This window comes from Macaca nemestrina, chromosome 8 (genome assembly GCF_043159975.1).
Source record: "Macaca nemestrina isolate mMacNem1 chromosome 8, mMacNem.hap1, whole genome shotgun sequence".
Classification (NCBI taxonomy): Eukaryota; Metazoa; Chordata; class Mammalia; order Primates; family Cercopithecidae; genus Macaca; species Macaca nemestrina.
The window spans coordinates 52,386,997-52,531,175 of NC_092132.1; the positions used below are offsets into that span (position 1 = coordinate 52,386,997).

General features: G+C 34.5%; 1 protein-coding gene across 8 annotated transcripts; it reads left to right on the forward strand.

Annotated features, from left to right (window-relative positions):
• Positions 1 to 41,101: 41,101 nt before the first annotated feature.
• On the forward strand, positions 41,102 to 110,947 carry LOC105497260 (triple QxxK/R motif containing). 8 transcript variants are annotated; one of them, XM_011768254.2, is made up of 5 exons: positions 41,102 to 41,247; positions 48,045 to 48,203; positions 85,106 to 85,187; positions 102,529 to 102,614; positions 107,736 to 110,947. In XM_011768254.2, the coding sequence occupies exons 3-5, from the start codon at positions 85,127 to 85,129 to the stop codon at positions 107,847 to 107,849; spliced, it is 261 nt and encodes an 86-aa protein (XP_011766556.1). In that variant the 5' UTR covers positions 41,102 to 41,247; positions 48,045 to 48,203; positions 85,106 to 85,126; the 3' UTR covers positions 107,850 to 110,947. The 8 variants fall into 8 exon arrangements, with proteins under 8 accessions (XP_011766556.1, XP_011766557.1, XP_011766559.1 ...); XM_011768255.2 differs by having other exon boundaries at positions 85,109 to 85,187; XM_011768256.2 differs by lacking the exon at positions 41,102 to 41,247 and adding an exon at positions 41,314 to 41,446.
• Positions 110,948 to 144,179: the final 33,232 nt, after the last annotated feature.

The following is a 144,179-nucleotide window of genomic DNA, read 5'->3' on the forward strand; positions in this document are numbered from 1 at the left end:
AAATGGAAAAATTCCTTGGTTTTAATAACAAAGAGCCTAAAGATTGAAAAGCCTCACTGAATACCAGTCAGGGTAGATGGGGAATAAAAACACACATATTCTGGCAAGATTCCTGAATTCTAACAATAAGGAGAAAAATGCACAAGCTCATAACCAGAAAGAATAAGTTAAAAACTAAAGGATGAAGAATCAGAGTGACATTGAACTACTTATTAATAGCACTGATAACAAGGGAATAGTGGGATAACATGCATTAAGATAATGAGAGTAATCAGAAAATTCTATACCTAGCAAAGATATAAATCTCAGATCAAGACATAAAAAAATGACATTATGGATATGCAAGGACCGAGAAAATATAGGTGACCCATGTGAGAAAAACTCTCCCCTAACAAATAAAGAATGAATTATAAACCAGACCCCTACATAAAAGTAGAATAGCAAGGAAAAATGCAATGAGCAATAAATCTTTCAGTAGAAATAGTTTAGTGAATATATGTAATAATACTGTGAATTAGTAACATAACTAATAAATACAGTTTTTTTTTTTTTAAAGAGAAGGAACATATTGTAATGGAAAATCAACAGTACTCTAGAATGAAAGTTCTAAACTCTGTCCAACCAAGGAATTTGTAGGACACAAAAGTGTCCTAAGGGATTTATTTTGACAGGAATTGGAGCAATAAGGCAGTGAGTAAATAGAATAGTATAAGGTCAGAGGTGGTATCTGGTTTGATGTAATATTATAAAAATATATATTGGATTGAGTGTCAAGAATGGGAAGAAAGAGAAGGACCAGGACTTCTAAATTAACAAAGGTTAAAACTGGAATAAGCAAACTAGTAAAAAATAAGAAAAAGGAAAAAGAAGAAACAATAAAGTAAATTAAATGGTAAGCATGCATAAAAAATGAAAATAATAAAAACAATTATGTAAATTGTTCCTCTAAATATTAATGGACTGGATTTTTTCTATTAGTGCAGCAGTGGTCAGCCTTGGAGGAAAAAAAATTATATGATTTTTAAAAAATAAAACACATTTGAAACAAATAAATTTTTAAGATGTTGAAAAAATGGAGTAAGCAGATAGACACTAGGGATGTATAGACAAAAGAAGAGATGTCAGGGAAGTATAAATATAGAAAGTGGAATTTAAAGTTAAACTCAGTAAGACAGAACAGAGAGAAATACTATGTGATAGTAAAAGGCATAATTTATGAAAACTGTAAACCTGTATACACGATACAATATTAGCTGAAACTATGAAAAAGAAGACAATGCACTAAATTTTCAAGGAGAATTTTAAAATACCTCTTTCAAAATTGCACAGTTAGTGTACAAAAATAACTAAGGGCTCTTTAGGCAGTCCTGTGCCATCCACACAAGGAGAAACAGGAATAGTCTTTGTGGTTTCTTTCTGGTTCTTTCTGCCCTTTTTCCAACTGCCCGAGAAAGTGTACCATGGAGGGGATTAAGTGGAAACCTTTGCCTCCCAAGAAGTTTGCCTAGTCTTTTATCATCAATATCTCTTACTCCAACAAGGAAAATAACAAACCTCTATCGTTTCTGATATCCTGGACAAGATTTGTCACGAAAGCCTAATAGACAGTTCCAAGTTAGATGGCTAGTCTTATAGAGCTAAAGGTAGACATTGTTCTCGATCTCCCAAACTGATTCTAACTCTTGCAGACACGGGAATTGGCATGATCAAGGGTAATACCATCATAATAGTTCATAAACTATTGCCAAGGTTTCAGGGAGGCTTTGCGCACCGGTGCAGATATCTCCAGGATTGGATGGGATAGTGTTGGCTTTTATTCTGCCTACCTGATGGCAGAAAGTTGTGCTCACTAAGCACTGAAAATGAGCAGCATATCTGGGTGTTTTCTGCTGGGGACTCCTTCACAGTCTGTTCTGACTACAATGAACTTATTAGCCTGTGTATCAAAGTGATCTTTATCATCAAGAAAACTAGACTGAATACCTAGAAGGAGGCTTGTTAGGAAGCAGTGAAGATGCACCCTCATTTCATTGACCTTCGCATTGCTTTTCCTTTGGAGAAGAAATGAAAGAGGAAAACCAGCTATGAGGGGGCAGATGAGAAGAATAAGAAAGAATAAGGTGAGCTAGGAAAGAATGATTGGGATAAGTCTGAGATTCAGATATGGAAGATGACGGTGACAAGCACAAAGGAAGGAAAACAAAGTAGATTAAAAAGAAATATGTTGATTGGGGAAAGCTGAATAAAACTCAGTTCATTTGCACCAGAAACCCAGACGACATGATCCAGGAGCCTTACCAATGATCCAACGGCCTTACCAATGACTGACAAGACCAGTAGAAAATCAAATAGGTCTCTTAGAAGATCCTAGAATTCAGGGTATTGATGGCTTCTCTTCATAGGTTCCTTTCGACCTCTTTGATTGGAGTGTATGAAAGAAGAGTGGAAATTGAAAGAAATAAATCTCAATTCTCCTGACTGGCTGTTAATATGAGTAGATGAGTCAATCTCTTCATTAGTTGAACTACTTTGGAATTTTGTCATTGCTGTCACCATTTCAGTGCACCAGGACTTCAAATTCTTCCAACAATGGGTGCTCTTCTTTGGCTTACTGAGGGTTCTAGGGTGCCAGGGGTTTTACTCAGTTTTCTGTTTCACTCTCAGCTTTCAGCAGACCCCACTCACCTGCCCCACAGAGGAGTCTGTCTTCATGGTCTCGCAATAAATAGAAAGCTCTTGGAGTTCTCATTTCTCCTGATCCTGCCTCAGCCTCAGGCTGGCCCTGTGCTTCTTGTCGTCAGAGGTGTGACTTTAACAGCATTCCTACACCTCCCCTTGTGGCAGCCAAACTCTTGTCATCTCTATGTGGAGTCTTGGGTCTGAGAGAGTATCCTGGCTTTCTCTCAGACCCCTGCTTGTATCAGTGCAGGAGCTTGGACTCCTCCCCTCTCCCATGAGCAGATGACCTTTGTCCCTCACCCCACCTGGTGCTATTGTAGCTTTGCCTGGCACTGTCCAGTGGTAGACTGATATTGTTTGTTACTAGTACAATGCTCCTAGTAGAGGCAGGAAGATCTTCCTCCCCTGTCCTCAGAGGTAGAGGGTTTTGCTTCCACCTCTCCCTCAGGAGCAGAGCATCTTTGCTCTTCCTCCTCTTCCAGAGGCAACTTCTGTTTTTCCTCCACTCCCCCAGGAGCATTGCCTGGGTCCTGGGGGCAGGAAAGTTTCCTGTTTCTGTCCCAGCAGTGGATGGCTTTTGCTTTGTGTAAATCAGAGAAGGGTACAAGCAGAGTTTCATGTCTCTGTGCCACTGAAAGGACTCCTTAGAGTCTCTTGCAATGCTCCCAATTATTATTATTATTTTGAGACAGGGTTTTGCTCAGTCAGCCAGGCTGAAGTGCAATGGTGTGATAAAGGCTCACTGCAACCTCCCCATCCCAGGCTCAAGTGATCCTCTCATCTCAGCCTCTCAAGTAGCTGGGACTACAAGTGTGCACTACCACATCTTTCTAATTTTTGAATTTGTTTTGTAGAGACAGGGTCCCACTATATTAACCAGGCTGGTCTTGAACTTCTGACCTCAAGTGATTCTCCTACTCCAGCTTCCCAAAGTGCTGGGATTGTAGGTGTGAGCCACAGTGCCCAGCCCCAATTATTCTTATGATCACCTGGTAGAAGCCCATGTTAAAGAGCTGATGTGTAAGCATCGACTCCCTTTGTATCTAGAGCTTCTAAAGGGATTCTAAATTGTTACATTGGCTCACACTTGACCTATAAGAATTCACTAAAATGGTGAATTCTACCTCTTCCTCTCATGGTCTGCCAAGGATGAGTTTAGTATGTTCATCTCTCCTTGAAGAAGCTTGTCACTCTTAGAGATTTAGTTCATTTGCACACAATTTTCTAATAGTCTTAAGGGAAGTTATGATTTTGGAGATTATTGGGCTTTTTCTCATTGATAAGGTAGGTGTGGCTTTCTGTATCTTAAGTGGAAGCAAATTTCTCACATTGATCTCTTTAAGAACAAGAAGAAAACCACCAAACTTTACTTTATCCAGGGAATCAAAAAATGGTTAAGAGAGTAAAACCTTTAATGTCATTCACAAGTATATTGTCAAGAAGTGCTTTGAACTCTTCTCTGAAATGGGAAAATACAATCTTGAGAATTTACAAGGCATTTTCCAAGTCTGAACCTGAGAATCCATGAAGATCGACTAATCAATGATTCCCTTCTGAGTTGCTAGACTACTTTCTCATCTGTGGATGAAATGACTTCTCTCTGAATGTGCCTTGTATAAAGGAGAGCCATCACTGGTGAAAGGAAAAATCAGGAGGAAGCTCTGACTCTGAAATATGTGAAAGCTATACTTTCAGATAATGAATTGACTGGGTCTTTGAATGAGCATTGCCTTCAGTAGCTCAATAAGAAGAGCTCGCTGAGGCAGGCTGGAGTTTTCTGAGGATGAGAAGGAAAAGATAATGGAAGAAAGGAAAGGCAAGCTTTGAGCATCTAAGCCCATGAAGGAAATCTTGGATGAGAGGGTTGAGATGGTGGCAATATCCAATAGGTGGGTGTGATTGTTCTATTGCACCCTGACCTGCATGTATGGCTAGACAACCAACAACAGCAGCTCATCAAAACCCAGGAACTTCAAAGGACTCCACAATGGGGCTACATTGTGGTCACAAAGTGCCTAGTCATCAAACATAATGAGAAGGATGAGAACAAATAGAATGACAAAACTAACAAGGATTTGATGCTGCTGCCATATGAAATGCAGCTGCTCTCCTCCCATGTCTCCCTTAAGATCTCACAGAATACTCAGATGTCATTCACCTGGGCCTCATCATTAGTGAAAAGGAAGTGACTGCAAAGGAACCCAGTACTGTTGTTCCTGATAAAACAGTCTTCAAGTGTAACAAAGAAGCACCCACATGCCTTTAGTGGCCCTGCTGCCCCATTTGCCTCCATCTGCTTATGTCTACTGGTTTCTTTTCTTTAGTTCTGCGTCTAGAGCAAGGTCCAAGGGGCTTGAACACCCATCCTTGTTTGACATGAATTGGACATGTTAAATTGGGGAATTTCCTCTATTTATTATGCTTAAAAATCAAATATGAAAAACAAAAAGAATGTAATTTTACACAAAATAGTAGAGACATACATAACATAGCTCATTCCCACAAACATAGATGCATATAAACACATATAGTACTGAGTATATTATTTATAAAATTTTACATATGTTCTTTATGTGTTCCTGGCACATTTAGAAATCATTGATCTTAACTGGACTAGACACAAAGAGAACCTTAACAGTTTCAAAGAAGTGAAATGTTACAGATCACATTCTATGACAGGAGATGAACAATAAAATGCTGATCAAATATTTCTTCACTTAGAATAACTCTTATTCATTATAATGAGTAATTATGAAATATTTTTGAAATGAAAACTGAAATTACAAACTAGAAGACAATGAAAAGGACAGCATTTGATATGCAATCTTATAACAAAGCTAAACGTTCTTCTGAGAGAAAATTTTATAAGTTTAAGACCCCATTAATATTAATAAAAGAAAACAAAAATAAAGAAAAATTATCAATAAACTAAACAAAGTAAGAAAGTTAAATAATAAAAAAATAGGCTAAGCTTAATAAAAGTTAAAAAACTGAAAGTGAATTCTTTGGGAAGACCAATAAAATAGATAAATTTTTTAATGATTGAAGACAAAGTAACAAGAGCAAAAATACATGTGAATCGAATATGAATGAAAATATAATCACAGATAGGGATACAATAAAATATTTGTAACAGAAAAAAATTACAACACTTGTAATTTCAAATTGCAACAAATTTGAAAAACTTTCAAATTGCAACAAATTTGAAAACCTTTCAAATTGCAACAAATTTGAAAACCTTTCAAATTGCAACAAATTTGAAAAACTTTCAAACAACAAATTTGAAAACCTTTCAAATTGCAACAAATTTGAAAACCTTTCAAATTGCAACAAATTTGAAAACCTTTCAAATTGCAACAAATTTGAAAACCTTTCAAATTGCAACAAATTTGAAAAACTTTCAAATTGCAACAAAGGAAATTTGAAATGAATTTCATTTCAAATGAATGCTTTTCTAGCACAATTTAAATTAATAAAGGCAATCCAAGAAGTAGAAAACATGAGTAAATGATCATAAAATAAATTGGAAAGCATATTTAATATCAACCATTTTAAAAAGGCACCAAGGTCAAATGAACTTAGATATGATGTGTAACCACTCTGTGCTGGTTTCGTCATCTGTAAAATGTAGAAATTAATAATGTAATAGTAATAACATAAAATATAGAAAATAATAATAATGTCTACCTCGCACGGTTATTGTGACAATTAACTAAGTTAATATACATAAAGTACTTAGAACATGGTGTAATATATTTGGCATTATAAAACTATTAGTTACTCTTGTTATTGAAGAAGATATTACAATGCTATTTAAAGATTTCATGCTATTGAAAAGTTCCTCATTGAAATAATTAAAATGTGATTATGATAAGACAAAATAGAAAACTGGACCAATAGATGAGTTTAAGTAAGAAAGATTAATTTTACTTACAAATAGAACTACAAAATTCTAAGTATAATATTATTAAGGTAAATCCAGCGTACTGCCAATAAGCACACATTATTACAAAATATGATTTATTCTAGGAAGGCAAGAATGGGCTAATATCCACAAATATCATTAATCTTATCAATGGATTAAAGAAAGAAATCCTTACGAATATAAAAATAAATACTTAAAATAATGTGATCAAATTTAGCTCCCATTCTTAATTTTAAGATATGAAATTGAAAGAAACTGATTAAATATAAAATACAGATTGATTTCACAGAAACAACAATCATCCAAATAGTGAGACTCTATATCCTAAAACTAGAAACAAATAGGGATTTTTCCTGTTACCATTGTTTCCAGTCCACCCACAAAGATTATATTGTCCATGCCTCTCTATGTTTTATTTTTATTGTTAACCCTTAAAAATATGTAACAGTGTATATATTACTTATTTTTCTGGGTTCCTATCTGTGTCATATCAGTCTACAGCGTGTAACCTCTGCAAGCAGAGAGGTTTTTGTTTTGTTCTCTGCTATTTCCTCCCAACCTTGAACAGTGCCTGACATAAGAATTAAGAAAGTGGAATTAATAAATGAAGAATTAAGCAATTAATTCTGTGTACTTTTGAGGTAATAACTAATGCAGTAAGATAAGAAAATTGGGTTAGAAGGGATAAAATTACTTTTTAATCTTACTGAATACATATATCAAGAAAACCTGAGGTTTAAAATTTAAAAATAAATAAAACTACTAGAAATAATGAGCAATTTGGTAAGGAGTTAGATTCTTCCTCCCAGGAATTTAAATCTAGAGGGGAACTTAAATCTCCACAGGGTAAGAGGCAACTGTAATTGATTCATAGGCCCTTCCTCCTGAGATCCCTGGAGCTCCCCTAACTCATGTTTCTCAAGTATAAGAAATCAGCAGCAAATTTATGTTTCTCTGGCTTAATTTAGTCGAAGTCAGTTTTTGTCAACTGATATCAATACATCCTACCTGGTGCAATAGCTAAAACTTGTATTTTACACTTTTCATTAATTAATTGATTTTTAAAAATTATACTGTAAGTTCCGGAATACATGTGTAGAACATGCAGGTTTGTTACATGGGCATACACGTGCCACGGTGGTTTGCTGCACCCATCAACCCGTCATCTACATTAGGTATTTCTCCTAATGCTATCCCTCCCCTATCCCCCCACCCCCTGACAGGCCCCGTTGTGTGATGCTCCTCTCCCTTAGCGTGTGTTCTCATTGTTCAATACTCAATTATGAGGGAAAACATGCAGTGTTTGGTTTTTTGTTCTTGTGTTAATTTGCTGAGAATGATGGTTTCCAGCTTCATCCATGTCCCTGCAAAGGACATGAACCCATCCTTTTTTATGGCTGTATAGTATGCCATGGTGTATATGTGCCACATTTTCTTTATGTAATCTATCATTGATGGGCATTTGGGTTGGTTCCAAGTCTTTGCTATTGTGAACAGTGCTGCAATAAACATATGTGTGCATGTGTCTTTATAGTAGAATGATTTGTAATCCTTTGGGTATATACACAGTAATGAGATTGCTGGTATTTCTGATTCTAGATCCTTGAGGAATTGTCACACTGTCTTCCACAATGGTTGAACTAATTTACACTCCCCAACAGTGTAAAAGAGTTCCTATTTCTCCATATCCTCTCCAGCATCTGTTGTTTCCTGGCTTTTTAATGATTACCACTCTAACTGGCATGAGATGGTATCTCATTGTGGTTTTGATTTGCATTTCTATAATGACCAGTGATGATGAACTTTTTTTTCATATATTTGTTTTCCGCATAAATGTCTTCTTTGGAGAGGTGTCTGTTCATATCTTTCACTCACTTTTTGATGGGGTTGTTTGTTTTTTCTTTTGAATTTTTTTAAGTTCATTGTAAATTCTGGATATTACCCCTTTGTCAGACGGACAGATTGCAAAAATTATCTCCCATTCTCTAGGTTGTCTGTTCTCTGATGATACCACTCTGACAATAGGTTCTTTTGCTGTGCAGAAGCTCTTTAGTTTAATTAGATCCCACTTGTCAATTTTGGCTTTTGTTGCCATTGCTTTTGGTGTTTTAGTCATTAAGTCCTTGCCCATGCCTATATCCTGAAGGATATTGTCCAGGTTTTCTTCTAGGATTTTTATGTTTTAGGTCTTACATTTAAGTCTTCAATCCATCTTGAGTTAATATTTGTATAAAGTGTAAGGAAGGGGTCCAGTTTCAGTTTTCTGCATATGACTAGCCAGTTTTCCCAACACTATTTATTAAATAGGGAATTATTTCCCCATTGCTTGTTTTTGTCAGGCTTGTCAAAGATCTGATGGTTGTAGTAATAATAATAAGAGCTATTTATGACAAATCTACATCCAATATCATACTGAATGGGCAAAAGCTGACAGCACTCCCCTTGAAAACTGGCACAAGACAAGTATGCCCTCTCTCACCACTCCTATTCAACATAATATTGGAAGTTCTGGCCAGGGCAATCAGTCAAGAGAAAGAAGTAAAGAATATTCAAACGGGAAGAGAGGAAATCAAATTGTCTCGGTTTGCAGATGACATGATTGTATATTTAGAAAACCCCGTTGTCTCAGTCCACATTCTCCTTAAGCTGATAAGCAACTTCAGCAAAGTCTCAGGATACAAAATCAGTGTGCAAAAATCACATGCATTCCTATACACCAATGATAGACAAACAGAGTCAAATAATGAGTGAACTCTCATTCACAACTGCTACAAAGAGAATAAAATACCTAGGAATACAACTTACAAGGGATATGAAGGACCTCTTCAAAGTGAAATACAAACCACTGCTCAAGGAAATAAGAGAGGACACAAATGGAAAAACATTTCATGCTCATGGATAGGAAGAATCAATATTGTGAAAATGACCATACTGCCCAAAGTATCTATAAATTCAATGCTATTCTCATCAAGCTACCATTGACTTTCTTCACAGAATTAGAGAAAACTACTGTAAAGTTTATATGGAACCAAAAAAGAGCCTGTATAGCCAACACAATACTAAACAAAAAGAACAAAGATGGAGGCATCACACTACCTGATGTCAAACTGTATTACAAGGCTACAGTAACCAAAACAGCATGGTCCTCGTAGCAAAAGAGATATATAGACCAATGGAACAAAACAGAAGTCTCAGAAATAACACCACACATCTACAACCACCTGATCTTTGACAAATCTGACAAAAACAAGAAATGAAGAAAGGATTCCCTATTTATTTTTATTATTTTATTATTATAATTTAAGTTATAGGGTACATGTGCACAATGTGCAGGTTTATTACACATGTATACATGTGACATGTTGGTGTGCTGCACCCGTTAACTCATCATTTACATTAAATATATCTCCTAACGCTATCCCTCCTCCCTCCCCGCACCCCACAACATGCACCAGTTGTGATGTCCCCCACCCTATGTCCAGGTGTTCTCATTGTTCAATTCCCACCTATGAGTGAGAACATGTGATGTTTGGTTTTCTGTCCTTACAATAGTTTTCTCAGAATAATGGTTTCCAGCTTCATCCATGTCCCTACAAAGGACATGAACTCATCCTTTTTCATGGCTGCATAGTATTCCATGGTGTATATGTTCCACATATTCTTAATCCAGTCTATCATTGATGGACATTTGGTTGGTTCCAAGTCTTTGCTATTGTGAATACTGCTGCAATAAACATATGTGCGCATGTGTCTTTATAGCAGCATGATTTATAGTCCTTTGGGTATATGCCCAGTAATGGGATGGCTGGGTCAAATGGTATTTCTAGTTCTAAATCCTTGAGGAATCGCCACACTGTCTTCCACAATGGTTGAACTAGTTTACAGTCCCACCAACAGTGTGAAAGCCTTCCTATTTCTCCATATCCTCTCCAGCACCTGTTGTTTCCTGACTTTTTAATGATCACCATTCTAACTGGTATGAGATGGTATCTCATTGTGGTTTTGATTTGCGTTTCTATGATGACCAGTGATGATGGGCATCTTTTCATGTGTCTGTTGGCTGCATAAATTTCTTCTTTTGAGAAGTGTCTGTTCATATCCTTTGCCCACTTTTTGATGGGGTTGTTTGATTTTTTTCTTGTAAGTTTGTTTAAGTTCTTTGTAGATTCTGGATATTAACCCTTTGTCATATGGACAGATTGCAAAAATGTTCTCCCATTCTGTAGGTTGCCTGTTCCCTCTGATGGTAGTTTCTTTAGCTGTGCAGAAACTCTTTAGTTTAATTAGATCCCACTTGTCAATTTTGGCTTTTGTTGCCATTGCTTTTGGTGATTTAGTCATGAAGTCCTTGCCCATGCCTATATCCTGAATGGTATTGCCTAGGTTTTCTTCTAGTGTTTTTATGGTTTTAGGCCTTACATTTAAGTCTTTAATCCATCTTGATTTAATATTTGTATGAAGTGTAAGGAAGGGGCCCACTTTCAGTTTTCTGCATATGGCTATCCAGTTTTCCCAACACCATTAACTATTTAATAAGTGTGATGTGGTGCTGAGAAGAACGTATATTCTGTTGATTTGGAGTGGAGAGTTTTGTAGATATCTATTAGATCTGCTTGGTCCAGAGCTGAGTTCAAGTCCTGAATATCCTTGTTAATTTTCTGTCTCATTGATCTGTCTAATATTGACAGTGGGGTGTTAAACTCTCCCACTATTATTGTGTGGGAGTCTAAGTCTCTTTGTAGGTCTCTAACAACTTGCTTTATGAATCTGGGTCCTCCTGTATTGGGTACATATATTTAGGATAGTTGGCTTTTCTTGTTGTATTGATTGCTTAACTGTTATGTACTGCCCTTCTTTGTCTTTTTGGATCTTTGTTCATTTAAAGTCTGTTTTATCAGAGACTAGGATTGCAACCCCTGCTTTTTTTTTTTTCTGTTCATTTGCTTAGTAAATATTCCTCTCTCCCTTTATTTTGAGCCTATGTGTGTCTTTGCATGTGAGATGCATCTCCTGAATACAGCACACTGTTGAGTCTTGACTCTTTATCCAATTTACCAGTCTGTGTTTTTTAATTGGGATATTTACCCTGTTCACATTTAAGGTTAATATTGTTATGTATAAATTTTATCATGTCTTTACAGTGCTAGCTGGTTGTTTTGCCCATTAGTTGATGCAGATTCTTCATAATGTCAATGGTCTTTACAATTTGGTTTGTTTTTGCAGTGGCTGGTACCAGTTTTTCCTTTCCGTGTTTAGCGCTTCCTTCTGGAGCTCTTGTAAGGAAGGCCTGGTGGTGACAAAATCTCTCAGCATTTGTTGTTTGTAAAGGTTTTTATTTTTCCTTCCCTTATGAAGCTTAGTCTGGTTGGACATGAAATTCTGGGTTGAAAATTCTTCTCTTTAACAATGTTGAATATTTGCCCCCACTCTCTTCTAGCTTGTAGGGTTTCCTGTAGAGGTATCCGTTGTTGATCTGATGGGCTTCCCTTTGTTGGTAACTCGACCTTTCTCTCTGGCTGCCCTTAGATTTTTTCCTTCATTTCAACCTTGGTGAATCTGATGATTATGTGTCTTGGTGTTGCTCTTCTCAAGTAGTATCTTTGTGGTGTTCTCTGTATTTCCTGAATTTGAATGTTGGCCTGTCTTGCTAGGTTGGAGAAGTTCTCCTGGATAATATCCTGAAGAGTGTTTTGCAACTTGGTTCCGTTCTCCCCGTCACTTTTAGGTACACCAATCAAATGTAGGTTTGGTCTTTTCACATAGTACCATATTTCTTGGAGGCTTTGTTTGTTCCTTTTCATTCTTTTTCCTCTAATCTTGTCTTCACACTTTATTTCATTAAGATGATCTTCAATCGCTGATATCCTTTCTTCTGCTTGATTGATTCAGCTAATGATACTTGTGTGTGCTTCACAAAGTTCTCATACTGTGTTTTTCAGCTCCTGTCAGGTCATTTATGTTCTTCTCTAAACTAGTTATTCTAGTTAGCAATTCCTCTAACCTTTTTTCAAGGTTCTTAACTTCCTTGCATTGGGTCAGAACATGCTGCTTTAGCTTGGAGGAGTTTGTTATTACCCACCTTGTGAAGCCTACTTTTGTCAATTCATCAAACTCATTCTCCATCCAGTTTTGTTCCCTTGCTGGAGAGGAGTTGTGATCCTTTGGAGGAGAAAAGGTGTTCCGGTTTTTGGAATTTTCAGCCTTTTGCACTGTTTTATCCTCATCTTCTTGGTTTTACCTACCTTTGGTCTTCAGTGTTGGTGGCCTTTGGATGGGGTTTCTGTGTGGACATCCTTTTTGTTGATGTTGATGCTATTGCTTTCTGTTTGTTAGTTTTCCTTCTAACAGTCAGGCTAGTCTGCTGCAGGTCTGTTGCAGTTTGCTGGAGGTCCACTGCAGACCCTGTTTGCCTTCTTATCACCAGCGGAAGCTGCAGAACAGGAAAGATTACTGCCTGTTCTTTCCTCTGGAAGATTCTTCCCAGAGGGGCACCAGCCAGATGCCAGCTGGAGTTCTCTTGTATGAGTGGTCTGTCGACCCCTGCTGGAAGGTGTCTCCCAGTCAGGAGGCATGGGGGTCAGGGACCCAGTCAAGGAGGCAGTCTGTCCCTTAGCAGAGCTCAAGTGCTGTACTGGGAGATCCACTGCTCTCTTCAGAGCTGGCAGGCAGGAACGTTTAAGTTTGCTGAAGTTGCTCCCACAGCTGCCCCTTCCCCCAAGTGCTCTGTCCCAGGGAGATAGGAGTTTTATCTATAAGCCCCTGACTGGGGCTGCTGCCATTTATTCAGAGATGCCCTGCCTGGAGAGGAGGAATCTAGAGTGCCAGTCTGGCTACAGTGGCTTTGCAGAGCTGTGGTGGGCTCCTCCCAGTTTGAACTTCCCAGTGGCTTTGTTTGCACTGTGAGGGGAAAACTGCTACCCAAGCCTTAGTAATGGTGGACCTCCCTCCCCGCTCCAAGCTAGAGTGTTCCTTGTCAACTTCAGACTGCTGTGCTGGAAGTGAGAATTTCAAGCCAGTGGATCTTAGCTTGCTGGGATCCATGGGGGTGGGATCTGCTGAGCTAGACCACTTGGCTCCCTCGCTTCAGCCCCTTTCCAGAGGAGTGAATGATTCTGTCTTGCTGTCATTCAAGATGCCACTGGGGTATGAAAAAAAACTTCTGCAGCTAGCTCAGTGTCTGCCCAAATGACCGCCCAGTTTTGTGCTTGAAATCCAGGGCCCTGGTGGCCTAGACACCTGAGGGAATCTCTTGGTCTTTGGGTTGCAAAGACCATGGGAAAAGCGTAGTATCTGGGGCCAGAGTGCACCATCCTTCATGGCACAGTCCCTCAAGGCTTTCCTTGGCTATCGGAGGGAGTTCCCTGACGCTTTGCACTTCCCAGGTGAGGCGACATCCTACCCTTCTTCAGCTTGCCCTCTGTGGGCTGCACCGACTGTCTAAACAGTCCCAGTGAGATGAGCTGGGTACCTCAGTTGGAAACGCAGAAATCACCTGCCTTCTGTGTTGATCTTGCTGGCTGCTGCAGACCAGAACTGTTCCTATTCAGCCATCTTGCCAGCGACAACTATGTGATCTTCTTTAATTTAAAAACCAGTAATATCGACACGTTTGGCAAGCGTAACCAAAAAAACACAAAGAAAGCACAAAAATCAAACATAGGAAATGAAAAAGGAGCATCACAGCGAAAATAGCATCCACATTACTATCATAATTGACTGGAATTCTTAGAAAAGCAGATGTTTTGGTTAATTTAATTTTCTTATTAACTGACAAAAAGAAGCTCCCTACTCTTGAGAAAAATCTTTATGGCATGCATTCATGTGTTGTTTTAATAAGCAATGTGAAGAGCATAACATACTGTTTCTTTGGTGATTCCAGCTTTATGTTTCCATCTTACCTCATTCTGACCATTACTGAATGTTGTTATAACAATATTCTATTTTTAATCTATGTTTTTATAAATTGCCTTTTTATGATCTTAGTTATTGAAGTCTTAGTATTTTTTTATATCACTTATTAGTAACTCTTTATTAAAGTCATTAATCTTTGTGGCAATCTTCTACTATTTGTTATTTGCCTTTTAATTATCTGATTTTTCTTTTTAACAAATGAGGTTTCTTTAAAAAACTTTTACTTAGTCAAACGTGTCAATACATTCTTTCATGATGTCTTCACCTACTTCTATGCTTAAATGCAGCTGTCCTAATATTTTTGGCACCAGGGGCGGGTTTTGTGGAAGATAATTTTTCCATGGACCGGACTGAGGGATGGTTTCAGGATGATTCAAATGCATTACATTTATTGTATACTTTATTTCTATTATTATTACATTGTAATATATAATGAAATAATTATATTACTCACCATAATGTAGACTCAGTGGGAGCCCTGCGCTTGTTTTCCTGCAACTAGTTGGTCCCATCTGGGGGTGATGGGAGACAGTGACAGATCAACAGGTATTAGATTCTCATAAGGAGTGTGCAACCTACATCCCTCACATGAGGGGTTTACAACAGGTTCGCGCTCCTATGAAAATCTAATGCTGCAACTGATCTGACAGGAGGCAGAGCTCTGGCAGTAATGCAAATGATAGGGAACAGCTGTAAATAGAGATGAAGCTTCACTCACTTGCGCATTGCTCCCCTCCTGCTGTGCAACCTGGTTCCTAAAAGACCATGGTCTGGTACTAGTCCATGGCCTGAGGGGTGAGAACTCCTGCTTGAATGGTTTTGATTATTCAGGTATTCTGACATATTTTATCCTAGTCCTCATTTCTTCTATGTTTTAGTGTTAACTTTTGATACACCTAAAATTTAGTTTGATTTTGGGAATGAGCTGTGGTTCTTAGTTGATTATTTTAAAATAAAAAATATTTTATAGATTAACTCCTCCATTCCTGATATGTAGTAGTATCTTTATCACATATTAAATTCTCATGTCTACAGAGTTTGTCAATGGTTGATTTATCCATGTATTCTTGTATCTGTAATACACTAATTTTCTTATCTTTTCTTGTTCATTTACTTTTCTGAATAAAATTTAGAATAGTTTTTGCATACCTGCTGTCAAAAATAAATAAATCACTGCCATGTTTTAGTCGGAATGAAACTAAAACAACAAAAAGGGAGGAAGGGGTGAACATTTTTATGATATGCAGTTCAATATATATTTATTATATAATATTTCAAGGTCTGAGAAGTTGAATAAGACATAATACCTGATATCGAGAAACTGATGTTCAACAAAAATTGCTAATTGTTAAGAGAGATAAGTATTCCTTGGTGTAATGAGATAATAAAACTGATACGTGGGCCAAACAAAGGATCCTGGAACTCCTCTGCAATCCTCTAAATTGACCAATTTTTTAAGTAAAAATGTTATGCAAGTATATGTTGAGGATTAAGTAGAGAAGATATCATTTCGTATCAGATAATTTAGGAGATGAGTTGAATCACTGATCAAATTGTGACACTTGAAAATAAAGTCGAGTTTATGTTTTCTAGCATGAGAGTAGAAAATAAATTTAGCAAACTAATATAGTACCTACCTACCACATTTAACTGTCAGAATAAGTGGCATAAAATGTAAACATACACATACATACACAGACATACATACTTTTCTTTCTTTATCCATCCTTTTTCGACAATAAATAATATGATTTCACCTTTTGGGTATAATAATTTAAGAAAGTATAGGCCGGGCGCGGCGGCTCACGCCTGTAATCCCAGCACTTTGGGAGGCGGAGGAGGGCAGATCACGAGGTCAGGAGATCAAGACCATCCTGGCTAACACAGTGAAACTCCGTCTCTACTAAAAATTAAAAAAAGAAAAAAAAAAAAGAAAAAAGAATTTAGCCGGGCCGCGGTGGCGGGCGCCTCCCAGCTACTCGGGAGGCTGAGGCCCGGGAATGGCGTAAACCCGGGAGGCGGAGCTTGCAGTGAGCCGAGATCGCGCCACTGCACTCCAGCCTGGTCGACAGAGGGAGACTTGGTCTCAAAAAAAAAAAAAAAAAGAAAAAGAAAAAAGAAAGAAAGTATAAACAAGTATGAACTTGAACTAAAAATAAAAATGACGATTATGTCATCTAGAGATGATACAACCGTCTACCCTATCTGCATCCGTATCTGTATCTTTTGTATCTATGTGTATCTCTCTCTATTTATCTCTTCATCAATATCAATATTGAGATCTTAGTAAATATTCTGTTTATTAGCTTGAATTTTTACTTGAGAAACTGTCCCTATATTTTTAAATATTCTTCAAAAACAATATTTTAATACATACACAGTATCCTAGAATATGAATGTATTGTGAAGGTCTTTGCATTAAAATTAGTATAAATAACTTTTCTAATAATCGTTTTGAGAAAATTATAATTTTCTTTATTTTGATGAATCATATATTCACCCACTATAATTTTGATTATTATATACTATGCTAAGCAATTACTTCTGGTAATAGCTCACCAATAAACTAAGCTGCTTTTTAAGACTGCTGGTATTCAAAGACAATAATAGTACCCATTCATTCTATGTTTGTGCTAATTATGTAGAAGAAACCCAAATACTTATCGTGTAAAACCAAATTACATACACACACATATAAGCCTATACATTAAATAACTCTCTGTAGAGTTCCCATTCTCTGGAGGAAAACTAATACTCCTTTTAGTTGGTTTTTAAGAAACTGATGAATAAATTCTTTGGAGAATCTAGAAAGCTTCTGATATCTGCCCATAATTTTAGATTTACAGTCATCTCTTGAAAGCATCAGTCACTGTACTATAAGGGAGAGGCAGAAGTGGACTTTCTGACAGAATGTCACTGAAGTAAGCCAGTGGCTGATGCTTCAATGGCCTATGTTATGGTATTATTTTCTTGAAAAAGAAAACACTTTAGATTCAGGGATGGTGACCATATTATGTCAAATTATAAGAAATGAAAAATTCTGAAAGATAGTTCACATTTCAAAATTAAAATGAGAAATAAAACTTTATAGCTGACCACTCCATTTATTCCTCTTAGGAAAACATCTGGGGAAATAGGTCTATTACTTGGGTAGCTTGTCATATGTCATGTCCTGATTTATAATACTTTCAATATATGATTTCATTTCTTTTATTTCTAGATTATTAGAGGACGACAATCTTAACTATCATCCTTAGATGGCACCCAGTTATTTCCCTTTACAGATGCTCACCTCCTGCTGTGCAATCTGGTTCCTAAAAGGCCATGGACTGGTCCCTGCACATTCACCCTCAGACTCCAATCACTATATTTGGGAATGAATCAATTTAGAACATCGATTTTGCCTTCTTTAGCATGACTACAACGAAACAAATTTTATTCCTACTCTTTTATTCTGCGTGTACAAAATAAGAAAGCAGAACTAAATGGGAGATTTAGCCCCAATAAATTATTTCACTAAGTAACTGAAAAGACTTCTAGTCTTCACATGTTCTGTATTACAGAATTACTTAGAGAGTTGTGTGACTCACAGAACATGAGTTATAAAGGTGTGTTCTCATTAAATCAGTGTAAAATTCTCATGGTAAATTAAGTTGTGATTATTAGTAGCTAAGGATTTGACGAAAAAGATATTCTTGTTTATTCCTACAAATACATTTGCTAATTGTACTAATTTCTGAGTTCAAATATTTTCCCCAAATGGTTGTATTTTGTCTGTAGAAGAAAAGTCTTTACAGTTAAAGGCTTTTATGTAAATTTCAGATAAAGCATATGTCTATATGTTAGTCACAAAACAATGTAAAACAAGATAATATTGCATTGATACTTGGTAAAATAGTGTGGTGCCTTTGAAGAACTTGCAAAAAAAAAAAAAAAAGGTTTCTTTAGTAGGTTATCCTATATAGTACATGTTAGTATACATTAAGTTGTACTCAATTCTGGCAGAGATATGTAAAATCATCTTAACAGATCCAAAATAATCACAACCAAATGCTGCCATACATTCAAATCATTCAACTAGTGCCTCCCTGTGATTGAAGGCCACAAATACCTTTCTGGTAATTGACATTCCATGTAATTAATATATCGAGATAAAATGTGCTAGTCAAATAGAGGAAAGTATCTGGTACCCTTAACAACTTAAATTAGTCATTGTAAATTATTAAGTTCATGCTTTGGCTTTATACATCAGTGTTTATGAACTCTGGCAGTGTGTGACAATATTGGATTCTTATTAATTTTGGTAAACTGACATATTAAGGTTCCTGGCCTGTGAATATGAAGGGTTAGGACCCATCTACTATATTGGCAAGAGCCTGGGCACAAAATACATAATACAGTTTTTTAACAAAAATTATAACAGCAACAAAAACTCAGTTTACAAATATTAGTAAAAAGCATGCTTCGGTCAAGTTTACCAGAGGTTTTATGACAACTTGGCCTGGTGAAACCTTGAAGGATTTAAGACATGTCAGCCATGTACAAACAAAAAGCGTATGAGATTATTAGACTTTGTCATCCCGCAGCAGATGGCAACTGAAAATACAGTGAAGCAAAATCTCCTCTGATGTCTCTACAGTAAGCTGTCCCCCAATTTTTTGTACCAGGAATAGATATGTTCATTAATTTCACCTACACCCTAGTATATGATGGTAGTTACTAAGAAATCAAAAAGTAGAAGAAACAGTGGGTGGAATCCAGGAGCTAGGAGGAATGGAGCTCATAAGGAATGGAGAAGTTTTCATAGCCACTAACTAAATAATGAGCAATAATTTTACAGACATTCCCTCTCTTGTCTCTCTCTCTCTCTCTTGCGCATGTGCATGCACACACACACACACACACACACACACACACACACACACACACAGAGAAAATCTCACATATAAGCCAAAAAAACTATGTGTTCAAGAAATGGTCTCAAACTTTGAAGCATGATAGGGTCATTTAAAATCAATCACAGTGTCATTTGACTTTGAAACAAAGAAAACAAATGAAACAAACGTATAATAGTTTCAGATTTTAGTCTGGGAAAAAATTAGGAAAATAAGTTTATTAGCTTTAGAAACATAAAAGGCTAAGATAAAGTTTTCATGAAAATTGCAAGAATAAGGAACTTATTCTTAAATTTATCTCAGAAATAACAAGTCCTGCATTACACATAACAGTTGAGTATTCTTTTTTGTGGTTTCCAGATATTATGGAATATAAAAACACACAAAATGTCTATACAGTCAAGATCACTTGTTGAAAAATAATGAAGACAGTAGAGGAGAAGTCAAAATAGAAAAGAAGAGAGAGAGAAACAAAATAATCATTTTCCAGCCTACCTAAAATTGTAACTTGGACTTTCCTAAAACTGGCATATCTTCTGCTTTACATGGAAAATTATTTTATCTTAAGTTTCCATTTAGATGATTAAAAACAGGGTTACAAATGTTAAATAAGTGATGATTTATTGCAAAGAAAATAAGTTTTGAAAGGTCAAAAAATGTCTGTAACAATAAAAGGCAAACTAAATGATTTTCTCTTTTCAATCCTTTAATGAATAATTAGATTAAGTAAGACCTATATTATGCTTTCTTTTTTATTCTCATATCTAAATAATGCTTATGACAAACTGAACTCACACTTTTCAGACCCCTGCCCAACTTGACCTCTAGAAACACTTTATTCCCCTTGCCATAATCTGAATCTTTGCCTTTCAAATCCTTGGCTCATGTGTAATGGTAGGATCTGGTCCACTGTGATGACTTCATACTGTTTTTATATCATAACCTATTTGGACTCTGTCAGTGTAAGAAAGTGTTAAATAAACATAGATTCCAGCTGTATAACACATGTGAAATTCAAATATATGCCTGACATTTAAGCAGCATTATTTGCACAGGGATGCTAATCGACTTGATGAAGACAGGGCACAATGGTAATGGAATGCCAAGTCAGTATTATAGTATATTTTCAACCATCTTTCATTAGTAAAAATAATGCCTCATGCTTCCTAATTTATAAATACAACTTCATGTATTATCTCAATTTAGCATTCCATTTCCTGGATTTATATATAAACATTTTTCAGGTAACTGAAACTTTGAGAGGTCGGAGTGACTTGACCAAATTTACAAAGAGTTAGGCATAGGAATACAGCACTGAACTAAAACCTGTTGAGTTGAACTGACTAGCAAATCCTAAACCATTCTCATGTTTATTTTTCAGTTTAAGCAATAATTGTATGTTTATTTTGAAGACCATAAGAAAAGAGTGTGAAAAAACTTAAGTGAGGAAATTGAAAAGTTCAGTGGACTCACGCCCCTTATCCTGGCACCTGATCAAACCACATCTGTGGCAGAAACGACACTAAGTGTTTATCAATTTCCTTCCACCTTAAACACACAGATTACATCTGCAAGCCTCCCAGTAAGGGAGAAGATGTGACTGAGTTCTGGCCAATGCAATATGAGAAATTCAGAAATTATACATACTGCTTGTTCTATGGTCCCTAAAATACACCCATGTGATTCTTTATTCTTACTTTCTTTTACTTCTTGCTTGCCAGATGTAATAAATTAACCTGCGATCTTCAAGACACTAGGAATAATGAAGCCTCTGGGTTAAGGAAGACCGACTCCATGAATTACTGCATGGAGCAGAGGCTTCACTGCCTCCCCATTCCACTGAGGAGTCAGCAGGAAACAAATCTTCACTATGTTAAACCACTGAAATTTGACTGTTGTTTCTTATAGCAGTTAATCTACTTTGTGTATAAGAACAGTCACGAAATCTTTTGTTTTGACTTGAATTGAGATTTTTCTCTCTTCTGTCTGCCTGTGCCTTGTGTCTTCTGTGACATTATTTCTATCTTAGCAGTCTGACAAAACTAGTAGTGTCCCAGAGCACGGGTAGCAACCCTGCTTTCTCCTTAGTCTGGCACTTCTAGAGTAAATAAAAATAATTGAGAATCAGTTTTAATTTTTAAATATATACAATTTCTACCATGGCTTCATTGTATTTGTAACTTTCAAAACATTATGTTATTTGTTTTTACAGCAGCCGTATGAACTGGATATTGTTATCCTAATTTCATAAATGAGAACTTTAAGGCACAAAGACATTAAATAATCTACCCAACTTATAGATTGGATAGACCTAGCATTTACATTCAATTCAGTAAGGACCCGACATTCATCAAAATGGATTGCAGTGGGTCCAGCTTTCTTTAAGCACCACCCTCCCTTACCTAGGAGGAGGAAGAAGTCTTAGTATCAGGTTACAATTTCATCCTACTTCTGGAGTTGTAAAGTGACCATTTTTGGAATGCATAAAAGCAGAAGTTGGCTGCATATAAGAAGAATATAATGGCTCCCATTGATACTTGCAGCATCTGACTCTATGGGAACACTTAAAAGACCAATGTATTCTTAATCTATTCAACCATTTAACAATAGCAAAATATTTTCTGATTTTTGCATGACATCTGGCCTATGTTCCAGGACAAGAAAATTAGAAAGCAGTCAGTCATAACCTCTCCTTCATCCTAGACATTCTACCACTAAACAAGATAGAGTTAATTCAGTAAATGTCAAGTTACTGAAGAAATGTTGTCTTGTTCTGTACATATACATTTTGTTGACTGACAAAATACTTTATTGAGTTTTCAGAGTACAGTTATATTTTAATATTCCATAAGAAATACATAATACATAAATCTTTATTGAAATTCAAGGAATATACACTACTAAAATTAGTGGTAAGCCAATTGTTTAGTTTTCCCTTCTTTAACTGAATCACCAAATTATATATTCCACAGAAAAATATCCAGGTGATGTAGTATTGAAAATTATGCAACTGCTAATTTATCAGATTTCAAATAAGAAAATGCTCAGTAGATGTCCAATTTACAAAATTAATAATGTTTTTTCAATAATTATTGATAATTTTAAATATTTTTCTAAGGAAAAATAAAACCTTTTTTAAACTTATTTTTAGATATCTTGAAAATAAGGCTTCACTGAATTGTTCATAATATATAATAAAAGTTATTTTCATATAAAAAATTAATACCCTTGAGATGTTTTAGTAAGCTGTAAGTCTAAAAATGCTACAATGGCACACTAGGTAAATGCTCCACCCTGTCTATTTCAATTTCCTGGAGTTGATAGTTAAAATATTTTAAAAATATACATGATTACACTTGAAAATGAGAAGGATATCTCTTTTTAGCATGGCAACTATGAGAAAATTTAGAAGACTCAAATCAGACTGCATTTGTTGGCAATAGAAAAGCTAATTCAAAACAAAATGACACAGAAATATTGGAGTAATAAAAAAAGAAATGAAAACAAATAAGCCAATAAATTGTTAACAAGTATAGTAATGTTAATATTAGACCATTTAGAATTTACAGTAAACAGCCTTAAATGGACAGAAATAGATATTTTATACTGACTTAACATAGGAATGTTAACAGTATATTGCAGTAATGGTTCCTTATGTACCAATCAACATAGTTACAAAATACATAAGGTGAAACTAAAAAATATAAAAAAGAAGGATAAATCCACAATCATAGTGAGAAACTTTAAAACTTACTATTAGAAACTATTGATTTTTTGAGTTTGAAATAGAAACATATAATAAATGATATACAATATTTGTGTAACACAATAAGCTTGATCTAATGGATACACATAGAATTTTTTTAGAAGTTTATATTCAATAGAGGATTTAGCACAAAGGAGAGACCAAAAGAAATGAGAAACAAATGACCATGTACTAATAAACTACAAAGAGACCTCAAAAAAGCCACCAAAAAACACACCTAATAAACAGGCTACATTCACTGAAGGTATTGCAAGAAAACAAGAAATTAATCACAAAAAATAGCTCTGCTTTAGGTTCCATTCAAACCTATATACCTATCAAGTAAAGAAGATGCTTCTAAATAATAATTTATTAAGAAGAAAAGATACATTAATTATAAGCTATTTTCAAAGGATATTTATCAAAATGTATACTCCATGTTCATAGTAGAACTCAGAGAAAAATTTATGCACCGAAAGGCGTTATTATAAAATAATAAAGATAAAATTAAGTTAAAACATAGAACTTAGAAAAACCAGAAATTAATAAAAAGGAAACATATATTAACAAAATGAAAATGAAACAACAAAAAATATTTCTAAAGTTATTTAACAGAAAACTAAGCTAGCTTTTTAGAGATATTAATAATAAAAAAACTGGAAAATACACTCATGAAAAAAAGTAAAGGAGAAACACATTATGAATCCCAAAATTGACAATGGAACTGAGTAACATTTAAAATGTAAGAGAATGAGTAATTACATGCCATCAATTTTAAAACCGACATAAAACCTACATAAAATGTATACACTTCTAGGAAAGTATGCATTTCTAAATCTGTTCATGTGAGAGTAGAATAACTGAATTTAACATTTAACCCTAGAAGAAATTGAAGCAGTACCAGGTCCAGATACTTTTTACCCAGATAATGAGTCTTTACAAAATAAACAATTTCCCATCTTGTACAAAGATTTTCATAACAACTAAAATGAGGTGAAGCTACCTAACTGATTTTATGAAGCTAGTCTATTCAACAGACACCAAAACACACACACATGCCCGCACATGCACACACACACACACACACTCACCAATATGCCAATTATAAAATAGATGTAAAAACATAAAGTATTAACAAGTCAAATTTGAGTAGCATATTTTAAAATGGAATAATCAAATAGTATTTCTCTGGATAAAGTAAATTCCCATATTAGAATATGTATTAATATCTACTAACAATGAAACATTACTTGTTCATTTCAATGAGTAGTGACAACATTTACTGGAAATAAATACTCATCAGTAATAAAGACATTTAGTAAAAGAAGTCCAGAATAGAGTGTTCTTAACTTAATAAAGTACCAGAAATTTAAGTAAACATCAGATCTAATGGTAAGACATAAATTTTTCTAACTTGAGTTGATATTGAGATGAAGATACTCTCTATTGTTGCTATTCTTCAACATTATACTAGAAGTCCGACTAATGAAATAATGAAAATAAAATGTTATATACAGTTAAAGGGAATAAGTAACTCTATCTTTCATATATAATTTCAAGACAGTCTACCATTATTGCTACATGATTTCAAATTTTATGACAATCAGCAAACAAACTTTTAAACAACTAAGAAATTAAAGTAAGTTGAATGGGAAGATACAAGATGAATTGCAAGCTTTTTCACAAATGATGGACCATTAGTAACCAATTAAAAATTATAGTAGGATATAGTAGTTGCCATTAATAAAACTACAAAACTATAATACTTAAGTAATAAACAGAAACACATGACCTGAATGTAGAAAACTGTGAAACTTTCATAAGATATAAAAAATATGTCAGTTCAAGAATAAGGACAATTGTGATTGCAAAAAAAAAAAAATTCAAAAGTTAATAGAAAAGTGTTTGCAATACCCATCCATTTCCATTAAGATTTTTTGTGGAACCTGAAAAATTGATTCGAAAATATATATGAAAGTTGAGAGTTCCATATTTGGTGATGTGCTTAGGCTTAAATGTTCAGATTGACCTCTGGCATTCTGGAATTTTTCACAGTGAAAACAACTAAAAGCACTAGATATATATGAAAAAATCTGAGAGGATATTGCAAATTGCATCTTCCAAAGAGAGTGACAACAGTATCTTTCATCCTACAGATCTTCTGTAACATGACCTGACATTGCTGTGAGAATTCCAAACCACTCTGAGAGGTTATACACAGGTCCTCCTGTCAACAGTTCCACCTAAATACAACTAAGCTTTCATCTTATCATAACCCAGGTAGCAGACAATTGTGAAGAAAAGCTTGAAGGTGATTCCAACTGCCAGCCTTTTCAGTCATTCCCCAGCATTTAGGGTGTTCCAGTTGAGACCCCAGATATTGTGGAACAAACACTTTCTGCTGAATACTGTCCAAATTCTTGACCCACAAGATTTTTGACATGAGAAAATTATTGTTGTTTTATACCACTGGTTTATGGTGGTGTGTTATGTAATAAGTGTTCACTGGATCAGCTGTATTTCCACTAGTAGCAGGAACAATAAAATTGCTTATGTCCTGAGAGTGTATATCACAGCTGAAAACTTCAGTGATTTTCACAGCCTTCAGTGCTTTTCATAACCAGAGCTCACTCAAGTTGGAAAATATAGTAAGAATCTCTCAAACATTGAGTTGGAAACCTTAATAAAAGGAGGAAACAAAAATACAAAAATAAATATGTTCATTCCAGTCATCAAAGGACTATGGTTGCCCTGACTCTGAGGAGAGAAAGGAAAAAAAAAATCCCTGAGAAATTGTACCCATAAGCAAGTTTTTAAATGTTTGCAGTTCAAAACTTGAGGTCCTTACACTTCAATTAAGCTTAAAGTGGTCTTTATTCTTACTGCTGTCACATGCTTGTAGTGACAATACAAATCCTCTGGTTACAAATGAAACTTCCTCCTAGACTCCAGAATTTATGATAAATAATTTTCAAATACAAATCGAGCAGTTCAAAACTTCTGCTCCCAGCCATGATGAACTAACAGAAATTGGATTTAACCTTCAGCTGAAATCACTAAAAATTTGGACAACATGTATTAAACAATGGTTTTCAGGCACTGGGCATCAAGTAGCACAGGACAAAAATCCTGAAGGGAGAGTAAACAAACGCATAAGGACTATGAATGCCTGTGATTAGAGCCAAAGTTTCCAGGCCACAGCACGTGGAGAGGAGACCCAGGTAGAGCTTGGTGGTGTGCCTGAGTTAAGAAGATGTAGCTGGGAGTCTGGCAAAGTCAAAGCAGCTACAATTCACAGGGAAATGTGTCAGACAGGAGACAACTACAGAGTAAGAGCTCTGGATAGATACAGTGTATTCCTCTTGAAAATTCAACTGAGTTCTGATTGGTGAATGAATGTGAGGAAATAATCTGCATTTGAGAAATGAATCACCTGGACAAAGCAGAGAGAAAAATCCGTAAGAGTAACACATGGTCAGAAATAGTTTGTATTTATTCCAGCCAAACTGGAAATACAACATGACTAGAACAACCATAAGTATATTAGGTCAATAGTAAGCCAAAATTCAGAGACTACATGCTGCTCAGTTTCTGCCTAACAAAACTTAAATCTCAAAAGGATTACATTGTTTCTACATGACAATTGTACTTCAAAAGAAAGATTTGTAGGAACACACAAAAATATCTAGAACCCAACAAGGTAAAATTAAAAATGTCTAGCATTCAATAAAATTTCCAGGTATGAAAACAAATAGGAAAATATGCTCCACATAATGAAAATAAAGTTCAATCAATGGTAATAGACTAAGAAGTAATACAGATAATATAGTTAGTAGAAAAGGATGATAAGCAGTTATAACTATCTTCCCAATGATCAGGAGGGTAGAGAAAAGGATAAGTTTGTTAAGGAAAGATATAGACGGTATTAAAAAGTACCAATATTAACTTCTAAACATAGGGGAAAAGGTCTGATTAAAAATGTACTAGATGGAATTAATATTGGAAAATTTGAGTGAACTTGAATATATAGCTATGAAGCAATAAAATCTTTTTGAAATTATATACGGAGAAAAAAAAAGAAAAATATGAACATACCAAGTAGCCTAATGCATATGCATTTAAAGTCCCTTTAAAGTAGTGAGCATCATTAAAGTATTGAAATGAAAACTGTTTTTTTTTTTTTATTTTATTTTATTTTTTTTTTTTTTGAGACGGAGTCTCACGCTGTTGCCCAGGCTGGAGTGCAGTGGCGCGATCTCGGCTCACTGCAAGCTCCGCCTCCCGGGTTCTCGCCATTCTCCTGCCTCAGCCTCCTGAGTAGCTGGGACTACAGGCGCCCACCACCGCGCCCGGCTAATTTTTTGTATTTTTAGTAGAGACGGGGTTTCACTGTGGTCTCGATCTCCTGACCTTGTGATCCGCCCGCCTCGGCCTCCCAAAGTGCTGGGATTACAGGCTTGAGCCACCGCGCCCGGCCAAAAAAAAAGTACCAATATTAACTTCTAAACATAGGGGAAAAGGTCTGATTAAAAATGTACTAGATGGAATTAATATTGGAAAATTTGAGTGAACTTGAATATATAGCTATGAAGCAATAAAATCTTTTTGAAATTATATACGGAGAAAAAAAAAAAGAAAAATATGAACATACCAAGTAGCCTAATGCATATGCATTTAAAGTCCCTTTAAAGTAGTGAGCATCATTAAAGTATTGAAATGAAAACTGTTAACTTAGAATTCTATAACCAGCAACAATATCATTCAAAAATAAATGAAACATAAAGACTTATTTAGACATACAAAGGTGAAAGACTTCATCACCAGAAAGCACACATCATATGAAATGCTCAAGAGAGTCTTTTAAGTAAAGAGAAAATAATACCAGATGGCAACATGGATCTACACAAAGGAATAAGGAGCACTGGAAATGGTAAATATGTGGGTAAATACACATTTCTTCATATTTTAAAAATCTCTTTAAGAGAATGTTGAATTGTTACAGCAAAAATAATCACATGTATTGTTGGGTTTATAATATATATAGAGATAAAATGCATGACAATAGCACAAAGACTGTAGAAACAGAAATATACTGCATCAAGTTTCTTTAACTGCATGTGAAATAATATAATATTTCTTAAAGATAGATGGTGGTAAGTTAAACAGTTATATTATAAGCCACAAAAAACATTAAAAAGTTACAGTTATGATGTCAGCAAACGAAATTAAATAGAATCATAAAAGCATTCTATAATTCCAAAATAGGCAGCAAAAGAAAAGAGAACAAAGAAGGGATTGAATGTATAGAAAATAAACAGCAAGATGGTGCATTTAAACCCAATTATATCAGCAATCACATTAACATAAATGGTCTAACACCTCAATTACAAGTCAGATGTTGTCAAATTAGATTTTAAAAAACAAGACTCAACTACATGTTGTCTACAAAACAGAGAACACTTAAAAATATAAAGACACAAATTGGTTAAAAGATTGGAAAACAAAACCATGTTAACACTGACCAAAAGAAAGCTGACATGATTATATTAATATTACACAAAGTAGATTTCAGAGCAAAGAACATTACCAGGGATGAAAAATGTCATTTCATAATGATAAAGGAGTCAGTTAATCTTAGAGGACATAACATATGCACATACTAACAAAGCTTTAAAATACATGAAAACTGATAAAACTTCAAGAAGAAATGCACAAATTCATAATTATAGGAGGAGAGTTAAATGCCTTTCTCAAGTAATTATTAAAACAAGTAGACATAATCAGTAGAGATATACAAAATATGGACAACTTTATTAACCAACTAGACATAACTGAAATTTACAGAATGCTATTGAAGTAAAGCAGAATGTGCATTCTTTTCAAGTGTTCATGGAATATTTACCAAGAAAACCTATATAATAAAATAAGTTTCTATACATCTTAAGTAATGAAAGTCATAGAAAGTATATTCTCTAACCGCAACAGAATTAAATAGTAAATTACTAACAGGAAATTATCCAGATAATCTCCAAATATTGGGAAAACAAATAACATATTCTAAGTAACCCATTAGTGATATCAGAAATCAAAATGAAATGAGAAGTTTTTTTAAATAAATGAAAATTTAAAAATGTTAAAATTCATGGGATGAAGCTTAAGTATGGATTAGAGAGGAATTTATATCATTTTTCTCCTATATTAGAAAAGATAGAAAATTTTCTAATAAATGGCTTCAATCTCTACCTAAAGTAATTAAAACAAGAAGAGCAAATTAAATCCAAAGTTAGCAGAAAAGGGAAATAAAGATAAAAATAGAAATCAATGAAATAAAAATCTGAAAAACAATAGAAAAAATAAAAATAAAAACTGGTTCTTTAAGAAAGGTAATAAAATTAAAGCTCTAGCCAAGGAGATCAGAAAAATAAGACAAATTGCTACTACCAGAGATATGAGAAGTGAGGTCACCACAGTTCTACAGAAATAAAAATGAATATAAGCAATATTATGAACAAGATTATCTCAATAAATTTGCCAATGTATATAATGTGTTCAAATTCTTTGCAGTATACAAACTACTAATGGTCACTAAAGAAGTAGAGAGTCTGAATAGTCCCACATCTGCTTTAAAAATTGGATTTGTATTAAAGATCCTCCCACAAAAAGTCTAGGCTTTGGTGGCTTCCTTGGATATTTTCACACAAAAATTAAGAAAGTAACACTGGCAATTCACACAACTTCTTCTAGACAACGAAGAGAAGTGAATACTTTCCATCTCGTTCTATGAGGCCAGCGTATCTCTGGGACTAAAATCAAACCCTGGCTCCTCCTGCCTGTGGAAACTGGGGAGGCCATGAGAGCAGGCCCCCTGAGGGCAATACACCTTAAGCAACCAGGTATCCTTGATTGTGGGAGTTCCTTGGAACATGAGCAGAAGGTGAGCATCCCTGAGAGCCAGGCCTGCCAGAAATAGGACAGTAGAAGCAGATTCAGAGGAGAATAGAACCCTGAAACCAAAGTTGTATTTCGGCTCTCTCCTCAACTTCTGTGGAAAAAAATAACTAATAATTTCTGTCTTCTTTCTCCTTTTGATTCAAATCCAATTCTTGGTCCCAGGCAAGGCCCTGCAGAAGACATAAGGCTAAAACTGGTAAGGTGCCCATGAGTACCATGGAAACTCCACATCCATTTACAAAGCCCTCTAGGGAGACTGGGCTAGTTGCTTTCTTCAGCTTCAGTATTTGTGTGTCAAGTGTGTGAGTGAGTCAGGGCCACTGACCAGCAGCAAGGCTGGGCTCAGGAAAGCCTGCATTACAGCCTGCAATTGATGAGATTGCAGGATGTGATGGAGCGCCTTCAACTTTTCCACCTCATGATTCAGTCTTTGAGATCTATATCTAGATACTATCAGTCAATTAAGAACCTCTCCTGAGAAGAACTTCAGCAACAACCAAGCTTGAGTCTCCATACACCATCTATAGAATAATGAATTTCTTTTTTCAGGACTTACAGTCAAGATACCCCTCCTGAAAAAAGGAAGTCACAAATCGTGGATCGGTGTTGGTGTGGCCCTTTTGGAATGAGATGAACTCATTGAAAAAGATTTAGACTGAAGAGCTTGGACTTCATTTTCTGTTGGATTGGTGGGAGGTGGGAGTTGTTGGATAAGGTACAAGACCCATTCCTGAAGACATCGTGCTGTCACAATTGGATGGTATACAATTCCTGGCCCCGCAGCTGGAAGCTGAGCCCATAGTTGAGGATGTCCAGCAGCTGGTACATGTAGAAGTGCTGTTTGTTACCGGGTACATCCTTGCTGTCAGGGAAGTACGCCTGTTTAAGGCTTTCCTAGCCAAAGATCTCCACTTCTCTGATGTGGCCTGCAGCTGACTGTTGACAAGGTGACAACCATGTAGGTTGCTGCTGTTGATGGCACAGGGGTGCCAGCCTGAAATGTAACTTGACCTTCAAGCACTTGATCTGGAGCTATTGAGCAGATCAGACAGAAGAAACTGGTTGTCTGCACAGGGCAGGTTTGCAGCCAGCAGCTGGATACGGAGGAAGCATTTACACAAAGCTAGTGATGTCACAAGGTAAATCTACCAAAGTGGTGCGGTTTCAGATAAGGGATCCCAGACTCACATACAGTGGTGGTCATTTGAACTCCTCTTTGAGTAAAGAACAGAGTGCTATAGGGGACCAGAATGTACTGGATCGGAATGTACTGTGCGGCTCAAAGTTGGTGGCATCCTCCTGAGCTATTCCTCCTCCTTCTCCCACTTTGCACTAAAAATGTTATCCTTACTCCCACTTTGCACCAAAAATTTTATCCTTACTAATCTTGACTGTGCAGAAGCTGGATCACCAAAGTCAGACTTGTATATCTTTTAGTAGTGAAATGATATCAGCGCAAGCTAAATAATTTGTGCAGCCCAGGACAAAATGAAAGTGTGTGACCCATTGTTTAAAAAAATTTTTTAAAAAAGTAAAACGTGCCATCAAAGGCATAAGATAGAAAATGTTGTATTGCTTTCTTCCAAAGTCTCTCTCAACTTATCATTGTGTTTTATATTTGCTATTTAACGCTGCTCTAAGTAGAGAAATTAAAATTTTTCATCATAAGTGTGATTGTTACTATTCACCTTCATTTTGTGCAATTGCAGTTCTAAATGAAAATGTAAGAACATTTACTGATATCCAGAATTACTGAAATTGCATAGTTCATATTTCATGGCTCATATATGCATATATATATTGTTGTTACCAAACCAGTAGAAACTGCAAAAAATACCAACTCAAAATTGTTCTTATTTCACTTCTTGATATGCACACATTCTACCAATATTCAATGGAAGTGAATGACTTTGATAACAGGCTTACCTTGCATTTGCTTTGAGTCTTGCTGAACCCCCACCTATGACGGGTCCATCAGAATTCTGTGCTCATGAGGCATCATGAACTCCATGTGCAAGTGACATCACAAGAAATGGTAGAGAACTTACTGTGAATATCTCTTCTGCTCATGCACATGCTTCATTATCCCATTAGACTGAACTTACGAAAAATAAGTTCAAAGATAAAATTATTAAAAATTTCAGGACAGCAATAGTAGATCATTAAACAAACAGGGGAACCTTCTGACCACAGGTGCTGTGGGCCGGTACAGTTCTCATACCATGAAGTTGGCGCTGAATGATAGATCTTGAAACACAGTAAAAATCAGCTAGAAGGTGTGGCTTTTGTTAAGGGCTCAGCATTGCTTTGCCTTCTACTTAGTGGGATTGGCCTTATCCACTCTTCTACTTCACTTTCCTGTGTTCTTGACCCACGTGTGAAGGATAGTGTTGTTCCCCTCCTGGATGGGGCCATGCCAAATGGCATAATGCCAAAGCAAGTAGAAAGTTGGAGCTGGGGAGAAAACTGGGGGTGGTGTGAAGGCGGAGCATAGGGCATTACTCTTAGAATGTAATATTAAATGGATACAACATTGATGATTCTCAGCATAAGAATACAAATTGTTAACTCTAGAATAACCACAAATAAAATAATAAAACAAATATAGATAAAGAACCATTAGAAGCACAAACTGGAAGTCTAAACATTTTTGACTAAAGTAAATAAAAACAGGAAAGTATAAATGGAGGAGAAAAGTAAAAATGAAAAATAAAAAATATATAGAAAAATGATGGACTTATACCCTCCATATTAATACCTATATTACATGGAAATTGAATAAATATTTTTTATAGTAAATCAAAGATTGTCAGACTGGGAAAAATGCAAATTCAACAATATTTTGTATACAAGAGATAGAAATATAAAAGCACAGATAGCTTAAATGTAAAGGTACGGAAATGGATCTAGTAGAAACAATAGAAATAATACATCTAATCTAAGATTACTAATATCAGGCAAATAGACTTCACGACGAAGTATAACCAGAGATAAAAAGATCAACATTTCATAATGATGAAAGAGTTGATTCATCAATAAATCATAATAATTCTAGATGTGTATGAGCCTAATAACAGAACTTCAAAATATATAATGAAAGAATTAACACAACTAAAGAAAATATAGTTTGAAGTTGGATAGCCTGATGCCTCTAGCTCTGTTCTTTTTGTTTAGGATTGTCTTGACTATATGAGCTCTTTTTTGGTTGGTATAAACTTTACAAGAGTTTTTTCTAATTCTGTGAAGAATGTCAATGGTAGTTTAATGGGAATAGTGTTGAATCTATAAATTACTTTGAGCAATATGGCCATTTTCAGGATACTGATTTTTACTATTCATGAACATGGAATGTTTTTCCATTTGTTTGTGTCCTCTCTGATTTCCTTGAGCAGTGGTTTGTAGTTCTCCTTGAAGAGGTCCTTCACATTCCTTGTTAGCTGTATGTCTAGGTATTTTATTCTCTTTGTAGCAATTGGCAATTGTGAATGGAACTTCATTCATGATTTAGCTTTCTGCTTGTCTATTGTTGGTATAAAAACTGTGATTTTTGCACATTGATGTTGTAGCCTGAGACTTTGCTGAAGTTGTTTATCAGCTTAAGAAGCTTTTGGGTTGAGACAATGGGGTTTTCTAGCTATAGGATCATGTCATCTGCAAACACAGACAGTTTGATTTCTCTCTTCCTATTTGAATACCCTTTATTTCTTTCTTTTGCTTGATTGTCCAGGCCATATCTTCCAATACCATGTTGAACAGGAGTGATGAGAGAGGGCATCCTTGTCTTGTTCCCTTGCGTATGTAACTTTAAACTATACTACAAGGCTACAGTAACCAAAGCAGCATGGTGCTGGTACAAAAATAGACACATAGACCAATGGAACAGATAGAGAACTCAGAAATAAGACCACACATCTACAACCATCTGACTTTTGACAAACATGAAAAAAACAAGTAATGGGGAAAGGATTCCCTATTTAATAAACAGTGCTGGAAAAACTGACTAATCATATGCAGAAAACTGAAACTGGACCCCGACCTTATACCTCATACAAAAAATAATTCAAGATGGATTAACGACTTAAATGTAAAACCCAAAACTATAAAAACCCTAGAAGAAAATCTAGGCAGTACCATTCAGGACATAGGCATGGGCCAAGATTTCATGACAAAACATCAAAAGGAATTGCAACAAAAGCAAAAATTGAAAAATGAGACCTAATTAAACTAAAGAGCTTCTACATAGCAAAAGAAACTATCATGAGTAAAAAGACAGCCTACAGAATGGGAGATAATTTTTGCAGTCTATCCATCTGACAAAGGTCTAATATCTAGAATCTATAGGGAACTTAAACAAATTTACAAGAGAAAAACAACCCCATTGAAAAATGGGCAAAAGACATGAACAGGGACATCTCAAAAGGAGATAACTGTGTGGCCAATAAACATATGAAAAAAAGTTCAACATCACTGATCATTCGATAAATGCAAATAAAAAACATAATGAGATATAATCTCTCAGTCAGAATGGCGATTATTAAAAAGTCAAGAAACAACAGATGCTGGTGAGGCTGTGGAGAAATAGGAACATTTGTACACTGTTGGTGGAAATGTAAATTAGTTCAACCATTGTGGAAGACAGGTGGCAATTCCTTAAAGACCTAGAAGCAGAACTACCACTCTACTCAGCAATTCCATTTCTTGGTATACACCCAAAGGGATATAAATCATTCTATTGTAAAGATACGTGCATGCACATGTTCATTGCAGCACTATGCACCATAGCAAAGACATGAAATCAACACAAATGCCCATCAATGATAGACTGGATAAAGAAAATGTGGTACATATACACCATGGAATACTATGCAGGCATAAAAAGGAATGAGATCATGTCCTTTCCAGGAACGTGAATGGAGCTGGAAGCCATTACCCTAAGCAAACTAATTCAAGAACAGAAAACCAAACAGCGAATATTCTCACTTATAAGTGGGAGCTGAACAATGAGAATACATGGACATGGGGAGGGGAACAACATAAACAGGGACCAGCTGGGGGAGGATTTGGAGAGGGAGAGCATCAGGATAAATAACTAATGCATGCTGGGCTTAATATCTAAGGGATGAGTTGATAGGTCAGCAAACCACCATGGCACATGTTTACCTGTGTAACAAACCCACACATCCTGCATATGTATCCTGGAATCTAAAATTTAAAAAAATTTTTTTTAAAAAAAAGAAAATATAAAGAAATGCACAAGCATAGTTGGAGATTTAACACTTTTCTTTCAGTAAGTTATAGAATATACATAAAAACACTGGTATGGATCACCATGGCATGTGTACACCTAAGTAACAAATATGCACATTCTGCACATGTATCCCAGAACTTAAAGTAAAATAAATAAATAAAATAAATAAATAAAATGTTTTTAAAAGCAAGAAAAAAAAAAACCACTGTCGTAAGGATATAGACTATAATAGACATTTAGAGAATACTGCCTTCCACAATTTCAGAATACACATATTTTTTTTCCAAATACACTGAGAACAGTCATAAAGATAAACCATATGCTGGGCTATAATATAAGTGTCAATAATTTTCAAAAGTTTGAAATCTTACAATGTATATTTTCTAACTACAATGGATTTAAAAGTCAATAACCATAAGATGTTAGACAGCTGTCAAATACTTGGAAACACAAAAACACAATTCTAAATATGCAACCAAAAAAGAGCCCATATAGCCAAGACAATTCTAAGCAAAAAGAACAAAGAGGGGGCATTGTGTTACCTGACTTCAATCTATACTACAGTAACCAAAAGGGCATGATACTGCTACCAAAACCGATATATAGACCAGTGGAACAGAACAGAGGCCTCACAAATAACACTACACATCTACAACCACCTGATCTTTGACAAACCTGGCAAAAACAAGCAATGGGAAAATGATTCCCTATTTAATAAATGGTGTTGGGAAAACTGGCTAGCTACATGCAGAAAACTGAAACTGGACCCCTTCCTTACACCTGATACAAATATTAACTCAAGATGAATGAAAAACTTAAACATGAGACCTAAAACCATAAAATCCCTAGAAGAAAACCTAGGTAGTATCATTTAGGACATAAACATGGGAAAAGCCTTACAACTAAAATTCCAAAAGCAGTTGCAACAAAAGTCAAAATTGACAAATGGGATCTACTTAAACTAAAGAGCTTCCATATAGCTAAAGAAATTGTCATCACAGTAAACAGGCAACATACAGAATGGGAGAAAACTTTTTCAATCTATCCATCTGACAAAGGGCTAATATCCAGAATCTACAAGGAACTTAAACAAATTTACAAGAAAAAAACAACCCCATCAAAAAGTGGGTGAAGGATATGAGCAGACACTTTTCAAAAGAAGACACTTTTCAAAAGGAACACTTTTACACGGTTGGTGGGAGTATAAATTAGTTCAGCCATTGTGGAAGACAGTGTGGTGATTCCTCAAGGATCTAGAACCAGAAATACCATTTGACCTGCAATCCCATTACTGGGTATATGCCCAAAGGATTATAAATCATGCTACTATAAAGACACATGCCCACGTATGTTTATTGTGGCACTATTCACAATAGCAAAGACTTGGACCCAACCCAAGTGCCCATCAATAATAGACTGGATAAAGAAAATGTGGCACATATACACCATGGAATACTATGCAGCCATAATAAAGGATGAGTACATGTTCCTTACAGGGACATGGATGAAGCTGGAAACAAGCATTCTCAGCAAACTAACACAGGAACAGAAAACCAAACATCACATGTTCTCCCTCATAAGTGGGAGTTGAACAATGAGAACACATGGACACAGGCAGGGGAACATCACACATCAGGGCCTGTCGGTGGGGTGGGAGGCCAGGGGAGGGGTAGCATTAAGAGAAATACCTGATGTAGATGACGGGCTGATGGGTGCAGCAAACCATCATGGCATGTGTATACCTATGTAACAAATCTGCACTTTCTGCACATATATCCCAGAACTTAAAGTGTAATTTTTTAAAAAATGAGAGAAATGGCTGCCAGTTACACATTTGAAATTATATCAATATGTTTGCATATGTGACTCCATCTTTCTTTCACTTATGAAATAATTATCTATATAAGTTCTTATATCTGAAGAATATTTTGAGATAATATTTTTCTAGATTTCAGAAACAATTTTGAATTCAAATCTTCAAAAGGCAAACAAGCATTGAACTATGCATTTTCTAATGTAGGTCCATGCTTTCTGAGGTAGGAGGCTGCACTAAACTCTGTAGGCGCGGTACTTGGAAAGCGGACCAATCTGAGGACTAGCTAAAATAGTTTCGGGGGGAAGCACCTCCCCATAAGACATGCACACCCGTGTGCCATGTGAGTTTACCATTGCCATGGCAACACCCAGAAGTTACTGCCCCTTTCCATGGCAATGACCCTACAACCTGGAAGTTATCATCCTCATCCTAGAAATTTCTGCATAAACCACCACTTAATTTGCATATATAAAAGTGAGTGTACATATGAGTGCAGAACTGCCTCTGAGCTGCTACTCCGAGCACACTGACAAGCAGTACCTATACTGCTGATGTATACTCTTAGTTTAATAAGAATTGCTATCACCATCAGCTAGCCTTTGAATTCTTTCCTGTCAAAGCCAAGAACACACCCAGCCTAAGCCTCAATTTTGAACTTGCTTGTCCTGCATCCTTTCCATGGAGTTCATTCTACATAAGTGCTATGTAACTCTAAATTCAAATAATATACAAGTCAGTGAAAATATTTTTATGTTTTATTACTTTTTCTGAGTTTTCAAAAGGAATTTTTTCTGTAAGAAAAGCAAACCCATTTTCCAGTTTTTATTAAGTGGTTTAAAATACAGTACTATAAGTTAAAACCAAACCTTTCAAGCATAGACTTTGGGGATCACAGGGCTTTCTTAAATGAACTTACACAAGAAATCATTGCTTTAAGTGTTTTAAACAAAATTCGCCCTAACTGCCTCCCTGATATTGTCCTAGGATGATTGAAAGGAAATAGCAATATGTGTATTTGATCTATTAAGCGATCCAAGCTACTCAGAGTCATGTCGGGTAATTATTTTGTCTTACAATTTAGGGCAAAGGACTGCTGAATGAGATTAAGTAATATGCATCATTCACTTTTGATAGAATCATAATTTTGTTAAGATATTTGAGCTTCATGTTTCTAAAACAAATTTTTGCAAATGATTCAAATAGATTTTTTTTTTCAAATTTCAAGCAAGATGTATATTCATCTAGGACAAAGGTTTTAGCACACACGATTATTAGATTCTAGTTTATATTTCAACTTGCTAGAAATGTAAGTCAATAGTATATGTCTTTATATGGTAAAGAAATAAGCATATAACATACATCTGGAGGTTTTAATTTTACATTAAGCTATTTACTTCTTGTTCAGTGTTCCTAAGATATAATTATTTATTGTATAAATTATGTTTGTTCTTCATAAATTCTTGTAATATACATTTGGGCCTAGGGAAGGATTTCAAATTATACATGTTCCAAGGTTTATAGTAGGACATGAGGTAAAAAATAAATAATTGAGGTTTGAATGGCATGAGACTCTTCTACTCCAAAATTTACAATATATCTCTTTTATCTACATATCATTTGTAAAAGAAATAGCTGGCACTACACCCTTGAAATTATGTTCTACTTGGGAGTATTAATTAGAAATATTTAGGATTTTAATTATTTTGAAAAACACTTGAAAGACAACTTTACAATAGTTAAATTCATACAGAGTAAGTTGGCTGGTGCCCATTTTGTAGATTAGCAAACTGTTTGTAGAACAATTAGCGACTAGCTCATCTCATAAAAATAGGTTCACAAAAGAAATGCAGTGGTGGAGACTCATTATTTGCTGTTCCATTCTTATTTTGAAACAATAGATACAGTTATAAAATGTATTCCTATGCATTTAGAACATATTTTCTACTGGATGTTTAACTAGACACCAAGGTGTAAAGTTCCAGAAATTTGAGTGCATGCTTCAAACATCTGGAGCTCTACATATGGGTAGTATACAGCTGTGTTTATTTCAATGATTACACATGTACATGCATATAATACATTTATTTAAATTATAATATCTTATATATGTGAGAATATTCAAACAAATGCACTTCCTGTACATCTTTAAATATGTAATGAAAATGGACTCAAGTACATTCACCACTTTTATTTAAATCTTACAGCCTTTATTTATATACTTATTAATATATAATCATAACACTTTCTTTTTAGTCTAAAACCAATTTTTTTTTTTTCTTTTTCTTTTTTTTGAGACGGAGTCCCACTCAGTCGCCCAGGTTGGAGTGCAATGATGCAATCTCGGCTCACTGCAACTTCTGCCTCCCAGGCTCAAGCCATTCTCCTGCCTCAGCCTCCTGAGTAGCTGGGATTACAGGTGCTCGTCATCATGCCTGACTAATTTTTGTATTTTTAGTAGAGATGGGTTTTCACCATGTTGTCCAGGCTGGTCTGGAACTCCTGACCTCAGGCAATCCGTCCACCTCGGCCTCCCAAAGTGCTGGGATTATAGGCATGAGACACAGTGCCTGACCAAAAGAAATATTTTTAAAAGGTTAAAAAAAAATGGGGACTCTGAGTCATACAAATCAGGAAAGTTTTATAGAGAGTTATTCACATTTAGCAAGCTTTCAGAAGAATTTGGAAATTCAGGAGGTCAAGAGTGTAAAATTATTTGTAATTGGAATGGGTTTCTTTTATTCCAACAATTGCATCACAGTATGATGAACATTTTAATTGAATCTCAAGGCCCTTGTCCAGAGGTACTCTTTTTTTTTTTTTTTCTTTTTTCTTACTACAACCGTATCAGACAAGATAAACCCTTCTGGGTTTTGGTTTAATATGGAAGGAAAAAGAGTTTCACTATTTTAAAGCCACACACATAAGTAATCTGGTTAAGTGTATTAATATAATCTCATTTAACTCTACCTTTATTTCTGGGAGAGGAACTGGAGACCAGAAAATGATTTAGGAGGACAGAAAATAAAATTACATTTTGGATTCAATTCCTGGCCATAATATCCTGTGAGATTTCAGAAAGCCTTCTGGTTAGTCTATTTATACTTGTCTCAGTTTTTTTTTTTGTATGCTACTTTCTTTCTCAAGGGCTTTTGAAAAAAGATATGATGGGGCTGGCCTAGAGGAAGGTGACTTTTATGTGAGCAAGATAAAAATTAAACTGGAGGTTGCATAATTTTTTGAAGGAATTTTAGATTTAGTTTACCACAATATTAAAAATGATGACTGCAGGCACTTAGATTGAATAAATCTAGTCTTTCTTAGCCTGTGTTTCATTGTTCATAGGCTGTGGATACTTTTAGTGGGTTTTGTAAGGATTACATGAGTATAATGTATAAAGCATTCAATATTCGAATACTTTTCAAATAACTAACATCTTAATATTTCATTCCCATTTTGTAGATGTGAAGATTGAGTACCTGAACAGAGGTTCCTAAATCTTAATTGTAGGTCATGTTTTGCAGTCTTTCCTAAATTTATTAATCTCTGGTTAATGTTAATATAAAACGATTCTTTTCTTTTTTGCTGTTTGAATGTGCAACGAATTCATTGTTTACACAGACAGTGCACCCTTCCACTTAGGGATGCTTCTTACGGATGATCCTGTGAATTGGAGAGTGTGTGTGTGTGAGATGGGAGGGTTCAGTAATCAAAATAACATAGTTTTCCGTTTTATATTTACAAAACAAGCCACAGCCTTTATTTTTAATTTCTACAGTCACCTCGTGAGATAGGTATTAGCACTCCAGCGTGGTATCAAAATGAGGGAAAGGCCTCAGGTCCAGCGCCTTTGCGTCCTGGACCGGCGTAGAGGCGGGAGAAAGGCCGACCAATCCGAGAGCAGGCTGAGGCCTGGTCCCGCCCCTGCAGGCATAGCCCCGCCTCTTTTCCGCCTCACCCTTTGAGTGTAGGGGTGTGCGGCTGGCTCGTCCCGCCCCTGCCCCTGAGTGACAGGACCGTGGACAGCAACATTTCCCACCGGACACGAAGTTTGTCGGCCCTTGCCTTGGCAGAGCTGAGGTGTGTGTCCGGCGAATGCGAGGGGATTGGGGAGACCCTGCCCAGGAAGCTCGGGGTCCGGGAATGAAAACGGGCGCACCTCCTTAGCGAGCCCTAAAGCGTTTAGGAGACGATCGTTCCGTCCCTGGGAGCGGCACTTGGGCGGGCTGGGCGGAGGGAGGCTCTGCAAGAGAAACCCGGAGTCCAGGAAACCCAGTAGGTACGATGATCACTGAAGGACCCGTTCCCGAGGAGCAGGGCGCTGGCTGCGGGGTGGGGGATGGAGGGTGCTAGGTTCGGTGGGCGTGGCCGTTGCGGTTGCTAAGGAACGCGCGGTTCCCGCCCTGCCAGCTTGTCTGGCGCCAGCCGCTGGGCCCTGGACATGTTAGGCCCGCCCATCTTCCAAGGTCTTCCACGCGGCTCGGGATTGGCTCCTTTGTGATGTCCGATAACTCGCGGCCGCTTATTTCTCTGTGCAGCTCTCTGGGTTCTGCAGTTCCCTTATGGGGCCCCCTTTCCCGTGGTACTCCTCTCCACTCTTTCTCCCGCTTCCTCTTATTAATGAACGAGTATTTGCATACCAAAACATTTGCAGAGAAGAGACTCAGACAGGACTAGGTGGCTTTATTGGTAGTGGTGAGGTTGGGGGGCAGGGGTATTTTTCTTGGAGCTTGGTGAATTCCTGAATCCATCAGATGTTGGTGTCCACGTGGATGTCTAGGAAAAGGGGATTGGAGATCAGGTTTCTCCTACTTGGAGTTCTCTGCTGCTTGTTTGAGCTTAATAAGCCTCCTGAAGAAGTTGAAGCAATTTATTGCTGGAGGAGCCCCAATGTATAATCTCCCTTTCATTCTCTACTGTGGAGAGGTGTGCTAAACCTGTAGAGCTGTTTTTGCTTCACTCGGCTCATACTTAATGATCAACAAGTATGGTATGAGATGGTAACCTTAGATAACCATTTCAAATCTCCCTTTGTTTGCTCATATACTCTGTCTGCCAATGATTCGGAGACAGAGTACATTCCAGAAAGAAAACACAGAAGAGGTAAAAATCTTTTACTTCCCTCTGCCAGGTTTACCGTGTAAACCCCCAGGAAGGAAGCTTGTACTGCTTGTTAACATTGGAAAGAGCATGGGCCTACAAGTCCGGAAACTGGCAGGGTTAAGAAATGTTTGTCCTTGGGCAATAACTATCGTAATTGTTTTATTATCTGTAAATTGAAGCCTCTAGGATATGCCCTAAAAAATGAGGAATAATTGATTGTGAAAGTATCATTTATGATCTACACAAATGTAAAGCATTATTGATTACACTCAATGTTTTTGTCTATATGATCTGAATTTATAAACACGTATAAGTATTGCCATTCAGCTTTAAGTATTTTCAAATTTCCTTTGTGATTTTTTTTTTAATCTTTGGGTTATTTAGAAATGGGGAAGAAATTCGCTCGTCTGTTCATTATTGATTCTGTGTTGGCTCTGGTTAGGTAGCACCTGTAATGTCTTGAACGATACTTTTTCCGCTTTAATATCACTAGGTGTATATATATATATATATACACACACACCTGACAAGATTGGGAAACATTACCTTTTAATGCAAGGATGACTAACCTTTTTGGTGTCATTTACCACTTTGAGAAACCAAGGAAAGCTATTGACTTGCTCCTCAGAAAAACGCACAATTTTAAGCCTAAATGGACCCTGTTTTTGTTCAACTTCTTTAGGGATAAGGAAATTATTCTCTCCCACTTGCCTCATCCTACAGAGAGACTAAGTAACTTTTACCCAGGGCTACATAGCTGGGAGTAGAGTGGGGCTTTTGCCTTTCTTCCACAGTGCCTCTTACCATAGCATACCTTAGTTCAGGGCCTTCAGTCATCTGCAGTTCCCTTTTGGGATCCCCTTTCCTATGGTACTTTTTTTTTGAGCGCTAACAAACAGAAACTACCAATGTTCAGTTAATTGTTGCTATCTTACAAAGCCATGTAATCTATGTTTTATCCCAAATGCCCTTTGATCATAACCTCTTAAAGCATATTCTGGTATTTAAACAAGTGAAAAGAACATTGTCAAATATTTTGAGAAAAATGTGAAATTGTGTGTGTTTTTTTTTTTTTTTTTTTGAGACAGAGTTTCACTCTTGTTGCCCAGGCTGGAGTGCAGTGGAGCGATCTCAGCTCACCACAACCTCTGCCTCCCTGGTTCAAGCGAATTTCCTGCCTCAGCCTCCCGAGTAGCTGGGATTACAGGAATGCACCACCACACCCGGCTAATTTTGTATTTTTAGTAGAGACAGGGTTGTTCCATGTTGGTCAGGCTGGTCTCGAACTCCCAACCTGAGGTGATCCGCCCACCTCAGCCTCCCAAAGTGTTGGGATTACAGGCGTGAGCCACCGCGCCTGGCCAAAATTGTACTTTTGACTTACCCCAGCATCTCTTTGGTCTAATATGGGTTAATGTTAACCTCAGGAATCTCTTATTGTTTGCATTTTGTAATCCACATCTTCTCTTTTCCATCTCTATTCCATAAACAAAACAAAATTCATGTACATATTTTACAGTTTTATTTCCAAAGATGAAATAAAATATTTCAATATTATAATAAGAAATAATGGATACCATTATATGCCAAAATTCTAGATGTTTATAGAGATAAGTATGTACAATATTTAATAAGTGAGTTACATATCAATCAGATAACCAAAGATTTGTCCAGCAGGTATAGGTGAATTGTACAGAGAAAGTACGTAATTGATTGAAATGGGGTCATGAAGGGTGCCTATGAATTCAAGTTAGACATGGCTAGGGCTGAGCAACATTGAAATAAGTATAACAAGATTTGGAAAGCTATTAAGCTGTCAATGGGTTCTTGTGGTGGAAAATCAAAAGAAGTTTAGTGATTGGGGCCTAATCTAGAGAAAAGTGGCTAGAGTTGAGGCAATATGAACCTGCTGGCAAAGGCTGAGAAGCCTCTTATATGACATGCAAAACTATTTGCATCTTGTAGGCAATGAGGATCCATTTCAGGTTTTCAAATGGAGAGCAACATGATCGAATTGGTATTTTAAAATGGTTCTGAAGCTTTTTCAAATACTGTACCACACCTTATAAAATCCTTTAATTCTATGATTATACTTTCATGGAATAAAAGTTGTATAGAGGTATACATAGGTTTTCCTTTTAGGGGGAATATATAAACAATCCCCTAGTTACTCTAGGAACTTACGTGGTAGGTAAACTTATGTGAGTAGGCTGTTAAATAAACGTAAATCATTAACATTTTTAGAATATTAAGAAGTTACTTATAAAGTAAACACATAATCTGTTTTTGTTTCTCAGTAGATAGAACTGCTTTAAGACAAAACATAATGTATATGCTTGCATACTGCATCACTTTTACATATGGCTTATAAAAACTTTATGAAAGCTTGAGATGATAGTTTAGTTATAGACCACTTGAATATATTTAGATTTTCTTTGCTTAGATATTTAAAAACAATGTTTAAATTAATGCTTAGCATTTCTTCTAATAAAATTAATACATTTGTTTGGAATGCCTTTGTAGAATTTGACTGAATACATATCCCCTTTGAACCTTGATTTAGATATATAATGAAAATAGTTATTCAGATGATGTTGTCTCATAGTTATGTAGACCTTTATATTTGACACATTTTCATAAAAATACTTTGTTTCATTCTTACTTCACATATATATGTGTATGTATATATGTGTATATGTATATATGTGTATAAACATACATATGTGTATATTTATATACCTACATACATATGTATATTTATATACCTACTTACATATATGTATATATGCTTATGTATACTTGTATGTATATGTAAAAAGGCCCTTACTCCATTTTACAGAGGTAGAGTCTGTAGTTCTGGCGAATGGTCTGAACATACTCTAATACATAGAGGAAAGAGAAGTAAGCTCTATGATCAGATAGATTTGAGTTCAAATCTCTGCTCCTTTCCCTGTCAACTTTGCATGTTTGGGCAAGTCAGTTAATCATTAGGAAACTCAGTTTCCTCAGTTGGGAAATTGTACCTATCACACAGAAATGTTATGAAAATTTATGATATGTGATATGCTTACCAAAGTGTTTGCCACATTAGTTGCTAGTCAACAAATGGGTAGCTGCTATTATTACTAATATTAACAATCATCATTAATAAGGCTCCTAACACCCATCACTTGCATTTTCAAAATCCACAAATTGCAGAATTAAACTTTGTCAAGTTTTCTACAAACTTAATTGAGACAAAAACCAGACTTGAAATGACATGGGACTATTTACGTAATTAGTAGGCGTAAGATTTTTCTATGAAGTATTAATGTGCTTCCCCCACATCCTTTCAGGAGTGTTACGTAATTATAGTAGATGGGATTTATTACATTTTTATAATCTAAAATCATTCAAGACATATCTGGCCCAAACATTTTAGATAAGGACTGTAGACTTGTATTTTTATGGCACTTGTAATAACAGCTTTATTGAGCTATATTTCACAATCATAAGGTTTACCATTTTAAAGTGTACAATTCAGGGGTTTTTAGAATACTCCCAATATTGTGCAACTATCTAATTTCAGAATATTTTCATTATCTCAACTAGAAATTCTGTACCCATTATGTCAGTTCCCATCCCTTCTGCCTCCGCCCCCTTAAGCAACCACTGATCTATTTTCTTTCTCTATTGACCTTCCCATTCTGGACATTTCATATAAAGGGAACAATAGAAGTTATGTATTAAGTGGACTTTTGTGACTGACTTCTTTCACTTAGACACATGTTTACAAGGTTCATCCATGTTGCAGCATTATCAGTATTTCATTCTTTTTAATATTCCATCATATCGATATAAACAACATTTATATACCTGTTCATCATGAGTTGTTTCTACTTTTCGGCTATTAGAATAATGCTGCTATGGCCGGAGGCGGTGGCTCATGCCTGTAATCCCAGCATTTTGGGAGGCCGGGGCGGGCAGATCACGAGGTCAGGAGATCTAGACCATCCTGGCTAACACGGTGAAACCCCGTCTCTACTGAAAATACAAAAAATTAGACAGGCGTGGTGGCGGGCCCCTGTAGTCCCAGCTACTTGGGAGGTTGAGGCAGGAGAATGGCATGAACCCGGGAGGAGGAACTTGCAGTGAGCTGAGATCCGGCCACTGCACTCCAGCCTGGGCGACGGAGTGAGACTCTGTCTCAAAAAAAAAAAAAAAAAAAAAGAGAATAACGCTGGTATGAGCATTTGTATATAAGTTTTTGTGCAGAAATGTTTTCATTTTTCTTGGATATATATATCTAAGAGTAAAATTGCTGGTAACGCAGTAACTCTGTATTTGGATTTTTGAGGAGCTGCCAAATTTTTCCAAGTGTGGCTGTATCATTTTACATTTCTACCAGCAATGTATGAAGGTTCCAGTTTCTCTACATCCTCATCTCCTCTTGCATTTTTTTTTAAAATAGCCTTCCTACTAGGAGTAAAGTGGTATCTCATCATGGTTTTTATTTGGATATTCCTAACGACTACTGATGTTGAGCATCTTTTCATGTGCTTTTTGGCAATTTGTATGTCTTCTCTGGAAAATTGTTCAAATATTTTGCCCATTTAAAAATTGTACTATTTGATCTTTTATGTTGAGCTGTGAGAATTCTTTCTATATTCTGGGCATAAGACCTTTATCATATATATGGTGTGCAAGTATTTTCTTCTATTCTGTGGACTGTCTTTGCACTTTTTTGGTCATGTTCTTTAAAGCACAAAATTTTTATTTTAATGCACTTCAATTTGTTTTTTATTTTGTTGCTTGTGCTTTTGGTGCTGTGTCTAAGAGACTATTTTCTAACTCAAAGTAATAAAGTTTTATTCCCATGTTTTCCTTTAAATGTTTTATAGTTTTAGTCTTTGCATTTAGTTCTGTGATTCATCTTGAATAAAGTTTTGTGTTTGCTGTGAGGTAAGGGTCCCACTTTATTATTTTGTAGCACCTTTGTTAAAAAAGATTATTCTTTCATATTATTACTCTTGACTTGTATTGTTAACACTATTTAAAAGCAACCCCAAAATTGCTATTATTAATTATCTCATTAGAATTAGTAAAGTAAAGCTTGTGTTCCCGAATAGTTGGGGTTAAATTTTGATTTGGTATTATTATTAGACAGCAGTTTGGAAATATTTAAATTTTATATTCTTATCCACATGAGAGCAATTGCAGTGTAAAACTAGATATAAGTTCATTGCCTGGCATTTAATAGGTATTCGGTAAATATTCACTGTACAAAAATGAATAAATCATGCATTACCTGCTTGTTATTCCATGGTGCTTTTAAAATGGGCATTTAGAAAATAACATATACTTAAACATTTAAGACTGAATAAATATAATTGTTTTTTAAGTCAGCCTTGTGCAAATTAAAATAACAAAATAATTTTATATCAGTCTCTTTACATTTATGCTTGACTTTAGAAAACAGTAGAAGCATCTTCTGCTACTTTTCAGATAATTGTTTAAGACACACTGGGTCACATAAATTTAAACAGATTTTTCTGTTACAGTACTTCTCAGAGCCTTCATAATAATATGAGAATGTGCCTTGTTAAAATGGGGCATAATATGCAACAATTTCCAATTATATTTCGCATAGAAACATATTCAGATTGAATAAATAACAGTTAGCAAACCAAGAAACACCTTTTGGAAATGTTTTCCCTGTGATTTAAATTTGTGGACAATTAGGGAACTGGAGATCATCCATTTACTATTTCTATATACTTTGTTTTGAATTTCAGTAAGAAAAATCACCAAGAATATTATTTTTGGTATTTGGAATTGAATTTGCCAGGAATGCAAGCACAGCTACCTAACTAAAGACCTTGGCTTTGGAAACATCTTACCCCTTGGCAGCTCTCCAGAGTTTAGACTTGGCAGCATCAAAGACACAACGCAAGGTGTGTTTATTTGAACATTTTGCAAAAGGTGTTTTGATTTGTGGTTTGTTTTCTTTCACTTTGTACTTATTGCTTTGGGTTGTTTTCTTCTGGCAATGAACCTGGGTTCCAAGCATAGTTTTTTCTTATGGAAGGCAGTATCACAATAAGGAAATGTTTTTACTTGTATTTATTTTGTGATATTTCAGCAAATCCAAATAAATGAAGTAACATTTATAAAGCCATACATTTATAACTGATTTATTTGTTAAATGTTTAGTATTATCAATTGTCTATTAAGATTTGTTGCTACATTAAATTCTTGGTCTGTCTTGATGTTTAGTGCATCATTATACTTTGGTATATTGCAATATTTTGGTAATTATTTATTGGTTTTAATCACTCTCCTGCATATTAAATAATGAACAGATTAATATCATCATAAAATATCATTTACTTAGCAATATTTCTTAGTAAGTTGATACATCCATTTTTCTCGTGTATTGTGGAGAGAGGAAATATGACATAAAATGGAAGAATATCGGCCTCTGTTTATCTCTGACCTAATCGCTTACTGTTCTTTCCCACTCCTCACTCTACTCAAAGCCTTTAAATAGCTCTTCATTTTACTCAACATCAAATCTAAATAAAGCTTTTAAACTGGCCTAAATGTCTCTACAATACTTGAACCATTGTTACTCCTCTAATTTCATCTTTAACTGTTCTCATCATCATCCTCTTGGCCTGGGCATACTGCCTTCCTTTTTGCTCTCTAACATGCCAGGCATTTTCTCATCTTAGAATTTTTACACTTGCTATTCTTTCTACTGAATTGTTCTTCATCCATATATAGCAATTGCTTGACCAATTTCCTTCCTTTTCTTTTGGTCTTTATTAAAAGTTCACCTTCTAAATGGAGTCTTACCTGATGACCATCCAACGCTTTATATTTTTTCTTTGCTCTATGATTTTTGTCACTATCTGTTAAACTATGTATTTACACTTATTTGTCTTGCTTATTATCATTATTCCTCATAAGAATATAAGGCATATGAAGGCAGGAATTTTCGTTTGCTCTGTTTTCACTCTATCTCTAGTAACCAGAGTGGCCCCTGGCCTTTGATGAGTGAATGCATGAATGATCAGTGAATCCAGTAAATGTGTTTTAACTACTTACTAAGAGCTAGGCATTAACAGTTCCTACCTTCAGGAGTATAGTTTAACAAAGGAAATGGATAATTCCAGCAGCCATATTACTATAGTATTGTTTTATAATAAGAGTATGAATAGAATGCTGTCATCACTTGGAGAAGCAGCATTTAAATCAGACTATGTCGTACTTATGAAAGGCTTTTGGAGAAAAGTAATCCTTTGTATCAGTCAGAGGAGCTCAGGTTATACTGTAGAAAAAGCAAGCCCAAATTTCAATATCTTAACACACAAACTACATATCCAAAATGAGTTGATAGGACAGTTCTGGACCCAAGATATTGAAGGTTTTATCCAAATATACTTCCATGATCACTGCAGCAGTGGGAAGGGAGTGTGGCTCATTACGTACTGGCATTTAGAGTTTCACTGGTCAAAGCAAATTGCTAAATTTTGAATGAGGAACTATGAAGTGCAGTATTGCCTTCTATCCAGAGGGAAAGGGGAATTGTAAGATTAATGAGTTGCATTAATGACTGTCATACCTTTGTACTGATTTAAAGGAGTATAAGATATCCAGGTAAAAGGTATTTAAAAGCATTTTCAGATGATATACCTAGGTGTAGTTTTTTTTGACATTTATCGTTTTTGATGTTCTCTGAGCTTCTTGGATTTATGGTTTGGTGTCTGACATTTATTCTCAGTCATTATTGTTTCAAATATTTCTTCTGTTCTTATCTTTTTCTTCATCTTCTGATATTTTCTGGTATTTTCTTCATCTTCTGCTATTCCCATTATGCATATGGGAACCTTTTAGAGTTGTACCACAATCTTTGAGTATTCTGTTCTCTCTCTCTCTCTCTCTCTCTCTCTCTCTCTCTGTGTGTGTGTGTGTGTGTGTGTGTGTGTGTGTGTGTGTGTGTTATCTTTGTTTTCTGGTTTTGAAGGTTTCTATTGATTTACCTCAAGCTTAGAGATCTTTCCTCAGCTAGTGTTCAATCTATGAATAAGCTCATCAAAGGCACTCTTCATTTCTGCTATTGTGTTTTTGATCACGAGCATTTTTTTTGGTTCCTTCTTAAGATTTCCATCGCTTTGCTTACATTCTCCATCTGTTATTGCATGGTGTCTACTTTATCCATTAGAGCCCTTGGCATATTAATCATATTTAAGTTTCCAGTTTGATAATTTCAACATCCCTGCCATGTCTGGTTCTGATGCTTGTGTATCTCTTCAAATTGTGGGGTTTTTTTGTTTTGTTTTTTTTGTTTTGTTTTGCCTTTTATTATGCCTTGTAATTTTTTTCTTGATAGCTGGATATGATGTACTGGATAAAAGGAACTGCTGTAAATAGGCCTCTAGTAACACGGTGGTAACGTATGGGGCTAGGTGGTGTTCTCTGTAGTCCTGTTATTAGGTCTTAGTCATTTAGTGAGAATTGGCTTTTAGACTGTGAGCTTCATAAGTGTTTCTCCCTTTTCCCCCCACTTTAGTGAAGACAGGATGGCAAGAGTGGCCTGGAGTTGAGTATTTCTCTTCTTCCACATGGAAAGCTAGAGTGGGCTAGAGTTAGGGGTTTACCGTTCCTCAGGTCAGTTAGGCTCTGACAGTACCCAGCAAGTTCACCTTTGATTAACTAGTTTCTCCTGAGGAAGGATCTTGTTAAGAATAACAGAGTGCTGTAGCATATTTCAAAATGGTTCCTTTTCCCCTCCCACTGGGATATTTCTCAGATATTTACTGTGAGAAGCTAGTCGAGCTCCTGGTGGTGAAACTCACAGAGTGTGGGAGTCCTTCTTTGTCTTGGTTCCCCTAGAGTTTTTAATTAAGACTTTTTCATCCTGAGCTTCTAGCAATTTGTCAATTACAGTTCATATTTTTCTACCAGACCACTGGTTCCTTTGACACTTTCCACTCACGGGTTTCTGGCTGGTAAGCTGTGACTTCTGCATTTGCCTATTTCTCCAATCTTGAGGGTCAGAATTGTGCTCTGTGTCCTCATTTTTCTTAAGAATCCAAAAGGCGTGCTGATTTTTCAGTCTGTTTAATTTTTTACTTGGAAAAGGGATGGAGTGGTGACTTCTAAGCTCCTTGCATACAGAAATGGAAACTGGAAGCCTATGATATATTTTTTAGATGACAGATTTTTTAGTAAAAAATTTTCAGTTGGCCCTCCATATCAAGGGGTTTTGCATCCATGTATTCAGGCAATTGCAGATCAAAACCACTAAGGATAAAAAAAAAAAAAAAACAATAAAAATAGCCATACAACAATAAAAAATAACAAAAAAATACAGTAAACAATTGTTTATGTAGCTTTTACATTGTATTAAATGTTATACATAATCTAAAGATGATTTAAAGAATACAGGGGAATGTACAACATAGGTTAATGCAAATGCTACACCATTTTATGTAAGGGATTCCAGCACCTGTGGATTTTGGTTTCCACAGGAGTCCTGGAACCAATCCCCGATGGTTATGGAGGGAGATCTGTATAATGTTTTACTAAAGTTTAATATTCAAAAAGAAAATAGAAAAGTAGAATATTTGTGGACATTTTCTTAAAGGTTTTGGAAGATATTGGTTGGAATGTACTATAAGGGCTTTTCTAAAATTGTATTTGTTATTTGCCATTATGTATTAGACCTAGGGTTATTTTAAATATTTGAGTTGCTAAACTTATCATTGGAAATTAAAAGTTTGAGGCTTTTATGGCAGAACCAGTTTTATCTAAAGTCAGGCTATTGCTCTAGTAAGGGGAACAGTATTGACCTGCACAATGCATGTAGTGGGTATGTAAGAGGAATTGTGACTTACAAACTTAGTAGAAAAAACATCAAGAAGTTTACAACTCCTGAAGAGAATACAGAATAAAGAATTGTAGAAGTGTTTACCTGAGAAATTTTTTCTTAGACTGGAGGATAATTTGCAAATTCCCACAATGATTAGAGATTAAGTTTGCAGCTTTAAAAATGGGGACTAGTGTGTAAGCCTTTGTATGTACATACGTACGTGTATTAAGTATGTAAATACATACATATTGTGAGACTAGGTTCTCACAGTAAATATCTGACAAAAATTCCTGGGGGAGGGGAAAAGGAACCATTTTGAAATACACCACAGCACTCTGTTCTTAAAAAGGTCTGTCCTCAGGATAAACCAGTGTATATAAAAAGATTTACTTTCTAAATGTAATTGTTGCTCTACTAATCCAGAGTTTCAAACATGTATGAACAATAAGATAGCATACATAATTTGGCATTTTAAAAATCATCCAAAGATACTTTTGAGGAAGCCACTTAGCTGATGATAGAAGATATTTAAATGATCAAATACTAGCAGAAATTGTACATTGTATATGTAATTAAGTTGTTATAGGTTTAGTGTATTCTGAGACCATTCTTATATCCTAAGAACCTTAAATACATGGAGCTCAAAAATGAGTGTGAGATCATCAACTTTCCTTCCTTCCTTCCTTCCTTCCTTTCTTCCTTCCTTCCTTCCTTCCTTCCTTCCTTCCTTCCTTCCTTCCTTCCTTCCTTCCTTGACTGCATACTGCCTCAATAGTAATCAATTAAATCAGCATGATATAATGATGATTATAACATTTATTGAGCACCTACTGTGTGAGAAGCACTTAATATAAATTATTTAATTTAACCATTACAACATAGCCATATGAGATAGGTATTCTTACTGTACCTAAATACGCCTATCTTAGTTAACCACCAAAAAGGACCAAAATCAGAAGGGAAACAAGTAGGGAAGAGTTAACCTACCCTTTATCAGGCTCAGATTCTCATAAAATATAACATTAAAAGAAAACACTTAGACAAATTAAATTTAACGAGTTTAATTGAGCAAAGAATAATTCTCTAATCAGGAAGCCTCCCAAGCCAGAATAAGCTGAGAGAGAGATTAGCACAACCACGTGGTGGATGATTTATGGACAGAAAAAGGAAAGTTATGTACGGAAAACGGAAATTAGGTACAGAAACAGCCAGATTGGTTCCAGCTTGGTGTTTACCTCATTTGAGCCTGGTTTGAACAGTTGGCCACCTTTGGCCAAAACTCAGTGATTGGCACAAAAGTCTGTTGCAGTCTGTTTACACATGGAAAGGTTACAGTTTACTGTGCACAGAGAGACCTGGTTACAGTTTACTGTGCACAGAGAAACCATTAGGTCAAATTTAGAATATATAAGGAGGCAGCACTGGGCTAAACTTAGTAATTGCTTATATTTGAAAACTCAAAGCATTTGCAATTAAGCTTACAATAATTAAACATCAAATATGTATGTTTCAAGTTAATGTAATTGTCTTTTGGATAATTTTTTACTCAAAAATGTCTGTTGAGTATATACCATGTACAGACATTGTCCTTATTGTTTGAGATTCTTCAGTGTAGAAACAAAGATCCCTGCATTCTTGTTCACGGAAGTGAGGAAATAAACAGTGGACTAAATTTAATATGAAAAGAGCTTTTAAATATTTTAAACTAGCTGATAGGTATAAGGTAAAACAACTTTTCTGTTGCAACACTGATAATCTCATTGTTCACTTCATTTCATAATATCTACATTAATCATGAGAAGGAGGAAATATTGATTGCCATAAAATGATCATTTGTTTTAAATACTTAGAGATTAAATGTTGTTGACCATTACTGTGGCGAAATTTCTCTCTCTCCTTCCTCCTTACTCAAGATGCAACATTCCAAGTAAGCAATTAAATGTCATTTGCCATTTGTAGAGCAACTTTGTTTTCTATAATTAAAGACCTAGGTGGTCCATAGCTAAAACAGAATAAAAGTGAATTAAAAAATAAGAAATGGTCCTATGAAGGACCATTTATCCTTCCTATGAAGGATAAATGTAAGCATAATCTTTGTGCCTTTACCACAAATGCTCCTGATTAAAAATTCAGTTTTGTTCTTTTTGTTTGCAGTATATGGGTGTGTTTTTATGTGTATGAGAAAAAGAATAAGGGAGAGAATGAATATGAAAAGGAGAATTAATTATGTCAGGGCTCCCTATGTGTGTTTGTTTCAGTAGCCTTTCAGAATCCTATCACTGTAATTCAGGGAATTGACTAAACACATATATTGTTAAAATAGAAGATGACATGTTTTTCCTGTCTTATTTTTCTTCTACTATCCCTCAAGTGATCTCAGTGTTACTACACTTAATATTCCTTTACGTTAGATGTAACCAGTAAAACCCTCTGGACTGCTCTATTTGGTAAACCATCTTGTATTAATTATTTCTTGTGAATATTTTAAAGAATTAAGTAATGGATGTAGTTTATGGGTTTCATTATTGAAATAGTAATGATATGGTACAGTGAAAAATTTAAATGTTCAATCACAAGGCCATTAACAAAGAATGAAAAATAATGAAGGGCAAAAGAAAAAAGAAGCCTTTTTTTTTTTTTCCTGAGGCAGGGTTTCACTCTTATTGCCCAGGCTAGAATGAAGTGGTGCAATCTCGGCTCACTGCAACCTCTGCCTCACGTGTTCAAGCGATTCTCCTGCCTCAGCCTCCCAAGTAACTGGGATTACAGGCGTCCACCACCATGCCCAGCTAATTTTTTGTATTTTTAGTAGACACAGAGTTTCACCATATTAGCCAGGTTGGTCTCAAACTCCTGACCCCAGGTGATCCACTCACCTCGGCCTCCCAAAGTGCTGGGATTACAGGCATGAGCCACCGTGCCCAGCCACGAAAGAAGGCTTTAAGATTAAGTCCAAACTTAAGTATATAAGCAAACAAACAAAAAAAAACACTGTTGAGAGAGGCATAGGAAGGATTTTTGCAGAGGATAGAATCTGTATTAAAAGTCCAGTCTGTTAATAATTAAATTTTTGTACTGGAAGAGGTAACATGGAGGTCTTTAGGCTCTAAAAAACTTTTAGAAAAAGTAGAGGTGACACTTGTGGTTAAAAAAATAAATGAGCCGGGTGCGGTGGCTCACGCCTGTAATCCTAGCACTTTGGGGGGCCGAGGCGGGCGGATCGTGAGGTCAGGAGATCGAGACCATCCTGGCTAAAACGGTGAAACTCCGTCTCTACTACAAATACAAAAACAAAAAAATTAGCCGGGCGTGGTGGCAGGCGCCTGTGGTCCCAGCTACCCAGAGGCTGAAGCAGGAGAATGGCGTGAACCCGGGAAGCGGAGCTTGCAGTGAACCGAGATCTCGCCACCGCACTCCAGCCTGGGCAACAGAGCGAGACTCCGTCTCAAAAATAAATAAATAAACAAACAAACAAATAAATAAATAAAATAAAAAATGAAAAGTAAAAGGTAGGGAGTATGACACATAAAGGAGAAATATGGTTCAATCAAAGATTATTATTATGGCCAGTAATGTGAAAAAATTAGAAAACAACACTTAAAAATATTAATTGCTTTAGGCAGTTTATTCATTGAATAAAAGTTGTTTGCTTTCAAAAAATCCCATTTTCTGATATGAGCTAAATAGGGCAATTTTAAAGATAGGAGTTCAGAGTAGTTCATAGCCTTTTTACTACATTCATTTTTAAGTGCTTTATTTGAAAGGGAATGTCCTGGTTTGTGATTTTCATACTTTTTCCCTTTTAGAAAGAGGCAGATGGTATGAAAACTGGACTCCCTTATTTAAAGGGAATGTTGATATTTATAACCAAGCTTATCTCCAGAAAGATTTGTTTTTTGCAGCTGTTCCAGGTTGGAAAAAAAATATTATATTAAAGCTCTGACTTGTTTTTCTTTCCATATTTAGGGGGGGAAATCTTCAAAATGTGAAAAAGTGATGTTTGATTTTAAACATGAATGCAATGTAAACTGTGATTTTTTCTGTCTATATGTGAATTTTCTGTTTGTATGCTGTGATATTACTCTTTTTGTTTCACTGATCTATTTCCTAGATATATCACACTTGAGAAATAATTTACTCATTATTTTCTGTATATCATCAAATTATCCCAGGAAATGTAGTAGACTTTCATTAAGACTTAGCCTTTGTTATTAAGTAGACCACTTTCTAATTTTCCATTTTGATATTTTAGTCATTTTTTTTCTGCCTAGAGCATATTTTCACTGGGAAAGTAACTTTATTTTTAGTTCTTAGTTATATTATTTAAGTTAAGACATATTTTTTCTTTTTATTTTCTATTCTTTGCTTCTATTTTTAATTAGAAATGCTGCTTTTTTCTGGACATATTTTAGTACTTTTTAAAATAATTGACAACTGTATTTTATATACTAAATTTAATATATATAGCTACCTCTTGGAGCACATGCTAATACTAGAATGAATATCCATGCCTGCACATGCATATAATCTTTGAACAAATATGTATCTATATACATACCTGTATGGTACATAAGGAGGAAAAAACAACTGTAAGTTGGTCACTAAGCTGGCCACAGCTGCATGAGCAAACACAGACTCTTGCTTAGTCATGTGAAGCATCTCCAGACAGGCTGTACAGGACGAGTCAGTTAGATTGAAGAAGCAAAATAATTTATCTGCCAACATCTTCCTATCTCTCGTTTCACATTGGTCAAAGCTCACCTTATGGTATGTTGCTGTCGCTATACTTTCAGATTGTGTCCCCTGACCCCAGTAGGCGATTGTTGGGGAAGTTAGATCCTACACTATATGCTTTGTGGCTTCACTGGAATCTGGAGGTGGCAGGAGGAACTGAGCTTCCATGGGTCATGGTGTAGATATTGCTGTAGCTGTGAAAGTGGTGACAGGGCTGTGCCTTCATCTTCACTATAGAGGAAGCCACATCAATCAATGGTATTGGAAAATGAGTTGAAGATAATGGCTGGTGCTGTCCATTGGGCAAGTGACTGAGAGTGCAGTAGGTAGTGAATCAGGTGACATACATAAATTGGGCCCAACATAGGATAATGGGTAATGATTGCAGCCGGCCAACTTCTTTAAAAATTATTTATCATATGTAAATATGCCTTTGACAGTACCTACACCACAGTTAGCACTCATTAGCTATTTAATTTTTTTATTTATTAACTTTGTTTTATTAAGATATAATACATATACATATTTACAGGGTATAGTAAGATGTTTTAATACATGTATACATTGTGCAGAATCAAATCAGGGCATTTAGCCAGCATATCCATCACCTTATATATTTATCATTTCTTTGTGGTGAGAACATTCAAAATTCTCTTGTCTAGCTAGTTTTAAATATACAATATGATATTGTTAACCTTAGTTATCCTAATCTACAATGGAACACCAGATTTTATTCCTTCTAACTGTAACTTTGTACTGTTAACCAAAATTTACCTGTACCCTCCTCCTTTTCCGTTGCTAGCCTCTGTTGACCACCGTTCTGCCTTCTACTGTTATGAGATCAACTTCTTTAGATTCCACATGTAAGCGAAATCATGCTGTAGCTGTCCTCCTGTGCCTGGCTTATTTCTCATAACATAGTGTCCTCAAGATTTATCTATGTTGCCATGAGTGCCAGGATTTCATTCTTTTTTATGGCTGGATAGTATTTTGTTCCATATATATTCTTCATTTTATTTATCCACTCATTCTTTTATAGACACTTAGGTTGATTTCATCTCTTGGCTATTGTGAATAGTGCTGTTGTAAACATTGGAGTGCTGATACCTCTTTGACAAACTGATGTTATTTATTTTTGAATATATACCCACTAGTAGGATTGCTGGATCATATGGTAGTTCTATTTTTTTTTTTTTTTTTTTTGAGGAACCTTCATACTCTTTTCCATAATGGCTGTACTAATTTACATTCCCATGACAGTGTGTAGGAGTTCTCCTTTTCTCCACATCCACACCATTTGTTACTTTTTAATTATCTTTTTGATAATAGCCATTTTAACAGGTGTAAGGTGCTGTCTTGTTGTTTTGATTTGCATTTTCCTAATGATTAATGATATTTTCATGTAACTGTTGGCCATTTGTATGTTTTCCTTTGAGAAATGTCTCTTCAGGTGTTTTGCACATTTTCAGAATGGGAGTATTTGGGGTATTTTTTTGTATCGCATTGTTTGACTTCCTCCTATAGTCTGGATATTAACACTTTGTCAGATGCATAGTTTACAAATATTTTCTTCCATTCTGTAGGTTCTCTCTTTACTGTATTGATTATTTCCTCTGCTTTTTCCTCTTCTAAAAAGCTTCTAGCAGAATCCCGTTTGTCTATTTTTCACTTTTGTTCCTGTGCTTTTGGGGTCTTACCCAAAAAAATCCTTGCTCAATCCAATGTGTGTCCAGTATGATGTTTTCCCTGTTTTCTCCTAGCAGTTTTATTGTTTCAGGTCTTACATTTAAGTCTTTAATTCATTTTGATGTAATTTTTGTATGTGGCAAGAGATAGGAATCTAGCTTCATTCTTCCGCATGTGGATGTCCACTTTTCCCAGCACCATTTATTGAAGAGACCGCTTTTTTTTATTGTGTGTTCTTGGCACCTTTGTTGAGCGTCAGTTGGCTGTAAGTGTATGGATTTATTTTTGGATTCGCTATTCTGTTTCATTGTCTCTGTGTCTGTTTTTATGCCAATGCCATGCTGTTTTGGTTACTGTAGCTTCATAGTATATTTGGAAGTCAGGTAACATGATGCCTCTAGCTTTGTTCTTTTTTGCTGAAAACTGCTTTGGCTATTCAGGGTGTTTTCTGGGTCCATATGAATTTTAAAATAGTTGTTTTCCACTTTTATGAAGAATGTGATTGATATTTTGACAGGAATTGCATTGAATCTGTAGATTGAGTAATATGGACATTTTAACAATATTAATTCTTCCAATTCATGAACATGGAATACATTTCCATTTACTTACGTCTTCAATTTTTTAATCAGTTTTTTAAAATAGTTTTCACTGCAGAGAGTTTTCACCTCCTTGGTTTAATTTATTACTAAGTGTTCCTTTTTTTTTAAGCTATTGTAAATAGGATTGTTGTCCTCATTTCATTTGTAGATAGTTTGCTTTTAGTATATATAAATACTACTGATTTTTGTTGGCCAAGCGTAGAAGCTTGTGCTTGTAATCGTAGCACTTTGGGAGGCTGAGGCAGGTGGATTGCCTAACCTCAGGAGTTCAACCAGCCTGGGCACCATGGTGAAACCTGGTCTTTACTAAAATACAAAAAATTAGTCAGGTATGGTGGCACGCACCTCTAGACGCAGCTACTTGAGAGGCTGAGGCAGGAGAACTGCTCAAACCCCGGAGGCAGAGGTTGTAGTGAGCCAAGATTGTGCCACTGAACTCCAGCATGGGCAACAGAGTGAGACTCTGTCTAAAAAAAAAGAAGAAATACTATTGATTTTTGTGTGTTGAATTCAAATCCTGCAGCTTTAGTGGAGTCTTTAGTATTTTCTCCATATAAGATAATGTTATCTGCAAATGGGCACAATTTAAATTCTTCCTTTCTAACTTGGAGGCCTTTTAATTCTTTCTCTTGCCTAATTGCTCTGGCTAGGACTTCCATTACTATGTTGAATAGAAGTGGTAAAAGTGAGCATCCTTGTCTTGTTCCAGATCTTAGAGGAAAGGTTTCAACTTTTCCACATTCAGTATATTGGCTGTGGGTTTGCCACATACGGCCTTCATTGTGTTGAGGTGCGTACCTTTTATACCTAATTTGTTGAGGGTTTTTATCATGAAGGGATGTTGAATTTTGTCCAATGCTTTTTCTGCACCTGTTGAAAAGATCATACGGATTTTGTCATTAATTCTGTTAATGTGATGTATAATATTTATTGATTGGCATATGTTGAACCATCCTTGCATCATGGGGTGAATCTCACTTGATCATAATTAATGGTATTTTTAATGTGCTCTTGCTAGTATTTTGTTGAGGATTTTTGCATCTATAATCATCAGAGTAGTTATCTTTTTTTTTGTTCCATCCTTGTCTGATTTCATTATCAGAGTAATTATCGTCTCAGAATGAGTATGGAAGTATTCCCTCCTCTTCAATTATTTGGAATAATTTTAATAAAATTAGTATTAGTTCTTTATTAAATGTTTGGTAGAATTCAACAGGGAAGGTATCATGCCCTGGGATTTTCATTGATGAGAGACTCTATTACTAATTTAAGCTGGTTAGTTATTATCGTTCTGTTCAGATTTTCTGTTTCTTCATGATTCAGTCTTGGTAGGTTGTATGTTTCCAGGAGTTTATCCATTTCTTCTATATTATCCAATTTGTTGTCATATAATTGTTCATAATTATCTCTTGTGACCTTTTGCATTTTTGTGATTTCAGTGTAATGCCTTCTTTTCCATCATTAATTTATTTAAGTCATTTATCTCTTTTTAAAATGTAGTTTGGCTAAGAGTTTGTTAATTTTGTTTATCTTTTCAAAAAACAACCAACTCTTCATTTGTTGACTTTCTGAACTTTAGTTTTTTAAAGTTTCTATTTTATTTATTTCTGCTCTGATCTTTATTTCCTTCTTTCTATTGATTATATGTTTCATTTGTTCATTTTTCTAGTGCCTTGAGGTGCAATGTTACATTGTTTGTTTGAGATCTTCTTTTTTGATGCTGGCATTTATTGCTCTATACTTACCTCTTAGAAATGCTTTTGCTGTATCCCATAGGTTTTGAGGTGTTGTGTTTTTATTTGTCTCAAGAAATCTTTAAATTTCCCTTTTGGCCGGGTGCAGTGGCTCATGCCTGTAATCCCAGAGTTTTGAGAGGCGAAGGTGGGCAGATCACCTGAGGTCAGAAGTTCAAGACCAGCCTGGCCAACATGGAGAAACCCTGTCTCCACTAAAATACAAAAATTAGCTGGTTATGGTGGCAGGCACCTGTCATCTCAGCTACTCAGGAGGCTGAGGCAGGAGAATCGCTTGAACCCAGGAGGCGGAGGTTGCAGTGAGCTGAGATCACGCCACTGGACTTTGGCCTGGGTGACAGAATGAGACTCTGTGTCAGAATAAATAAATAATAAATAAATAAATAAATAAATAAATAAATAAATAAATAAATTTCCCTTTTGATTTCTTCATTGACCCATTCATTTTTCAGAAGGATGTTGTTCAATTTCTATGTATTTGTAAAGTTTCTAAAGTTGTTCTTGTTATTGATTTCTAGTTTTATACCATTGTGGTCAGAAAGATACTTGATATTATTGTAGTTTTCTTAAATGTATTAAGACTAGTTTTGTGGTCTAACATGTGATCTATCCTGGGAAATGTTCCATGTGCGGTTGAGTAGGATGTTTATTTTTCCGCAGTTGGTTGGAATATTCTGTAAACATCTGTTAGGTTCTTTGGGCCTAGAGTGCAGCTTAAATTCAATGTTTCCTTGTTAGTTTTCTGTCTGTATGATCTGTCCGTTACTGTAAGTGTTATATTGAAGTCCTGTGCTATTATTGTGTTGGAGTCAATTTCTGTCTTTATGTCTACTAATATTTGCTTTATTTATTTTGGTGTACCAATGTTGGGTGCATATATATTTACAAACATTACATCCTTTTGCTGGAAAAACCCATTTATCATTATATGATGACCTTCTTTGTCTCTTTTATGGTTTTAAAATTTAAAGTCTGTTTTATTTGACATAAGTATAGCTACTGCACTCTCATTTGCTTGCCATCTACATGCAATATCTTTTTCTGTTACTTTACTATCAGTCTGTTTGTGTCCCTGACAGTGAAGTGACTCTCTTGCAGACAGTATACAGTCGGGTCTTTTTTTTTTTTTTTTTTTTTTAATCTGTTGAGCAACTCTAAGTCTTTTAATTGGAAAATTTAATCCATTTACATTTAAGGTGATTCTTGATAGGTCTGTACATTTGAGAAGACAGCCCTCTCTTCTCGCATTTACAGGAGTTCTTCGACACAGATAGAATTTCATTATTTTGTCTAGCCTGTGATTCATGAAGGGCCACCTGGTGATGACCCTGAAGAGAATTTGTGTATTCTTTAGTTGGCTGGGCCACTACCTTTGCTCTGATATCAGATAATGCTACTCTCTGGGCTCTGCTGACTGGTGAGACCACTGACCAGGCTTTCTTATTAGGCGGAGCTGCTGGCTGGGTACTGCAATGGCTTCTGGTCAGCCCAGATATAAGACATATTCCTCGTCTGGGTAATTCTGCTATTTGGGATCTGCGGTTGGGTAAGGGTGCAGGCTGCAAGGTTAGGTGGAGTTACTGTTCTGGACAGGTGGGACCTGAGGCTATGCTCCTTAGGAATGCATGATGAGGGCTTGCTTCCCTCTGGGTGTGGTACCCTGGGATGGGCATTAGGCTGAACTGAGTGGCTGTTTGACCTCTCGGATCAAGCAGGACTAGTGCCTACATTTCTCCCAAATGCATAGAGGCAGGAATCTCTCTGCCTGAGTAGGGTTGTAGGGTGGATTTGTTGGCTGTGTTGAGCCACTACTTGCCTTCCCAGGTGAAGTAGGTATAGCCCCTTTGCTTCTCCGAGATCTCTGGAGGAGGGCATCTCTTCGCCTGGGCAGGGTTATAGGGTGAGCTTTTTGGTTGTGTGGAGCCATTGCTTACCTACCTGGGCAAAGCCAGTGTGGCTTCTTTCCTTCTCTGATATCCCTTCATGTCTCTGACATCCATGAAGCTGGGAGTCCTCCTGCCTTATGGAGTCATTGGGTAGGCATTTTGGCTGTGTGGAGCTGCTGTTTACCCTGCTGGGTCAAGCCATTCTAGCCCCTTTGCTTCTCTCAAATTCACCAATAAAACAATTCTGTGAGCTCACACAAAGTGGGGAAATATTAAGGTTTTGACCACTCAGAATGGCATGTCTTCATAATCAACTAGGTCATTTAGTTGAGGCCCCATTGGGGATAATGTTTTGAAGTAGGCTGATCTATCCCTAGGTTAAAGGTTGCTTAGATGCAACCTAGAAAAAACTTAAGTAAAACCTGACCATACTGATTTTAACTCTCTTTCTGCTCTCAACAAAAAGCCCCAAATGTTTTAAAAGAATAAAATAACATTAGACATTAAACAATGTAACAATTACAGTTCCCTCATCTAGTAAAAATTACTAGTCATGCCACAGAGCAGGAAAGTGTGATTCATAACCAAGAGAAAAACAGTCAATAGAAATAGATCTATAAATGATAGATTTGGCAGAACTACCAGCAAAAAATGTAATCAGTTATTGTATTTTTAAATATTTAAAGAAAAACTTAACGTAAGAGGAAAATAGAAGTTATTAGAATCAAAGGAACTTCTAGTGGTAAAAAGCATACTTTTTGAATTAAAAATTTCACTTTATGGTATTAACAGCAGATTGGATACTGCGGAAGACAAGTTCAGTGTGCTTGAAAATATTGCAGTAACACTGATCCAAAATGAAAGGCAGAGTGAATAATTGCCCCCCCAACAAAAATTAACAGTGCCTCGGTTACTTATGAGACAATACATGGTGTCATATATGTGTAGATGTAGTGTCAGAATAGTGGCAAGTGCAGGGGAAGAAAGAAAAAGTTATTTCAAGAAATCATGTCAGAAATTTTTTCAAATTTGATGAAAACTACAAAACGATACATATAAGAAGCTCAGAGAAGCCTGATCATTATAAAAATAGACAAACAGACACCAAAGCACATCAAAATTAAATTGGTGAAAACAATGATGCAAAAATCATTAAAAGCAGCCAGTATGGGTGAGGAATATAAACTAAAGATAAATTTAAAATGGTTGGTAATGGATGTGTTAGTTAATTTGATTGTAATAATAATTACAAATTGTATGCATATATCCAGTCATGTTGTACACCTCAAATATATACACATATCAATTAAATATTTTAAAATATAAAAAGATAAACTTAAAGATAAGTTTGAAGACTGTTCCATAAAGCTATCCCAGTCGGTAGACAAAGGAGTGTTAGCTTTCAAGTACTCTAAGAATAGTTGTGACCCTAGAACCCTAGAATTCTATTTGAAGAAAAATATTCTTCAAAAATTAAAGATGAAATAAAAGTTTCTGTCTCTAAACAAAAGCTGAGAGAATTTGTTGCCCAAAGACTTGTAGTGCAAGTAATGTTAAAGGTGTTCTTCAGAAAAAAGGAAAATGAAACATTAATCTACCATAAGGAACAAAGAATACTGGAAATGGTAAATATGTAGGCAAATAGAAAAGGCATTTTTATCATTGTTAAGGTTTTGAAAAAGATATGTTGACTCTTTACTGCAAAAATATGGTGTATGTTGATAAAAACATAGATGTGAAATATATGACAATAATATCCCAAAAGATAGAGGGTTGAGTTGGAAGTTTACTATTGCAGGGTCTTATATAATATGTAGAGTAGCATAATATTATTTGAAGATAGATTATGAAAGGTTACATAATATATATTATAAATTCTAGAGTAAGTGCTAAAAATGTAAAACAGAGGAATCACTAATACATTAAAAGTGAAGATGAATAAAATACTAAAAAATGCTCAATTAATTCCAAAGAAGCAAGTAAAAAGAACAAAGAAGATGAGATAAGAGCAGATGGGACAAATAGAAAATAAATTGTAGGATGGTGGATATAAATGCAAACATGTCGATAATTACATTAAATAAAATTACCTTAACTGTACATTCAAAACACATATTTTCAACTGGGTTAAAAAAGCAAGACCCAACAATATACTGTCAACAAATCTGAATAAATAAATAACCATGTGCAAGCTATCTTAATTGTATCTGCCTCATTCCTGCTATATAACCACAGAATTTGGCATTTATCATTTGGGTGTGCTTGTGTGTGTTGGTATATGTATGTACATTTTTCCCTAAATAATATTGACTATTGATTTGTATTTTTTAAATTGTTTTGTAAGTATATGAATGCATGTGTCTTTGTTCACACATTTTAACTGCTTTATATTTGACTTATGAATAAATTATGTAGACATATAGAGTATATTTTTCTTTTTTGCTGTTATTAAAAACATTTTCAGTGAGTGTACTTACTAGTATTTTTGTGCACTATAGAATTGTTTTTCTAGTTCATATAACTAGCAGTTGAATTAATGGTTCTTGTATGTACATAATCTTTAATTTTACTGGGTATTGCCACATTGCTGCCTCAAATATTTTATTAATTATTGTTCTTACCTTATTGTAATAATCTGAGCTCCTATAACAGTTCAATAAGTGGTCATGCATATATTTTTTAAAGGTATTCATAGTATTTATAGCTACTTTATAGATTTTGTTGCTATAGTAAATTAAAATTTTATGTATAAACTTTATATATCATAACCTGGCTGAGCTCTTATGAATAATTATACACAGATTCAAATATTTGTCTGTAGTTTCTCTCCACTTTGCCACCTGGGAGTCATATTATTTGTGAATCATAATGTTTTCTTTTTCCTTTCCAATGCCCTATGCTCTTTCCCCTTTTGTCTCACTGTGCTATCTGGATCTCTCACTACAATGTCTTTGTCTTGCTTATGATTTTTAAAAGAGGACTTTTAATTCTTCTCTGTTAAGGATAATCTTTGCTTTGTCTGTTTGCCTATGTATCAACAGGGTAAAAAGTACTTCTCTATTTCTATTTAGTAAATTCCTTGCTCTTTCCCTTCCTGCCTCCCTCTGTTCATCCTCTATCTTTCTTCCTTCTCTCTCCCTGTAATAGTGAATGGGTATTGAATGTAATTTTTATTTTTCTGTATTGATTGAGGTCTGTCAGTATTTTCCCCCTTTAATCAGTTAACAAGAAGTGTATTATTAAGATAATATCTAATGTTAAATTGTCCTTGCATTTTTGTGATTAGCTCAGCTTCATCATGGAAAATTTTACCATTATGATTATACATACTGGATTTGGTTTTTTAATACTATGTTCAGGATTTTTATATCTTTGTTCATAAGTAAGATTGGCTTGTAATTTTTCATTCTTGTAATGACCTTGCCTTGTTTCCATTTCAAGATTCGATTAGCCTTATGAAATGAGTTGAGAAGTGTGCCAATTTTTAGGCTTCAGAATAGTTTATTATTTTATATACCTGATAAAGCTTGTTGTAGGGATTATGTGTTCCTTGAATGGTTAATAAAACTTCCCTGTTGACCATTTAGTCTTAGCTGTTTTGTGTGTGTATGTGTATGTATCTTATTTTTTAAAGGTAGATTTTTTAAACATTGATTGACTTAAAAAATAATGATAGTTTCATTCAATTTTATTATATTTGATCTGTACGTTCTTCAGCTGCTATTGGTAAGTCTGTTTCTTAAGAAATGTGTTTTTATTTTACTTTTTAAATTCATTGATATGGCATTTTTAATAGAATCCTCTTGTTATATAATGTTAATCTGCTGAATATTGAGTCATATATATATTTTTACTTCTAATACTGTTTATGTATTTTTCTTATTTAATATTTATCACTTTTAGTTTATGACTTTTTATAATTTGAAGGACTTTATTCTTTTTTTAATAGAAAAAAATTTGGTTCTTTATTTTTCAATATTTTGTCTTTTCTAATTTATGCTTACCCTAAGCATTACTTTAGCTACATTACTAATTTTTCAAAACTTTGTTAATGCATAATACTGTACATAAAGCAACATGCACAAAACAGAATATGTAGGTGGTGAATTTTCACAGAATGAACACGCTTTTAACCAAAACCCTGATTATTTTATTTTAGCAATAATTTCTAAACATTTTGCAGTCGAAGTGTTTTAATATTTGTAGTTCACAACATTGATGAAATTGGAATCTTTTATTACTCTTGAACAGTTTATTTCAAATTGTATTTTTCATATTTTATTTGCTAGCTTTTCTGTTTATTATTTTTTGTGAGACTGAATGCTCTTAAAAAGGCCAACAATTAACTATCAAGCAGAACTTTGACATCTTTTTAAATGAAATACCTTATGAAAGGCATTATAGGTTTGATAGAGTAGGAATTAGGGAATAGGAGATGAAAGATGAAAGATAAAAAGCTGGCACAAAGTAGAACTTCTGGTTTTTTGTTTGTATTTCAGTCTATACTTCGGAAATTCTTTTCTCCATCAGTCCATTGTAACAGGAAATCTATTTATGCTTTTTAGTATTGTACTGTTCCGTCTATTTTTGCTTATTTATTTGTTTCTACATAGTGGAGTTACATTAGTTAATAGCCCAGTGCTTATTTCCATTAACCTTTTTCCATGTTGTTTTCTCAATTTTTTAAGCTTAAAATTCTTTATTGTATTTCTCTAGTAGAATAATTTGGTGGTATTTTAAAAGCATAATTTGCATCATAGTTGATAAATATATGTTATAATACCACAATCTGTTTGAAAACTACCAGTCTGCAAATACTAGCAAAGTGCTAATGCTATATTCACCTGGGACTGCAATATAATGAATGCATTTAGTACAACTTCTATGAAATTGGATATATATCAGTTGTTTTTATACTTTTGACATTTAATTACTAATAAAACTTTTTAAAATAAGTCATACAGCATTTTGAAACTATTATGCTAGAAGCAAAATTTCCATAAAGGGCATTCTTATTGTTGTCTTGAGCTCTTTGTTTCCTCTTATATACTTAAGCTTATTTCAGTGTACATAATTTCCATTAGTTTTAAGATATATATGCTTAAAAATTATGTACTTATTGTTAGTTCTGTCTTAATATACAAGGATGTGTTTCTAGGCATGAAAATAATTACCCTTAGCTTGATACATATGCTTATGTATTCTATTTTTTTTTAATTGGAAGATAATTTAGCAATTGTGTAAGAAGGCAAAGTGATTGACTTTGTCAATGGCATCTAGTCTTTCATTGAAAAGACATGGCTAAGGTTTTATGCCTTCTTGTCTGGTACATTTCCCTACTACTCTTTATTTTGTCAAAGGATAAACATTGAATATCTTTCAGAAACTATTCATGTACCAAACTAGAACTTGCTTTTTCAGTTCACCATTGAAATAACCACCATTACAAAAATAATACGCAAATAATAGAGGTTTTTATTTCTTTCACACTTTCTCTCCTGTTCTCTCTTTGTGGACCTAAGTGACTTTTCCTAGTCACTTAAGGATGTTTTTGTTGAATTTGGAAACCTAATTACTTGAAATTGATAATACATATAGAAGTGACTAAAAATTAGCATGAGTGATGCTTGTCACTAAAATAGATCAAGGAGGTTCAGTGAGTGATATGTTATCTGTGTATTTTATAGTCAGAAGTGTGAGAATCATTGTGTTTGAACCTTAGATTAAGTGATGAATCAATATACAGAAACATGATTTCACAATATATGTCTTGAATGTTAGCAATCTGATGTAGACAAGCTATGTTTTTAAATGTATAAATACTTATGTAAACATAAGTATGTGGCTACACATAGGAATGACGCTTTTAGTTTTCTATCTAGAATCTTTATGCCTTATCTTCAAAGAACACTGGTTTTATTCTTTTATCTACCCCTTTTGCAGACAGTCAGATGTTTAGGAGAAACAGACCCCATGGCCAGCTTCAGTAGTAGGTTTAAGCACAGTCTCATTTTCCTTGCCATAGTTTGGAGTATACATCTGTAAGGTATAAAATAAGATGATAGATCTCTATGGGGTATTTAATATTTGATATGACTATTATCACCAAGTTGGTCTGTATGAGCACAGGTTAATTATTCTGTAGATTTAATTCAAATAGGTTATTATCCTTTGTTTCATAGGTGATTCACAAATTTTAAAAATCTTAGGTATTATTTTACAAAATATTATATGAAAAATTAAATATGAAAACTTTATATTGATAATAATATCTGACAGGTTTCCTAATGTTCAAGAGGAAAGCTACAAATATAAATGTGGAAAGGGCAAAGTAGAATGAGAGCCGTGTGATGTTGGATTGGAAATTGGAAGTACTGAGCTCATACCAATACATATATTTTCTAGCTCTCTCTACTTAGAAGGCCTGTGAACAGTGTCAGTTTTTTAGAAATGAGCATATCTTGTCCCCAGATCTTGCTTTCTAAAAACCATTCTCCACTAAAGGGGAACTGGGCCCCTTAGCGAAATGGCAGGTTCCAGAGCAGGAGCAGGGAAAACACATGCTGAACAGTGAATATCTTATGTGTCAGAAAATAAAGAGGTTCTTAAATAATGACGGTGATATGCCAAAAGGACACAAACCACCTTGAAGGAACTTCCACTGGCCAAATCCAGGACAATTTGGGAATCAAAATTTTAAAAATGATATACATTAATTCTAACTAATTAAATAAAAAAACTATGAGTACATGCTGCTATAAACACATATATGAATAAATAAATGGAGAGAAAGAAATGTTTTTTAATACAGTAGGATGCTAACTAATAAATATGGAAGAAATGAGGAAATTATAAAATCATCACATGGCACCTGTCAGAATATAATTAATTCAACCAAGAAACATCAATAAATGCTAACCAAGTAGTTGCAAATTTGATGAATAGGATATTTACATAGTTTCAACGCACCTCCGCACCAAATACTTATTAATTATAAAGGGGAAGAGACTAAATACTCTCTCAGTGGAGAAATTAGGCAGGTACCACCTTAATCAAGTGATCCAAGTTAACACCATCAGAAGAGGGTAGCTTGCAATGAGAACACTGTATTGGTCAGTTTAGTTAAAACAAACAAAAAAATAAGTTAGAAAACAGGAGAAACTTGCTAGTTAAAGGAAAAAATGAGAAATTCACGTTGATTATGCTTTGTTAGAATAATGCTAGATGTATGATTGAAGAAGTTAGGGGTAGATATATAGGCTCTTGGAATATATTTGAGGGAATGAGGTACCCAAGGAGGGCATAATATATAAAGTGAATGAATTATGGGGAACATGGGAACACAAACGCCATAGTTTCATAGGCAGCTAGAGGAAGAATGCTAATGAAAGAGGTCAAGAAGAAATTGAAATGTAGAAGGAGAATCAAGAAAGTGCTGACTTGGAAGCCTACGGCTTGAAGTTTGACGACAGAGTATTCAGTAGTGCCACGTGCCACAGGATGATTTTGTAAATAAGGACAGTCTATCTCAGCATAACCTACTATTGTGATATTCTCATATCTGTTTCAGGTATTGCCTAAAATACTAATCTGTTTTCTGAAATGCAGTATTTTAAAAGAAGACTTGCCATTCTTTCCTTGTATTGCAACACCTTATGGGTGAGAAAACTAACTGAGCTATGGCGTGTGGTAAACTGTCCTGTGTGCTTCATAGCCGGGCCTAGGGCTGTCCTGGATGGTCCTGGTTTAAGTTTATCTTGATGTAATGAATGGAGCCCTCTTTCAGTCTCAAAAGTGTTCTGGCTTGGATGGTAAATTATATGGTCATCCTATTACAGGTCTCTGATGACAGGATATTCCTTTATCACAAGCTGGGGAAATGATTGATAAGCATGTCTCTTAGCCAGTTCTTGATATCTTTTATTCATTAACCAAAATGCTTATTTCCTTCTGTTATAATCCACTTTAATTAGCTTTCCAATAATCTAGGCTTCTATTTCCCAAACTTTACATGAAACATAGGCTTCATGGGATGATAATGTGCATTGCTTGAGAAATCGGACAAACAACATTGGGCAATGTGACTTATGTAAGCCCCCTCTTAGATTGACAGAGCACATGTAGAGACTCAGGAAAGTTTTTCAGTAGACTTCCCAAACTTACTAATAGCAGTTTTATCCTGAAACTACCAAATTTTGGGAACTTGGTTCACATTTTGTTTCAATGTAAAATGCATGTAAATTAAGAAAAATAAAAATTTTAACATTGGATAAAACAAACTTGGTTATCAGTAGTGATTTTGATAAGATTTAGAGTGTATCAGAACATTTCATTTACACCGAACACAGATATATTACTCAGAAATTCTTAGTCAAATGCAATTAACATTTGGGCTAAACATAAAGGCAGTGTCCTTTTTGCTAGTAAATCTTTGTTTCAGAAAAAGTTATTGAAAAATCTGAATCATAAGAATTCACTAATATTCCATTAGAACCAAGAAAAGGCAGTTCATATAGAGGAATTATGATAAAAGAAATTACGCCCGTTTAGTCAGGAATTACAGAGATAAAAGTAGATGCCATCTTAGATGTTTACGTCTAGAGCTTATTGTTTTCCTTCATTTTTTTAGCCCAGTTTTTGGTACCAGCTGGATGAAATAAAGTTTTTTATTCATGTGATAATTCAAACGATCTGAGTTTTATTTAATTTTCTTAAAATAATCCAATTTAGAGGGATTGTAAGCATTGAAAACTCAAGGTTTGTGATCTTTAGATCAATAACCCTGTTTTCAATTACTCTTTGTCTCATCAGGAAAAGCAGTCTGAAGGTTTGTTGGGTAATAGTCAAGTGGATATGAAACTGCCCTTTGTGAACCTCAAAATCCCTGAAGCTAATGGCACCCTTGCTTCTTCTCATTCCTTTTGTCTGATTAAGCTCTTAGTATGCAGTGGTACAGCTGCCTGCCTTACTGGCTTTACATCAGAATTGTAGATGTTTGTTCTTTTTACATGTTTGGATATGTGTCTCTTCTTGTATCAGCACTTTGTAATCCTGAAAACAGGGTCTTCAGTTTCATTTTTCTTTCTTTTTTTTTTTTTTTTTTGGAGACCGAGTCTCGCTCTGTCACCTAAGCTGGAGCACAGTGGCTCAATCCTGTCTCACCGCAACCTCCACCTCCTGGGTTCAAGTGATTCTCCTGCCTCAGCCTCCTGGGTAGCTGGAATTACAAGCGTGCACCACCACGCCCAGTTAATATTTTGTATATTTAGTAGAGATGGCAGAGAAGGGGGTGTTTCACCATGTTAGCCAGGCTGATATCAAACTCCCGACCTCTGGTGATCCGCCCGCCTCAGCCTCCCAAAGTGCTGGGATTACAGACGGAAGCCACTGTGCCCGGCCTATTGTAACCTTTTTGTTTGTTTGTTTGTTTGTTTTTATTATACTTTAAGTTCTAGGGTACATGTGCACAACATTTAGTAATCTTTTAAAACTTTTAGAAAGAACAGTTTACATAAAAAATAATCTTTATTTAAAGGATAGTGTAATTGTGTGATTACTTTTTAGTTTGACTACTAAAAGTTACATCATAGACCAATCCTAGCTTAACTAACCTATCTTCTTTTGCAAATATAATCCAGAAGATTAACTCAAGTACATTTCCCATACTGTTGAAATCAAACCCTAGTGAATCAAAACAATCATTTTCGTACTCGAAAAAATTTCTGTTTAATAGAAGTTCTCTCCCTCATGTGGCCTTTCAGATTTGAAGTGCCTATCGCTTTTATATTTGTGAAAAGTGTAGAATTTAAAAATATAATTCCATGGGACCCAGCTAATGCAGCACACCCCTCCCCCAATGATGAGCATTGCTGATGATGCTTACAAAGCAGCTTTTTGTCTATTCTGGGCAGTATAAAGTTAATGTGTTGTTTTCAAGTGTGTCATGTGTCCAGATGCCACAACAATCTGTGCATTAAAAAAGCATTAAAATAAAAGTAAGTGAAATATTTATGGGTATTTTTTGGTGGGGGCTGGGTTACTTGTGACATAATTATGTTTAGTTTAATTAATTCTATTAGGTTTTGGGAAAAACAAGTGCTTTGTTTTCTTATTTCTTGTTTTAAACATTTTATAATGTACATTTCTAATGCTCTTCCACCCTCGTCAGCCACCCCATACCTACTTCTAGATTACCTGTTTTTGTTGATGACATTATCATCTCTCTAACCCAATATTTGCCAAGTACGGTCCACTAGCCACTTGAATTTGAAAACTGGCAGGGAATAAGTGCTTGTTCAAAATGCTGCTTCCTTGGCCACTCCCCAACATTACTGACTGGGTATTTTTGAAGGGTGAAGCCTGGACTTTGTATTTTAACCATCACTAAAATTTAAAAACATTGTCATCTTCAGTTTTTCTTCTGCCTCATTGCCCCCATCCAAGCTGTTCCTATATTCTAAAAAGTAAAACACCAAATGGAACTTCCTTTCTACTTGTTGCCTTGATTTATCACTTAGTAGATTACTTTTGGAACTTAGCTGGATTTTTTTTTTTTTCCTAGCCTATTTAGTTAACTTCAAACCTCCTTGTCTTTCTAATCTTATTAAAAAGTATCTGATTTGGTTACCTCACTGCACTAAATCCTTTTATATTTTCCTGTTGAATTCAGAAAAAGTCGAAAGTTTCAGGGAATCATTAGAAACTTCCACAATTTGATCATGGCACCCCACCCAGGCCTTGCTGGTCCACCAGAGAGGCTGACAGGCTTCACAGTCCCTGCTCAGGCCTCCCATCTACTTCCAGCTGTGTTTCTCAAATGCTAATATGCAAAAGAATTGCCTGTGACCTTGTTAAAAAGATAATCAATGGTTCTCAAACTTTAATGGTGACAGTAATCACACGGGAAATTTAAAAACAAAACAAAACTAGAGATCCATATACCTTAGCCCCTAAGATTCTGATTCAGTAGGACTGTGATGGGGCCCAGGAATATGCATTTTCAAGAGTATCCCAGACAACTCTAATGGTGATTATGGACCATACTTTGACAAATGCTGATCTGGACTCTCAACTGCTCCCAATGAATAGGTGATACTAACTAGACTCGAGATCTGAGACTTTCTTCTGTGGTGCTGAATTCTAGCCAGCTGAGTTTTCCTGGAGGGATTGGGACTCCTCCATTTACCAAGGCTACAGCTGACTCCTGGAGAGGCCTGAGTACTCACTGCAGTTTTGAGATAAAGCTGGTTCAAGATACTACACATTCCTGTTAGCTTTTTTCACTGCCCTACCTGACCCATTTGGTTATAGGTCCTCCACTAAATACTTATGCCCATATTATTCTGTATTATCTTTGGTTTTTCATGGACTAATCTCCTGCTATTTCCTTTCCTCTCTATTTTTTTATATCCCCCTTGAACCCAGTTCATCCCAAACGCTTTATTACTTTTAGCTCTTGATGTTAATTGAAACTTGATTCTTCTTATAAACACCACTTTCCTGAAGCCATCTTAAATGGAAACTATTCTTCTTTTGTTCATATACCAGTGGATCAAGAGGTTGGTTTTTATCATTTTATTTTTTATTGCCACTTCCAGAACATTTACATTTCCTGCATATAAAAGCAAACAAGACAAATCAAACAAAAAACCCAGCTCCTTTGTGATTTATTCCATTTGACGGTAGTGTCCTCTACCTCTCTCTTTTGCTGTTTATCTATGGATATCTGGGTCCCTTCTCAGTCTTCCTACCTCTGAGTCTTTCTTTGCATCCTCACCCAAATCCTGCTACCATCTTGGGTACCCATAATGCATATGTGTGACATATGCATTATCCTGGTCTTTCAGTTCCTTAACACATCTGCCATAATGTTTTCCTACCACGTCAGTCTTTCTGGACCAAAACTTACTCCATCTCAATAATAATATTAATTGCCTCACACTCACACTGACTAGTGACCTTGTTAATAACCTTTCTTCTCTAGTAAAATAACTAATTTTCTCTCCTAGTATTTGGTTTTTGGTTATTTTTTTACTCCCAAATTTTGTTATTTGGTTATTTTTTACTTTCAAATTTGGTTATTTAACTTTATCAAGTTCGAAGATTGGTCCACTTTCTGCTTAACTCTAAACCACTACTACCTTCACTTCCTTTTCTACCTTTAGATGCCATAAAATATCATGTCACCCACTTTTTATAGTATCCTAAAGTTTTCTGTCATGCCTACCTGGGAAAACTTAAATTCTGCTTACTCTAGTAGACTACCCTTCCCTATGTCAGCACTAAGTAGCTAAGTACTCAGAAAGGAAAATATTATTTGCAATCCGATTGTGCAATGCTATAATAGATTCATGGTTACCAAATTTTTTTGGTCTCTTAGTGATGCCCATGAAGCCTGTTTTTATTTTTTATTTTTCTATTTTTTAGAGATGGGGCCTCAACTCTGTTGCCCAAGCTGGAGTGCAGTGGCATGATCAGAGCTCACAGCAGTCTCAAACTCCTGGGCTCAAGAGATCTTCCCACTTCAGCTTCCAGAGTAGCTGGTATTACAGGCACAAGTGACTGCACCCAGTTAGTCCTGTTTTCTTTAGATAACTCTTTCCATTCCTCCACAGCATTAATTCCAACTCTGCACTTGCAAACCTTCAAACTTCCCACCTTTCCTTTCTCTCATAAGGAGATAATCTTGCCTGCTACTTCATAGTGAAAACAGAGCTACTACATAGATATCCCTCTACTTTTGGTTACCAGACCTCAAGTCTTATGTGTAATTTTGCCCGTTATTTTCTCTCTTTCTTGATAAAGTGATGGACATAGTGTGCTATGATTATTACTTGAAATGAATGCTGGATTCTACTCTACTTGGAAACCTCATTGTTACTTTTTTTTTTTTGTATATTCACCCTCTCACTTTCTGGTTGTTCCTCCCAATTATTATTTAGACCAACTCAAACTTTCATCTTTAATCAGAAAAGAAGCCCTAAAGAGTAAAAACAAAGCATAACAACAACAACAACAAATCTCTTCCTCAACCTCAGTTCCTTTCTACTTACTATGCTATCTGTCTCCTTCCTTGTATTTATTTTATAATGGATTGGTCTGCAATTTTCATCTCTGCTCTCTCACCTCTCACTTATTCTTTAGCCCATAGGAAGTATATGACCATTTAAGTACAGAGACATCATTGCTTCTTTTTCTCAGCATAATATTGTTGAGATTTATCTCTACTGCCTATGTTCAGTATTTTATTTTTCTGGGTAGTATTATACTATATGAATAAACCACAGTTTCTCAACTTCCTGGACTCATGCCATTCTCCTGCCTCAGCCTCCCGCGTAGCTGGGACTACAGGCGCCCGCCACCATGCCCCCAATTTTTAACTATTACGAACAAAGCTGCCATGACCATTTTTGTAGAAAGTATTTTTGTAACCATATACATTTATCTCTCTTACATAAATATCTAGGAGTAGAAGTGCAGAAATTGCTGGTAGTTAACTTTGTAGGAACTGCCAATTTTATAAAGAAGTTGTACCAGAAATTTCAGTTGCTCCACATTCTCTTCATTATTTTGTATATGAGTTATTTTTTTTTGAACCATTCTAGTAGATATGTAGTAGTATCTCAGTTCTAATTTTAATTTGCACTTTGCTAATTACTACTGGTGTTAAGAACTTTTTCATGTGCTTGTCATTTGTATATCTTATTTGCTGAAGTTTCTGGTTCCTGTTCAAGTTTTTGACCCCTCTTTAAATTATTAGGTTGTATACCTTATATTATTAAATTTTAAATGCTTTCTGGATGCAAATTATTTTGTCAGATACATGCATTATGAATACTATCTATCTGTAATAACCTATTTTCTTACTGGTGTCTTTTGATAAGCAAATATTAATTTTGATGTAATCCAGTTCATTCTTTTTTTCTCTTTTATGATACATCCTACTATGTTTTCTTCAATAAATATTTGCCTCTACAAAGTCATGAATATAATATTTTCCCTAGTAACTTTGTTGTCTTAGCTACTTTGTTCAGTTGTATGATCTATCTTCAATTAATTTTTGTGTATAATATGAGATGGGGTTAAATATTTTTGGTTGTTTTGTTTTTCATAAGGAAATATATTTGTTCTAGCACTATTTCCTAATACTGTGTTTTAGTTCCCTAGTTTGGCTGAAAGATGAGTCCCATCAACTAAGATTTCTTTCCTGGAACATGACTTTTAAGGTTTACACAGATAAGTGTCCTGTACTTAGTTTTCGTATAAATTTTCATATCAATGTTGGCAAGTGATCAGGATTTTAGCAATCATCTTTTCACATATTTCAGTTTTTAGATACTTTACCTGCAGCTGTAAAGGAAATTAGTTTGTCAAAGTGTAGGTGAACTGGGCACTTCTATCTCTGAAAACTTTAGAATAACAACTGTTTAACTCCAGTTTTATACAGTAAGAATTTGTTCCTCATTGTAATAACTTGTCTCAATGATAATATAATACTATTAATATGAGTAATACATAAAATTAATTGAAATAATTAATATGACTGATAATATTAAAATGATTAATATTACTTATAAAATTGCATTTTAATGTTATAATTGTGTATACCTTGTCCACTTCACACTTGATAGTCTTTCAAATGATCTTTTTTTTTTTTTCATTTCCTTAAGTGTGGAGAACTGTCTTTGAAGATCTGAATCATGAATGATGCCTCTTAGGCAAGATCTGAATGATTACTCAGAGATGACTCTTGTGTGCAATATGAAAATATATAGGTTCCACAAGTGGGGATGTATTGAAAGGACATTTAAAGCAAATTGCAGAACATAGTAAATTCCTGGAAACGTGAATGAGCTTGTCAAAGTCATGGAACTAAAAGCTGAATTTCATAGTGCACTGGAACATAAGAAAGGAACAAATGACAAATTCAGATCATTAATGGTTCTTTATACTAAGGATTTTTGCTTTAGGAAATGTGTCATCATTTCAATGACTTAAGTATGTTAAGTGAAGGAACAACTTTAAATTTGTAATACTCTGGAAACGGTTAATGTGCAATAAGATCAGGGACAAATATATTCTGTGTTTGTTATATCTTCAGCATCTAGCATGGGGTTGTATTTTCATGATTGGTTCTCAACTTTGATCCAGCCATAACCAAATACCTCTTCTGTCTCACTACAGCTTCATGTTTAACGAAGAGTTTTCTTAGGTAAATGTATTTCTTTTAGCCTTAAAAACTAAGATAATTATTTTTTCTGTGGTCATGAGTTGAACTTTTTTTTTAATAACCTGTGTTTTGATATGTATTTAAATGTCACAGTCTGGATTTAATGCTTTTTCTGGAATCAGAGACATATGTGAAGGTTTCAGATTTCTTATTTCTTTACTTGTTCTCTCTGGATTTCATAAAAAAGGTATAAATGAGCAATAAAATAACTTGGTCGGAAGGTGATTGAATATAATACTACCTTTGTTTTTAAAGGTCACGTATTAATGCTTAAAAATACTGTTGGCAAAATTGCTCTGGAAAATTCAGGTTAAGAAAGCATACTAAAAACAAAAATGCTATGTGTAATCTTAAAAGTCCTAATGAGTGTAAAGTTTAATTAGATAAAAATTAACTGAATTATTTTAATATCCAATTTAGGTATTAAATAAAATTAGCATTTTTCTTCTTTAAATATGTGTTATCAAGTCTCAAGAATGTCGGAAACTTCTGTGATGATTTCATCTGAAATAATTCCTACAGCAAAATTCATAAATAATAAATATTATCTTATTAATCCATATTTTAGTTTAGCTGGGTCTCAGAGCAAGTTAGTTCCTCAGGGAATGCAGTGTTCTTTACAAAAGAAGGTGATGAGACATAATCTCCAAGGAATTAAATTGTGAAAACAATCTTGGTATTGTACATGCTAATATAAATCTGTTATTCCCTTTCCACATCTATCACAACACATTTTAAATTGTGGCTGATCTTGTATGCAAATAGCTGTCTTATTAGAAATTGCGGCTGTATGTGTTAATGTCTCCCTGGATTTCTTGGGAGTTTGCTATCTAACCATCAAAGCAATAGAAATGAATGATGATTACCGCAAGGCTTTGAAGAACAAAGAAAAGTCAGAACATTTTAAAGGTTCTACATGTCTGAGTCATTGACAGTTTGCACCATACAGATGAATAGGTGTCTCTCCAGGTCATTTAAAATAGCCTCAGTGTGTTTATTAGTAAGGCAAAATGCTTTCTTTTTTTGTGTATGTTTCTTGCAACTAATAAAATGTAAATAATTTGTGTAAGAATATGTTCTATGAGCATGTTTTGTTTTATCATTTGGTAAAACGTCATTTTACTTACTGAACAGAATATAATAATTTCAAAGACAATTAGAAAGTTTAAATTTTGATTAAATATTACCAAACCACTAAAAATAACTAAGAATAAAAATTTTAAACCAGTTTTTCTCTAACGTATCTTGGTTGAAATTCTTTTGAAGGCTTTTATGTTCAGTGATTATTATACATATAAAATGTCTGTTCATAGAGCATAGACCCCTCTAAAAATTTAGATTCTTTAGATTTTTCCCTGGTATAATTTTTAATGTAGCATATATTAACATATAAGTAAAATTCAGCTACTTTGGTGAAAATATATTTTTGATAAACCTCTTACTTTTTTACTTACTGTTGGTAGTGAATGAATAAAGTATTGACCTCTGAAGTGTTATCTCTGCTGGGATGTTGGTTTAAATGACCAGAAAGGAATCGGAGGAAGCACAATGAGTAACCATTTTGGTAGATAGCCTTAGTGATTTGCTTAAAAAAAATAATTAAGCATAGTGTGTAAAGGCAAAGAACAAAACTCAATTGAAAAGGGAATAATATATTGAGTGTTTACTCATTTAATCCAACTTCTTTCCTAAAATGGAGTGGTATCTTCCCTACCCACACAAAATTAAGACTAAAATAACTTGATTCCTATTTATAATTAATAAATGCAAAATACTATGCAAATATGATTGCTATATGAATAAATTATAATATATCTATTGACAATTTTTATGGTGCTTGTCTTCACAGAATTATTTTTAATGGTTTGAATGATAAGAACTAAGACTACAGAATTAGGTGCCGTCTTGTTTTTATTGCTAGAATTTTAAAATGGTTTCTTAGATGTAATAACTACATGGTTTATTAGAGATGAAAATTTAACTTATTTGACTTTGTCACAATTTGAATATTCCTAGATATTGCAATAATACCATAAATATGAAGATTATTATGATTAGAAAAATAAGTTTTTAGCTGAACTTATAATTTTATTACATATGAATAAAAATTATTACATTGGAGATGCCTCTCACTGTATTGGGTGGGATCATTGTTAACTGTCTGTGTGACAATATATATAGATAAACAATACAATTTTGTCTGAACAGATTTCAAATGCATTTAGTGTTTTAGAACCTTGATAAACTCTTTAGAAAAATTACAGTTTGATAATTGCATCAGTTTATATGGAAACATCTATACTTGTTTGTTTTAGTTTCAGTGATGACAACTATTGTAACAAATAGATGCAAAAAAATGTATAGTACTGCAAATGCTGCCCATTTATTTTTTGTTATCACAGCAGTATGAAAGAGAAAAACAAGTTAGTTGGATAGCTCTCCTCCATGCAGTCATTCATGATCCAGGCTGTCATCATCGTCACATCGTGTTCAGAGTTACCCTGGAGGTCATCTCCATTTCATCCAGATAAATGAGTATGCAAGGAAAGTTTTTATAAGTCAGTTCTAGAAGCAGCAAACATTAACTTACTCACATTCTGTTGGCTGAAAATAAGTGATGTGCCCACAACTAACATCAAAGGAGGCCGGGACATTAGTCAAGTGTACCCAGAGGGAAAAAAAGAACATGTATTTTAGTGAGTAGCCAACAGTTTTTGTAATAATTTATCTTTCTGGCATGGAAATAGCTATGCACATTTATTTTTTTCTGTCTCCTCAATAGAGAGAACCTAAACATCTAGCATTTATTGCATCTAGCTCCAAGCCAAGGATCTCAAGCTAACACATAGGCCCTCTCTCTCAATTTGCCTGTGACATTTTCCTACTCCTCCCCAGCATCACAGAACCCCTAAGAAATAATGATCAAGCAGTGGATAACTGCTTTATACCTGCAATAATCATCCCCATTTATAAAGGGAAGAATGGAAAACAGCCACAGGAGTCATTGGTCCATTGTGATGATGAAACCTGCTGCTCACGAGACCACTGAGAAGATCCATTGTACTGAAGTAGAAGTTTCAGCTTATGGTCTTTTTGTCAATTCTTCATGGCTCTTCCCTCTGGATGGTTCTTCCTTTCTAGTCATGTGTGAAGTAGATGTTACAAACTCTATAGAGTTTGCCTTCCTTGAGTACTGCCGTATACTGGTTTAAATGTAGAGGCCTCAAAGTTGGCTTTCATTCAAAGTCATTTTTAGATTATGTTTCTGGTTTCTTTGTAAATATAGTTCCCTCACATTTTAGTAACCTTCTTACCATTTCTACTCAATTGCATGTGCCAGTAAACACTGTGCAATTTCTTTCCTAGACCTAATTTTCATGTCCACTTTCTGTGCTTCAGAACTCCTAGGCTTCTCTTTTGCTACTCAATAGTGTCTACTTTGAAGTAGTCTGAAATAATAGGCTCAGGTGAGACAGTAAAAACCCCTAATCTGCTATTTGTCTCTCTCTCTCTCTTTTCTTTTTTATAAGCTGATATGTTTTAATGGGTCTTTGTTCTTCAAAGCCTATTTTCATTTTTTTTTTCCTGTTGGTTCTCAGAAGAATGTGGCTTTTCCAACATTTTTAGCCCCAAATTACTGGACTTTCTATTCTCTCTATTTTTGCTTGTGACATGACCAGTTCTTGTCTGACTTCATCTTCATCTTGTAATGCCGTACTAGAAGGAATGAGGAACAACTTCCAGGCACCAGTTTGAAGAATACTTATGACTGTAACATTCATATTCTATAAATAATGACATATTATAATTGAGGCTAGGAAGTATAGTCTGTGCTAGGAAGAAAAGGAGGATATGAGTGATCAGGTTGTACTCTCTGCTGCAATATTTAAATTCAATAAAAATCATAAAACTTACAGAGCAGAAATAAATTTTAATTCTGACAAAAATACAAAAAAAAAACCCCAACAAAACAAAAAGTTGTTTTTTTGAAAAGATGAGTAGAATTAACAAACCTTGCTTGCCCGAGGAAGAAAAGGAGAAAACTCAAATAAAATGGGAAACAAAAAGAAACATTACAACTGATACCACAGAAATGCAAAAGATCATTAGCGACTACTATGAACAACTATATACCAACAAATTGCAAAATCTAGAAGAAAAGAATACATTCCTTGGCATATAAAACCTACCAAAATAAAACATGACAGGACAGAATAGTTGAACAGACCAATAATGAATCATGAGTTTGAAGCACTAATAAAACATCTTCCATCAGTGAAAAGCCCAGGACCTGATAGATTCATTGCTGACTTCTACCAAACAGTTAAAGAAGAACTAATGTTGTTTCTACTGAAACTATTCCAAAAAATTGAAGAGGAGGGAATACTTCCAAACTCATTTTACAAGGCTGGCATTACTCTGATACCAAACCAGACAAGAATACAATTTGAAAAAGGGGAATACTACAAGGTAATATCCCTGATGGACATAGATGTAAAAATCTCAACAAAATACTAGAAACCAAATTCAGCAACATGTTAAAAAGATAATGCATTATGATCAAGTGAGACCACCCCAGTGATGCAGGGATGGTTCAACATTCACATATCAATAAACATGATGTATCACAACAACAGAATTAAGAATAAACACCATATGATCATTTCAGTAGATGCTGAAAAAGTATTCAATGAAATTTAACATTCCTTCATGATAAAATTAATATTTTAAAAATTTCTCTACTACCCAAAGTGATCTACCGATTTAATGCAATCTCTATCAAAATACCAATGACATTCTCTGCAAAAATCCTAAAGAACAATCCTAAAATTCACATGGAACCGTGGAAGATCTCCAATAGCTAAAGCATTTCTGAGCAAAAAGAACAAAGCCAGAGCATCACACTATCTGATTTCAAATTATACTACAAATTTATAGTAATGAAACAATTGGGTACTGGCCTAAAAACAGACACATAGACCAATGGAACAGAACCGACAACCCAGAACTAAATTAACACACTTAGAGTCTACTCATTTTTTGTAAGAGTATGAAGAAGTTACAATGGGGGAAAGGAGGATTGTCTCTTTAATAAATTATCCTGGGAAAACTGGATATCTATATGCAGAAGAATGAAAGTAGATTCTCTAACTTTCATCATATACAAAAATCAACTCAGATGGATTAAAGACTTAAATGTAAGACATAAAACTATGAAACAACTAGAAAAAAACATTGAGAAAATACTTCAGGACATTGGTCTGGCAAAAATTTGGGGGGTAAGATCTGAAAAGCCCAGACAACAAAATAAAAAGTAGACACATAGGATTACATCAAGCTAGAAAGCTTCACAGCAAAGAAAACAATCGATAAAGTGAAGAGACAGCTTGCAAAATGTGAGAAAGTTTTTGTAAAATATTCATCGGACAAAGGATTAATACCCAAAATATATAACAAGCTCAAACAACTCAATGGCAAAACACAATTCAAATAAAAATGGGCAAAAGACCTGAATAGACATTTCTCAAAAGAAGATACAAATGGCCAACAAGTGTATGAAAAACATTCTCAACATCACTAATCATTAGGGAAATCCAAATTGAAAGCACAGAGAGATATCATCTCATCCTAGTTACGTGGCTACTATCAGAAAGACAAAAAATAACAAGTGTTGGTGGGGATGTGAAGAAAAAAGGGAATGGTCATACACTGTGGGTGAAGATGTAAATTGGTACACCATTATAGAAAACAATATGGAGGTTCCTCAATAAACTAAAATAAACTACCATATGATCCAGGTATCTTACTCCTGAGTATATATCCAAAAGAAAGGAAATCAGTATGTGGAAGACATATCTGAACTCTCACGTTTATTGCAGCATTATTCACAATAACCAAGATATGGAAGCAACCTTGGCATCCATCAATAGATGAATGGATAGCAAAAATGTGGTCTCTATACACAATGGAATATTATTCAGCCATAAAAATGAAACTCTGCCATTTGCAGCAACATGGATGGAACTGAAGGTCATTATGTTAGGAGAAATAAGCCACGCACAGAAAGACAAATATTGGGTGTTCTCACTCATTTGTGAGAGCTGAAAAAGTAGATCTCATGGAGGTAGACAGTAGAATAGTGGCTACCAGAGGCAGGGATGGGAAGTGGGTAGAAGGGTAGAGAAGTTGGTTAAGGGATACAAAAATACAGTTAGATAGAAGGAATAATTTCTAGTATTCAGTAGTACAGTATGAAAATTATGATTAACAATAATTTATTATATATTTCTGAATACCTAGAATAGAAGATTTGTTTTGCTCCCAACACAAAGAACATGTAAATGAGGTGATGGATATCCCAATTTTTCTGAATTGGTAATTACTCATTGTATACAGGTATCAAAATATTACGTATATCCCCCCAAAATATGTACAACTATTGTATATCAATAAAAACATGTTGAAGATTAAATCGAACAGTGCATATAATGTAATAAGCATGAAAATGTTAAGAAATGATAGTAGTTTTTATTGTTTACATTAAGAGGGGCAGAACTAGAACTGAAATTCATTTACTTTGGTTGTATATGTCATGCTTTTAAAAATAAAATACAAAATACTTGAGATTCAAACTTTAGCCTTAGTTTTAATGTAACATAGTAAGTATATATATCCAAAATATATATACTTGGAAATAAACATGTTGCCAAAAGCATGCCAAAATCCCCAACCTATCTAAGTAAATGCTACATGATTTTCATATTTACAGATATGTTATCTAACAATGTGGTTTAATTGAGCACTGATAGTACTTGATAAGATGAATGTTACCAAAAACAAACGATTGAGAAATTTAATTGCCAGCAATTGTATCGTTGATGATTTATATAAAAGAATTTTATTTTCTTTATGAATATTTAAAGGAAATAAGTCAAAGGTATTTGTACCCATTGCTTTAAAAATGAATTTTATAGAATAAACTTTTTAAGAATTTTTTTATAAAATAAATTTATTTATAAAATAAATTTTATAGAATTTTATAGATACTCTTTTTCAAAAAAATTTCATTATAATTATTTTCTTTTCAGCAGGCATTTTGGAGATCAAAGATGGGTAGAAAAGATGCTTCTACTATAAAACTTCCTGTTGATCAGTACAGAAAACAAATTGGTAAGCAATGAATTATCTTTGATACACTCCTATGAATTAAGATAAAAACACAATTATGCATATTAAGAAAATACATTTTCTCTAATACATATGATACACAGAAATATATGAGTGAAGAAGGACTTTATAGAGTTTTATGGAAGCAAAATTAAATGCAGTCCTGCTTGCCAGTAAAGATATGAACTTCATGTATTTATGATTTTTCAGTGCTCTTATAATTTTAATTTAATAAAACAAAAAATAAATATTCTTTAGGCTGAATGCTTTTATATAATTAGCATTTTTGATTTTATAGTCCATTAAATCATTCCTTTGTATATATATTATAACTTTTAATTCTGTTGACTCTTATTGGCAATAATTTGATAACTTCAAAATTCTGTAAAATGTGCTAAATAAGGTAGAACAAATGTCCTTTTATATGGAAACCTGAATTCAGAAAAAAAGAAAGAGAATTCTCCAGAGGTCATATGTGAAAGAAGGATGAAGGAAGACTGGAAATAAGGATTTGTAGATGGAACTGAGACTCCCAAATATACTTGGACCCTCAAAGAGATACTACCTTAGTAGAATGGTGGACTTGTAAAGCTCACTTAGCACAGGAAGATCACAGGAAGCTTACCTATTTTAAATTAGGCTCTAGGTGCAGGATTTTCTTTTCAAGGATACATGGAGTATTTCTAAAAAATTACCTACCTGCATACTAAGTCACAAAGAAAGTATCCAAGTTATAAAGAATCAATATCCTATAACTCATTTTTTAATCAAATGTAGTAAATTAGAAATTAGTTAGAAGCAAAAAGGTAACTTCCCCTTCTTCACCCAACCCTCTCCTTTAGTGCACTTTTTTTCCATCTCTACCATTGCTTCGGAAATACAAAATAAATAAATAAAAATAACTCTTCTAAATAACTAAAGGATAAACAAAGAAGTTACAATCGAAGTCAGAAAATAGAGATAATTGGTATCAAAATATAGTATATATCTATTTCATAAATAAGACATAAAAAGTATACTCCATAAAGAAAAATATATTTCTGAAGAACAAAAGACATGCAAACAAATAAAAAATATTTGGAATACATATAGCCAATTAAGAATTTTTATAGCACATATTTAAGGTGTACAACATGACCTTTTGCTGTATACACACACATACACATACACATACATACACATACACACACACAGTAGATGATTACTATAGTCAAACCAATTAAAATATGCATCATCTCACATAGTACCTTTTCTGTGTGTGGTGAGTCCTAAAATCTACTCTCAGCAATTATCAGTGTACAATACAATATTATTAACTGTAGTTTTCATGTGATATATCAGATCTATAGTTTATGCATCCTACATAATTGCAACTTTATACCCTTGACCTATATCTCTGCTTTTCCCCTTCCCTCAAACTCTGGTAACCACTATTCCACTTTCTTTTTCTAGATATTTGACATCTGTTTTTTAAGATTGAAAAGATAAGAGAGATCATGCAGTAATTTTCTTTCTTTGTCTGGCCTACTTCACTTATGAAGTTTCTGTTTAGAGTTCTTTTTGTTTTATATTAATATTGGTAAAATATCTTTATTTTGTTAAGTATTCTGGTATTTTTCTTACGCCTTAATTTTAATCTATAAATTAATGATATAATTGATTTTTAAATATAGCTGGAGAATCTTTGTTTTCAAGCAAGCAAATTTCATTCTATATAATTTAATATGAATGAAAAATATTGATATATTTTCACTTTTTTATTTATATTTTTCATTTGTAGTGATTTTTCCTTTGCTAATCTCCACTCTAACCTTTTTTCTTGAAACTTTTTGACTGTGTTTTCTTTTTCACTCTTTAAATTTTCAACATTTTCCATTCCTTTTTTTCTTTTCTTTCCCTTTTTTGGGAAAGGGAGAGGAGAGTCTAAAGTTTTCATAGTTGACTTAATAAAGTATATTAAAATCCTTATTTAACCTAGACAATAAGGATTTTTAAACTTCTAAATGTGATTACTTTCTCCTATCTTTCACATATGATTTTTTTTATTACACTTACTAGAATTTAAATATTCTTGAAGACAGAAGCTCCATCTGATTTTTTTTGGCATCTCTAATGATGTTCAGAGAAGGTACTTAATAAATATTTAAATAATCAATAAAGCAACTGTCCTAATTCTTAGTTGATTACAATTTTATATGCCCTTTGTTTAACCTAAACTGTTTACATTAATTTAAGTATTTTATTATTTTTCTTGAAATAGTAAGCAGTATGTTTAACTAAATTGAATATTTACTGGAATATGTTGTTCAATTTCTCTTAATTTTGCATTTTAGATTCCTGTTATTCTTTTTGTTGTTTGTCTTTCTTTTACTTCTCTACATCCCCATGGGTACCTTGCATATAACCACTTCTTAAATGTTTGTGGACTTTTTTTGTGTACTAATTGCAAACTCAAGATTGATATTATTTGTAACATCTTCTATTTAACTATAATTCCCCTCCATGTATAACTTGTTGCTTGGTTAGCATTTTTAATATGAATTTTCTTGGAAATTAATTTATATTTTATGAGCAACTTGGTTTATCTTTAGCAGCTCTAAGCTTAGTGCTTGTTTCTTAGTACTTAATGTGGTGTTAAATGATGATATGTTTTCTGTAATGGTAATGTATGACAAGCTGTTATGTCCAAGCATTGAAAAATTATCATTGGTTTGAACTGTTTCTATAACGAAATTAAAATGAAAATTTTGCACGAGATTTTTATTTTCAATGATGAATTTACCAGCCTGCTCTCTATATTCTGGATATCTCCAAATGATTTTGAGAAAAGTTTTACTTTTTGCGTTGGTTTGCTTTTGTAGATAATACTTGCTTTTTTCTTTAAGAAAATTGTCATCCTTTGCATGATTTATGAAATGTAAAGGTACATTATGCTGATGGTAATCTACTGGATTATTTCTGGCTTTGTAGTTATTTTCATTTTATCAATTGGATTGGTTAATGTTTTACTTAGTTATTTTCCTGTGAGCATTTGTAATTTTATTCATCTTGAAGGTATTAAAATGCAGGCCATTTGTTTACTGACATAATTACTAAAGTTTTTTAACAAGATTCCATACAAAAGACTATTGACTTCCAGTTTTGTAATGAGTCTTCTTTAGATATTTGTAGTTTGCAATACAGTAACTAAAAATTGTGTTCATATGGCAGTTGCAAATTTACTTTATATAACAAATTGTATTACTTTTATATGTAATTTAGGTAATACAAGAAAAGTAAGATTCCAAGTAGTGTATTGCTTTTTGACGAAGGGAGGAGGGATTTGAAACACTTGATGAGATTTTTTTCTAAAAATGTTGAAGGAAATATAAAAGTCTTCATTGCTGATTACCAAATATTATTTGCCAGTATTTTTGGCATGCTGTAAATAACTCATCTTCCAATAATTCATTTGAGTAATTAAATTTAGATTGCAAATTTTTCTTTTCAAATATTTTGACTCTTATCTCTCCGCTTTTCTATTGTATCTTAATTGGTGTGGTCTACATAAATGGACAATAAATTATATATCTTTGTTATAGAGATCAGACAGTGAATAGAACTTGGTATTCATCCCAGACAGAATTATGATTGAATGTATTTGCAAGATTAAAGCACTGAATTTACTTTTTTCTAATTAAAGGCAATTAAAGATTTCTAGACACAAATAAAAGACAATGAATTGAGGAATAAGTGCAGGAGCAAGTCCATTTGCAGGTGAAAAGATGTGCCTTTGAAGCAGAACCAGCTGTATTTTCATTGAAAGAATAACAGTTTAGGAAGCTTTTCTGCATGTGCTTGCTTGATAGCATAATGTACTCATAAGCAGCTTATGCAGTATTCAGAAAATAACAGTGCATTAATTTTTAAAGCAGCAAAGGCAGAGGAAGAGCAGTACTGCCACATGATGATAATGAGTGTGGCTAGTGTAAAGTCGACTGTTGAGAAAGAAAGAAACAGTGAGCTTCTAGAAAATGAACATTTATAAAACAATAACCAGATATTCACGTGATAATGAGCTTGAGCAGCAATATCAACAAAGGGCAAAGATATAGTCTTGTTTCTGGGCAAGGGTAAGGAATTGAACAGCAAAAAGCCAAGAGCAGTAAAGTAATCTTTTTTTTTTTTTTTAATTAAACTAAGGACGCTCCCATGAAAAACCATGTCATAGTTAAAATGATTGCTTTAAATATGAAATAATGTCTGGCATAGATAACTTTTTAGAACATATGAATGACTGTATCCATCCCTAAAATAGTATAATATGAGGAATGGTAAATGATAACTATAAGGTATTTAAACAGTTATTATTTTTATTAAATATGTTTTTATATCTATCAATATTAATATATGTTTTCGTAGATCTCTTTGTATGCACTTAAATATGTGTGTGTGTGTGTGTTTTACAGGGACAGCACTAATGCCAGAGTTAAACATGTTTTATTCTTAGTGAATATATAAGCAAAGGAACTTTTAACACAGATGATATTTACTAATTAGAAATTATAACTTAAAATGGCTTTTAAAGTATTTTGTTTAAACTGCTGACACTACAGATTGTCTGCATAGTATATGCAAGTAAAAATTGTGAATTTCTGTGCTACCATCTTTGCTATCAAAAACTCCAGAAATAATTTGAAAATTCTTTTATATTAATGTTTATTTTTTAATGACGACTTTCCTTTTAGTTAATACTCATAATCCCTGTTTAAGACTTGAAGCAGGAAATTCTGTTGATTATGTACCTTGAGTTTTCAAGTATATATTTTTAAACCATATTTAACAGGAGGACACAGAGAAGCACTAGTTTGGTTTGTTAAATTTGCTTGAATTGGTAGCTATACACACGTTGTTAAGTGAATGTTAGTCTTATGTAATTGGAAGAAACCATTCACAAAGGTAATCTTTTAGGGCCTGAGAACGATGTTTAAAATGATCCCAGGCTGAAGTATCTATTCCACTTTCGTCTTAGTTTTATAGGATGTGAGCCACAGATGGAAATAGCCATGATTCCAGAGAAAAACAAGAAATAGAAATGATGGTAGAAAGAGAAAGTCCTTCAGTGTCAAAATTTCAACTTATGTCAATACCTCCACAAATTTTCCTTTTCCCTTGTCTTTTGGAATCAATCAATCAATCTCAATCTCTTTCTCTCCCATTTTCAAGTTATTTCAAGATGGATTTCTGTCATTTACAATGAAAATAATTCTGAAAATGATCTAAGAATGTCTCCAGCATCCTCCACAGCTACCCAAACATACATCCCAAACAAGCTTGAGCTGCTGTTCACTAAGTCTAGGATTTTTTTTGCTGCTGTTGTTCTTTTTGAGGCGGAGTCTGGCTCTGTCTCCCAGGCTGGAGTGCAGTGGCGCCATCTCGGCACCCGCCACCACGCTCGGCTAATTCTTTTTTTTTTTTTAATTTTTAGTAGAGATGGGGTTTCACCGTGTTAGTAGTCTTCCTTTTATTATGTTGTGATTTGGCCTAAAGGAAGAGGAAGAAGTGTTTTTAAAATTTTGATAATGGTGACTTTACAGGGGAATTGGTTGTATGGGGAAGATGAGTGTTACATTCTAGGAGCAAGCAAAGAAATACAGGTTCAGGCTATCATTCTCAATTCTCTAGTTGGTCATAATAGTTGTAACTCATGACTTCCCTTCAGTATTCATTTTAGATATTCTTAGTTTGAATCTCAGTTCAAGAATCTTAGTTTGCTGAGGGTCTTTGCCTTTAAAATTTTTTAAATGGTATTAAATTTTATGATTGGTTGAAGTCATACTTGAGTTGTCCCAGGAATTTCCTTACCTCTTCCCATATTCCTTTTGGCATGTGCTATGTATTAACAAACCATTTCAACGGATCTTGATAATCAGCACAAATTACCTCAGCCAACACTATGATTGCGCATTTTACTAGTTTGCGCACAGGTATGTAGAATTCAGACTGCCTAGGTGGCTGGCTCAGCTTTCAATTCAGGAGAACTAGCATTGTATCTTTTCTTAGGTTACCTCTGTTTCCAGATAAACCGAACAAAATACACTACTCAAACTTTGGCCACTGGGACAATTTCCCTTTTTTGTTGTCCTTTGGGTCCATCTTCAATGATTGCTCTAATACCATAGCAGTCTATTTCTAGCTGGTGTGAGAATATGATAAAGGTCTATCTACAAACATTTTAAATGTTAAAATTGTGTACCTAATCTTGTAGTTTATTGAACTAGATAACCTCCAGTTCATGACTGGTAGCTCAGGCCAGATGATTCCTGAGTCTCATGACAAGGTAGTCAGTTCTCCATCCTTTTGGTAGCAATCCAGGAGTTGTTTCTTAGCAGCTGCTACTTGCCGAAGGGGGTATGGCACTGTTCCAAAAGCCTGGAGACTGACACTTTTCTTTTATTCGAACCTGCTGAAGGGTAGCTTCTGTGTCTCAGTTAGCTAACAGTACTTCAGATTCCACTGATTCTACTATGTCATAGACTCCAAGAGATAGAGTATCTGTCACAGCAATCTACTGGAGAGCCTTTTATTGTTCCATGCTCTACTCAACTCTAGGAGCTTTTCAGGTCCCCTACATAGATAAAATAGGTACTATAGGTTTAAAAAACAAGAACATGAACAACCATGTATCCATCATCCAAGTTAAACATTGAAAATACACCAATAGCTGAGAAGCCTTTTATGTACTCCATCATAATTGCAATGCCCTCCATCTTTCCGAGAGATAACCACAATATTAATTTTGTATTAATTATATTTAAGTACTTGCCACTTAAATTTGTGCCAGAAATCTATCACTTAGTTTTGTCAGTTTATATAGATGATCTTTATATAAATGAAATCATGTTGTGTATATTGTTACAAAATTTGCTTTTACTGAATATCATGTTTTAGAGTTTTATTCTTGTTGATGGCTGTTGATATAGTTCATTCATTTTCTATGCTTTATGGCATTCCATTGTTTCTATATACTGGTATTTTTCTTCCAGTCTCCGGGTTTTGGACAGTTATCGATTATTCTTGGTTTTTTTTCTATGAATGCTGTTATGAACAATGCTTCTATGAATATTTTTAGACATGTCTGTTCATCGGTTTACAAGTTTCCCTGCAACATATACCTAGTAGAAGAGTGTTGTATCGTAAGTATGGATGTGTGACATAATCAAGTAATGTGAGTGTTGTTTTTGTTTTTTTAAGAAGTTGAGCCTATGCACCGTGCTTGCTGGCGATGGTAATGGTAAATAGGGTGTGGCAAGTTAATCTTTAATTCTGGGAGACAATTCCAACATGCAGACCTCCATAAATTAGATTTAGGTAGCAAACCTCTTTTAAAAGAATGTTTATTATTGTCTCTCTTATGTATATATCTGAATGAGGTGTCTCAGACACCTTCCAAGGCTTCTCCAAGACTTATATCATATCATTGTCATTGTGATATACTGTGTGGTTGTGAAGCAGTTAAAATCTCTGTGAATCATGTTTTTAACACTGAGATGTGGAGTTTACCTACTCCTGCAGTAGGACTGTAAGTATACTGCTGTCCTTTCCAGTAAGGACAGACAGCCTCTTGCAGTATCTGTGATCAGGTCTGAGAAAAATGCATTGGCTTGGTTAGTTAATTAACTAGTTATTGCCATGTACTAGGGACTTTGTCATTCTGGTACAGTAAGAAAATTCTACTATAATTTTAAATTTTCAGTAGTACTCAGTTGGTTTCCATGATATAATGAATCACAGTGAGGAAATAAACAGGCAAGTGAAAATAATCAGTGTGACTGCATATATAAAGTTTTTCATCATATAGTCAACCTCTGAAATTTCCCCAGGAGTATACATTTCCTTTTCTTTTTTAGTAAAGAAAGGGAGTAATAGTTCTACCTCACACTCACTAACAAAATAGCTGTTAGATCACATATTGGGGAGCCAAGCTGGAGATCCTATTTCCATTATCATTTGAGCCCATGTATTCAAAAATTGGGAAATGAACACAGGGTCTGTTCTGGATCACTGAGTCTGCCATTAGGAATTTATTTTTTTAAGTAAACTGATCTGTTAAACTCCTTCTGGGAATTAGTGGTCTTTGGATCTTTGCACTTTGATATTTCCAATATTGAAATTGTTTCTATCATCTACCCACATGGCTTCTTTCCTAACTCCATTCGAGTATAAGCTCAAATGAAATCTTATTAAGGAGTACTTCTTTGACTGCCATATCTAAAACAATACATATCTTGCTATCATTGTCTGCCCGTTGACAAGTGTATTCCTTTTAGTGCTTTTTATCACCTGATAAATTGAACAATTTTTGTTTGTTTATTATTTGTCTTTTACACAAGGGTTGGATTAACAGGCACTTGACCTGTTTCATTTACACATTAGTTATCAACCTGAATGTAATACTCATTTCTGTGCTTTGTTTTGGTCACACACTATTGGGAAAAAATTATTGATAGAAATAAATAGTTAAGTATGATAGGTATCTTATTATAGATCAAGCAATTTCAGGATACTCTTCAATTAAACTGATCACAACATGAGAAGAGCAATAGGAAATTTTATTCTGCAACAGAATCACAGGCACATAGAGCCTGCAGTTTTTATTATTAATATAAAATGTCAGCAACCAGGGTATAATAATCCTCCTAACTATGCATGTACCTTTCACTTTTTATAGCAAAACTATTAGGCTATAATAAGAATATGCATCAAGCAGAGACACCAATATCTTGCCTGGCATTTAATTATCAAAAACACCTATGCTACAATAGTATATTCACTTATATAATTCTTTATATGTAGACATTTAAGTGCTTGAATTATTTAAAAAAATCTACTGTCTGGATAAAACTTCCATAACAATGACAAATGTTGAAGCTGCTCTTAAATGAGCACAGCAAAGTCAAATGATATAAATAATAATTAGGAAAACCAACACTAAAAATGAATGCACTTCTTATTTCCATTACATTAAAATGTGAAATGTATTGGATTACTAAAGTTTTTAAAATGTTAAAATTTTGAACATAATTTAGAATATATTTAAAAATAGGAAATTGAATAAAAATTGATTTGAGTTAGTCTGGAAAGTTAGGTATATATTTTATAATTTCTAGGGCAACCATTAAAACATTGATCTAGAGTCAAAATCACAATACATAATTTAAATGGAATGCTAAAAAGTGTTCAAGTAATCCAGAAAGAAGGAAAATGAAAGAGCAACAAAATCAAGGGAACAAAGAAAAACAAACAATAAAATGTTAGACCTTAATGAAAACATATCAATAGTTTTATTAAATGTGAACACCTAAATACACTAATTGAAGGACAGATTTTCACACTGAAATTGTATAAAATTACTTACATATAGGCTGTATATAAGAAATTAGCCTCATGAGCAAAATGGCTGAACAGAATCCTCTAGTGATCATTCCCCCCCAGGAAGACCAAACTGAACAACTATCCATACAAAAAAGCACCTTCATAAGAAGCAAAAAACAGGTGAACCGGTACCTGGCTTTAACATCATATCAAGGAAAGAGGCACTGAAGAGAATTTGAAAGACAATCTTGAGTCACCTACACCACCCCTTTCCCATACTTCACCATTGGCCATGTGGTGTTGAGAGAGAATCTGTGCATTTGCAGGAGGGAGAGTGCAGTGATTGTGGGAATTTGCATTGGAACTCAGTGTTGCCCTGTCACAGTGGAAAGCCACACAGGGAAGAACTTAGCTAGTGCCCACAGAGGGAGCATTTAGACTAGTCCTAGCCAGAGGCAAGTCTTCTATCCTGGTGGTACGAACCTGAGTTTTAGCAAGCCCCATCACCATGGACTAAAAGTCTCTGGGATCTTAGATAAATGTGAAAGGCAGTCTAGGCCACAAGGACTGCAATTCCTTGGCAAGTCCTCGTGTTGTGCTGGACTCAGAACCAGTGGACTTGGGGCACATGTCATCAGAGATGAAAAAGGAGGCATCACAAGTGATATTTCAGAGAAAAAAAAAAGTAGAAGCTACTTTGGGTAACTGAATGCCAATAAATTAGTTAACCTAGAGGAAATGGATAAATTCCTAGACTCATACAACTCACTAAGATTGAACCATGAAGAAATCCAAAACCGGAATAGAACAATAACAAGTAATGAGATCAAAGCCATAATACATCTTTCAACAAGGAAAAGCCCAGAACCCGATGGCTTCATTGCTGGATTCTACCAAACATTTGAAGAGGAAATAATACCAATCCTACTCAAACTTCCAAACAATAGAGGAGAAAGGAATGCTTTCAAACTGATTTTACAAGGCCAGTATTACTGTAATACCAAAAGCAGACAAGAACACATTTAAAAAAGAAAACTACAGGCCAGTATCCCTGATGAACATTGATGCAAAAATCCTCAACCAAATTTTGGTAAACCAAAGTCCAACAACACATTAAAATATTATTCACCATGAGCAAGTGGGATTTATCCCAGGGGTGCAAGGATGATTGAACATACACAAATCAAACAATGTGATACATCATATCAACAGAATGAAGGACAAAAACTGTATAAACATTTCATTAATGGTGAAAAAGCATTTGATAAAAATTTAACATCTCTTCATGATAAAAAACCCCTCAAAAAAACTGGGTATAGAAAGAACATACCTCAACATAATAAAAACTGTATATGATAGACCCACAGCTAGTATCATACGAATGGGGATGATAAAACTGAAAGCCCTTTCTCTAAGATCTGGAACAAGACAAGACTGCTCACTTTCCACTACTGTTATTCAACGTAGTACTGGAAGTCATAAATAGAGCAATCAGATAAAAGAAAGAAATAAAGGACATCCAAAATGGAAAGGAAGAAATCAAATTACCCTTGTTTGCATATGATATGGTCTTCTATTTGGAAAAAACAAAAGACTTTATGAGAAACTATTGAAACTAATAAGCAATTTAAGTATAGTTGCAAGAGTTGATTTTTGTACAAAATCAACATACAAAAATCAGCAGGATTTCCATATGCCAACAGCAAAGAGTCCGAAAAAAAAAAATCGAGAAAGTAATCCCATTTGCAATAACTGCAAATAAAACAAAATACCTAGGAATAAACTTAAGCAAAGAAGCTAAATATTTCTATAATGAAAGCTATAAAACTATGATAAAAATTTGAAGAGAACACACACAAAAAAAGGAAAAATATTCCATGTTTTTTTATTGGAAAAATCAGTATTGCTAAATTGTTTATATTACCCAAACCAAACTACAAATTCAATGCAATCTCTATCAAAATGCCAATGAAATTCTTTACAGAAATGGAAAAAGTAATCCTAACATTTATATTAAACCAAAAAAGCCTCAGAATTGCCTAAGTCATCCTGAGCAAAAAGAACAAATCTGGAAGAATCATACTAACTGACTCCAGATTATACTGCGGAACTGTAGCAACCAAAACAGCATACTACTCTCATAAAACCAGACACATACACCAATGAAACAGAATAGAGAACCCAGAAACAAATTATTTCATCACAGTGAGCTCATTTTTGAAAAGGTACTAGGAACATATATTAAGGAATGAACAGTCCTTTCAAACAATGGTGCTGTGGAAACTGGATATCTATATTCAGAACACAGAAACTAGAACTCTATCTTTTACCATATACAAAAATCAAATCAAAATGGATTAAAGACTGAAACCTCAAACTATGAAACTAGTAAAGGAAAACTCTCCAGGAAATTGGACTGGGTAAAGATTTCTTGAATCGTAGTTCACAAGCACAGACAACCAAACCAAAAATGGAGAAGTGGGATTACATCACATTAAAAAGCTTCTGCACAGCAAAGGAAACTGCCAATAAAGTGAAAGGGACAACCCACAGAATGGGAGAAAGTATTTGCAAACTATCTAACGAAGGATTAATAACTGGCATACTTAAGGAGCTCAAACAACCCAATAGGACAAAGTTTAATAATCTGAGTTTTGAATGAGCAAAAGATCTGAATAGGCATTTCTCAAAAGGAGCATACAAATTGCAAACAGGTATATGAAAAGGTTCTCAAAATCGTTAATCATCAGAGAAATGCAAATCAAAAATACAATGAAATATCATCTCACCCCAGTTAAAATGGCTTTTATCCAAAAGGTGCAAGAACGAATGCTGGTGAGGATGTGGAGGAAAGGAAAACCTCATACACTGTTGGTGGGAATGTAAATTAGTGCAAGCACTATGGAAAACAGTTTGGAGGTTCCCCAAAAACCTAAAAACGGAGCTACCAGATGATTCAGCAACGCTATTGCTAGGTATATACCCAAAAGAAAGGAAATCCGGATACCAAAAAGTTCAAGACCAGCCTGGACAATATGGCAAAACGCCATCTCTACTAAAAATACAAAAATTAGCCAGGCGTGGTGGTGCATGCCTGTAATCCCAGCTACTTGGAGTCTGAGGCAGGAGAATTGCTTGAACCTGGGAGGCGGAGGTTGCAGTGAGCCAGGATCGTGCCATTGCACTCCAACCTGGGAGACAAGAGTGAAACAACATTTAAAAAAGAAAGAAGAAAAAAAATGCAATGTTGGCACAAGCATACCACAGATATTCCCATTCCAAAAGGGAGAAATAGTCAAGAAAAAAGGAGTAACAGATTCCAAGCAAGTCCAAAACCCAACAGGGAAAACGACATTAAATCTTAAAGCTGGACAATAATATCCTTTGACTCCATGTCCCACATCCTGGTCACACTGGGGCAGGCATTGGGCCCCCAAGGCCTCAGGCAACCCTCCCCATATGGCTTTACTGGGCTCAAAGACCTAGCAGCTCTCTGAGGTTGGAGTCTTTTGCCTGGTTCTTTCCAAGGCTGCAACTGCACACTGGTAGCTCTATAATACTTGAGTCTCTGAGGTGGCTTTTCTCCTGTGGCTTCACTAGGCATTGCCCTAGTCAGGGCTCTCTCCCGTGGCTTCATCCCTGCGACAAGTTTCTGCCTGGGCCCCCAGTCTGTCCAGAACATGTTTTGAAATCTAGTTGGAGGCCTCCATGGCCTCACAGCTCATGAAATCAGCAGGTCTGCAGAATCGGCACTACATGAACCCTGCTAAGACTTACCCCTTGTGCCTCCTGGAGCTGCAGCACAAGCTTCACCTGGGCCTGCTGAAGCCACAGCTGGCATGGCTGAGGGGTGCTGTGATGGAATGTGAGAAACAGAGTCCCCAGGCAACTCCAAGTAGCGAATACAGAGGTAGCCTGGAGGCCTCTCTGGAGACCTTGCCCTTAAGATCTTCTGGACTCAGAGATCTCTGAAATGCCTTTGGGGGTCTTTCATTCTCCTGATGAATAGCACCTGGTCCTCTTCTCTCCCTAGTAATCTCTTTAGCAAAGGGTTGCTTGGTCATGCCTTTAGTATTCTCTCCTCAACACACTTTTTAAAAATTCTTTACATGGCCAGGCTGAGAGTTTTATATATCTTTCCCTTCTGTTTCTCTTTTAATTGTAAATTTTACCTCTTAATCATTTCTTTTTTTTTGCACTGCTCACTATATGAGGTCAAAGGCAGTCATGCAACTCCTTCAGTATTTTGCTTAGAAATTTATTCTAGCAGATACTTTAGTCCATTGCTCATAAATTCTGTCTTCCATATAAAGTCTTTGACATGGAAGCAATTCAGCTATGTTCTTTGCCAATTTATAACAAGGATGGCCTTTACTCCACGTCCCAATATGATGTCCCCCATTTCCATCTGAGACCTCATCGAAATGGCCTTTACTTTTCATGTTTCTATGGATATTCTGATTATGACCACTTAAATAACCCCTAAGAAGATTCAGACTTTCCTTACAGCTCACCATTTCTTCTGAGCACCCCCAGAATCACATTTAATGCTTCCTTCATAGCAATACAGGGTTTTTCTAGCCTGCTCGTTCAAAGTCATCCAGCCCCCTCCCCGTTGCACATTTCCAAAGCCACTTCCACATTTCCAGGTGTTTGTTATAGCAGCACCCCTACTTCTTGGTACCAGTTTTCTGTCTTAGTCCATTTGGTGCTGCTATAACAAAACCTCTGAAATTGGAAAATATATAAAGAACAGAGATTTATTTCTTACAATTGTGGAGACTGGGAAGTCTAAGCTTAAGGGGCCTGCATCTGGCAAGGGCCTTGTGAATGCACTACCCCATGGTGGAAGGCAGAAGGGCAAAAGAGCATGCACAAGAGAGAATGAGGAAGTAAGCCGAATTTGTCTTTCTATTATGAACTAACTTCCGTGATAATTAACCCACTCTCACAATAATGGCATTAATTTATTCATGAGAGCAGAGTCCTCCTGATCCACTCTCCTCTTAAAGATCCCACCTCTCAAAACTGTTGCACTGGAAATTAGGTTTCCAACATGAATTGTGTGGGAAACATTCAAACCACAGCAGATGACCACTAAGGTAACTGTGCAGAGACTCCAGTGACCGTATACTATTGAATACAGTCTTTATAGAATTAGTTCGGAAAAGTTACTAAACAAAGGTATTCTAACAACAACAACAACAAAGAGCAAATAACAGTAACAACAAACCTCAGGAGTGATCTAATTTGCAGAGTTTCCACGTTACGTTATCAAATATGTTTGATTTTCAGTTTAAAATTATGAAACGCATAAAGAACTAAAAGGGTAGTTCATACTCAGAAAAATGCAGTAGACCTGTTCCTAGGGAAGCTCAGGCACTGGACTTGATTGAGGCCCCAGATTGGCTTCAGAGGCTTGAATTATCAAGTTTTTCTCTCCACATACGATTTATCCACATACGATTTAATGAGCAGCTGTCAAATAGCTACTTTGGTTATTGCATCACTGATACAACCAAAATCAGAATCAGTTGTTCAAGAAACAGTCTACATATAAAATTTAGGTTATATAAGAGTGTGTGTGTGTGTTTTTCCCTGGGTATAAGTACTCAGAAGGCAGGGACTTCTGTATTTTATATTTTTTACCATCATGTGGGCATAGGTATCTTTCTTGAAGCCATAAATAATGTTGAAAACCTCTTTGGGTACAATGGAACGATCTGGTTTTAGTTATAAAGAACTTAGCAGACACTCCTGTAAATGTTTTCACTTAGTAAACTAAAACCACATTTTACAATATACATTTTTGGATATCATAGTCGACAAGGAGAATACTAAATTTATGACAGATGCACTGCTTGGAAAAGTACCAGGTGTACAATAACTTTTAATACTGTCTTTTTATTATCAGTACAGTTTCAAATGTTAATATCAACTTGAATACAAATCTGGAAGTATTATTCTCTAAGAATATAAGAGTTGAATTGAAATAGAATATTAGAATAGAATATTTAACCAATGGTTTTATGGCAGTTGAAGTAGAGTGATAAGTTCTCAGTTTAGTATTAACTCTTAGATATTTGAGTGTGTTTTATGACAGATACATTATCCAAAATATTTCATATCTGTATAAAAAGTATGAGTTAAGATAATCCTCTTGCATCTGTTTATTCCCTCCTAACCCCACCATCACATCAAGAGATTAATATAGGGCATATACAGGATAAAATAAGAAATTGCTTTGTGATAAGTCCGCAATCTTCAAATATCTTTTAGAATTCTCGTTAGAAACTTGCTTTGTAACCCTGACTGGAGGCCTTTGATGTGTCACCATTTTCATCGTTCTGAACTGTTTATATCTCAGCAGGAATAATGACACGAATAGTTTGACTGTGGAGATGTGAAATTAGAGTGAACACTTGTCAAGATTTTTTCATCAAAATTAAATATTGCTCATTTAAAATGGGTCAGAGTAACATTTTTCTGTATTTTGTTCATTCCATTATTTAAATTTAGATCATTTGATACATATTATGACAATTGGCTCATTTTTAGATCATCAAACCCCATCATCAAGTAATATTTATTATTCTTCTGCATGCTTATTGATTCAGAGTTATTACTATACAATAGCAGTTAAGGAAAGAGCATACAATCATTTAAAAACAAAATACCTTGCTTTCCAGCCAAACAAACACTTTTATGTGTCTAATGGACACAAATACAGTGTTTCTTCACTACGCCCATCCATTTCACTCTCATTTGACTACCATTTCTAGTTCTAAAACTCTATATGAAACTTTAAAGATACTTTTGAATTATTAGCAGACACATTAAGATGTATTGCACATTAAATTTTTTATGATATACTTGAGTTTAGACCAACTGCTTTTAAATTTATTTCAATGTGAAGAAGGTGTGGAAATTAAAGTTAGAATTTGTATTATTTAGATGCAGGGAATGTAGCGATGAGTTTTGTAAAGGAACTGGTCGTCGAAAGGAAAGGGAAAGGATAAAAATAAAACAAAATAAGAATCTAAAATAGCCAGAGAGATTATCCAATCATGTATTAACTCCTCCTGAGAATAACATATTATACTTATGTTTGAGGCTCATTTTGCCTCAGTTCCTAGTTAAGAGTTGGCTAACAAAAGATATATCATTTTAATGAATGCTTTCACTGCTCGGGTTCTTGTTGTTAAACCTATATTCTCCCCAGGCTGTGTAATCCACTTTTTTACTCTTTGCTGGAGTCACTAGATGATACACAAAGGAAATTTTGTGGCACCAACTCAGTTTCGCATATTTTTGGCTGTGAAATGTGGAAGAGATTATTCAAACTAATATCTAAATGTAGCTATCCTATAACTTCTATCTAGCCATGTTAATTTTGTTCTCTATTAAGAGGAGATAAAAGTTAAATACATATTGTTCTAATGAATTCAGGTGAGGCTAAAAGTTAAGTATTTATAGGTTTCTTCTTTAGTCTTTTACTCAGTATATATAATTACATAATATAATTATATAGAAAACTTGGGGATATTTCTCACTTATGTTTTGAATGCTTAATATATCCATAATAAAATGCATTTATAATGAGCTGTTACTTTTAGGAAGACAAAGTTAACTTTACCTATTGATGGGATCTTATATATACTCATTTACTTATGCATTTGTTTCCAAATGCCTCCACCTCCAAAAGGTTTTTCTTTACTTTAAATTTTGTGTTCTCTAAAACAAGTTTTTATCTTTTTTGACATTCACTATACAGCAAATCGAAGATGTCCGTCAGTATCTTCTTCCTGAAAAAGTAAGAGAAGGAAAAGTTGACCTTTTGGTGACAAGTTTATGGTTACCACAACTGGAAACTACTTTGCAACTCTGTGTCCCTGTTTCACTGTATTTAAACATTCTTTGACATTTCAAATGATTGTTAAACTTAATTATATATAAGCATAACTCATTGTCTGAAACTATTTCTTTTTAGGTAAACAGGATTATAAAAAAACTAAACCTATTTTACGAGCAACCAAATTAAAAGCAGAAGCAAAGAAAACAGCAATAGGCATAAAGGTAAACCTCTATTTGATAACTTTAAAATTTGATATGTGCATGCTATTTCATTTTCTAAAACTGGATTGCATAAATGTTTAATTCTAAATGTTTTATGACATTTCACAATCTAAATAGAATGCCAGACTTGAAGGTTTTTGTAAAGAATTTACTTAATGGAAAACATCCTTCCTATTCTGAGATTTTGGAGGGTCTTAAAACAGTGTCACTTAAGAGAATCAGTTATACTTAAAGGTGCAATTTATTTTCTCTCTAGCTACTGTGTGTGTTATTCAGACATTTCAGTGATGTATGTGGCGTTCGTCAGAAATTTCTTCCGTTTTTCAATAAATTTCATTTTATAGTTGTTTAAATTGCAGTTATAATTATATACACTGAGATCATTAATATATGTAATTTTACTCTACTTATTTTATTGTTGTCAGTACTCTCTGATGAAATTATAATGGCATTCCTAAACTTGTTCTTTCAGAATACCAGTGTTTTATCTGCTTAAGAGGGATAAATACAACTGAGAATGATGTTAGCAGATATTAATTTAATGTGCTAACACAATGAAGCTCAACAAATTGCATTTAAATTATTGACCATGTCAACCTTTTGCCAGGTATTTAGAGTTGAATTAAACTATTAATAGAAGAGTTAATTTGGCAACTCTACTATTAAAGGTGTAAAACAAAAATGACCAGTACATATATTTTATTTAAATATTAACATGTTAAAAGGAGATTTTGGGTTTTATCTGGCAGATGAAAAATCAATTTTTCTGAGTTATAGCTTACAGCAAATGCCAAGGTATTACTACCAAGCTGTAACAGCTGTTGAACTGCCAGATGATATATTTGGTTGTCTTCCAGAATTTGCTATTATGATCACGAAACACTGCCTTCTTTTCGCTCCTGATTGCTGATTTTGATCAAGCATTGCCATGTGATGCAGTATGTTTGCACAACACCATTTCTTCAGTGCTGTGTGTCAGTTTTCATTGAAAAGAAAAGTAAATTGCCTTTTTGTTCAAACGAGAGAAGATTCATCTTTTGAAGTATTTTTCTAATTTCATGTGAAATTTCATTCATTAAAAAAATTCTTTATGACGTGACTTTTTTAAAAAGCAGTGTTGAGTTTTTTAAACTTTTACATTTGGTTATTTGATGACCATTTCTTGAAGCGAGAACATTGTCTGTCATTGCCCTCAAAGGCAGTATGTCACTTACTTTTATCTTTCACAGTACAGTGGGATATTTGTTTTTTTAGTTTGTTTGTTTCTTAGAAAAATACGGAGTAACAAAAACCACTTGTGGCACAATATGATGAGAATTTAGATATTAGGATTTGAGAAATAGTGCAGCTATTTATTTATTTATATACCACCTTTATACACACACCTTTGTATACATTTGCTCCTATAATTGTTGTTATTCTTTAAATTTGAAGAAATAATAATGTTCCCAGTATGAGATAAGGCCTGCCTTATAGTGCAGTTATCTAGTATCTTTTTCAAAACACTGTAGAATTTGCTAATCTTTCTAGGAGAAAACATTTTTCTTAGATTTTATTTAATATTTAAAGTGTCAACAGAAAACTTTCAAACTGACAGCAGAATATAGCTCCTTTTTAATAAGCTAGCATATCATTTTGATTTGTAAACCTGTGGAAAACAAAAACCTTAACCTTAAATATTACTTACTTGGCTTGAAAATTTATGTGAAGAGCCTATTAAGATGATATGAAACTTTTTAGAATCAGGACCTTGAAGATGTTTTACATTTCAAATCTGGCATACTAATTAGTTTGCCCTGTCAAACTTTGATTGCCTTGTCATTTTGGCATAGGATTTTAAATAACAAAGTTTCTTTCAGCAATTGCCATTTAATGCTTTTTAATTTCCCCAGTGAGTGATTTTATCCATATTGATAATGTCAGAGAAGCAACTAAGGACTAATGAACATCAAACATATTTTACTCTTATCTAGTTGATATAGAATGATCGTAATATTGTAATATCTTATCACTTTACTACATAGTATTTTGAATGAATCATAGATATACTCTTCATAGAATTCAAATCTATAGAAAATATGAACAGATGCATGGGTAGAAGAATAACAGCAATGAGAACAGCACTGAGCTCAGGATAAGGAGGCCTAGAATCCTATCTCCTTTGCCCCTTCGTTTTGCCATAATCTAGCTAAGTCTAAGTTAGCACATTTATAAAATGGAAATTTTGCCATTTACCTCATAATGTTGTCAGGAGAGTTCAATAATACACTAGAAACACTGAACGTTGAATTGAACACATAGAAGTCATTTATGAATTATTAGCTGATTGAGACAACATTTGTTTGAATTAGCCATTCCCACTTTGTGTAAGTCAGTCTCTCCTTCAGTGTTTGTCATCGGCCTTAAGATACCCTCCTAGAGTGAGCGTTGTGTTGCCATATTATATATTACAAAATGTTCTCAGATTGGCTTTGAGATAGTATTATGCATATTAGTGTTGTAAAGTTTTAAAAACATTACGAATTTCAATATCCCTGTATAAAGATTATATAAATTTTACTCACTCTTTCATTATTATAAATTACAATAAATATTATAATAGTATAGCACCTGTGAAAAGAAAGATGAATAAGACATGATCATCTTGGAAGAGCTTATGCAAGAAATCACGTATAGATTTAATTACCATATCAAATCAACAGTACTGATTGAGAAATCATGGGCTAGAGATAGGAAAAATTATACAATAGGGGCTTAACCCTCCGAGGCTTTTAGTGCTGTTTGTAAATGTATGTTTAGTAATAGAAAGCGTTCTGAGGGAACAGTTAGCAATATCCGCATAAGATATTAATACATTGTTCTGAAACCTAGACTTAATTTCTACTAAGAAGGTACTTTTTTATTTTCTGTGTTTTAGAAATATAAAGAAAATCGCGTAATTTATTACCCAGTAATGCAATGAGTGCCACCTAAAAAATGTTTGCACAACTAAGTTTGCTATTTAGTTGCTGCTCAATTAAAAGATTATTTTTCAAGAATTACAGCATCACTAACTTTTATTCAGAATGCAAATACCAATTTTCTAGCATTTAGATGGAAAGGACTTACATTTGTTAATGAGTTGATTTTTATATTTAAAAGGTTTATATGAAAAGCATAATTATAATGAAAGAATAAGGATCACAATTTTAGTCTTGTTACGTAAATAAAATATTCAAGTGCCAACCAGATCCTGCCAGCAACCCCTTGGGATGAGCCAGCTTGAAATGTTATGTTTGTTCTTTTTTGTTCTTTATGATTTAAAGCTAAAAATAGCCAAAGGGGGCAAGGGAATCATAAATGCCTGTAGGTCTCTAAGTTATGGTTGGTGTCACCAGCATCCTGTAAGCATTATTTTCAAGTTTTACCATTGTTTCAACACTCCAGACACTCAGCCTCTACAATGCTTGTCTCCTCAATGAAGAGATAATTTTTGAAGAAAATTATTGGCTATACATTTCCACCTAGTACCTTTAAGCCACACCCACACTGTACATTGAACAGATGTAATGAATTAATGGGTCTTCTGAAGTGGTATTCTATGAATATTCTCTGCTTCCTACCCCTTAAATGCCTTTTCATGCCTCTGGGTGTTCTGAAAATGTATAGTGAAATGATACAGAGTTGTTTTAAGGACAAGGAATTGAAAAGCAGCAATTAGAACTGATTATCAATAAGATATGAATCATGGCCTCCAATCAAGAGTACAAACTTAATTCTTGCATTAAGATTGGGTGAATGGGGACTGCTGTCGAACAGTTTTGTTGTCCACTATACGGAACAGATGGAGTTTGCAGTTGTGTGTCACTTGTTTATTACATCCTCTTAAAATTAGTAGCTGTGTAACCAGATGGGTCTGGGAGCACAGCTGTGGATATAAGAAAATAAATGAAACCTGTCTGATGCTGCCATGCCCTTTTGAGATGCCAAAGTGTTTCAACTGCAACAAAGAAAAAATTCACTTTCCTTTGACATTATATTGGTATATTAGATTTAAAAAATGAAATCTTACAAAAATTTTTGACACTGAGTTTTTCAACCTCTTGGTTTTTATTAGTATTTATTTTCATAGTTTGGACATCTAAATAAATATAATTGTGAAACTAAAAATCTGTACAAAATATCTATTTATAAATTCAACATTCATGTAAAAATTCCATGTTGATTATAAGCCAAATTCATTTTAATGCTTTTAAAGTTTATTATTACCGACTACCTTCTTGTGAAATGTAAACTATATTCATGTAAATGCAAATAAATTGCTTCTCTGTAAAACAGTGCCAGGTAAAGGGCATAATACACAGTAGAAATTAGAATATAGTATTAGGCCCTTTAGGATACTGAACTGGCACTCTATTTGCTTTTTTTTTGATTTGGCCAAATGATATGTTAATGTTAGGAAAGTTCTGGAAGGTATACACACAGAGAGATATATACATACACATACTTTTTGAGAGATAATATGATTTTTATAATATATGAATAAATTTTTTATCATTATTTCAATACAGTTGATTAATTTAGTCCACATCACATCACAAATGAAAAATCTGGACCCATCCTTCACAGTTGTGATAAACTGTACTGTAATATAATCTAGAGACCAGTTACAACTGTTTCTTTACAATGAAAAGGAATGATAATTAAAAAAAAAAAACTGTGCCCAAATGCTATCATTAATACTGAATATGTTGAAGCCATAAATAAAGTTAAACACACTCAAATAGAAAACAGATCAACTGTGTAGATACAAACTGCATTGCTTGTATCGAACATCCTGATATCCAAACTATAAAAATATATTAAAATGATACATTTTTAGTATTACTATTAGGAAAAAACAAATTAGCTAGAAATAATAATACCAATGACTCACCCACTGATGCATTTGCCATTTCATTGGGACTTGCCAAGCACAAAACAAGTTTCTTAATGGCAAAAAATTGTAAAAAGGATATGATTATTAGATTCAAATTATTAATTCTAGACAATGGAATAGTATGGTTATATTATCTGGTGAAACTAATAACATTAACCAATCTTTTTTCATCAATTTCAAGTCTACTTTTTTTTTCTTCCCAGGAAGTTGGCCTTGTACTTGCAGCTATATTGGCGCTACTACTGGCTTTCTATGCTTTCTTTTATCTCAGACTCACCACAGATGTTGACCCTGATCTGGACCAAGATGAAGATTAGCTAAGCAGCAATCAATGCATGAAAGAGAAATAACTTTATGAAAGCACCCTTTGGGACCAAAACTTTCAATACTGAACCTGTAACATCTTTAATTCTTTCTGCTAATATTTTCAGTTTGCAGACATATGATTTTAAATAGTTGCATAGGATATCAAGAAAAGAACCTTACCTAGCAATGCAGTATAATATGTGCTACTAGATACTTTTATATATCTTTCTACTTTGACAGCCACCCTATACATGATACATTTAGATGAAATGGAAACCAGATCCTAAATGTTTCAAATGTCATTGCCAATTTATGTATATAATTCCATCACTTCCAGATTACTAAGTCTGTTTTTGTTCTATATACATCATAATTTAGTATATATTCTTATTTACAGAAACATACTCAAATCACATTCAGAAAGAACAAAAAGTCATGGGAAATTTTTTATTTTCCGACAAAGCCCTGCTCTCTTTCTGGAAGTATTTTATATCATTAGAGAGACTATCTGCACATACATCTACAGTAATCTTTTTCCTTCTTTGCCAACTGTTCATTGCACATGTGCTCCATCAGAAATGGCACCTGGATGACAGAAGCTCAAAGAGTCACATATGTCTCTAAAATAGAGTTCTTTTCCTCTTGGGCTGTCTGAACTGGTGTAAATAGAAAGTTCAGTTGATCTTGGTTTTAATTAACTTATTACTCTATTAATATAACCTTGGAATTCTATTTTAATTATGTTGTTCTGGCTGCTTGTAGTATCAGTTTGCCCCTCTTGTTAAGGAGATATGTAACAATCTGTCATTTAATTGTGCCGTCTTTTTCACATAACAGTAAAAGCAAAAATCCTACCTACTCAGAATCATCTTCTTAGGTTGTCTCCTAAATCTGAACAATACAGTGGTTTTATAAAATTACATTTTGTCTCTTGAGAGTTAATCAATCAGAACTCTTTAGGGAGAAAATAAATAATAGAAGAAAATATATGCCTCATATTACTTTCATATGTAATGATCTGTTTATATAATTTTTCAATGTATTTTGCATTTGTGGGAGCATAATGACCTGTGCATTCAATATTTTTACTGGTAATTCAATTTTTAAATATGTTTTTACAACATGTGAACACATAAAGTGTAGAAAACTGGAAAATACATGTCCACAGAAAGAGTTATGAGCTACTACCTTGTGTAAAGATGCAAAGAAAATGAAATTGTTGGAAACATGTGCACGAAATGTTTTATATTATATACATTGTATTTATGAAGAATAAATAATATAATAAGATTGTTTTCCTACTAGCCAAGAGAATAAATCCGTGGGAAATATCTAAGGAGTATGTAGGGCTTCATAAGCACTGCTTCTAAAAGATATTCTTTGATACTTTTGCAAAAAGTCGAATGTGACTGTGTAGCATTATGTTCTGTAGAATTTTTTTCAAGTAGCATAATTTATTTCATTGGTGTGAAAACAGCCAAAGGTTCCAATATCCTCACAAATCATTTATGCCAAACATCTGAGGGCAAAATTTAGCCAGTGTTATTTACTGGATTCTTCCCTTTGAACTCACAAACTCAAGAGACAGACCAAGAGTTCTTATATACTCACCACAGCGGACCAATCCAAGTGGCATTTTTAGGAAAGGTTGCAGCATTTAATGCCATGTGGTATGTCTGTTCGTCAAGTGGGTGGCAAGGGAATATCCAAGCTGGCATTTTGGATATGATGGGCCTTTTACTTTCCTGAGTGACATGCCACATGTCAAGAAATACTGCTCCCCCCCCACTCCCATCACATTTACGTGAACAATTTTCATTTAGTTATTTCCCCTTCCATATGGTGTTAAAAACAGTCATATTAAATAAAGATTATTTCTAGTTTTCAGTGGTAATTTAAATGAGAGGATATGTAATAATTGCTTATTAGATACTTATCCAAATGAAATATAACAGAGTTTACAGTACTTAAAATAGGTGATTATGCTCTTGGAAATGTTTGAAAATTCATCATCCTGAAAAAAACTTTACCATTCTGTTTTACCCTTGAGGTGTTTTGGGGGAAAAATGTTTTTGATAGTAATAACTATTAATCTAAATATAGTATAATTATAGGCAAATTTCACTGCCTAGTTTTATTGATATCCCAAGTCTATAGCTAGTCCATTCGTATGACTGATTGATTTATGATAGCTCCAGAGAACCATAAATTTCGAAGGCTAAACTCTCTGATTTCAGTAAATAGCAGGTAAAGTGACACAATATATGTTTACACAACACTGTTCTCATGAAATGCAAATTTTACAAAACTCACATTAACTGGGAAGCAGCCAACCCTCTGTAGAGAAATCCCAGATTGGAAGTCTGGTTTGAATCTTTGAAGACAGAAAGGTGATATCCGGCCTGCTGTTTTAAAGGGACCACACTTTTGAATACCTACTGGCGTTTGGCATAAATCTGAGACTGGCACCAGACACAATGTTAGATGTGGGTATTTTCCCTCCAGTAATTCACTGCTCAGAGTAATTTGGAAGACAAAAAACAGAAAAAAATCGTAATGATTTTTTAAATGTTAGAATCTATTTGTTAACATACTCTGCAAAATAAATTTCAACTAATGCAATAGATTTAAAATATAGCCTATGGAATACTGTGATTGAAGTTTGAAGGCTTGCCGGTTCTTATTTTGCATGCAAGTTTAGATGGGGTAAAGAATGTATAAATTTATTTGAGATGAGATACAGTATTGTAAAAATATAAACTCATCTAGAATTTCTTTTAAAACAAGCAAAAGCCTATTTTAGTACAAATGTTGGGTGAGTAGTTGTTTTAAGGTGGCAAAATACTTCAAGATTTTCTAACTTTTTAATTTTTCATAAAGACAGAAGAAATACTTTCACCCTAACCAATGATTGTAAGATCTTGAGAGTATGTTCTTACTCATTTCTGTAATTGCAGTAGTGTAGTCATCTGCATATAAATTTAATAAATGCATGTTAAAATTTAAGTTGATGCCTTTTAGTCCTCTCAGAGTCTGTCACAGTTCTTTGTGGAAAGTAGATGATCAAAAAATGTTTGAATTTAATAAATAAAACTTAAAAATCACAATATCAATCATCTCAGCATTTACCATTTATGGCCCTTGGTTGTACTGATATATATATGTGTTTCACCCTGATTCTCTTTAAATCAAGACAACTAGCATTAAGGTCACTATAAAATAGAAACATTGCTCTTTTCTAGGGAATCAAATATGCTATTTTTATCTTAGAATTTATTGAAAACTATACTCAATGTTTGAATTCAACTTGGCATGCATTTTCACTCCAAATGAAAATAGAACTCAATTTTCATTATAATATTTCTGTGACTACTAAAACACAATATTTTCCAGACTTTAAAATTATATAGTCAAAGATAATTCAGTAGAGCAAATTGTGCTATACATGAGCCTCAGAAATAAACTTCTAGAAATTAAAGTTAGCTGATTTTAATGTATTTCATCCATAACATAATGTTGTTGAGCCAGAGACTACCTAAGATAATTTTGTATTCTCTCCTCACCAACAATTAGACTTCTTTACACTTACCTGGGGCTTCCCTGGGAGATTCCTAGCACTTCTCCCTTAGCAGCACTGCCTTCTTTTATTAGAATTGCTCCAATGCAGCCTGGATAGAATGCTGTTTGCTAGATTTTGTTCCACTTACACCATATTTAGAATCAGTGCAACCCACGGTTTAAAAAAAAAAAAAAAAGTAGCAGATGAATTCAACCTATGGGAACATTCTTACCTTTTTGTTGATGTTTAAGCTATAAAGGTAAGTACAGAGGGAACTGGGAGAGTCATGTAAGAACTATATCAGTATGGAAATATCCATAGTGGGTCAGTAATTGAGTTAAAACAATTGAACTGTAGCCGCATTCAGCGTAGTGCCTCCTTATTATACAGTTTTTCTATCCCTAGCAACAGATATGTGATTCTTATTTCAAGAAAAATAAGATACGTTACATGCCAGAAGATTTTTTGATGACAGTACTCCCTCCTATTCTTCATTTTTTAAAACAACAACCAAATTGGTGGGGAGGCAGCCAAAATTTGAGGTACCAATGCCTCTCGAACAGATGTCGCACCATTATTTTTTAGCTCGTTTAGATGAATAAACATGTTAAACTGTGAAGTATTACATTTTAGATTTTTTCATTAAAAAAAGAGACAATCTGTTTACTGTCCTAATTGAGACAACAATCCTTGTGGTTGCCAGTTTTGGCAGTCATAACAATGAACTATAAATATTTGGACCAATCAAGTAAATGGTGACTATAAAGGCTATAGCATGTGTAAAGTTCTGTTTTCACGGGCACCCATCTTAGTATGGCATTTTTTCCCCCTGACTTCTTCAAATACAATTGTTTGTGTGAAACTGAAGTTTCATGGTAAGCCTAAAAGAAATTGATTTCAATATCTAATTTCTTTCTAGCTTATCATCCTTTTTAGTGTTCAACTATCCATCTGCTTGTAACAAATTGCTTCTGCAATTGCTCTATTGAATGTGACAAATCAGGTCTTCACTGGAATGCCTTCTAGGTGTGTCCTAAGATAACACAAAATTCAGAGGGATTTTCTTTTCATGTTGACGTAGTGAGACTGAAGATATCTTGAAAGTCTCTTAAATTGCAGCAATTTTATTTCTAAAATAAGATTTTGTAAACAGTGTTGGAAATAATTCTTGCTGTAGTGGCCATGAGGTGGAGTTTATAATCTTAGTGCCTATTACGATGGTTTACATTAAACAACAGTGTGGAAGTTGATAAACTAAAGAGAAATAACCCATACATGAAAATCACTTATGATGCTAGCTCCAAAACATTTGTGATCCAGATAGGGAGTGCCCTTCTAGGTAGCTTAAGAGTGCTTTTGCTCCCTTCTCCAGCTCTTCAACTTCTACCCTATTTGCCTTAGTTCTAAGTTCCAGGCAGCAGGCAGTCTCTCTTCTGTTTTTTGTTTTTTGTTTTTTTTTTGAGCATCACTTTTACTTTAATAGGTTAGCACTCTCTCCTGCTTAACTATGTGCTTACTGTGTTAACTACCTCTACCCTTTTATTTAGACTTGTCATTGACCCTCACCTACTTTTTCCACTCTCTTACTTCTTGCTTGCTTTTTTATCACTAACCACATGTATTACACAAAAGTAGAGAGAATAATGTAATAATCTCAATCTACCCATTACCTCATTTCAATAATTATTAATATCTCCCCACTCTTTTACATATTTTCACCATTTTTATACTGAGGTATTTTAAAGCAGACTTCAGATATGATGTCATTTTACTGTAAATCTTTCAGTATGCATCTCTGACAAGAATGTTGGGGTTTTTGTTGTTTTTTGTTTTGTTTTGTTTTTATATTATTAGAAGTCTATTAGCAGAATTAAATACTTATTTCTTAATATAATCTAATACTGTCAATATTCAGATGTCCCTAATTGTTTCCAAGATGTCTATTTACAAGAGATTTTAAAATCAAGGTCCATGCTGAATTTGGTTGCATGTCTCTTAAATTTCTTTTATTCTGTAAAGAAATCATCCAGGCCATTGAATTGCTGAAGAAAACAGCAATTTTGTTTGTTATATCTCATTATCACCCGATAATGGGACATTAGGCTAGATTAGGTACAGTTTTTTATGATTGTGGTTTGTTAGTTCTTAAGCTGCGAGTATTTCGTAGTTACATAATATTTGGTGGTCTCATTTGTGATGTTAGACTTATCAGTGAGTTGATGTGCTAGTAATGTGATTTCCTGCAAAATAAGGTTTTTCATCAACATCATCTTTCCTGGATTCATTATCTCATTAGGCATTGCAAAATGGTGATTTTCTGTCATTCCTTCAGCATTTATTAAGTGGAATTATTATTTTCTAAAATACTCTTCTTTATCAACTATTTGATCACCTGAAAATACAGCTTATACAGGAGAGGAAGGATAAATACTTGAGTCTTTCCCTTTATTAAATTTCAGAGTAATGAGTTAGTACTCTCTAATGGTGGTCAATGAAGATTTGCCATTGTTATTGTTGTTGCTGCTTTTATTATTATAATCTAGTTATATATTTTATATATATGATGTGTTTCAGCCCATTGCCATCATCATTCTTTTCAGTACTGTGATGAGAATTCAATTATTATGCTTAATATTAGAAGTATTCTCATTAAAATCATGACAGTTTAATGCTGTTACATTGTTTTACATTTTTCTGAAAGTGATAGCCAGTGTAATTCAGTTTTTAAAACAGCAGGAATTTAAAAAATGGCAAAAAATGGAAAAAACTAAAATTTTAACGTTACATGGTTGACTAGAAAACTAAGAAAATATTGTATAAGATTTACATAACATGTTTCTTTAGATAATAAGTATGCAGTAATAGTTTTATTGTTCTCTATATAAACACAATAATTAGAATAATTAGTTAAATATCATAATAGAAAAACATGTTTCACCATTGCAATTAAAATTATGGACTATGTAGAAAAAATTAGCAGAAATGTATGAGTGTTCATTGAATAAAAAGCTCTACAAGATAACATAATGAATTTTAATTAAAAAGACACCAACTGTCTCTGTGGATGGAAGATTCAATATTGCACAAGTATAAATTTTCCTTTATTTTGTAAACAGAAAAGGGAACCTTGATCTGCAATATATTAAAGTATATTATAAAGTTATAGTAACTAAAATAATACCATAGTCAATGAAAAGTAGACAGATCAACAGAAAAAAATGCAGTGTCCAGAAACAGAGCTAAATATAAATATTCAATTAATGCATTATATATGTCATGCAGATGGAAAGATAGATTATTAATTAAATGTATTGGAAGAATTTAGTATCCTTCTAGAAATTAAAAGATGCCTATAGCGTGACTTAAAACAGGCTACATTCTGGTGGAATTTATGATTTCTATATAAAAAATAAGACCATAAAAAGTATTAGAAGAAACTATAGGTAGACATTTTTAGAATCTTTTTGTAGGGAAATTATTTCTAGGCGTTGATTCATGAGTTAGAAACCATAAAGGAAATACTGTTGGATTATAACACATTAAATTAAAATCTAACATGCAGCCTGGTACTCAGTGTTAATTAAAGATGTGAAGAAACAATCTCTTTCATTCACTGCTTGAGGGAATGATAATCTCACACACTTTCTGGAAGGCACTTATGTTTCAAAAGCTTTGAATTTCACATATACTTTAGAAATTCATCCATATATGACAATGACAGTAGTATGCAAAGATGTGTTAACCACATCACTGTTTGTGACCAAAAAAGTGAAAGTGATGTAAATGTCCAATTTAGGAGTAAGTGAAAAAGCAGTTATAAAATATTAAATGTGATGCAATTCTATTTTGTTTAAAGATACCTGTCTCTGTGTGTTTAACTTATGGGAGGACTAGAAGGAAAATGTTTTGTTGAGCTACAACTTGAGTCCATATACCTAGTAGATCTGCCTGCTAGTTTCCATTACATTCTTCTATATTCGTTTATTCAGTATTCACTCATTCATTCTGTATTTATTTGTCTGATAACTCTTGCCCTTATTATATGCTAATATGTCATCTGCTACAATTCCACAGCAAAAGTACTATGGAAAAAGATGGGTCTGCTTTATGCACTGAGAAATTAAAGAACACTTCAAAAAGGAACTGATATTTGAATTTATTCATTGTTCATTCAAGAAATATACTTATTGAGCACTTGCTACATGCTAGTCACTGTCCTTTGTGCTTGCAACAAATCAGTAAACCTTAAAAGCAAAAACACAACCTACTCCTGTTCTTACGATGTCATCTTGAGAGATGGTGATTGTTTCATCAAATAGAAAAAAAAAAGAAAAAAAGGATGAGACAGTATTCTAAGTGAGGGAAAGCCACACTTGACTTTATTTATTTCACAATAATTATCCATTTATTTGTGTGGTTATCCCACTGGACTCCAAGATCCTTAAGATCCTTAAGAAAGGAACTCTGGGTTTTACTCTGATGTCAAGCATTGTTCCAGACCCATAATAGGAACACAGTAAATATTTTTGAATAACTAAGTACTATATTTCATTCCCTAGAACAGAGTTTCTTGATGTTGGCATTATTGGCATTTGGGGCCAGATAATTATTTTTTATGGGTGTCTGTCCTGTGCACTGTAGAATGTTTAGCTGCATCACCAGATGCTAGTATGCAGGTAGGTGCCAGCAGTACCTCTACCGCCTCTTATGAAAACCAAAGATGTTCCCAGACATTTTCAAATGTCTGTGGGGTCCAGAATCACCCCTATCTGTACTGTTGAGAACCACTGCCCTAGCACTATGAAATTATGTAAAAACTACGGAACAATTCCAGTGAATATAATGTGGAAATCGGGAAGAGTAGAATGAGACTTTATTTTTAGTTACTTTGAGTCTTTTATTAGAGGCATTGTATTTTATTTTTTGTCCAAGCACTCCTGTTTCCATACTATTTGTTGATTCAATTCCTGTCCTAACTACCGTGCTTGTGAGAGATGGGGGACATCACATGTAACGATGAGAGGTGTCTGCATTTAACCCACCTTGCTGGTCACATTCCTAGTGGTACTGCAGCTTTGTTTTGATTTCAAAAGAAAGGAGGAAAGACTTTAAGATGTTGCTTTTATCAAATAAATAAGCTAGTAGTTTTTCAAGAAATTTTAGACACACTGTAAGACAAAACTAATGCGGTTTTTTAATACCTTAATTTTTAATGTAGAATTTTTTAATATCTAACATTTCATCTTGGATTGCAATCCCCAGTTGTTGAAGGAGAAACCTGGCAGGAAGTGATTGCGGTTTTCCCCATGCTGCTCTCATGATAGTCAGTGAATTCTCACGAGATCTGATGGTTTTATAAATGGAAGTTTTTCCTGTGCTGATACATGCATTCTCCCCGCTGCTATGTAAGATGTGCCCCTTCTCCTTCCGCCATGATTTGTAAGTTTCCTGAGGCCTCCTCAGCCATGCAGAAGTACCTCCTTTATAAGTTACCCAGTCTCAGGATGTCTTTATAGCAGTATGAGAATGGACTAATACTGTAGCTAAACAATGTCTTAGAAATCAATATTTAATTCTTAGAGAGTTTTTGAAACTTTACTGTGTAACTTTTTCATGGATGCACTAATTATGTCTGATCTCCATTTTCTCTTCATTTTGTAATCTGAAATGATTCACATATAAAAGATGCATATATTGTGTGTGTATATATATATATATCTATGTTTCAGTTAAATAATAAAATGAATACCCATGTATCAAGTGCCCAGCTTACCAACATTTGGTATTGATTGCTTGGCTATTTTCATTTTTGCCATTTTGAAGTGTGTATAAAGATATTTCATTTTAAAATTTTTATTTTCTTTATTACTGTTGAAATTGAACATCTTTCAATATACCTTATCCATTTATATTTTCTCTCTGTGAAAGCTCTGTTCACATTTATTGCACATTTAAAAACTTTTTGTGTCTTAAAAATGAGTAAGAATTACTTATATCTTTATATATTCTAATACTAATCTCCATCAGTTTCACGTGTGTATTTGTGTGTCACAAATATACTATTAGAGATTGTGTCTTCTATTTTCACTGCCTTTGTGGTATCTATTGATAAAGTTCCTGATTTTAATGTAATCAAACACATCAATGTTTGTCATTTTTAACAATTATTGAGATTTAAAGAAAGGCTTCTTGCCCCAGGGTCATGAAAATATGTTTGTATTTTTTTTTTTTACAGTGCTTTTGCTCTTACATTTAAGTCTTTAATCTCATCTGGCATTGATTTTGGACATGCTGTGAAGTTTAGCTTTTTTCCATTGGCCTAATACTAGCTCAGTGAGGCCTACCCTAATGACCCAGCGTAAAATCCTAACTTCTTCACCCACCCTGGGACATCCCCCCTACCCTGCTTTAATTGTCCCTCAAGCACTCCTTGCCACCTGTCACATTCATATGTTAGTGCTATGTTTCTTGTCCCTGTACCATTTATTGAGTTGCCCCCTCCTTTCCATACTGACCCCCATTCCCACCTCAAACCTCAGGTGTAGGTGCTGCGATCTGGACTCTGTATCCTGGCTCATGGGACTGCTCTGTTTCATGATCCAAATATTTCATTGTTTATCTCTGTGTCATCACCACATTGTCTTAATAACTGCACTGTTACAATTGTCTTAATATTATAGGGCTACTCCACCACCTCATTCTGCAGAAGTGACTTAGTTATTTGTGATTGTTTAAGCGTCTGTCAAATGTTGGAAATAGTGTTTCTAGTTCCCTGACAAACTCTGCTAAAAATTTTTTACTGAAACTCCATTAAATCAACTTGGTGACAATTGTCACATTTAATATATTCAATCTTCAGCCTAGTGAACATGGTATCTTTCCCTACTTAATTAGGTCTTTTTAAAAAAATTATTTAAGCAAAGCTTTAGAAGTTTCTTCATGAAAGTCTTGTAACTTTTTGTTAGAGTTATTCATAGATTACTTTTAATATTTATATATGGTAAATATTTATTTTTAAACTATATTACCTATCTGTTGCTGGTGTATGGAAATACAAAGGACTTTTAATATTATAAAAATAATATTGTTAACTAAGTTATTAATTCTAATAATTAGCGAGAGGATTCTTTTGAGTTTTGTATGAGGACATAACATTGCATTCAAGTAATGATAATTTTATTTCTTACTTTCCATCTCTAGCATTGTTTATTTTCTTCCATCCTTAGAGTTTGATTTAGTAAGTTCAGTACCTTATTGGAGAGAAATGTTGATGGTGAGCATCTCAATCTTGTTCATGCCATATCCTGCAAGTCTTCATGCAAGTGTCGTCTTCTTAGTGAGACCTAACCTATTCCCTATTTAAAATTGCAAATCCCCAAACATTCTAGACCTTCCCAGTTCTCTAAGCTGTTTTATATTTCTCTGTAGCAGTTGTTACCATCTGACATAGTCATATTTTATGTGCTGGTTTATTATTTATCTACCACCATCAGGAGGCATGGACTGAACTTCTACTAAGTTATTTTGAGCAAATGATTGGATGGGTAAAAACATATTTATACCTTATACTGCCAAATTCTTTACTGTTACACATAGTTTTACCACTGATTCTCTATAGGTTTCCAAATGTGCTATTTGTCATCTGTAAATAAGTAATGTAAGTTGTTCCTTTCCAATTCTTATGTCATTAATTGTTACTGCTTATCTAAGAACATTGAGTAATTAGTGCCATCAACATAATGTTAAATGATTATAGAGATAGTGGCCATCATTACTCCTGACCTTACTAAGAATTACTGTGTTTTACTATTAAATAAAAATCTGGCTTTACTTTAGGACTGATTCTGGGTGCGCCTGTGTGTGTGTGGAGTGGGGTGGGGGGAATATATACATATATCTAGTCAATGGTATATAATTAGTTATTTATCAATCATATAAAATACAAAATAGATTACAAGTTATTAAATTATCAAATCACATGTATAATTTATCATATATAATCTTTAAAATTATATACAATAATATAATATACTAATAAATGAATATATAGTTGTATGAGTAATATAATTAATAAAATTTTACATATATAAATATGTAATATATAATATATAAATACATAATTTACATATAATTCATGAATATGTAAAATAAATACATGAAAATATATATCCAGTGTATATTTACATTAAAGAAGTATCCATACATTTCTATTCTCTAACTTTTACTAAAATAATTGTTGAATGTTTTCATCATATATGTCAGCATCTGGAAATAATCACACTATTTTTCTATGTGAAAGTCCCACTATAGGGATACATTTCATAATATTGAACTATCCTTGCATTACTAGTATCAACCTTACCTACCTTGCTGTGTTACTTTTTTTATGAGGTGGTGTGGTCTGCTAATTATTTTTTATTATTGCATCAAATTCATATATGATGTTGTTCCTTAATTTTTTGTGATATGTTTTTCAGAAGTAAGCACCAATGTTGCACTTGTTTTATAAAAAGAATTTAGGAGTTTTTCCTCACTATATACACTCTGAATCAATTTATGATGCATTATTTCTACCTAAGAAAAGCCATCTATGTCTTATTATTTTGTGAAGTGCTTCTTTGATGTTTTCTCTCTTACTTCCTTGGGAACTGGCATATTTAAATTTGTATTTCTAGTGAGATTAATTTTGGTAAGTTGTATTTTCCTAAGAAATTATCTATTTCACTTAGGTCTTCAAGTTACTACTAAGAAAAGTAGTCTCTTACTAGCTTAGAAAAGTATTCTCTTTTTATTTAAAACATTTTATCTGTATCAATAATTATTTCCCATTGTCAATCTTATGTTGTATATTTGGATTTTCTCACCTTTTCTTGATTAATTTATCTAGTGGAGTTTGTTTATTATTTTCAAGGAATAAAGATTTTTATTTATTGATCTAATATTTTTATGGTTTTTAACCTACTGTTTGCTTTTCTTGGTTTTAGTATTTTACTACATTTTTATTTTCTCAAGTTGAAAATGTAATTTACTTTTAAAAATTATTTTATTTTACTGATCTAGATGTTTAAGATGTTAAATATCTTTTCATATATCTGTTTTAAGTTTATTTCAACAATTCATTACTCAGAAATTCTGTAATTTCTGTTTGGGTTTTCCCTTTTATCCAAGTGTCATTTAATAAGTTACATATATATTTGTGTTTTATATATGTGTGTGTGTGTTTTATATATGTATGTGTTTTATCCAAGAGTTCTTTAATAGAAAGTTTTATATTATATAAAATCTATTTTATTTTTATTTATACAAACACACATATACATACACTTACAGGTAGAAGAGCTTTATGTTTAAAATTTAATTTTTAAGTATAAATTTTACTATAGTGTAATTAGAGTTGCTTGCAATATTTCTGTTTTATGAGGTTTGTTGATGTTTTCTATTTGACCTAATATGTGATCAGTTTATGGGAATGATTCTTTCATACTGAAGAAGGGGATAGAGTCTATTATAAGGAGTATTATCCAGTTTTGTTATAAAAAATCAAACTTATTAATTATGCTTTATAGATCTTCTATATCCTTACTTATTTTTTCTTCATTTAACTTGTTTGTACTGAGAATCATATTTTAAAGTCTTCTTTTATTATGTTTTTTTCTCCGTGCATCTTCTGTAGTTTGTGTTTTTTGAAGATGGTGACTCTGTTATTTGCTGTGTTGATATTCATAACTATTACATCTTTGAGTTGCAGCTTTAAGCATTATAGAGTATCCTTAACGCCTTTGGCCTGAATTCTCCTTTATCTTATATGAATATTGCAGTTCTTCCTGTCTTATTGTTTAATTTTCCTGCTATAGCCTTTCCCATCCCTGTAATTTTGACCCTTTTGAATAACTGTATATTGTCTGCCCCTCAAATAGAAAATAAAGTTGGGATTTGCTCTATGAGCCAATTTGAAAATTTTTTCTTGCAACAGATGAATTAAACCCATTCTTACTTTTTGATGTGGCTGATATGTTGGTATCAATTCTGTGCATAAGTTTATGTTGCTGCTACTGTGTGTATTTCGTTATATATAGTGTGTTTCTCTGTTTAGTGCTTCTTTGCTGTTTAAAAAACATTTTGGTGTTTTTGAAAGTGGGTAATTTTATTCTAATGGTTGCTTTAGTATTTATACTTTTATTGCCCTTAATATACTTTTTTTTAAATAAGTTACCTTTTACTATGTGGACTGTAAATCTTACATTATACACTTTTACTCTCATCTATTACTTATAAAACAGCCAATAATCTTATTCTACTTTCTCTGCAGTTTAGTTTTTCACCCTTGTAAGTAACTTGATCTTATTGCCTGTGTACCTTCAATGGTTTTTTTTTTTTCTTTAAATTCTAGTTGTTTTTCTAGGAGACATCTCAGACTTTCTTACTTTTGAGTTTTCCACGCATACAGTGGGGCCATAGAATACGTAAAAATAAGTTTTTTTGTTCTGATTTTTAAGATTATAGTTTTATATATCAGTTATATTAGATTGTTTTATTTTTCTCCAGAAGACTTCAATTATATGTATGTTAAACTTTTTTGCATATCTTCCATTTCAAGCATCTTTTTTTTGATCCTTTTATTTATTTATCTCATTTTTATTCTCTTTGTTGTTTTTCTGCTTTTCTTCAAAGTCCCTTATTAAACTTTCGGTAGAATCTGTTATAAAGCTGGGATATCTTTTAATTTATTTTTTATTTCTGAAATGGACTTGTCTTTTCCTTCAGTTTCTTTACTAAGATCAATCAACTTTTGTTACATTATTTCCTCTTTTTTCCACTTATATTCTTTGTTTTAGATTTCTAATTCTAGTTTATATTTATATCCATATTGATATCTACATATCTATATGTAATTTCCAAAAGCTTGTTTGAGATTTTTTAATTAAACTTGAAATTAAGCTGAACTAAAAAAAATTGTGTTAGACTACTCTTTCGAATTTTTTTGTTTTGTGGCAGTTTTCTTCATTTTTCATAAACAACAATTTAGTGGCTGAACTATTTTGACTTAAATTTTCTGTTTTTTTCTTCCATTAGCTCTGTATGGTGTTGGCTTTCTTTTTTTTTTTTTTTTCATCATTGTAGTAGGGGAGAAGTAAAGAACTGGCATGCCTTGTTACTGTTTAATTTCTGAAAGATCCTCAGTTGTCTCCTCTTCTTTCTTGTTTCTCCTACATCATCACGACATAATTCTCTCTCTACTTTTATAATTCTTCTAAGAAGGAATGCTTTACAAAGCTACTGGCTGCTTTAATACTACTCACTTTTAAACACCTTTCCTATACCAAGTGTTGTGAACCACAAGATACCATACCCAGAGTTTTTCTACTTAGTATTGTACTTTCTTTCTTTAGGGTCTGTGCCTTGTCTATGTGCTCTACATTTTTATGATGTGTCTTAGGTTTCCTTCTTTCTTTCCTTCTTTCTTTCCTTCTTTCTTTCTTTCTTTCTTTCTTTCTTTCTTTCTTTCTTTCTTTCTTTCTTTCTTTCTTTCTTTCTTTCTTCTTTCTTTCTCTTTTTCTCTCTTTCTTTCTTTCTCTCTTCTTCTTTCTTTGTTCTTCATCCACAGGCTGACAGTTACGTCAGGAGGTTTGTTGTGATGTGACTTTATATCTGTATTTGTAGCCAAACTGATGTTCATAGGATTTTCTATTTCCTGGTAATACTACAGTCTTGAGTCATTTGTAATTTCATCTGCACTGTTTTTTGATATTATCATCTGCGGGGACGACTGGAGGAGAGATTCAGTTTCAGGAGGGCACCATTATTCCCAGTCTCAGAATTTACTTGGAAAGAGAGTTTTTGAATTGATCACTTTCCAGGTTGACTATTTGCAGTAAAATCACTTTGGAATTGTTTTCTATAGAATTTTTATGTTTTGCATTTTAAAAGTTTTTTGAGGCCTTAAGTTGTATATCCAAAGTTGAACTCAATACTTTATTTAAAGTGGGGGTGGGAGGGGTCTTATACTTTTGATTTTCACCATACCGTCTGGTATAATAACTTACACATGATAGTTTCTCAATAAATATTAATTATTTGATATTAAGACTATTATTTATGAAAACCATTTTATATAAGAAACTGGAAGCAAAGCATTTGGGTTATTCATGTATTTTAAAAGTTTCTTACACTGAAAATATTGAGAAATATCTTCTAGAAGAAATAAAATATAGTTCTTTTTTAAAGCAGCCATATTTTGGGGAAAACATGCATCCAAGAACACATTCTCATGAAAAAGCTGGAAATAATAGAGACTAATTTCTCCAATTCTTATTTTTCTCAATACCTACTCTGTACAAAAAAAAAGAAACAAAAACAAATGACCCATAAATTTTATTCTTTATTTTAGCATGTATAAAAATTAAGGCAACAAACAATAAGAAAATATAACACATTATTTTAATCTCTGCTATTTATTAATTCATTTAATTTAAATGCAAATTATACGTTTTAATAATCATAAATTGCCTGGCATCAGGTTGTTCCTGGTAATGAGCAGTTCGAGAGATGGCACTTTTTTGAAATTCTAATAAAGCATTCCACAGAGCCTTCTTCCTTTGTGAACATGGCTGTCCCTTGAAACACCCTGAAATACAGAGCTGAAATGATTTAAAACCTCAGAAGAAGGTTTTTAAGGTTGGAATAGGAAGCCACTCTTGGTTTCATGGCTAGATCTGAACATTGAAGTTAAGAAGCAATTTCAAATCAATCGGTAGAAAGATTTTACTTCTGATCATGAGCAAACAGAGGCCCTTTCTCTGGTAGGTGTCAGGAATCATGTGATGGACACTAATGATGTCTGCTGCCTTTTATCATCTGTCAGGGACAAGTCACATTTATTTCCACACAGACAGTGAGAACATTTAATGAAACAAAACAGCATTATCGAGCTCCAGGTTCCCAATTCTCTTTGGTCCTAGAAATGAGGCTCCAGATTCATTAAATTGTGGCTTGTGGAGGTACACCACAATTATAGTCTACTCAACCAAAAATTATAATAAGATCCCAAAGCAAGGCTCCAATACACTGACCCACTTGTCTCTACTTTAAAAGTTCAATTCAGCAGATCACAGGTTTAGATCATATGTATATGTAGATAGATAGATAAAATTATACATATAGTTCCATTACTCTTTAACATAAAATTATATGTTCATTATTCAAAAAATACAAAAGCTAAAAAAAAAAAAAACCCAAATTATATTACCCAGATATATCCTCTGTTAATATTTATATATTTGTGGTTTTACTCTTTAGCCTTCCAGACTTTATGAAACCTTCATATTCATTTAAAAATATGTAAATTATTTGTTCTCTGTTCTCTGTCTGATTACAAGAACACCCAAATTTTTGCTTTCTTAAATCAAAAGATACACAAATACAGGCAGATACAAGCCTATTGTATTGCTATATTCTTTTTAATATATTCATTCACTCAACAAATATTTACTGAGTTTCTACTACATGCAAGATACTTTTTAGCAATTGGAAATACATCAGCAAGCTAAAACTGATAAATTTCTCTCACAGAGCTCACATTCTGGAGAAATAGGTAAACAGAGATATAAAATTAAAAAATGAAAAAAGTGCATGCAAATATAACACACATTTTATTCCAGGTGGTGAGAAGTGCTATGTAGAAAAAGAAGACAGACAAGGGGGAGATCAGCATTTCCATTTGCGCCACTTACTCTGCCACAGCCATAATTCAGACTTCTCTTAATTTCTCCAGATATCCTTTGACTTCAGGGGCTTTACAATGACTCTTCTATACTACACACTCTTTCACCTCTTTCTAATCTTTCCTCAAATGTCCCTTCTTTATTGAGGTACCACCCTAACTACCCTATTTAAGATTTCAACCTGATGCCCCCTGTCCTGCCAGAGCACTTCTAAGCCACTTGCCACAATATTACCTCTCTGCTACTCAATGCTTATCACTTTTGAACATCCCACCTATTCTACTTAGTTATTACGCATATTATCTATATTCAGTTTCCCTCCACTGGAATGAAAGATCCATAGGAGCAGAGATTTCTGTCTGGTTACTGGTGTGTTCAAAGTGCTAAAACTAGTGCCTGGCATACAGTAAGTGCTCAAATAATACTTGTTAGGTGATTAAAGTAGAGATGTTGAATAGATGGTTGAGTATCTAAGACTCAAGTTTTGGGGAGAAGTTCAGGCTGGAAATGCAAATTTGGGAGTCATATAAGGTAATATTTTCAGTCATGAAATTAAAAGAAATCTGGGGAATGAGTAAAAATAGAGAAGCCGTACGAAAAAGTTTTAAAAATCAGCAAATTAAGTCCGGGACATCTCTTAAGTTTTATGTGACATCTCTTGTTTTATCACTCTTTTAAGTACTATATTAAAAGATAACCTCTGTAATTCTGCATTGTAAAAAGATTTTTTTATAACTCTAATATCATTAAAAGTATTATAAAGATTCTAATTTTTATAAAATTAGCCACATGCAATATTGTAGCATATAAACTGCACTGCAGAGCCGTCAATGAGCAGAGAATATCTTTGAATGCCTGATGTTGCATAATCTCTACTTTAGACACCATTGATCTAGAAAATAAAGTTCAAAAGGACCTCAGATTGAGATCATCCAAAGAGGACTCCATTACTTTCTTTCTCTGTTCTCTTCATTTTCTAACATTTTCTACTTCTATCAATGACACATCTTTCTGTAAAAACCTACACAATTCCTCTTCCTTCCCTCTCAGCCAAATGCCAATCCGTGGTGGCTTCACATCCTGTCCATTTCACATGTGTGCTCACTTTTGAATCCTTCCCTCTTCTTCCTTACTGTTAGCATCTTATTTCAGGCCTTGAATACTACCATTTCTGTCTTTTCTTCTAACTGAATGTCACATCTCTGTTAAGTTTCATCTCCATTCACGGTATCTCCTTTTCACCTTCCTTTCATTGCTGACCTATTGTATTTATGCTTATATCCTTACATCTCCACCGTATCTGCTCTAGCTGAGGTTACTATTAACTTCCTAAATGCTCAATTTAATGGACACTTTTCAGTTCTTACTTTGCCTGTCTCTGGCATTTGATACTGTTTGAAGCTGTCTTCTGCTTGACACCTGTCCTTCTTGTGGCTTCTGTCATACCATGTTTTCCTACCTTTTCACTTTCCTTTCTGATTCTTTACAGCCTCCTCTGTGGCCTCCCTTTTTTCTCTTTGGCCCTAAATTTCAGTGGTTCTTAGGGTTCAGTCTGAGGTCCTCTTCTCGCTCCTCAAAGTCTTATCTACCTGAACCCCGAGTCCTAATCTAATTAACCTCCTCTATTCCCTGATGCTCACCTATGATTCCCCTCTCTGCTCTTGGATCGTTCTGGGCCTACTTTCTAGGTCCTTCTCCATTGTCACTAGCTACTCAGTCACAGATCTCTAGTACTGGAGCTTCAAGACTCAACTAAAACTACATTTTCTCTTTCTTATCAGAGTATTTCAACTGTGCCTTTCATAGGGCACTTTCCACAGCCCATTTAAGCATTAGAATTATTTCTGTAACCCGTTATCTTTCCATGGGCTGACTCCATGTCTAATTTTTTCTTTCCTAGATTGTCATTGTATTGTAGCTGGAACTCAGTCAATGGACTGAATAAAGAATAAATAAATAGGAATGTGCCTCATGTTACCATAGCTCAGTACTAGTCACTAGGAAATGGTCATGTAGTTAGCAGCCTCCAGAACTACCTAGAACACTCCCAAATTAAGGACTGAAAAACTAATTCCTTGTCTGGTTGAGTGCACGGTGCTTGACGAGGCATCTCAGTGAGTGGTGGGTATAGCACAGATTCATGGGGAAGTACTTTTACACAGCTCTAACTGGGCGCCAAAATATGCAAATTACAGTGGTCATGTTTTCTTCATTATTTTCAGTGAGCCATTTATGTGTGCATCAATACTGTTTTTTCACATGATTTTATAATGTTTTAGACGTTCATTATGCATGACTTCACAGTTCTCTGACTACTTTGGCAGGGCTCACTCTGAAATAAAATTAACATTAACGATTATTAATATGATTTTAATGGAGCATTATATTAACATGTGAGAAGATTAGGGCTTATTACTAATATTCCTCATATGATAATTTCTTTAACAGTTTTTAAATTTATTATGCTATTATATTGGCCCCTTTTCCTTGAGCATTGCTTAGGTTTACAATACCAAAACCACTATGTTTAATTAGCAAGGAATAATAAGAGCAACAAAAGCTATCATTTATTGAGCACTCTGTCACCCTAGGCCCACTGGTAAGCACTTTATGTGTATCTTTTTTTTTTTATCCTCACAGAACCATAGAAAATAGATATTATTGTTATGCCTAATTTACTTTGAGGAATCTAAAGCTTAGATAATGTTTTAAGATCATATTCTAGAAGTAATGGATCTAGGTTTCCAAATAAAAATGTCAGACTCTAGAGCCAGTTTTTTTTTAACTACACTTATTTAACTTCTAAATTGCTCTTTCAGTAAGAGATATATCTGAGTAGGTCATGCTATTTCCATTTAGTTTGCCAGTTTTTATATTTAACATCTAAGGTCATGCTGTACTATGCTCTAGAAAAAAAAAAATGTTCCCCAATAGAGAATTTATTAAACACAGTGTGGTATGTAGTATAGTTTACTGCATTTCCGTAATGTTTTATTTGAGAAACATTATCTCAAAAGGAAATGAGCCAGAGATAGGTTTTTGTTAAACAAAGTTGACTTCATTTTAAGTACTCACAAAATATATTTCAAATAGGCCATTCTAGACTCTTGCCTGGAGTCAAGTTCTCTGATCTGCTTTTATATGTCAAGACTAAGTATACCTACCTCTAGTCTTCCAAAACTTGAATTCTTCATGATTTCTTAAGAATACCAAGGGTAGACGGATAAACTGATTAAGTTTCCTAAAATTCTAAATAAGTAATATATAAAAGCTAAGGGACAATTGAGGCAGACAAATTCTTACAATTTTCTTATAAATGTAGGGCTTCAACTTCCTTTTACCAGCATTTGCCCTTCCTTTCCTATATGAAGATGATTCTCCTTGACAACAAAAGCAGAAAACTCATGGGACCTCATCAGATCTGTTTTCTACTTACTGTCTGTCAGTGTTATACAATTGGACCTCAACAACAGGCAAACCTGGACCTTTCCTCCCTGACCTTTCTCTTATTTGGAACATAAACAACTAAAACTTTTTAATATTTGTCTTTAGGACTTTTCACCTACCTCAACACATTTGGGGGCTTAGACTCACTGATGGTATTCTTTAGAAATCACTGCTACTTTCTTGGTATGTACTGTTCTTTAATATTCCATTTTGCATTGAAATCTACTTGAAAGCTCCCTTTGGTGGGTATATGTAACTTCTGAATTCGTGATTCTGGATACAGTTTGAATTAACCCGTTTGAAAATCTCATGAATGCTCTGGGCTTTTCTTCCTGAAATAATGCACCTATACATTAATGTTTCACATAAATCCACTGAGTTTTTAAACCAATAACTTGTATTCATGGACCCTTGTGGATCAAATCCTGATTACAGTTCCCATTATTGGAGATTTTCTGATTTTTATCTTCATTAAGATTATCAAGATTATATTAAGGTGATTTAATTGTTAAAATAAGTAGTTTAATAAATTTTTGTTTTAGGAGCTCACATCATGGATTCATATTTGTCTTCACTCTGAATATTTTGAAGACTATCTTCATCAGATTTAGTTACTGCCTGCATCTGTATTTTCTACTACAATTGTTTCGTATTACTGGTTTATTTAAGGCGGTGTGCATAACTTAAAAATTCAGTACTTTGAACTGTAATGTAATTCAAGGTAGTTAACATCTCTAAGCTAGTGTTCTCCTCTGCCAAATGTGCTTAGGATCTATCTCATTGTTGGTTTGTTTGTTTTATAATGAGTGTGAATTTGATGGGAATGTCAGCTCCCCTGGGGCAGGAATGTTCCTCACCACTTGGCCAGGATAATGCCTGGCACATAGTAGGTACTTAATGAATATTTATTGAGTGAATCAATAACATACACAAAATTGTAGCAGACGGTATGGCTTTAGTAATGATTCTTAATCACAGTTATGAAATTATCACTTCAGAAATGAAACCAGCACAGGTCAAGTAAAGAATTTTCTGAAACATGCCTTTTAGCTGATTGTCACTTGTAGCAGATATTTAACTTATTGAAAATTCCTATTACTACTTCATTTTTGTCATCACTTCCTCAGAGATGCCTTCCTTGATAAACCTAACTAACATTAACTGCTTCTGTCCTAAGCAAAGAACTCTGCTATATTAGTCTGTTTCTTCACAATCTACAATGACTTTACTTACATATTTAATTTGCTTTTCACCTCTTTCCCCCACTAGAGAATAAGTTTTCTGGGAGTAAGTACTTTGTCCTATTTAATGCTCTATCTGTAGTGCCAGGCACTGACAGGCACTCAACAAACCTTGGTTAAAGAATGAATGATATGTGATGCTTCTTCCTCCTAAGACCTCAGTTCTGCTCACACCTGCTGACACGTGCAGATCTTAGGATCACAGAACATGGAGCTCTACTTCCTTTCTCTCTAGAGGGACCAACTTTAGACATCTTATTTTCTGGGAACAATCCTAACAGTATTCTTCAGATTCTTCTCCTCTCTTTGTTTGCCATACCCTAAAAACTACTTAAAATTCTGTAGCAGACACTTATGATCCTCCAGCAGGCATCTTCCCCTTTATCCTGCCAAACAGAACCCAAAGTTTTTCCACGTGTCCATACTCCTCCCTGTAGCCATTGCTTCTGGGGAGGCCAGGCCAGTTCTAGTTCCAGTCTTCGTTACTCTCAGTAAACTATATGGTCTCATTCTCCTTTCTGGTAATTGGCTTGAATGTGGGCATGTGACTACGTTGTCCAGTGAGATGGTGGGGTGGGATTTCCTGAAGTTTCAATGAATGGATAATGATGTAGCTTTACCACCATATTCTAAGCTTCAGAGAACTCTAGAGAGCACTAGAATATGAGTATAAGACAGTAAGAGTGAAAAGAAACAGTGAAAAAACATGATATTGAAAGAATATGAATGAATGAAGGGATGAGGCAGAATCTAAAAGAGGGGCTATGAGAAAGAGAATATATGACAAAGAATAAGAGAAGAGTAGTTTCTACCTTCTACTTACTGTTAAATGACTATATGATAAAGTTTTATTCAATTTTTTAGATTATCTTAGAGACTCTAAATAGTTCATCAAACTATTTACTGACAGAATTTAACAAGCTATCTCCTAAGTATCCAGAATCCTGGAGTTTCTATAGTAATGTGTGTTGTTATTTCTGGGTGATGCCCAGCATCTAGTTGCATGACATCATTGTACACTCCCTGTGAAGAATGCCTAGGAATGGCCACAGGTGTCTGGCACATTCTGACTATGGCCAGGAGACCCATATCATTAAGATAATGACCAAGAGTCATCTTGCTTGGCTATGTGTTTGAAACTGAAACAGGCAAAACCAACATAAGTGCAGTTAATTTAAGGCACTTTCACTCTATTTATTAAAGCTAATTGCAAATCTGGCTTACAATTAACAATTGCCAAAAGGATTAAAATGTCCATGGCACTTGACCTAACAGAGTGTCCATGGCATTACCACTAGATTTAATATTTCCAGGAGTGGGTTTCATTGACTGAAATGTTATGCCTAGAAATAGCCCTGCTGTAAAATAAGTATCAACAATACCGTGGCAATGCCAAAGCAATTTATGATTTTTATAACAGTCTGTACTAGTGGCTAGCATTGAAGCAATACAGCTGGAGACTAATTAATGGATGCAGGTAGTATCTTCCATCCTGTAAGAGGGAGGTTGCCTGTTCCCTTACCGGCTGCTGGCTGTAGCTCTCATACTGATAGCATGTTGTTGCCAGTGTTGCCACCTCATTAGAAAATTAGCTTTTAATTAACTTTGGAAGCTGTTGCATGGGTTTCAATAGGAGGCATACATTTGTACACATCTTGTTGCAGAATTAAACCGCCCCTTCATGTTTCTAATGGGCCTCTCCTGCCTTGCAGAAAAGCAGCAGTCTAGCCACTTGCAGGCAGCCACTCCATGGGTAGCAGTGGCCACACAGCTCCAGCCTGCTCCCAATTACAATGAGATGTCCTTTAGTGCCCTCATGAGCAGCCCCTTACTCCAAGGCCACTTGAGATATTAAGCAGCAACAGAGAGGACCACAATCCCAGATGCTCCCCTTTTATTCTCCTGACCCCCAACCTGCCTTTGATAGCACATAGTCTGGGAAGAATGTGCCTTACCTCATTTTTATATTTAAGCATCTCTGCCTTAGCACAGTGGTGATAAAGCTACAGACAAGATAAATAGCTAGATTATCACTATTCTCCCCAGGGGAATGTCGTGCTGTCAATTAGGCTAATGGTGGTTCCAGGTTCAGCTTTGGCATGCCCTAACACCAGGGAAGGCTTTTTGCCCTGCATAGCTGCAAAGCCCAAAGACGGGTTTGAAAAGTGGCTATGACCCTAGGGTGGCCAGCCAGCAAAGAGAGAAGTCAAGAAGCCTGATGATTAATCACCTGCCACAACAATGGGAGGGTGAGGAAGATGAGGCCCAGGAGACCAGATCTTTTGAGCTTTGTTATAATTACACATTGCCTCTTTCAATTCTACTTGGTGATTTAAAAGGAGATATGGGTGCTCACTGTTTAAGAAGTGAGGCTCCATTCTTTACTAAAAATAAGTGTTCTTTTGTCATACTTTTGCAAAGCGCTTACTCTGACATCTCATTTGATCTTATTACCAGTCTCTGAGGGACTTAGGGCAGGTGGCGTTTTTCTTGTTTTGCAGATGATGGAGTTGTATAACACAGCAAAGGTTAGTGATTTCCCTGTGATCACACAGCTGGCTGTGATGACAGCAGAAGAGAAGCCACATAATCTAACTATTGTAAATCTTTACTTATGGTTCTCCTCTGCCTCGTACTTGCACTTCCAACTACAGAAACTAAGTTATAACCTGTTAACACAGTATTTTTGCAATTTTAATAATTACATAGGAGACAAACCTAAAAAGGAACTTTTCCTGGAAAATACAGCCTGCTAAACAACGAAGTAATTTATTGAACACCAATATAGAAAGCATAGTTATAGCTCTGATTTTTCCTATAGTTGGGGGCATATACAGATGACGTTTACTTAGATGCCAGCAGAAAGTGACAGACTGTGCAACGTTGTTATTTTCCATTTGAAGACAGGTTCTCTGCAGTGTGGAGGTCAGATTATGAACCAAGTGACACCATATTCTGTTTTGCCTGGCAAATCTCAGATTTCAGCTATTTCAAGCATTCCATTGGTTTTAGCATTTATCCTGGGTATAAACGGTGCAGTTAAATAATAAATTTTATGGCACCCCAATTTTAAATCTAAGATTTATTTTCTAGCTCTCTTGTCCCACTGAGGAACCCACCATTCCACAGTTTAACTTTTGGGAGTTTTCAATAAATACTTTATTACTCATATACTTCTAGTGCTTTCCTACAACCAAATGATAGTGGTGATAAAGATGGATGTTTACCAGTCATTCACTCTGTGCCAGGTGTCAGGCTTTATAAAGTACCTGTATTATTATCTCTTTTAATCATTTCCAAATCCTCTGAGGTGCTTCCCATTGTTACCCATATCTTACATAGGAGGAAACTGAGGCTCACAGTGAGTGAGTAACCTGCTCAAGATTCAACGGTAAGTGACAAAGCCAATATTTTGACTCAAGTGTTTCTAGCTTCAAAGCCTTAACAGCAATTTTTCAGTTGGCAAAGTCTCAATCCGGATCCTCAGTCTATTCTCCTGTGTGTTTGACTCCTACCAATGGTGAAAGATGACGAGTCCTGTCTCAGACTTCCCAGGCAATTTTCCCTAGCTTTACACAAATAATTGCTTCTCATGAAATGCATATTCCTGAGCCCGTCCTCAAAGACTCTAATTTAGTGGAACCTAGACATTTCCCTTTCAATAAGCTCCATAAGTGATTCTGATGCTAGTGGTTTCTCAGCCATATTTTGAGAAACACTGATCTATATATTTCTAAGTATTTATGGTTTGTGAAAAATTGGGTCTGAATAGAGATTACCAGTGGCTGGAAGAGTAATGGATAGATCATCTGTATCACTGAAAACTCCTGAAACGAAGAATAGTAAGGATGCTTGTTAGGCACCTACTTTGCACTAGAAGCTTTGCATATATTTTATTGCATTTAATCTTTATAGGAATCCTGTTAGAGGCGTGTGTGTGTGTGTGTATATGTGTGTGTGTATGTACATTTTACATTGCTAAGGGAACTCTGAAAGGCTGTACAGAGCACTACTCAGGGTGATCCCAACTGAGGGTTGAGAATGTCGGAGTATTAATTCTGTTTTCCTCCTCATCTATTTTCTTCCCCAGCTTTTCCATCCTTCCTTGTCCATGAGATGAGAATGTCCTTGTGATCAGATAAAGCCCTCGGGCAAAGGGCTTCTCTATTAAAGGTAGGTTCTGGTGTATATTTGTATTATAGCCTACACATAGATTTTTTTTTCCATTTTAAAAATTTTAAATTTCACTGTTTTGTTGAAAACATATAGTTTTTTGTTCATTTGTTTTGCTTTTTAGGAAAGTATCAGTCTGTGTACATTGTGTTAGGTTTTTACTTTCAGTGTACAGGACAAACTTAAATTTGAAATCCTAGGTCTCTGAGGACCGTGAGATAATGAAACAGGGGAATCTGGAATATTGAATATGATGCTTCTTCTTCATGGAAAAGAGTGGGAGATCTGTGCTGCATCCACCGTCTTGGACACCCCAAAGGAAAGCTCAATCTTATTGATACAATGAACTGACAGGTGAGACCTCACAGTCTCCATCAATCATGCCTAAATCAGCTGAAAGGCTGCTATTGCTCTTTGGGGAGCAGCAGTTCAGCAGAGGAGCTGCCTCCAATAGACAATGAAGAAGTCACCTTTGCTAACTGACCCTTTCCTAGGGGAATTGCCAAGTTTGTGCTAAAAGCAGCTCTCTCCATCTCTCCAGGAAGGGACAAAATGGATGGACAAGAAGACCAATAGATATTGAATCACCATCATGTCCCTACCTGCATTTACTACCCTCACAAATCCATATGAAAGAAGAGTAAACTCGCTGGGCGCAGTGCCTCACACCTGTAATCTCAGCACTTTGCGAGGCTGAGGCTGGCAGATCACCTGAGGTCGGGAGTTTGAGACCAGCCTGACCAACATGGGGAAATCCTGTCTCTACTAAAAATACAAAATTATCCGGGCATGGTGGCACATGCCTGTAATCCCAGCTACTCGGGAGACTGAGGCAGGAGAATCACTTGAACCTGAGAGGTGGAGGTTGTGATGAGCCGAGATCACGCCAGTCTGCACTCCAGTTTGGATGGCAAGAGCAAAACTCAGTCAAAAAAAAAAAAAAAAAAAAAAGTAGAGTAAATTCTGGGCTGCATAAGGAGAAAGAGAGGCAACTCCATCTCCTCACTGTTGCCAGAAATCCAAAGATAACCAAATGTTGAAAACTAACACTTTTTGAAAGTTTCTTTAATATGGATAATTGAATGATAGTACCAAAAGAATGTGATGTAGGTGTCCTCAACAGCATATAGTAGCTTGAGGTGCACAACAGGAAGTGTTTGCTTCTCTTCCTTCGTTCTGTATTTTGGCCAAAGACATTACTGTATGAGAACAAGCCCTCTTTGTTAATATCAGACACATCTTTCCCTTGAGATCCTGAAGATCATGAATTAAAATACTTTCTTCCTGCAATACTTTCTCTTCTCCAAAATCTCTGGATTGATCTGCGAGGAGGAACAGTCAAAGGCTCTAAAAACTAGAGCTTCAAGAGAATATAAATATAACAAATTCTAAATATAAAGATTACATACCAATGCTTAAAGTATAGTAAACTACATGTCTAGAGGAGAAATCTGAACGCAGAAGAAGGGCGGGAGATTGGGTCTTCAAGTTCATCCTTGAAGCCCAAGCATCACAGGTATCTCAATCTGAACCACACTCCATAGCAGCATCACAATTGCTCTTGGTGGGGACCCAGTGATTTCCCAAGCAGGAGCCCCCATCTTGGCAATATGCTTAACCTTACCCATGAGGGTTTTTTCCAGTGTGAGAAGAGTTACTTCCAACTTTGTGCCCTGGAAGCCTTCTCACCCCACTCCAAATCTTCCAGCACTGTCTACCCACCCATTCCCACCCACCATTCCAACCCAGGCAATAATAATTTTCCCATGTGACAGCGGCTGTAGCTAAAACTATTCACTTTGCCATCTACCCCTGGCCATTTGCAGGATCTTTAAACAACATTCTGTCTTGATAAATCTTGGATTTTTTGTTTTGTTAAAAATAAATAAATAAATAAGGTGCTATTTTCCTATAATTTCCATTTTAATTATTACCTAACCCAAGACATTCAGAATATCACATCTGATGACTTGATAAATTCGCTGATGCACTTTCTAGTGCCTCTAGTGTGTATTTCTCTCCATTCCATCCTCACTGCTTCTTCCTTTAATAAGTGTCTCATCATCTTTCACCAGCTGCTTTCTTGTTGACTTTAAGTAGTGTACTTCTCCAGCATAGTTCCAGCATTTATGCTTCATATAGATGCAGACTTTTCTTTGTAAAGGATAGATGTGATCATTATATTGCCTTGTTCCAAAAACTTAAAAAAGAAAAATACACACACACAAAAGAATTCAAATAATGAGAACCATTTCATTCAAATATGAGAAAAGAGCATGAAGATCTCTCAAATAACTAAGTATAACTACAGGTACAAAAAGTTTGCTTAAAATATTAAGGTCAACAACTAAAATAATAGAGTTATATTATCCAAGTTAGTAGAGTGTAAAGCCATAAATAAATAAAACTTAATCCATATAGAAAAGGGCAGAAAAAGAGAAAAACGCAACAAAAAGCATGATAAATATTTAAAAAGAAATAACCACAATATATGTAAGTGGCCTCAATTTGCCTTTTGAAAGACAGATCCTTATGTTTGGTAATGAACTGAATTTCTTTTAAATGCTAATTATGAGGGAGACACGTAATGCATAAGGTTCTTGGAAATCTGGAAGAAAAACAAGAGAAAAATACATGGAGAGATATTTTCTAAGCGAAATACAATTGACAGATGAAATACAGAATGACCAGTTACATTTGAATTTTAGATAAATAGTGAATATTGTTATTAAAATTATGTCCCACAGACTGGATTAAGAAAATGTGGCACATATACACCATGGAATACTATGCAGCCATAAAAAGGAGGAGTTTGTATCCTTTGTAGGGACATGGATGCAGCTGGAAACCATCATTTTCAGCAAACTATCGCAAGAACAGAAAACCAAACACTGCATGTTCTCACTCATAGGTGGGAAATGAAAAATGAGATCACCTGGACTCAGGAAGGGGAACATCACACACCGGGGCCTATTATGGGGAGGGGGGAAAGGGGAGGGATTGCATTCTGAGTTTTACCTGATGTAAATGACGAGTTGATGGGTGCTGACGAGTTGATGGGTGCAGCACACCAACTTGGCACAAGTATACATATATAACAAACCTGCACGTTATTCACATGTACCCTAGAACTTAAAGTATAATAATAATAAAAATAAATAAATAAATAAAATTATGTCCCAAATATTGCATGCAGCAAATTTATACAAAAAAAAGGGAAAAAAGTTTACTATTTATCTAAATGTTAAATTTAACTGGTATACTATGATTTTATTTAGTAAATGCAGCAACCCTAAACCAAAGGAATGTTGGTCTAGCTATATTATTATCAGATAAAATAGACTTTGGTTCAGCAAGAGTTTTTTTCAATAAGGGATAAACTGCACAAGCCATGAAGTAAATGACAGATCCACCGCACTACCTTCAAATTGTAAAGTCTCTGATCAAAAAAGACACCATAAACAAAGTGAAAATAAAATGCATAGACTGGGAGAAGACATTTCTGATTCACATAACAGGTAAAAGATTAAAAATTAAGAATTTATAAATTGCTTCTATAAGTTAGGTAGGGAGGAAGGAAGGAAAAAAGGAAAACAGAGGGGAAGAGAGGGAGATAAGAGAGAGACAAAAGAAAAGGAAATATCCGTAGAAACCTGTAGAAATGTGATATAAAGTATATGAACAGGCAATTCAAAGTACAAAGCCAAATAGTTAATATAAGATGATAAACTTCATAATCAGGAAAATAAAGATTAACCAAGACCTGCCATAATTGCCCAACTATCAATAATTTTAAATCTTGACAATCCCAGTGTTGAAGAAGATAAAATATATTTTAAAAAATCATTGTTAGCCGTATAAATCAGTAAAACCAATCTGGAGAGCAATTTGACATCTATAAGGATGCACATAGCAATAATATCATTTGAACGAGATGTTCTATTCTAGGGTATATACCTGGGGCTGTGCTGTCTAATGCAGCAGCCACTAACTGTATGTGGCAATTTAAATTTAAAATTAAATTAAATTAAATTAAATTTAAAATTATGCTCCTTAGTTGTACTAGCCGCATTTCAAGTTCTCAGTAGCTGCGTGTGGCTACTGGTTATCATGTTGGACAGAGCACATATACAACATTTTCATCATTGTACAAACTTTTATGAGATAGTGACCCTAAGATTGTCTTTAATAATAATTTCTATAAGAAAGTATTTTTTTTCTTTTTTTTTTTTTTTTGTCTTCCCTGCCCCCCATAACTAGCACAACTTCTTCTATCTCAAGTAGCAGTTATTGCTCTAAGATGATTCATTTCAAAGACATTTCCCATCTGGTTTAGCTGAAGCACTGTTTTAAAAATTAGAGAAATATTTTGCTCATGTCTAAGAATATCAATAAATAAATGTAAATATAGACTTTTAAAAAAGAAGCTAAAAATGGCCCATTTGTCTGAAACAAGTTACCAAACTGGAGGTACATGAGCCTGCAGATATATTTTATTTGGTCAGTATTTTGTTTTGGTTGTTCTTAAGTTGAATTTGTTCCCAACACTTAAAAATATAGAGATTTTATTTATTTTTTTAAAAGTTGTCTGACTTATTTTTAAAAATAGAACTATCTGGAAAACTGAGCCTATATCCACTGACAAAAAACCTTTGTTAGTGCTGAGTGGTGAGAACTTATTTTGCGGGGGTACAGCCTCTCCAGGAGATCCCAGTCCTTCACCACTTCCCTCATTTATATCATCTGCCTGGCCCCTCTGTACTGACTTGGAGCTTGCAGCCTCTGTTCACAATATAGAAAAATGATTGTATTGCTTTCTGGCATACCCAAATACTCACAGGCTCCCAACTATGTTGTAGTTGTGTGTGGTTGACCACATCAACCATCATGAAGATAAATATTTGACTATCACAGGAACCTGAAAAGGCTAAAATACCAATCGATCGAGTTATGTTAAGATATTTTAATTTGAGCATATGATTCTGTGCATATGTTTATTTCTGGGGTTTTATTTATATAGACATGTCTGTGCTGTATTTATGCATCTGACAACTCTTATTTTGAGGAAATAAAGTAGAGGTGAAGGTCCAGCCGTCCTCAGCTGTTAGAAGTTAATACTGTGTTGGCAGATGCACCAGAGAAGGCTAACATATCACTCTGTTTACACCTGAATGGAGTTGGGGGAAGCACAATGTAAATAAACATACTGTTTTCAAAGAGTAGAAATGTTGAAATCAAGTGGCTAATTGCGTTTAAGGAAGAGTTCCTGACTGTGCTTCACCTCTGGCCTGAATTCCTTCTCTTAATCAATTAGGCACCAAAAGTATTAACATAACTATCAGGCAGAGTTTAAATGGTCATTCTTCAGGGATATTGTAAAAAGGATTGCTACTGCATTGAGTTTGGTCATGATTCAGTTTAATAATTTGGTTTCTTGACATCTTGGGGTAAGACAAAGTCAATAAGTTAAATGGTTTGGGTGATTAGGGACAAGGCCAGAAAAAGGGGTTGATTTTATTGTGAAGACTCCAACCACTCACTCGGATACACTTAAGACTTCCTCTGGCATAAGAGAAACTTTATACCCCTTGAAGAACAATTTCCTACTTTTCCTTCCCCCGGCCCCTGGTGAACACCATTCTATTTTCTGCTTTTATGAGTTTGACTATTTGAGATACTTCATATAAATGGAATCCTGTAGTATTTGCCTTTTGGTTTCTGGCTTATTTCACTTAGCACAATGTCCTCTAGTTTCATTCATATTGTCGCAAATGGCTGGATTTCCTTCTTTTTTAAGGCTGAATAACATTCCACTGTATGTCCGTATCACTTTATTCATTCATCTTTCAATGACCATTTGGGTTGTTTCTATTATAAATAATGCCACAATGAATATGAGGGTGCAAGTATCTCTTTCAGATTCTGATTTCAATTCTTTGGGATATATGCCCAGAGGTGAGATTACTAATTCACATAGTCATTCTATTTTAATTTGTTGAGGAACCTCCATACTGTTTTTCCTAGTGGCTGCACCATTCTATGTGTTCCCTCCAAAAATGTATAAGGGTTCCAGTTTCCCCACATCCTCTTCAACACTCATTATTTTTTGTTGCTCTGTTGTTTTTTTTTCAATAGCCATCCTAATAGATGTGAGGTTTCTCACTGTGGTTTTTGATTTGCATTTATCTGATGACTAGTGACACTGAACACCTTTTCCTATAACTGGTAGCCATTCATGTTTTCTTTAGATAAATGTCTATTCAAGAATTTTGCCCACTTTTTAATCAGGTTGTTTGTTTTTGTGGGTTTTTTTTTTTTTTTTTTTTTTGCTACTGAGTTGTAGAAGATTCTTATATATTTTGGATACTAACCCCTTATCAGATAGATGGTTGGCAAATAATTTTCTCCCATTCTGTAGGATGTCCTTTCACTCTATTGATTGTTTCCTTGGCTCTGCAGAAGATTTTTAGTGAGATGTAGTGTCCCTTTTGCTTTTGTTGCTTGAGCATTGGCGTGATATTAAAAATAAAATCATTGCCAGGACCAATGTCAAGAATTTTTCCCCTCACATTTCATTTTAGGAGTTTTACAGTTTCAGGTTTTATATTTAGGCTTTTAATCCATTTTGAGTTGATTTTTATGTATGTATAAGATAGGGGTCCAATTTTCTTCTGCATGTGGATATTCAGTTTTTTCAACATCATTTGTTTAAGAAGCTATTCTGTCCTTATTATGGGTTCTTGGTACCCTTTTCCAAGGTCAATTGACCATATATATGAGGATTTTTTTCTGGGCTGTCTTTTCAGTTTCATTGGTCTATATGTCTGGTTTTATGACAGTGGCAAACCATTTTGATTACTGTAATATTGTAATATATTTTGAAATTAGGAAATGTCTCTGGCTTTGTTCTTTTTTTTTTCAAGATCATGTTAGCTACTTGGGGTCTTTTGTGGTTCCATACAAATTTCAGGATTTTTTTCTATTTCTGTAAAATATACCATTGAAATATTGATAAGGGTTGCATTCAATCTGTAGGTAGCTTTGGGTAGTATGGATATTTTAACAGTATTATTTCTTCCAACTCATGAACACAGGGTGTCTTTTCATTTATTTGTATGAATTTCCTGTTGTGCAAGATGAGTCAGTTCTAGAAATCATCTCTACAACATAGTACATATAATTAACAATATGACTTTGTGCACTGTAAAAATATGTTGAAGATAGATCTCATATCTCATGTTAAGTATCCTCACCAAAAACAAACAAACAAACAAACAAAAAACAAAAACAAAAAACCCTTCACAAACGAACACAAGGAAATGTTTGGAAGTGACAAGTGTTAGTACCCTGGTTGTGATGGTATCACAGGTGTACACATATGTCCAAACTCACCAAGATGTATAATTTTTGTAGATCAATTATATCTAAATAAAGTTTAAGCTTTCTCTGGAAATAAATGGAGGAAGAAAAAGCAGGAGCTGGAGAAGGGAGGAATCTCCTCATTGAGGTTAGACTATATTGCTAACCAAAGATGATGGAGAATTAGAATTTCTTAGCACATGATCTCTTTAGACCAGTGTTTTAACCTTTCTGTGTGATCTGCTCTCTGATTTTTTCCCCTAGTCTGTAATTTTTTATAATATTGGCCATGACCATTTCATTCTTTTCTCTTTTTGTTACACATAGGATAAGAGATAAGGCAAAAGAAGAAGAAAGAATGCTGCAGGCAACCCTTTAACCGGCATCTTCTCCTGCCTGGGTTGCTGCATCTGTTGCATTGTTTTTTCTTTAGTCCTGTCTCTTGCCAGGTTTTCTGAGTTTAAAGAAAAGCCAAGTCCTCATTGTGATGCCTAAATCATAAAATATTAAGAAACACTGAAGTATAAATAATGTGGGCTGATTCAAAACATATATTCCATTAACCAGTCAATCTATGATGCAGAATCCATTATATTCACATGGGTATCAATAAGAATTCAATGGCAAAGAACCAATGTACTCCTTTAAGCAGGAAGGAATATATTACAGGATATTAGAGAGTTACAAAATTATCTGAATTTTGTAAGGTTAAGCTTTTAAAAAATGACTTTCAAGAAAACCTTCAAGAAACACTCTTCTGAATATTGGCCTAGGCAAAAAATTTGTGATGAAGATCCCAAAAGGAAATGCAACAAAAACAGAAATAGATTAATGGGACTTAATTAAACTAAAAAATCTTCTGCAGAGCAAATGAGATAATCCACAGAGTAAACAGAGAACCTACAGAATGAGAGAAAATCTTTGCAAATTATACTTCTGACAAAGGACTAGTATTCAGAATCTACCAGGAACTCAAACAACTCAACAAGAAAGAAACAACTCCATTAAAAACTGGGCAAAGAATATGAACAGTCATTTCTCAAGATATACAAGCATCCAACAAACACATGAAAAGATGCTTAGCATGCAAATTAAAACCACAATAAGATATCATTTTATACCAGCCAAAATAGCTATTATAAAAAATCAAAAGACAACATGTTGGTATAGGTGCAGAGAAAAGAGAATGCTTATATACTGTTGGTAGGAAAGTAAATTAATTCATCCTTGATTTATATTGGATATTTGTCCCCAACCAAATCTAATATTGAATTCTAATCCCCAGTGTTGGAGGTGGGGCCTGGTAGGAGGTATTTGGATCATGGAGGCAGATCCCTCATGAATGGCTTGAACCATCTCCTGGGTGATAAGTGAACTCTGAGTTAACATGAAATCTGGTCATTTAAACGTGTGTGGTACCACCCACTCCACTCTCTTTCTCTTGCTCCTGCTCTGGCCATGTGATGTTTCTGCCCTCCCTTCACCCTCCACCATGATTTTAAGTTTACTGAGGCCTCCCCAGAAGCCGAGCAGATGCCAGTACCCCGTTTTCTGTAAAGACTGCTGAACTGTGCGCCAAATAAACTTCCTTTTCTTTACAAATTACTTGTTCTTAAGTATTTCTTCATAGCAGCGCAAGAATGGCCTAACACAAACCTCTATGGAAAACAGTATGGAGATTTCTCAAAGAACTGAAAATAGAACCACCATTTGACCTAGTAATCCCACTACTGAGTATCTACCCAAAGGAAAAGAAATCGTTATATAAAAAAGACACCTGTACTCATATATTACCCCCAACACTATTCACAATAGAAAAGTCATGGAACCAATGTAAGTGTCCATCAAGGTTAACTGGATAAAGAAAATGTGGTATATACACATCATGGAATACTACACAATCATAAAAAGAATGAAATCCTGTCCTTTGTAGCAACATGGATGGAGCTGGAGGTCATTATCCTATGTGAACTCACTCAGGAACAGAAAATCAAATACCACATGTTCTCATTTATAAGTGTATAAGCATGTATAAGCAATTTGTACACATGGACATGATCATGGAATAATAGACACTGGGGACTCCAAAAGGGGAAAGGGTGGAAAGAGGGCAAAGGTTGAAAACTTATCTATTGGGTACAACATTTCCCATTTGGGTAATTGATACACTAAAAGTCCACTACCCACCATTAAGCAATATACCCATGTAACAAACATACACATGTGCCACCTGAATCTAAAAATAAAATAAAAATTTTAAAAAAGAAAGACTTTTAAAAGCCACACCACTGAACTGGATCATCAAAAGAACTGCTACATATAAGTAAATTAAGTGCAAGCAACATAGTCTTTTTTGGTATCTGTATGTGTAGGTCAGAGCCTGGCATTGTTATGGTTAGGGACCCTACCAGAAGTGAACCCCAGGTCTGTCTCATTACTTCTGCATCTGTGATGCCACCACCTGTTGTTCAAGAGGGCTTAACTACTAACATTCTCTTTGTTCTTTGGTGATTCACTTGTTCTCTGTGAGCTTTTGATTCCTCACATATAAAATGGAACTAATATGTACTCCATTTCCTTAAAGTTTAGGATAACATATAATGATTTTAGGATCAAGAAAGTGAATTCTTACAGAAAACCTGGGACAATGAGTGTTAATTCAACTTGTTTGTTCAAAAGCTTACATCCTCATGCAACATTTTATTTAGCAGTGTTTTATTTTGGAGCAAACAGTCAGCTTGATGGATTTGAAAAATGGAAGAATGGTTGCCTTTTCGAATCACAGAAGTATTTATAATCATAAACCCTTGCTTTTGAGTAAGCATAGTTGAATTGAAATTC

Coding starts and splice junctions, on each gene's coding strand:
- LOC105497260 (XM_011768254.2), top strand. CDS start 85,127: ATGGGTAGAAAAGATGCTTCTACTATAAAACTTCCTGTTGATCAGTAC. Junction 85,188..102,528: donor TCAGTACAGAAAACAAATTG/GTAAGCAATGAA, acceptor ATTTCTTTTTAG/GTAAACAGGATTATAAAAAA. Junction 102,615..107,735: donor AAACAGCAATAGGCATAAAG/GTAAACCTCTAT, acceptor TTTTCTTCCCAG/GAAGTTGGCCTTGTACTTGC.